The sequence below is a fragment of the Bos indicus x Bos taurus genome, chromosome 5, assembly GCF_003369695.1.
Source record: "Bos indicus x Bos taurus breed Angus x Brahman F1 hybrid chromosome 5, Bos_hybrid_MaternalHap_v2.0, whole genome shotgun sequence".
Classification (NCBI taxonomy): domain Eukaryota; kingdom Metazoa; phylum Chordata; class Mammalia; order Artiodactyla; family Bovidae; genus Bos; species Bos indicus x Bos taurus.
Window position 1 is genome coordinate 86,239,495 of NC_040080.1, and position 144,179 is coordinate 86,383,673.

General features: G+C 41.1%; 1 protein-coding gene across 1 annotated transcript; it reads right to left on the bottom strand.

The window, feature by feature from the left end:
* Positions 1–43,730: 43,730 nt before the first annotated feature.
* On the bottom strand, positions 43,731–117,196 carry SLC38A1 (solute carrier family 38 member 1). Its single transcript, XM_027542651.1, has 17 exons — positions 116,625–117,196; positions 102,194–102,310; positions 97,424–97,641; positions 86,979–87,054; positions 86,576–86,691; positions 59,543–59,616; positions 58,030–58,122; positions 57,618–57,699; positions 56,560–56,642; positions 55,014–55,072; positions 54,778–54,891; positions 53,327–53,406; positions 50,074–50,174; positions 47,575–47,693; positions 46,878–47,019; positions 46,689–46,786; positions 43,731–44,965 (listed from the first exon to the last, which is right to left on the bottom strand). The coding sequence occupies exons 3-17, from the start codon at positions 97,543–97,545 to the stop codon at positions 44,864–44,866; spliced, it is 1,461 nt and encodes a 486-aa protein (XP_027398452.1). The 5' UTR covers positions 97,546–97,641; positions 102,194–102,310; positions 116,625–117,196; the 3' UTR covers positions 43,731–44,863.
* Positions 117,197–144,179: the final 26,983 nt, after the last annotated feature.

The following is a 144,179-nucleotide window of genomic DNA, read 5'->3' on the forward strand; positions in this document are numbered from 1 at the left end:
AATAAATTTAATGCAGTAAAAGAATTTTAATATCAAAAGTAAGCTGGTATGGACCTTAAATTTGATTTTTATCTTTTTTTTTTTCATATTGGCCTGCTTTTGACAACAAGAAATTATGAAAGGTTTCCCCCCTCCCTTTGAGTAATATATCAAAAAAAAAAAAAAGAAAGAAACAGCAAAGATTTTATATCTTGTCAAGTTAATCTCTTATGTTCTATGTTCTTTATCAGGTCTATGACTACTTTAGTAAACTTTGTCCTCTTGATATTGAAAGAGCTAAAATTTCCTCAGAACTGTATTTTGAACTTTCTATATTTGTCTATGAGGTCTTTAATTGTTATTTTGGTTAAACAGATAACTAAGCATTGTTTCACAGTGATCTGTGATCCTATTTGACCAAGTGTTTTTTAAAACTTTAGATATTTTTGACGAATGTCCTCAAATCGAATTCTAAATGAAGTCCTTTTGACTTAGAACTAATTTTGAGATATGAGATGTTTCAGAGGGCTCTGGAAATATCTCAAAGATTGCTCTCTTTTTATGAAAAGAGAGATTTTAAATTGATTAGGCTTATTTGATATGTTAAATTACATGGAAAGCCTTGTCAAATTAGAAATAATACTAAGCCTTCTTTATGTTGTGTATGTAAAGGTATATTACTGTTTCAGGAACTATGTGAAATTCCTAAAAACCTGATAAGTCCTGATACGATATTACCAGCTACAATTCTAGTTGTTATTTTTAAATGTTGTATACCACAGAAATAATTAAAATTTCCTGTCAATTGCACTGTAACCAGATCTTTAACTGTGTCTTTTTAAGTCTTTTAGCATATATAGGCAGTTATTGTTTTATTCTGATGCTTTTGCAAAAATGCTTCATCTTTGAGAAAATTCATAGAAAGGACTTTTTGATAAATATAAGTTTCTGATAATTTTCAGATCATACCACTAAACTGGGTAAAAATAACTATATATGTCTAACGGGAAAACTGGTGGCTTCAAAAAACTGCTAACAAAAGGTCAAGGTCAAGAAGTAATTATAACTACAATGATTTTTTGTTTTAAACATTGCTGGTTCTTTTGTGTTTTGCTTTTCTAGATTTAAGGAATCTTTTTCTTTCAAACTATCTATGATTTGCAGCAATTTGGTACAGTATACCTTTGTAAACAAAGCTGAAGCATTTATCTTTTTCTTACCACCTGACCCCTCCAGAATTCAGAAGCTGTTAACTACTCTTATTTTAATGGCAATATAGTATTTATAGAAGTAAAACAAAAATCCATTCTCCTTATAATGAATAACATTACCCAATCTGACATGGTCAGAAACATTGACTATATTACCAAGGCCTTGCCTTTAAACATAAACTCAGATATGATCATGTGGCTTTAAGGAACTAAGATTGACTTTGTAGAACTAATAAAGCCCCTTGGAAGGGCAGCCTGGCTGCTTGCTTGCAAGATTCCTGGCATTCTAACTAGGTGAGGAAGGAAGGTCACTTCCTGGCAGATGGAGGAATCTCAAATATTTGGGATACCTCAAGAAGAGAGTGGACTTCCCTGGTGACTCATATGGTAAAGAATCCGCCTGCAATGCAGGAGACCTGGATTTGATCCCTGGGTTGGGAAGATCCTCTGGAGGAGGGCATCGCAACCCACTCCAGTATTCTTGCCTGAGGAATCCCCATGGACAGAGGAGCCTGGCGGGCTGCAGTCCACGAGGTCACAAAGAGTTGGACATGACTGAGTGACTAAGCACACGAGAAGAGAGTAATTCACTCAATTCTACAGATATTTCGAATGAAATCTGATGGAAAGTACTTGGATTGGTTTTCCTGGCCTCAAGTGAAAGAAAGAAAGTGAAGTTGCTCAGACATGTCCGACTCTTTGTGATCCCATGGACTGTAGCCCACCAGGCTCCTCTATCCATGGGATTCTCCAGGCAAGAATACTGGAGTGGGTTGCCATTTCCTTCTCCAAGAGATTATTAAAAATTGAATCTAATATTCTTTAAGAAAATCTCCAATAAAGCAGATTTAAGAGTCTATATGATCAATCATTGTTCTTGGTACACTTATATAAATAATCAGGCCAAGTTTATTGAAAACAAACTTATTTTGTAAGCAAAGTAGTCTTAATTTGGCTACATTTGGTAGAAGTTAGCATTATTTTTGAGAGAAAAATTATGTTTCAGTAATATGCATTTGTGGATATTAGATTTTAGTGCTATTAATTGTCTCTGAGGTTTTGGTATTTACCTAAACTGGACTAGATCCTAAATTCTTCTAGTTACTTCCAATATGTGGCTGTGACTCTCCAAACTAATGTTTCTAGTTTTTCTCCTTGAAATCATTGAGAACTAATATTGCCTTTTCCCCAAAGCCATCAATTCAGTTCAGTCGCTCAGTCTTGTCGGACTCTTTTCAACCCCATGAATCACAGCACGCCAGGCCTCCCTGTCCATCACCAACTCCTGGAGTTCACTCAGACTCACGTCCATCGAGTCAGTGATGCCATCCAGCCACCTCATCCTCTGTCGTCCCCTTCTCCTCCTGCCCCCAATCCCTCCCAGCATCAGAGTCTTTTCCAATGAGTCAACTCTTCGCATGAGGTGGCCAAAGTACTGGAGTTTCAGCTTTAGCATCATCCTTCCAAAGAAATCCCAGGGCTGATCTTCAGAATGGACTGGTTGGATCTCCTTGCAGTCCAAGAGACTCTCAAGAGTCTTCTCCAACACCACAGTTCAAAAGAATCAATTCTTCGGTGCTCAGCCTTCTTCACAGTCCAACTCTCACATCCAAGCTAAAATTACACAATTTGATATAAACCCCAGAGAAATCACTGTTGCTGTCTACATGTATAGACAATCCTCATGACTCTTGCTACATGAGACATTCAGAAAGTTTACCTAAACACCCAATGACATCATCAGAGACATTTAAAACTGCAAAAGATGCTTTGAACTTGACATTTAGGGATCTTTTCCCCTGCTGGACTTGGTATCTTTTTTTTTTTTTTTTTTTTGGACTTGGTATCTTATTGAGATCTAGATTGCAACTAATTATACTGATAATAATTCTAATTTGTTTGTTAAAATGTTGTTATTTTATCTCTCATGTTGCTGTACTATGATGCCCTCCACAAGAATAATGATAACTCAGTGTCTGGAGATGATTAACTACTCCTATGAGATTCCTCCTGACCAAGATTTATGAACTACTCCTATTTTGAGTGCTGGCTAAGACTCACTTCCTAGATGGTTCCTTGTTGCTCATCTGTGGCCATAAACTCTCTAACAGCAAAGCTTTCACACAGCCAACTCTTTCTCTCCTCCATGGTATATGATTCTCTGGGAATGAACCTTCTCAGTGTTGCGAATTAGATGCCAAATAACGAAATGGTTGATCATCAATGCTTTCTAAAGAAAGATTTTAATCAAAAGGGAGAAATGTGAAAGGAAAATAACACTGGAGTCAGTATTGCTAAGAGAGCCTTCTAAAATTCATCTAGGAGGCCATCAAGGACATGTGACTTATGCACACATCTCAGTCTGATGGAACCTCATTTTTTGAACACTTTTTTGTCTTAACATAGGCATCCAGTACTCTTGCCTGGAAAATCCCATGGATGGAGGAGCCTGGTGGGCTGCAGTCCATGGGGTTGCTAAGAGTCGGACACGACTGAGCAACTTCACTTTCACTTTTCACTTTCATGCATTGGAGAAGGAAATGGCAACCCACTCCAGTGTTCTTGTCTGGAGAATCCCAGGGCTGGGGGAGCCTGGTGGGCTGCCGTCTATGGGGTCACACAGAGTCGGACATGACTGAAGCGACTTAGCAGCAGCAGCAACAGCAGCAGGCATCCAAAACAATGTTCCAGAAACTCAAGATGCTTATTGGACCCTTACCCTAAATAACTCATGACAGCCTATTCCTCAAGGAGAAATATTTTCTTTCTTGTGTCAGATTACTTCATAGCTGTTGCCTTTATAAGCCCCTGAAGCCCCTGATACTTACTCTTTCCCAGAATACTCTTAAGGTTTTAATCCAAATCTGTGTCTCTTGAATTGCAATTCTTAAGACCCAAAATAAGCTCTTTTCTTATTTGTAGCCTTCTGTGTTTGTTGGTTAACAAAGGAAACTATAGTCAAAGACTGCAGTTCTTCAATGCTGTGCTGTGTTTAGTTGGACACTCAGTTGTGTCCAACTCTTTGCAACCTCATGGACTGTAGCCCACCCGGAACCTCTGTTCATGGGGATTCTCCAGCAAGAATACTGGACTGGATTGCCATGCCCTCCTCCAGGGGATCTTTCCAACCCAGGGTTTGAACCCAGAAACTACAGCAGTACGGGAGGATTCTTTACCATCTGAGCCACCAGAGAAGCCCAACAATACAGGAGGGTGTAGCTTATCCCTTCTCCAGGGGATCTTCCTAACCCAGGAATCAAACCGAGGTCTACTGCATTGCAGGTGGATTCTTTACCAACTGAGTTACTAGGGAAGCGCTGCAGTTCATGAATACATTGTTCTAAATAGTGTTATAGATGATAGTCTGCCTAACATGATTTGGTCTTGAGTTAATTGGTATTTAGTCATATTTTAGCTATAAGTTCTGCTGTGTTCCTGTTTGTAAACTTAGTGTGAAACTATCCATTTTCTCCAGAGGCAATTCTTAAATTTTAAAGGCTTGTTATTCTGAAGTTGGAAGCAGGCAGTTTAAAAGTTCAGCAAAGTCACAGCCAGGAGAAAAGTGCAATTTGTATGCCTGGTTAGGATATGGATGGGTGACTCTTATCCTATACCTAAAAGTAAGTGAAGTAAAATAAAATTGGTCAAAGAAATTGTTGAACCAAGTAAATGTCATCCATGACTCCTTGTCAGTCTTGAATATGGATTATTTTCAGAATAAAATCTTCTTTTTATGTTTTTAAAGAATGACATTAAAAAGATGAGACACAGAATAAAAGATGAAATAGTATAGACAAATTAAACTAGGGCAAAGTAAGTCCCTTCACCTATGATAAATAGGATTTTCAAACTTTAACATGCACCAGAACTCTCTAGGGAGTTTATTGAGCATGCAGATTCCTGGCCCCACCACATGGCTTAATAGATCTTGGGAAGACTCAGAAATCTGCATTTTTAAGAGACATCCAACTATTCTCATTCAGGTAGTCCAGAGATCATGCTTTGAAAGACAATGAAGGGGAAATACAAGAGGGGATTAATGTTGGCAGATGCTAATCCAGCATTTCTTCAGACAGTGAAACTTTTGGAAGTTGGAAAGACAAACCTGAACACAGAAACTTTAGAACCCATTTGTTGACTAAAACTTGTATTTGTGTATTGTTTTGTTCCTTCTGACTTATAAAAATTATATTCAGGAAAAGTAGAGAGCAGCAACAACACTCCACACACATGCACATCTATAATTTCTAAACTAAATATCTTCTACAAATATACTCTGAGATGCTTATTTCCTCATTAGTAGGGGAAATGTCCATAAATAAACCTTTGACCTTTCTTACTTTCTTCACATCCAGAATGTATACTGCTACTGCTACTGCTAAGTCGCTTCAGTCCTGTCCGACTCTGTGTGATCCCATAGACTGCAGCCCACCAGGCTCCCCCGGCCCTGGGATCCTCCAGGCAAGAATACTGGAGTGGGTTGCCATTTCCTTTTCCAATCCATGAAAGTGAAAAGTGAAGGTGAAGTCGCTCAGTCCTGTCCGACTCTTAGCGACCCCATGGACTGCAGCCCTCCAGGCTCCTCAGTCCATGGGATTTTTCCAGGCAAGAGTACTGGAGTGGGGTGCCATTGCCTTCTCCATCCAGAATGTATAGAACAGTCCAAACTCGAGAACTGACGAAGGACTTTCAGTTGAGCCTTACACTGCCCCAACAAGACTGAGAGAAGCTGCTGGCCTTTTCTCCCTTTCCTTTCACCTACCTCTGCTTTGACCAGACTCTCCTATCGAAATCCTTTGAGGTAGACGATATCTATAAGCTCTAATCTGGTCCAGCCTTGACCCCATTTTTTTTTTTTGAAATTAGCAGGATGTGAACAGATTTAGATTCCTACCTCAAACCAGCAGAATTTAATACTTAAATCACCTTCCATTCACTCATTGTAATTTGAGTGCTACTCAGTATTTGAGTGCCTACTAGGTGACAGATACAGTTTTAAGACTGGGATACATCTGTGAACACAATAGAAAGGCTCCTGACCTTGCAAAGCTTATCTTCCAGTAGGGAGACAGTCAACAAGCAATAAACTTTACTTAGATAGCAACTGTTAAGAGGAAACAAAAAACGAGGGCAAGGGACATTTATGTATATGTATGTGTGTGAGTGGTGGGATTACATAAGAGTGGTCAGAGTAAGCCTTACTAAGAAAGTGAGACTTGTGCAAGGATTAAAAGGATGAGAGGGAGTTAGCCAGAGGAAATTTATGGGAAGAACTGCAAGGAGCAAAAACCCTATGACACAGATATGACGTGTGTGTTCAAAGAGCAGTCAGGAAGCCAGTGTAGCTGGAACAAATGGAACAGTTGGATAATAGAAGAGGATAAAACAAGAGGTAATAATGGAGAAAATCAGGAATATATTCAAATTTTTTGTCTGAGTTACCAGGAGATTGGTGTTGACATCAACTGAGGGAAGGAGGAGGCATGGAGCAAGTTTAGGGAATGAGCGGAAATCAAGAGGTTTGTTTTGGAGATGCTGGGTAGGCACTTGAGTATATGAGCTTGGAGTTCAAGAGAGATATAAAATATGGGAGTTGTCAACATATAGATTTTATTTAAATATATGGGGCTGCTTGAGGTTATCAAGATGTAGATGAAGATAAGATTCAAAACCTGATCTCTGCAGTACTCTAAAGTTAATAGGATAAATTAAGAGAACCAACTAGCAGAAGAAACTGAGAAGAAACAACCAGAATAGTATGAAAAGTAAGAGAATGTGACATGCTGGAGAGTATGAGGGAGAGGTAGGCAGGTCAAGCTGCTGACAGGTTGAGGCCTGAGGTCTGACCATTGTAATTAATACCAGTGAGCTCAGCTGGTAAAGAATCCATGTGTAATGCAGGAGACCCTGGTTCAATTCCTGGGTCAGGAAGAGCCACTGGAGAAGGGATAGGCTACCTACTCCAGTATTCTTGGGCTTTCCTAGTGGCTCAGCTGGTAAAGAATCTGCTTGCAAAGCAGGAGACCTGGGTTTGATCCCTGGGTTGGGAAGATCCCCTAGAGATGGGAACAGCTACCCACTCCACTATTCTGGCCTGGAGAATTCCATGGACTGTATAATCCATGGGATCACAAAGAGCTGAACACGACTGAGTGACTTTCACTTTCACTTTGACAAAAGCAATTTTGGTGGAATAATGGGGTTAAAGCCTGAAGCAGGTTTAAGGGGAATCAAAGGAACGTAGTTGGAGACAGTAAATATAGACAATTATTTCTAGGAACCTTGCTACAAAGGGAAAGGAAAAGAAAAGAGGCAGTTGCTAATAAAGAGTTAAAAGAGGTGTTTTTACAGCTGTCATTGTGTCATAGGCTTCCCTGGCAGCTAAGATGGTAAAGAATCTGCCTGCAATAAGGGAGACCTGGGTTCAATCTCAGGATCAGGAAGATCCCCTGGAGAAGGGAATGGCAGCCCACTCCAGTATTCTTGCCTGGAAAATCCCATGGACAGAGGAGCCTGGAGGGCTACAGTCCATGAGGTTGCAAAGAGTTGGACACAACTAAGTTACAGACACTTTCACTTTCACTTTTATGGCTGAGTTTTAAATGGGAGAAGTATAAACATGCTACTACATCTATTAAGAATGATCCAATAGAGAGGAAGATCAATAGTACAGAAGAGACAAAGGAAAATTGCTAGAGCAATATCCTTGATTAGATGAAGGAGGGTGGGTCCCTCAAGTACAGGGACTGGCTTTGTACAGTGTTCAGATAGTTTGTCATGGTAACAAGCAGGAAAGCTGAATATCTGGGAGATGATGCTGGTTGGAGGCTACAAGAGATGGTGTGAGTCTAGGGAAGTTCTCTTCTGATGCTTCAATTATCTCAGTGCAGTAGGAAATAAAATATTCCCTTGAGATTGAAGAAGAGGATGAGGTTTTGGGATTTTAGAAGAGAGAAGGTGTGAAAATTTTGCTTGAGAGAGTGGGAGAATGAGTGAACTTGTAATAAAAGTTATGATTGCCTGTAGCCAGTAGGGACCCAGTTGTGATTCTTGGTCATAAATTTAAAGTGCAACTTGTCAAGAGTTTGTGGTTTTTCTCCAGTCATATTAAGTTACATACACAGGTGCAGGCACAGGTGCAGGCACAGCTGGATTTAACTGAGGGAGAAAAGTGAAGTGACTCTCAAGAGGAGTGATTGAGGACAATTAAATGGTGGGACAGTCTTGAAAGGTAAGCACAACATGAAGGGAACCAACAACAGTGCAGAAGCATCCTAGGGATAGCAACAGCAGAGAGATGTTACCCCCCCAACGCTGAAAGGGCAAGAGGAATAATAGTCATCAGATCTTTCTGAGCAGTAGGGCTGCAGGGAAAAGGCCTGCTGATCTGGAGCTGTGGCCTAAGAGAAACTTAGCCACTGCAGAGCTGCAGACTGTTACAAAGGGAGCAGGGAATTAATACCCCTACTTCTCTTTCTCCTGCCTTCCATTCTCTTGCCAGTGCCTCTCATTGGCTAAACCTAACTGGTAGCTAAAGGGTGAGGAAGCCATGTTGAAGCATCTATAAAGGGCAGCTCCCAGTGCCCAGAGCAGAGTGCAGAAGGATGCAGAGGGGATCTGCAGAAGCAAACCTAGGAGAGTACCCAGTCTGATCAGAGCTGTGCTTCTGCCAGATGAGGGCCCTGAAGTGAGAAAGAGCAAGGGAGGCAAGTCAATATGCACAGGAGTCATTATAATGGTTGAATGTGGGATTCAGGTATAACCTAAAACAAATCCCTTACCATTATACATTGGAAGTGACAAATAGATTCAAGGTTAGCTCTGATAGACAGAGTACCTGAAGAACTATGGACAGAGCTTCATGACATTGTACAGGAGGTGGGGATCAAGACCATCCCCAAGAAAAAGAAATGCAAAAAGGCAAAATGATTGTCTGAGGAGGCATTACAAAAAGTTGTGAATAGAAGAGAAGTGAAAGGCAAAGGAGAAAAGGGAAGATATATACCTTGGAATGCAGAGTTCCAAAGAATAGCAAGGAGAGATAAGAAAGCCTTCTTCAGTGATCAGTACAAAGAAATAGAGGGAAACAATAGAATGGGAAAGACTATAGATCTCTATAAGAAAATTAAAGATACCAAGGGAACATTTCATGCAAAGATGGGCTCAATAAAGGACAGAAATGATATGGACCTAACAGAAGCAGAAGATATTAAGAAGAGTTGGCAAGAATACACAGAAGAACTGTACCAAAAAGATCTTCATAACCCAGATAATCACGATGGTGTGATCACTGACCTAGAGCCAGGCATTCTGGAATTTGAAGTCAAGTGGGCCTTAGGAAGCATCACTACAAACAAGGCTAGTGGGGGTAATGGAATTCCAGTTGAGCTATTTCAAATCCTAAAAGATGATGCTATCAAAGTGCTGCACTCAATATGCCATCAAATTTGGAAACCTCAGCAATGGCCACAGGACTGGAAAAGGTCAGTTTTCATTCCAATCCCAAAGAATGGCAATGCCAAAGAATGCTCAAACTACTGCACAACTGCACAATTGCATTCAACTCCCACATGAGCAAAGTAATGCTCAAAATTCTCCAAACCAGGCTTCAGCAATATGTGACCCATGAACTTCCTGATGTTCAAGCTGGTTTTAGAAAAGGCAGAGGAACCAGAGATCAAATTGCCAACATCCGCTGGATCAGGGAAAAAGCAAGAGAGTTCCAGAAAAACATCTATTTCTGCCTTATTGACTATACCAAAGCCTTTGACTGTGTGGATCACAATAAACTGTGGAAAATTCTGAAAGAGATGGGAATACCAGACCATCTGAACTGCCTCTTGAGAAATCTGTATACAGGTCAGGAAGCAACAGTTTGGACTCTGTGGGAGAGGGAGAGGGTGGGATGATTTGGGAGAATGGCATTGAAATATGTATAATATCATATATGAAACGAGTCGCCAGTCCAGGTTCAATGCACAATACTGGATGCTTGGGGCTGGTGAACTGGGACGACCCAGAGGGATGGTATGGGGAGGGAGGAGGGAGGAGGGTTCAGGATGGGGAACACATGTATACCTGGGGCAGATTCATTTTGATATATGGCAAAACTAATTTTGTAAAATTGTACAATTTTACAATATTGTAAAGTTTAATAAAATTAAATTAAAAAAAATAAAAAAGCAAGGGAGTTCCAGGAAAAAAAAAAAAAAAAAGAACTGGACATGAAACAACGAACTGTTTCCAAATTGGGAAAGGAGCATGTCAAGGCTGTATATTGTCACCCTGCTTATTTAACTTATATGCAGAGTACATCTCGAGAAATGCTGGGCCAGATAAAGTACAAGCTGGAATCAAGATTGCTGGGAAAAATATCAAAACCTCAGATATAAGGATGACACCACCCTTATGGCAGGAAGCGAAGAAGACCTAACAACCTCTTGATGAAAGGTTGAGGAGAGTGAAAAAGTTGGCTTAAAACTCAACATTCAGAAAACTAAGATCATGGCATCTGGTCCCATCAGTTCATGGCAAATAGATGGGGAAAGAGTGTAAACAGTGACAGACTTTATTTTGTGGGCTCCAAAATCACTGCAGATGGTGATTGCAGCCATGAAATTAAAAGACGCTTGCTCCTTGGAAGAAAAGTTATGACCAACCTAGATAGCATATTAAAAAGCACAGACATTACTTTGCCAACAGAGGTCTGTCTAGTCAAGGGTATGGTTTTCCCAGTAATCATGTATGGATGTGGGAGTTGGACTATAAAGAAAGCTGAGTGCTGAGGAATTGATGCTTTTGAACTGTGGTGTTGGAGAAGACTCTTGAGAGTCCCTTGGACTGCAAGGAGAGCCAACCAGTCAATCCTAAAGGAAATCAGTCCTGAATATTTCATTGGAAGGACTGATGCTGAAGATGAAACTTCAATACTTTGGACACCTAATGGGAAAAACTGCCTCATTGGAAAAGACCCTGATGCTGGGAACAATTGAAGGCAGGAGGAGAAGGGAACAACAGAGGATGAGTTGGTTGGATGGCATCACTGACTCAATGGACATGAGTTTGAGTTAACTCTGGGAGTTGGTGACCAACAGGGAGGCCTAACGTGCTGCAGTACATGCGGTCAGAAAGAGTCAGACATGACTCAGTGACTGAACTGAACTGAACTGTTGGATTCAAACAGGTAAAGAAGGACAAGGGGACGTGAATGGCATGAGGGACAGTGAGAATACAAAAAGAATCGCCATCTGGTGACGGAGAAGATAGTTGTCATTCAGGTAGCACGAGGAGTGATGATAGGAGGTTAAAGCAGGAGGTGATAGTCAAAAAGTGAGATGGATGGAATTGAGATTTTTAAAAATTATTTATTTATTTAGTTGTGGCACATGGGATCTTCCTTATGGTGCATGGATCTAACTGTGGTCTACCAGCTCAGTAGTTGGTGGCACCTGGGCTTAGCGGTGGTGTGCAGGCTTAGTTGCTGTATGGTAAGTGGGATCTTAGTTCCTGACCAGGGATAGACCCTGCATCCCCTCCGTTGCACTGTGGATTCTTAGTCAGTGGGCCACCGGGGAAGTTCTTGGAATTGAGATTATGCAGGAGATGCAGTTACTGATGACAACAAATTCTTGATATTATGATGTGAGTGAGTGGCTGGGTTAGGGTGAAAAACGAAAGCATTGCCATTATTTCAGAGGTTGAACAAGATGGCAGAGGAGTCAATGGACGTGGAATACATCTCTCTCCTTGGATACGTCAGGAATACAACTTCAGACTCAGAAGTGAATACAGAACACCAGCTAAGAACAGACGGTAGTACCTGACCAGTGGAAAAGAATACCTATAACCACACAAAACTTGGTAGGATGAAGGAGCTAGTGGGAAAAACAGGAGTGTTAGTTAGACCGGATCTGCCCTTGGTGGGTGGGGGAACTGAAGCAGGGGTCGGATCCTCACATCGGGACAATTGTCTGAGTCAGAGGAGAAACATTTAAGAGTGAAACAGCTGGTCTGTGTCAGCCTAAATGGAATGAGAACCAGACAGTCCTTGCCACAGCCATACATACCCTGGACAGGGACACAGGTCGCCTAGAAGGCGCAGCAGCTGGGAGGTGGAGTTTAGGGATTGTGGAGCAATCTCAGGGTGAGGGCTGCTGTTGACTGCGGAGAGAGGGACCGAGAGAATGTGAGGGAGGAGATTGTGGTGGGAAATGCCTGTGGAGAAAAGCCCCATAGCCATGGAAGCAAGGCGATATTGCTGAGTCACGTGTAGGGGGTGGAGCAATCATCATAGCCTCTCTCTTCCCACACACCAACATCAGCAGCTCAACAATAGAGAGGCTGACCCATCAAATGCTTGATGCACTGAACTACAGAGTAGGACCCCAACCAGGGGGGCCCTCTATGTGCCTGACGTGAGGAACAACAGAGAAGGACCTCAGGCAAGGGAGCCATCTTAGTGCCTGAAATGTGGAGCTATGGAGAAAGACTGGCCAAATAGGCCTTCTGATGGCCAGCTATAAGAGGCTCGACAAAAGACTGATGATGCCTTAAGTCCTGTGGTGAAGGCACTCCGTGTCCCTGCACTCTTGGCGAGGGTCTCTGCAAGCCAAGCAGCTGCACCACCCTCACGCTCAATTCTCACTAGGGCAGAGCTGCCACAGGCAAAAAATGTCAAGCGTCTGTATGCACAGGGTTGCTTGGGTAGTGTCCAACTCTTTGCAGCCCTGTAGACTGTGGCCTGCCAGGCTTCTCTGTTGGGGTCGGGGTGGGGGTGGGGGGTTCTCCAGGCAAGAATACTGGAGCATATTGGCCAATACTGGTTGACATACTCTACTAGAGCACTATAGTTCCTGCTGCCCTAGCCGCCACTCCCCAGAGTACCTGGTGCTGCCAGAAGCCCTGCAACCCAAGCAACTGTACCACCTCCATAGCTGGTCCTCACAGGGGCAAACCCAAGTCCTCCAGGGCAGCCTCAGGAGCAAACCCCAATGGACAACCCACATGCAGAGGTAGAAATAAAACCACAGTTGAAACCGAGGGACAGTGTGGCTAAGGAAGAAGACCCAAAACCTTCCCACCAGCTGTACAAGCTACAGATTAAAATCACACAGTCCACACAATCAACTAGGCATATATGTAATATATAAAAGGTCATTGAGAACTCCCACAAAAGATGCAGTAGTTCTGATAGCTGTGGACATTGGAGGCAAGAACACACAGGAGTAGGACCAAATTAGAATCTGAGCTGCCCACACAGCAGGTCCAGAGATCAGCAAAGCTTTGGAGGGCATCCTAGGGAGGTGAGGTGGACTGTGACTCCCAGCGAGGGAAAGGACTCTGACAGCAGTGATTCAAGAAAAACATTTATTATTCTTATGTTTTGACTTGTTCTGTAGATTCTTTTGGATTTTTTTCCCCTTTTGTTTCCTTTTTTCCCCCCTCTGGTGTAGTTGTTGATTTTATTGGCACTATGAAGTCTAATTAAGCTTTTGAGCTTTGCTTTTATTTTTTCTCAGTCACATTTTTCATGCTGTCATAGTTTTGTTTTCATTGCTTTATTCCCCACTTGGCATCTTGCTTTAGTTTTGTTTTCCAGTTTGTGCTTAAGTTAGTTTTGTTCTTAACTGGTAAATAAAATTTTTTATTTCCTTTGTTCACCAGGTCAATATCCTGTACTTTGTTTTTGTTGGATTGTTTTGACTTTGCTCATGGGTGTATATGTATACGTGTATATTCCATTATTTTAATTGTCATTTACCTGATTTTGTAACTGCCATTTTTCTGGGGTTCATCTTTGGTTTCTTGTTTTTGGACATTTGTTTTAATCTCACTTAATGCCATAACAAACCACTTGTGGAATGTTTGTTCCTGACCAGAGATCAAGCCCTGAGCCTTTGGAATGGGAGCACTGACTCCAAGACCCTAGACTACCAGAGAACTAACCCTAGGGAGTATCAAATAGTGAGAACTCACACAAAGGAAACCACTTGAATGCAGGACTGGCATCACCAAACCACCAGTAGCACCCTGTGCAGGATGCCTCATCTAAACAACAAACAGAACAAAAAGACAAACCCAATCATCATCAGACAGGATGACCACCTCACTCAGCCTTGCCCATCAGAGGGAAAACAAACAAACAAGCAAAAACTCAGGACAAATCTCACCCTATATGAAGTTTACACAAACCACTGGACCAACCTTAGGAGGGCAGAAACCAAAAGGAAGAAAGAATTCAACCTTGAAGCCTGGGAAAATACCTCAAACACAGTAAGTTAAAAAAAAAAAAAATAATGAAAAAGCAGAGAAATACTACACAAATGAAGGAACAAACTAGAAACACAGAAGCCCAAATAAATGAAAAGGAAATAGGCAAACTGTCTGAAAAAGAATTCAGAATAATGATAGTAAAGATGATCAAAAACCTTGAAAACAAAATGGAGAAAATGCAAAAATCAATTAACAAAGACCTAAAAGAATGAAAGAATAAACATACAGAGACAAACAAAACAATTACTGAAATTAAAAATACTCTAGAAGGTATCAATAGCAAAATATCTGAAGCAGAAGAATGAATCAGTGAGCTGTAAGATTAAATGGTGGAAATAACTTCTGAAGAGCAGAATAAAGTAAAAAGAATGAAAAGAACTGAGGATAGTCTCAGAGACCTCTGGGACAATATCAAATGTACCAACATTTGAATTATAAGGGTCCCAGAAGAAGAGAAAAAGAAAAGGTATGAGAAAATTTTTGAAGAGATTATAGTTGAAAATGTCCCCAACATGGAAAAGGAAATAGTCAATCAAATCCAAGAGGCACAAAGAGTCCCATACAAGATACACCCAAGGAGAAACATGCCAAGACACATACTAATCAAACTAACAAAGACTAAACACAAAGAAAGAATATTAAAAGCAGCAAGGGTGAAGCAACAAGTAACATACAAAGGAAACCCCATATGCTTAACAGTTGGTCTTTCAGCAGAAACTCTGCAGGCCAAAAGGGAATGGCAGGATATATTTAAAATACTGAAAGGGAAAAAAATCTACAACCAAGACTACTGTACCAGGCAAGGTTCTCATTCAAAATTGATAGAGAAATAAAAAACTTTTCAGACAAGCAAAAGTTTAGGGAATTCAGTACCACCAAACCAGATTTACAACAAATGTTTAACAGACTTATATAGTCAAGAAACACAAGAGAAGAAAAAACATCTACAAAATCAACCCCAAACAATTAAGAAAATGGCAATAGGAACACATATATCAATAATTACTTTAAATGTAAACAGATTAAATACTCCAACCAAAAGACACAGACTGGCTACCGCTACCGCTAAGTCATTTCAGTCGTGTCCGACTCTGTGTGACCCCATAGACGGCAGCCCACCAGGCTCCGCCGTCCCTGGGATTCTCCAGGCAAGAATGGTGGCTGGCTGAATGGATACAAAACAAGACACACATTTATGCTGTCTACAAGAAACCCACTTCAGACCTAAAGACACATATAGACGGAAAGTGAGAGGATGGAAAAATATATTCCATGCAAATGGGAAGCAAAGTAAAGCTGAAGCAGCAGTGCTCATATCAGACAAAATAGACCTTAAAATAAAGAAAATTACAAGAGATAAGGAAGGACATTACATAATGAGCAAGGGGTCAATCCAAGAGGAAGACATAACAATTGTAAATATCTATGCACCCAACATAGGTGCACCTGAATACATAAGACAAACATTAACAGACATAAAAGGAGACATTGACAGTAACAATAATAGTAGGAGACTTTAACACCCCACTCACACCAATGAACAGATCATCAAAACAGAAAATTAATAAGGAAACACAAGTCTTAAATGATACATTAGATGAGATGGATCTCATTGATATCTTCAGAAAATTCCATCCAAATGCAGAAGAATACACCTTCTTCTCAAGTGCACATGGGACATTCCCCAGGATAGACCACATTTTGGGTCACAAGTCAAACCTCAGTAAATTTAAGAAAATTGAAATCGTATCAAGCATCTTCTCCAGCCACAATGCTATGAGATTAGATATCAGTTACAAGAAAAAAAAACTAAGAAACACAAACACATGGAGATTAAACAAGTTTCTAAATAACCAACAGGTTACTGAAGAAATCAAAAAGGAAATCAAAAAATTTCTGGAAACAAAGGACAATGAAAACACGACAACTCAAAACTTATGGGATGCAGCAAAAGCAGTTCTAAGAGGGAAGTTTATAGCAATACAATCCTACCTCAAGAAACAAGAAAAACATCAAATAAACAACATACCTCTACATCTAAAACAACTGGAAAAAGAAGAACAATAAAACCCCCAAAATTAGTAGAATGAAAGAAATCATAAAGATCTGAGCAGAAATAAATAAAAAAGAAATGAAAGAAACAATAGTAAAGATTAATAAAACTAAAAGCTGGTTCTTTGAGAAGATAAAATTAACAAACCTTTAGCCAGACTCATCAAGAAAAAATGAGAGAAAAATCAAATCAACAAAATTAGAAATGAAAAAGAAGAGGCTACAACAGACAATGCAGAAACACAAAGGATTATAATACACTACTATGAACAATGATACAGCAATAAAATGGATAACCTGTAAGAAATGGACAGATTCTTAGAAAAGCTCAATCTTCCAAAACTGAACCAGGAAGAAATAGAAATTATGAACAACCCAATTACAAGCACCGAAATTGAAGCTGTGATCAAAACCCAAAAAACAAAAGCCCAGGACCAGATGGCTTCACAGGAGAATTCTATCAAATATTTAGAGAAGAGCTAATGCCTATCCTTCTAAAACTCTTTCAAAAAACTCTTTTCCTGTAGAGGAAGGAACACTTTCAAACTCATTCTATGAGGCCACGATCACCCTGATAACAAAACCAGACAAAGACAAAACACAAAAAGAAAGCTACAGGCCAATATCACTGATAAACATAGATGCAAAAATCCTCATCAAAAGTTTAGCAAACGTAATTCAGCAACTCATCTAAAAGCTCATACACCATAATCAAGTTGAGTTTATTCCAGGGATGCAAGGATTCTTGAATATACACAAATCAATCAATGTAATACACCATATTAATAAATTGAAAGATAAAAATCATATGATAATCTCAATAGATGCAGAAAAAGCCTGTGACAAAATTCAGCACCCATTTATGATTAAACCTCTTCAAAAAATGGGCATAGAAGGAACCTATCTCAACATAGTAAGGGCTGTATATGACAAGCCTATAGCAAATATTATTCTCAATGGTGAAAAACTGAAAGCATTCTCCCTAATATCAAGAACAAGACAAGGGTGTCCACTTTCACCACTGTTATTCAACATAATTTTGGAAGTCCTACCTACAGCAATCAGAGAAGAAAATGAAGTAAAAGGAATCCAGATCAGAAAATAAGAAGTACAGCTCTCACTGTTTGCAGATGACATGATACTGTACATAGAAAACCCTAAAGATGGTATCAGAAAATTACTAGAACTAATCAGTGAACTTAGCAAATTTGCAGGATACAAAATCAATACACAGAAATCACTTGCATTTCTATATACGAATAATGAAAAATCAGAAAGAGAAATTAAGGAATCAATCACATTCACCATTGCAACAAAAAGAATTATATATCTAGGAATAAACTTATCTAAAGAGACAAAAGAACTGAAAATTATAAGACACTAATGAAAGAAATCAAAGATGACATAAACAGATGGAGAGATATTCCATGTTCCTGTTTAGGAAGAATCGATATTGTGAAAATGACTATACTATCAAATGCAATCTACAGATTCAATGTGATCCCTATCAAATAACCAATGGCATTTTTTCACAGAACTAGAACAAAAAATTTCACAATTCATATGGACACACAATAGCCAAAGCAGTCTTGAGAAAGAAGAATGGAGCTGGAGAAATCAACCTTCCTGACTTCAGGTTATACTACAAAACTATAGTCATCAACGGTACGGTACTGGCACAAAAACAGAAATAGAGACCACTGGAACAAGATAGAAAGCCCAGAAATAAACCCATGCACCTATGGGTACCTTATTTTTGACAAAGGAGGCAAGAATATACAATGGGGCAAAGAAAGCTTCTTCAATAAATGATGCTGGGAAACCTGGAAACCTAAATGTAAAAGAATGAAATTAGAACACTTCCTAACACTGTACACAAAGATAAACTCAAAATGGAATAAGGACCTAAATGTAAGACCAGAAAGTATAAAATTCTTAGAGGAAAACATAGGTAGAACACTTGATGACATAAATCAAAGCAAGATCCTCTATGACCCACCTCCTAGAGTAATGGAAATAAAAACAAAAGTAAACAAAGGGAACCTGATTAAACTTAAAAGCTTTTGCACAGCAAAAGAAACTATAATCCAGGTGAAAAGGCAACCCTCAGAATGGGAGAAAATAATAGCAAATGAAACAACTGACAAAGGATCAATTTCCAAAATATACAAGCAACACATTGAACTCAATACTGGAAAAACAAACAACCCAATCAAAAAGTGGGAAAAAGACTTAAACAGACATTTCTCCAAAGAAGACATACAGATGGCTAACAAACACATGAAAAATTCTCAACATCGCTCATTATTAGAGAAATGCAAACTACAATGAGATATCACCTCACACCAGTCAGAATGGCCATCATCAAAAAATCTACAAACAATAAATGCTGGAAATGGTGTGGAGAAAAGGGAACACTCTTGCACTGTTGGAGGGAATGTAAATTGATACAGCTGCTATGGAGGATGGTATGGAGATTCCTTAAAAAACTAGGAATAAAACCACCATATGACCCAGCAATCCCACTTCTAGGCATATACCTTGTGGGAACCAAAATTGAAAGAGACACATGTATCCCATTGTTCACTGCAGCACTGTTTACAATAGCTAGAACATGGAAGCAACCTAGATGTCCATCGAGAGGTGAATATTTAATGAAGCTGTGATACGTATACACAATGGAATATTACTCAGCTATAAAAACAAGAGCATTTGAGTCAGTTCTGATGAGGTGGATGAACCTAGTACCTATTATATAGAGTGAAATGAGTCAGAAAGAGAAAGATGTTTATAGTTGTATTCTAACACATATATACGGAATCTAGAAGAATGGTACTGAAGAACTTATTTACAGGGCAGCAATGGAGAAACAGACATAGAGAACAGACTTATGGACATGGGGAGAGGGGAGGAGAGGGTGAGATATATGGAAAGAGTAACATGGAAACTTATATTCAGTTTAGTTCAGTTGCTCAGTCGTGTCCGACTCTTTGCAACCCCATGAATCACAGCACACCAGGCCTCCCTGTCCATCACCAACTCCCGGAGTTCACTCAGACTCACGTCCATCGAGTCAGTGATGCCATCCAGCCATCTCATCCTCTGTCGTCCCCTTCTCCTCCTGCCCCCAATCCCTCCCAGCATCAGAGTCTTTTCCAATGAGTCAACTCTTTGCATGAGGTGGCCAAAGTACTGGAGTTTCAGCATTAGCATCATTCCTTCCAAAGAAATCCCAGGGCTGATCTCCTTCAGAATGGACTGGTTGGATCTCCTTGCAGTCCAAGGGACTCTCAAGAGTCTTCTCCAACACCACAGTTCAAAAGCATCAATTCTTTGGCGCTCAGCCTTCTTCACAGTTCAACTCTCACATCCATACACGACCACTGGAAAAACCATAGCCTTGACTAGACGGACCTTTGTTGGCAAAGTAATGTCTCTGCTTTTGAATATGCTATCTAGGTTGGTCATAACTTTTCTTCCAAGGAGTAAGCGTCTTTTAATTTCATGGCTGCAGTCACCAACTGCAGTGATTTTGGAGCCCAAAAAAATAAAGTCTGACACTGTTTCCACTGTTTCCCCATCTATTTCCCATGAAGTGATGGGACCAGATGTCATGATCTTCATTTTCTGAATGTTGAGTTTTAAGCCAACTTATATTACCATATGTAAAATAGATAGCCAATGGGAATTTGCTCTATGGCTCAGGAAACTCAAACAGGGGTTCTGATTCAACCCAGAGGGATAGGATGGGGAGAAAGATGGGAGGGAGGTTCAAAAGGGAAGGGACATATGTATAGCTATGGCTGATTCATGTTGAGGTTTGATAGAAAACAACAAAATTCTGTAAAGCAATTATCCTTCAATTAAAAACAAAAAACGAAAGCATTGAAGGTGGAGAGGTCAAGTGACTAAGAGGCCTGATCAGGATCTATTCCCAGATCATCACTTAGTGTTGTCACATGACATCTGGGCCCTCCTGTTGCTCTACAAATTTCTTAGGAATAACTTTAAAGGGGAGGTAATGGACGGAGGAGCCTGGTGGGCTGCAGTCCATGGGGTCACTAAGAGTTGGACACGACTGAGTGACTTCACTTTCACTTTTCACTTTCATGCATTGGAGAAGGAAATGGCAACCCACTCCAGTGTTCTTGCCTGGAGAATCCCAGGGACAGGGGAGCCTGGTGGGCTGCCATTTATGGAGTCGCACAGAGTCGGACCGACTGAAGCGACTTAACAGCAGCATCAGAGAACCTATATGAAGCAGACTGCAAAATCTTCCTGAAAGATATACAATAAGATCTACATAAATTGAGAGATATTTTTGTTTTGGATGGGAGGAAGTCTTGGGCTGCAAAATCACTGCAGATGGTGACTGCAGCCATGAAATTAAAAGATGCTCGCTCCTTTTTAGAAAAACTGTGACAAACCTAGACAGCATGTTAAAAAGCAGAGACATTACTTTGCCTACAAATGTCCATCTAGTCAAAGCTATAGTTTTCCAGTAGTCATGTATGGATGTGAGAGTTGGATGTAAAGAAAGCGGAGAGCCCAAGAATTGATGTTTTTGAACTGTGGTGTTGGAGAAGACTCTTGAGAGTTCCTTGGACTGCAAGCAGATCAAACTAGTAAATCCTACTCAGTCCTGAACATTCGTTGGAAGAACTGATGCTGAAGCTGAAGCTTCAATACTTTGGCCACCTGATTCAAAGAGCTAACTCATTGGAAAAGACCATGATGCTGGGAAAGACTGAAGGCAAAAGGTGAAGAGGGAGGCAGAAGATGAGATGGTTAGACAGCATCACTGACACAATGGACATGAATTTGAACAAACTCTGAGAGATAGTGAAAGACAGGGAAGCCTGGTGTGCTGCAGTTCATGGGGTTGCAAAGAGTCAGATGCGACTTAGTGACTGAACAACAATATAGAGTGAGGTATGAGTCTTAGATGAGTTGCTATTTTTTAAATTGAATGGTCAGAGAGGGTCTTAGAGAAAGAAATCTGAAAGCAAAGAGGTTAACTGCCATGCGGATAACTATGAGAAAAGGATAACAAGAGAAAGAATCAGTTCAGTTCGGTTACGTTCAGTCACTCAGTCATGTCTGATTCTTTGTGACCCCATGGACTGCAGCACACCAGGCCTCCCTGTCCATCACCCACCCCCAGAGCTTGCTCAAACTCATGTCCATCCAGTCAGTGATGCCATCCAGCCATCTCATCCTCTGTTGTCCCCTTCTCCTCCTGCCTTCAATCATTTTCAGCATCAGGGTCTTTTCCAGTGAGTTAGTTCTTTGCATCAGGTGGACAACACATTGGAGTTTCAGCTTCAGCATCAGTCCTTCCAATGAACACCCAGGACTGATCTCCTTTAGGATGCACTGCTTTGATCTCCTTGCATCGAAGGGACTCTCAAGAGTCTTCTCCAACACCACAGTTCAAAAGCATTAATTCTTGGGTGCTCAGCTTTCTTTATGGTCCAATTCTCACATCCATACATGACTGCTGGGAAAACCATCTTTGACTAAACGGACCTTTGTTGGGAAAGTAATGTCTCTGCTTTTTAGTAGGTTGTCTAGGTTGGTCATAGCTTTTCTTCCAAGGAGCAAGAGTCTTTTAATTTCATGGCTGTAGTCACCATCTGCAGTGATTTTAGAGCCCAAGAAAATAAAGTCTCTCACTGTTTCCATTGTTTCCCCATCTATTTGTCATGAAGTGATGGGACTGGATGCCATGATCTTAGTTTTTTGTATGTTGTTTTAAGCCAGCTTTTTCACTCTCCTCTTTCACTTTCATCAAGAGAAAGGATAACAAGTGCAAAGGCCCTGAGGTTAGAGCATGCTTGATATGTTCAAGGGACAGGGAGGCCAGATTGGGGTGGATAGATAAAATTTTAAAATACCATGGAAACACCCCATGTAGAGAAGGACTTCAGCTTTTTCTGTGAGTAATACAGGAAGCCACTGGAGGATTTTAAACACTGATGTGACAGCTGCAACTTCAATACTTTGGCCACCTGATGCGAAGAACTGACTCACTGGAAAAGACCCTGATGCTGGGAAAGATTGAAGGCAGGAGGAGAGGATGACAGAGGATGAGATGGTTGGATGGCATCACCAACTCTATGGACATGAGTTTAAGCAAGCTCCAGGAGCTGGTGATGGACAGGGAAGCCTGGCATGCTGCAGTCCATGGGGTTGCAAAAAGTCGGACAAGACTGAGCTACTGAACTGAACTGTGATAGGTCATTCATTAACTTATGATCTGAAGGATATTTAGTTGGCCATTTCAGTTTGAAGGCAGTACAGTATTTGCCAATCACTCCACATAACACATGCAAACACTGCAGTGTCTCCCACAAGGGCCTTATGTGAAAAGAGAATGTGGCCTAGGAGGGTTTCCAGGGGATTCTGAGAGGGGCCTGAGTAGGCTTTCTGGGGGTACTTGGAAATTGTGTTGTCATCTGTGTGGGCCCTTTCTTAGAAAACGTGCTGTTCTCTGTCATTTGTTTTGTGGTTATCTTGTTCAGAGAAAAGAAACTCTGGAAAATTGATAAGGATATTTCATTCCAGAAGGATTGTTGTTTTTTGACTTTGAATAAGGGGAAGAAGGTCCCAAGGACTGCACTACTCCCCCCAACTCAAAACCCCAAAAAACACAAAATCCCCAGGATTTTGATTTGTTAGAAAGCTCAAAAAGCTCAGATCATTTATTTTATAAAGTGTGTGTGTGTGTTAAGTCACTTCAGTCACGTCCGACTCTGCGACCCAGTGGACAGTAGCCTGCAGGCTCCTCTGTCCATAGGATTCTCTAGGCAAGAATATTGGAACGGGTTGCCATGCCCTCCTCCGTGGGATCTTCCCAACCCAGGGATCAAACCCACATCTCTTATGGCTCCTGCATTGGCAGGAGAGTCCTTTACCACTAGTGCCACCTGGGAAGCTGAGGCAAACTTAGTGTCTTAGGTCGGGTTCCCTAGAAGCAAATTCTAAGCAGAATTTGTGTAAGAATGCTTTATTAAGAAGTATTCCTAAGAAGAACCCTCAGGGGGGTCAGGGAGTAGGACTGGGAAGGGAAGGAGCCAGGCAAGGAATTGGGCAGAATTGATCATGGATGTCTGAAGGAAAACTGCCCTGGCCCCCAGAGGAGCTATGCAGACAGCAGGCATCCACATCAGGCATCTGATTCCACAAGGTTACCAAGCTGTGGTAGGTCACACCTGTCAGTCATTGCTCATATGCTGTGGGAAATGGGGAGATTCTGCCTCCTCAGGCATGTGGGCCACACAGAGGGCTCCACTGGCAAGTCTCTAAGAGAAAAGATACAGGAATAAAGACATTGTGTGCCAAAGGGATCTTTGGAAGCTTTGAATGAAAACTAGATTTCACACGTTCCTTTCCACTCTTCCAAACATTACAGGAAAACACACGTATACCTCAGATGTAAACTTTCATGTGTGAAAAGTGAAAAGTAAGCTGCTTCCCTGAGCTGAAAAGACTGCTTCTCAACTACTGAGAAGAGCCATCTTCTCAACAGGCAGGGACAGTACATACTACTTCCTCTGACACCCAGTTTCCAAGTGCTGAGATAGTCATATAGACCCAGTTTGTTTCCAAAGCCTAAGAAGGAAATAGGCACCAGCTAGTGGTCAGAGACCTATCTCGCTCTCAGATGTGTTTTGTTTGATGTGTGTAATATGTTTAAAAATTGGACTTTCAATATTTGTCCATAAAAAAGTACCAAAAATTTTGCCCACAAAAAAAGTATCAAAAATTATTTTGTGTCCAGAGTGTTCATATTATGAACAAGAGGTTGATAATCAAAGATAAAAAAATTATGCTTGAGGGGACAGTGAATATGGTAACATAAAATATCATAACAGTGGTAGGAATTTCACATCTTAGAGTTTTCTTAATAGAAGTAATAAGCTCAAGGTAATACACAGCCAATCTGAAGTAAGATAGTAAAACCAGCTTGAAAGGCATTTTTAGGGACTGGTTGTTTATCAGCATTTTAAAAAGAATGAAAAGGTGGCAAGAATACACAGAAGAACTGTACAAAAAAGATCTTCATGACCCAGATAACCATGAAGGTGTGGTCACTCACCTAGAGCCAGACATCCTGGAGTGTGAAGTCAAGTGGGCCTTAGGTAGCATACTATGAACAAAATTAATGGAGGTGATGGAATTCCAGCTGAGCTATTTCAAATCCTAAAAGATGATACTGTTAAAGTGCTTCACTCATTATGCCAGCAAATTTGAAAAACTCAGCAGTGGCTATAGGACTGGAAAAGGTCAGTTTTCATTCCAATCCCAAAGAAAGGCAATGCCAAAGAATGTTCAAATTACTGTACAATTGCACTCATTTCACATACCAGCAAGATTATGCTCAAAATCCTTCAAGCTAGGCTTCAGCAGTATATGAACTGAGAAATTCCAGATGTACAAGCTGGATTTAAAAAAGACAGAGGAACCAGAGGTCAAATTGCCAACATATGCTGGATCATAGAAAAAGCAAGGGAATTAAAAAAAAAAATCTACTCTGCTTCATTGACCATGCTAAAGCTATTGACTGTGTGGATCACAATAAACTGTGGAAACTTCTTGAAGAGATGGGACTCTCACCTGCCTGCCTCTCACCTGCCTCCTGAGAAACCTGTATGCAGGACAAGAAGCAACAGTTAGAACTGGACATGGAATAACAGACTGGTTCAAAATTGGGAAAGGAGTACATCAAGGCTGTGTGTTGTCACTCTGCTTATTTAACTTATATGCAGAGTACATCATATGAAATGCCAGGCTGGATGAATTACAAGCTGGTATCAAGATTGCCAGAAGAAATACCAACAACCACATATATGCAGATGATATATATGCCACTTAAGTGGCAGAAAGGGAAGAGGAACTAAAGAGTCTCTTGATGAAGGTGAAAGAGGAGAGTGAAAAAGCTGAATTAAAACTCAACATTCAAAAACCTAAGATCATGGCATCTGGTCCTATCACTTTATGGCAAATAGATGGGGAAAATTTAGAAACAAATCAGATGGTGACTGCAGCCACAAAATTAAAAGACACTTGCTCCTTGGAAGAAAATCTATGACAAACCTAGATAGTGTATTAAAAATCAGAGATATCACTTCACTGACAACGTTCGATACAGTCAAAGCAATGGTTTTTCCCGTAGTCATGTATGGATGTGAGAGTTGGACTATAAAGAAGGCAGATCGCTGAAGAATTGATGCTTTCAAGCTGTGATGCAGGAGAAGACTCTTGAGAGTCCCTTGGACAGCAAGGAGCTCCAACCAGTCAATCCTAAAGGAAATCAACCCCAATATTCATTGGAAGGACTGAGGCTGAAGCTGAAGCTCCAATACTTTGACCACTTGATGCAAAGAGCTGACTCATTGAAAGGGACCCTGATCTGAAGAAAGATTGAGGACAAGAGGAGAAGGGGGTGATGTAGGATGAAATGGGTGAATGGCATCACTGACTCAATGGATATGAATCTGAGCAAACTCAGGGAGATAGTGAAAGACAGAGAAGCCTGGCATGCTGCAGTTCATGGGGTCGCAAATAGTTGGACACAATTTGGGACTGAACAATAATAACAGAAAAGAATGATAGAATAAGATAGCTAAACTAAATACAAAGCTTTTGAGGTTTTATTTTGACTGGGTAGAAGTAATTTGCTTCTCAGACAAAAATTTATAAATTAACACTTAACATGTGATATTTAAAATTACAATTTCCAATATTTACACATTATATATAAAAATTATGCATTTCATATATAAATATGCAATTACACATTACAAATTACATATGTAAATATATAATTACACATTACATTTAAATATTACAAATGTAATTATGTATGTTGTAATATTATAAGCTATGGACTACAACAAAATCTGGGCCTATATAGTCAGTAGTGGATTTCCCTAGTGGCTCAGATGGTAAAGAAACTGCCTGTAATGCAGGAGACCCAGGTTTGATCCTTGGGTTGGGAAGATCTCCTGGAGAAGGGAATGGCTACGTACTCCAGCAATCTGGCCTGGACAATTCTATGGACAGAGGAGCTTGACAGGCTACAGTTCATGGGGTCACAAAGACAGCTGGACACGACTGACTGACTAACACACATAGTCAGGAGTACACATTCCTATAGATGATTAAATAATCTGTGGGTGGCACTGATAAATAATGTCCCAGTTCGATATTATGTCTTTCTTTTCTTTGTCTTATTTTTAAGTTTTGGATAATTTTGAAAATATCTCTGGTTATACCACTATAGAAGGCCTGAAGACAGACTCTAGCATAAATCCTCTAGAGAAGGAAATGGCAACCCACTGTTGCCTGGGAAATCCCATGGACAGAGAAGCCTGGCAGGCTACAGTCCATGGTGCTGCAAAAGACTGACAAGACTTAGCAACTAAACAACACCAACAACAAATTCACAAAATATATAAAAGCTACCCATCCTGTTTTGGAACTAGTTATGAAAAATCAAGCTGTGGTTGAACAAGAATCTTCCAATTAAAATTTTCTGATGCATAAGATGAGAAAATGTTTCTAATTTCTATCTGGGATGTGGAGCTAGGCTAACTGGGAGCCTGAATATGAAAAATAGGGAGGTGGGGCTGGGTTTACTTGTGGAGAAGTGGTAACATAAGGACTGTTCAAGAGTATAGTATAAAGAGACAAAGAAACAGCCTAAGGGAAGCAGAACCAGTGAAAAAAGAGAGACAGGAATACGAATTGAGATGAATCGATGAGGATCTGATAGTATATTACACATTTATTTTTGTACCTTCTTGTGAGTTAGAAAAATTCACAGATGTGGAATTGATGGGCAAAAGTTAAGAGTATTAATAGATATTGCCAAATTTATCTCTAAAAAGTTTGCAACAGTTCATACTGTCATCAGTTGCATATCAGAATGGCTGTTTCTTACATCCTTACCAGAATTACATTAGCAACTGCTTTAATCTTTGCCAGGATGAAAGTAAAAATTTTAAAGTTATATAAATGTTCTAAACTACATTTATTGTGGCAGATTCATGATGATGTATGGCAAAACCAATACAATATTGTAAAGTAATTAGCCTCCAATTAAAACATTTTTACCTATGAGTTGGATTATTAGATTGGGTACCATTTCAAACATTTATTTCTTTTTCTGGTAGCTTCTTTTTACATTTTTGTAGCCCATTTTTCACAGGGATTAAAATTTTTTTCTTACTGATTTTTAAAAGCTTTTGATTCATTAAGGAGATTAGCTCTCTGCTATGTAGCCAAGGACTGGGTAGGCAGAACTTTAAACTGTTTCTTTGTGAATACAGTTTAGTAACTTTCAAACAAGAAAAAGTCAATGGAATGGCCTCTCTAAAGTTCTAAATAGGAGCCGAACATACAGGCATCCCCTCAAGGAAGAACTGTAACCAGAAATATTTTTGTGGTTTAGTGTGACCGTTTGAAGCCAAACATCCCTTGAGGTATTGAAACAATGACAGTTGGAAAGTCAGGCAAATTTGCAGAGACATCACAAAGATAGGATTAATTCTGCTACCAGTACCTTCTCTTTTGAATTTTACTACTTTTAGAACCTCTCTCATAGATTCCCTCGGAGAAGGTGATGGCACCCCACTCCAGTACTCTTGCCTGGCAAATCCCATGGACGGAGGAACCTGGTAGGCTGCAGTCCATGGGGTCGCTAAGAGTCAGACATGACTGAGCGACTTCCCTTTCACCTTTCACTTTCATACATTGGAGAAGGAAATGGCAACCCACTCCAGTGTTCTTGCCTGGAGAATCCCAGGGACGGGGGAGCCCGGTGGGCTGCTGTCTATGGGCTCACACTGAGTCGGACACGACTGAAGCAACTTAGCAGTAGCATAGATTCCCTAAAGGGGAACTCACCAAGAGGGACACACAGAATGGAGATCTGGCATCAGTATCAGGTTTAAATACCCAGCGGGGTGGAGGGGGAAGGGAAAGAGTTGATACCATGTGTAGCTTTAACGGGAGTCCTGCCTAAGTCAGACAGCCTGGAGGGCATGAGTTGGGAACAAGCTTTGGCAAACTGCTCTTCTTTGCTTGGGCTCCCAAGGCGGCAGTCACCACAGCACTGCCTGCACTAGTCATCCTTTCTCTGTGGCTTCAACCCTGGATGAGTTGTGGACCAGCCAGTGCACCATGGTTAACAGCAGAGGCAAATTAACAAACTGCAGTGCCAGTGTTCAACAGTAACACTGTATGGCAGCAACAGAAACTGCACGGCAGTGGGATGAAAGCCTGCTGTGAACTGATTCAATTCACTTGGAAGTTCGCTTTTGCCTGGAGTTTGGAAGCAGGCACTTCTGGAGCTAAATGCCTCAAGGGTTCTTGGACAATTTGGAATGGGGACGATCAAGAAGGAAGCATGGAGCATCCTGGTAATATGATTAAGGGAATACTTTGAATAATTTCCACCTCAAATTTGAGAGTCAGGTCATAGTAGTCGCAACTGGGGTGTAGCAAATGTTAGTTTCATCTATTTGAAATTTTTTTTTCTGCACTTTGTTACTTTGTAAGTCATAGAGAGTTTAAAAATATTTATAGCTCAATTACTTTCTTTGTGACCTCTGCATTTTGTATGCAGAAAGGCCTTCCCCTCTCCAAGATAATGTATATATAAGATACGGATATCTGTGTATTGTTTAGTCATGTCCAACTCTTTGTGACCCCATGGACTGTACCCACCAGGCTACTCTGTCCATGGAATTCTCCAGGCAAGAATACTGGAGTGGGTGGCCATTTCCTTCTCCAGGGGATGTTACTGACCCAGGGATTGAACCCGGATCTCCTGCATTGCAGGCAGATTCTTTACTATCTGAACTATAGGGAAGTCCCACAGATATATAGATAGTGATAGGAAAACTCTGAAAGGCTTTGGAATAGGCAAAAAAGATTACTGGGTATCCTTTCAGTGGAATACTACATGGCTCTTTAAGGTTTTCTGGAAGAATAATTAAGATAGAGTGGAAACCATTAGTTACCTAGGAAATTAACCACAGCTTTTCAGTCTTGTTATTCAACAGGTTCTATGATTCTTGAAAGTTGTCTGAGGTCCTGCTATAAGCTGCAGGTCAAAGTCTGGATCTTTAGCAGACATTGAAGAAAATAGTGAAAACCACTAGGCCATTCATGTATGACCTAAATAAAATCCCGTATGATTATACAGTGGAAGTGACAGATAGATTAAAGGGATTAGACTCAGTAGACAGAGTGGCTGAAGAACCATGGATGGAGGCTCATAACACTGTACAGGAGGCAGTGACCAAAACCACACCCAAGAAACAGAAATGCAAGAAGCAAAGTGGTTGTTCAAGGAGGCTTTATAAATATCTGAGGAAAGAAGAGAAGCAAAAGGCAAGGGAGAAAGGGAAAGACATACCAAACTGAATGCAGAGTTCCAGAGAATAGCAAGGAGAGATAGAAGGCCTTCTTAAATGAATAATGCAAAGAAATAGAGGAAAACCATAGACTGGGAAAAACTAGAGATATCTTTAAGAAAATTGGAGATATCAAGGGAACATTTCATGCAAGGATGGGCATGATAAAGGACAGAAACAGTAAGGACCTAACAGAAGCAGAAGAGATTAATAAGAAGTGGCAAGAAAACATGGAAGAACTATACAAAAAGGTCTTAATGACCAGAATAATCACTATAGTATACTCACTCACCTAGAGCCAGGCATCTCGGAGTGTGAGTTCAAGTAAGCCTTAGGAAGCATTTCTACAAAAAAAAAAAAAAAGCTAGTGGAGGTGATGGGATTCCAGCTGAAGTTTTAAAATCCAAGTATGGCAGGCAATATGTCAGCAAAGTTGGAAAACTCAGCAATGGCCATAGGACTGGAAAACGTCAGCTTTCATGCCTATCCCAAAGAAGGGCAATACCAAAGAATGTTCAAGCTACCATACAATTGTGCTCACTTTTCATGCTAGCAAGGTTATGCTCAAAATCCTTCTTAGCTAGGTTTCAGCAGTACATGAACTCAGAGCTTCCAGATACACAAATGGGCTTAGAAAAAGCAGAGGAATCAGAGATCAAATTTCCAGCATTCAGTGGATCATAGAGAAAGCAAGGAAATTCCAGAAAAACATCTACTTCTGCTTCATTGACTAGGCTTGACTATGCTAAAGCCTTTGACTGTGTTGATCACAAAACAAACTGGAAAATCCTTAAAGAGATGGGAATACCAGACCACCTTATCTGTCTCCTGAGAAACCTGTATGCAGGTCAAGAAGCAACAGTTAGAACTGAACATGAAACAACAGACTGTTTCAAAGTTGGGAAAGGAGTTCGTCAAGGCTGTGTATTATCACCCTGTAGAGAACATCATGCAAAATGCAGGGCTGGATGAATCACAAGTGGGAATCAAGATTGCTGGGAGAGAGCAGCCTGTTAAGCAGCAGTCACCTGCAGTCAGAGGGCAGAGAGTTCTGAGGACCAGGCTCAGGCTCTTTAAAAAAAAAAAAAAAAGATTGCTGGGAGAAATATCGACAACCTCAAATATGCAAATGATACCACTCTAATGGCAGAAAGTGAAGAGGAACTAAAGAGAATTTTTAACCTTTAAATTTATTTATTTATGTTTAAAATTTATTTATTTTTTCAATTGAAGGATAATTGCTTTATAATGTTGTGCTGGTTCTGCCAAACATCAACATGAATCAGCTATTGGTAAAGAGCCTCTTGATGAGGGTGAAAGAGGAGAGTGAAAAAGCTGGCTTAAAGCTCAATGTTCAAAAAACAAAGATCATGGCATCTAGTCCAATCACTTCTTGGCAAATAGAAGGAGAAAAAGTGGAAATAGTGATAGGTTATATTTTATTGGGCTACAAAATCAGTGCAGATGGTGACTGCAGCCATGAAATTAAAAGACACTTGCTCCTTGAAAGGAAAGTTTTGACAAACCTAAACAGTATATTAAAAAGCAGAGACATCACTTTGCTGACAAAGGTCTGCATAGTCAAAGTGGTTTTTCCAGTAGTCATGTATGGATGTGAGAGTTGGACCATAAACAAATCTGAGCACTAAAGAATTGATGCTTTTGAACTGTGGTGCTAGACAAGACTCTTGAGAGTCCCTTGGACTGCAAGGAGATCACACCGGTCAATCCTAAAGGAAATCAACCTGAATATTCATTGAAAGGACTGATGCTGAAGCTCCAATACTTTGGCCATCTGATGCAAAGAGCCAACTCATTGGAACAGACTCCAATGCTGGGAAATATTGAGGGCAAAATGAGAAGGAGGCGACAGAGGATAAGATGGTTAGATAGCATCACTGACTCAATGGACATGACTTTGAGCAAACTCCAGGAGATAGTGAAGGACAGGGGAGCCTGGAGTGCTGCAGTTTATGGGGTTGCAGAGTCAGACACGACTTGGAGGCTGAACAGCAACAACAAAGCAAAGACACAGAGGCCCATTGCGTCATTGGAAAAGGCCCATTGGAAAAGGACTTGCCAAGTATATTAAACTACTGATACTTCATAGAATAGACTTTTGGGTCATGTTTCTGGGCCGATGTTACTTAGATAACTTTCAAGCTGTACCTGTGAAGTGAGTCTGACTTTCCATGACTCCTTTTAGTCCAGAAGCAGGTAAGTTTATGTCAGCAGAACCTTAAACCAAGATCCAGCAGAGCAGAATTACACAGGATGGAAGGCGTTAATGAGGGAAAGTTTTCTGTGGTTCTGTTGAGACTGTTTTAATACTCTTTTCTGGATAAACAAGGAAGCCATTTCTATTTCTTTTTAAGCTATCTTTAATCTACATTGATTCACTAGACTCTGCTTTTGTAAAATGAAGTTAAACTCATTGATTTTCTCACCATCAATAAATTAAGAAGCTCCAAGTTCTTTTCTCCTTCATAGCCATGTATAGTTATTTGCATAGCTTCCTTTCTACTAGTATATAATTGAAAAAAATTGTATATCAATTTCTGGGAATGTTGTATTTGTGAAGGATGTTCATTTAATTGAATACCTCTAGTGAACACAGGTTGATTTTACTTATGAAGCCAGTGCCAGCAAAGCCATCCCAGGAAAGCCAGTTCTTGCAGCATCCTTATAGATTGTGAGAAAGGGCACTTTCTAGAAGACCAGGCTCCTTAGCAAATTTGGGAACTCACATAGAGAGGAATTCATTCAGATTTATAGGCAACATGGGCAAAGTATGGTGGAATTTCTTGGGCTTGATTTCCTAGCCTTGAAAGTGAAAGTCACTCAGTTGTGTCCAACTCTTTGTGATCCCATGGATTGCAGCCCTCCAGGCTCCTCTGTCCATGGAGTTCTCCAGGCAAGTATACTGAAGGGGGTAGCCATTCCCTTTTCCAGGGGTCTTCCCAACCCAGGAATCGAAGCCAGGTCTCCCGCATTGCAGGAGAGGCACCAGGGAAGCCCTTCCTAGACTTGAGCTGGCAAATAATAGAGACTTTTAAAAGTGCACTTGAGAGCTCCAGTGGTTGTACAACACAAACCCAAGAAAGGCCTGTTGTTGTTTAGTAGCTGAGTCATGTGCCACTCTTTTGTGACCCCATGGACTGTAGCCCAACAGGCTCCTCTGTCCATAGGATTTCAGAGGCAAGAATACTGGAGTGGGTTGCCATTTTTATCCTCCAGGGGAGTCTTTCAGACCCAGGGATCGAACCTGAGTCTCCTGCATTGGCAGGCATGTTCTTTATCACTGAACCACCAGGGAAGCCCCAAGAAAGCCTACTTGGTTAACTGACACTGCGCCTATGTGAATTATCAGGTCACACCGAACGAGGCCATCTTTTTTTAATGACCAAAAATAATCTTAGAGACTTTTATGGTCAAAAAAGGGAAAGATATTAATAAAATTGGAAAGAATTTGAAGTTTTAAAAAGGAGTAGAAAAAATTAGTAGGTTTTCTGTGTAATACTAGATGTCCCTTCTGAGTTCTGATTCCAAATGAATTTTGCTCATTTTTTTGTCTTTGAGTTGTTTCATAACGCTGTAAATTGTAGAAAGCTGATAGAAACCAAAATGATTATTGCCCAAAGAAGCAAATGAATTCTGTCCGATGGAGATGTAATTGATTTCTCCCTGGGAAAGAGCCAGTTTTGCATCTTTTAGCAAATTCATTTCAGCATCTCTGGTTGCTCATATATGTGTCTTTTCTTTGAATTCTCCCTGGAACCATTTTAAAACATCTTATTTGTTCCTTTATTAATAATGAGCTAGATAAACATTTTGACACTTGACTAGTTTATATGAGAATCATAGCACTACATTTATAAAAAAAAAAAAAAAAAAGACATATTTACCTGTGTGTTTTAAAGTCTTTAGATGAGCATTTTTTTAAGATATAAGGGGCAATATAAGGATATAGCTTTATTATCTTCATAAAACTAAGTCATTTTTTTTCACCATTTATTGAGTATCCCTTATTTTCCCCATTAATTTGGAAAGGCTACTTTTCTGATGTTATTTGTGTTCTCTATTATGATCTATTTATTTCCACATCATAAGTCTGTTTTAAATGCCATTGCTTTATAACGCATTTTGATAATTTGGCAGGTTATTTTAATGTTGCACTAACTACTGAAGAACAGATTGTCCTGCCAATTTGGATTAGTCTAAAATTAGAAATAATGAATGATAAAACACTGGTATACAAAAAATGGCTCAGTTATTTGGGTCTCATCAACTCCTTCTCAGACAATGCTAATGAGACAGAATGTAATTATAAATCTAGAAGGTAAGCAAGCAGGTCTTCTGAGTTGCAAGGTAATCAGTAAGTCCATAGTTTATTCCGTTTTGGAAGTCCATAGTTTATTTCATTATGGGTTATTCTCCCCAAATCCAAACAATTATATGTAAAATAGGGCAGAATACACATTAGCATGGAATGGTAGTGGAAGCAGTCAGAGCCATTAAAAGTACAATAGGACCAGACCTTTTGATTCATAAGAAAACCTGTTCAATTCTAACACACTTCTACAACTGCTTGAGTTTGAAAGTGAAATGACTCACACCCTTTATCCCTGGGGTTTTGATTAAGAAACAGAAACAGGAGGCACATAAGGATAAAAGTATCAGCCTTATTGCTAATGAAGCTAGGTTGGAGTCCACAGCTTGGACTCCTGGCTCCAAATTTCCACCTTGAGATCCACATGGGCAAGAAGGTGGCCCTGCAGAATAAGCTATCTCCAGGGCAGCCCAGTGAGGGTCAAGAGCAGCCTCACACCCAGTCATACCTTGAGGTGCAGGTTGTTCCTGCACTAACCCTGTCCACAGATAAATGCAGACATCAGACTATGGCCATCTTGCCATCTTGGTCGGATAAACTTTCCTAAAATCATGGGGAGGAGCCAATGATGGACAAGGGAAAAATCAGGCTATAGGAGCTTTCCCTTCAATAGTTCCTGGAAAAATGGAAGTATTGATAGGATTTCCTATTTTATGAGTGGTTACAATGTGGGCAGAGAAAGACTAGAGTCCCTCATACAAGATGGCACAGAAACTGATACTCATAAAGATGATCTTGAGTTTAAGAAGAAAATATTATGTTGAACCTACTCTGATTATTAAGGATTGGACAATTGTAATATGCTTCAGATCAGAGAGATTCCTATTGGAAGAATTTTTCTTTTTTTTAGAATTCTCATTTGTCTTTAATCACTGAGTTTTAGCTTTTACAAATAATCTTAGAACAATGCAGTGAACTGAGGTTTGGGGGAGCCAGTTCTTACTGGTACACAAAGAACTGTTCAGTTCAGTTCCATCACTCAGTCATGTGACCCTATGGACTGTAGCACGCCAGGCCTCCCTGTCCATCACCAACTCCTGGAGTTTGCCCAAACTCATGTCCATCCAGTCAGTGATGCTATCTAAAATCTCATCCTCTGTTGTCCCCTTCTCCTCCTGCCTTCAATCTTTCCCAGCATCAGGGTCTTTTCCAATGAGCCACTTCTTCTCATCAGATGACCAAATATTGGAGTTTCAGCTTTAGCATCAAGTCCTTCCAATGAATATTCAGCACTGATTTCCTTGAGGATTGACTGATTTGATCTCCTTGCAATCCAAGGGACTCTCAAGAGTCTTCTTCAACACCACAGTTCAAAAGCATAAATTCTTCGGTATTCAGCTTTCTTAATAGTCCAACTCTCACATCCATACATGACCACTGGAAAAACCATAGCCTTGATTAGACAGACCTTTGTTGGCAAAGTAATGTTTCTGCTTTTTAATATGCTGTCTAGATTGGTCATAGCTTTCTTCCAAGGAGCAAGCATCTTTTAATCTCATGGCTGCAGTCACCATCTGCAGTGATTTTGGAGCCCCCCAAAATAGTCAAACTACCACACAATTGCACTCATCTCACACGCTAGTAAAGTAATGCTCAAAATTCTCCAAGCCAGGCTTCAGCAATACGTGAACTGTGAACTTCTAGATGTTCAAGCTGGTTTTAGAAAAGCCAGAGGAACCAGAGATCAAATTGCCAACATCCTCTGGATCATCAAAAAAGCAAGAGAGTTCCAGAAAAACATCTATTTCTGCTTTATTGACTATGCCAAAGCCTTTGACTGTGTGGATCACAATAAACTGTGGAAAATTCTGAAAGAGATGGGAATACCAGACCACCTGATCTGCCTCTTGAGAAACCTGTGTGCAAAGTCAGGAAGCAACAGTTAGAACTGGACATGGAACAACAGACTGGTTCCAAATAGGAAAAGGAGTATGTCAAGGCTGTGTATTGTCACTCTGCTTATTTAACTTCTACGCAGAGTACATCATGAGAAACACTGGGCTGGAAGAAACACAAGCTGGAATCAAGATTGCTGGGAGAAATATCAATAACCTCAGAAATGCAGATGACACCACCCTTATGGCAGAAAGTGAAGAAGAACTAAAGAGCCTCTTGATGAAAGTGAAAGAGGAGAGTGAAAAAGTTGGCTTAAAACTCAACATTCAGAAAACTAAAATCATGGCATCTGGTCCCATCACTTCATGGAAAATAGATGGGGAAACAGTGGAAACGGTGGCTGACTTTATTTTTCAGGGCTCCAAAATCACTGCAGATGGTGACTGCAGCCATGAAATTAAAAGACGTGTGCGCCTTGGAAGGAAAGCTATGACCAACCTAGACAGCATATTAAAAAGCAGAGACATTACTTTGCCAACAAAGGTCTGTCTAGTCAAGGCTATGGTTTTTCCAGTGGTAATGTATGGATGTGAGAGTTGGACTGTGAAGAAAGCTGAGCACAGAAGAATTGATGCTTTTGAACTGTGGTACTGGAGAAGAATCTTGAGAGTCCCTTGGACAAAGGAGATCAGTCCTGGGTGTTTGTTGGAAGGACTGATGTTGAAGCTGGAACTCCAATACTTTGGCCACCTGATGCAAAGAGCTGACTCATTTGAAAAGACTCTGATGCTGGGAAAAATTGAGGGCAGGAGGAGAAGGGGACATCAGAGGATGAGATGGTTGGATAATATCACTGACTCAATGGACATGGGTTTGGGTGGACTCTGGGAGTTGGTGATGGACAGGGAGGCCTGGCTGCTGTGGTTCATGGGGTCACAAAGAGTCGGACACAACTGAGCGACTCAACTGAACTGAAACTGAAAATAAAGTCTCTCGCTGTTTCCATTGTTTCCCCATCTATTTGCCATGAAGTGATGGGACTGGATGCCAGGATCTTAGTTTTTTGACCAAACGTGGTCTACTGGAGAAGGGAATGGCAAACCACTTTAGTATTCTTGCCTGGAGAACCCCATGAACTGTATGAAAATGCAAAAATTATGACACTGAAAGTTGAACTCCCCAGGTTGGTAGGTGTCCAATATGCTAGTGGAGAACTAAGTCCAGAAAGAATAAAGAGATGGAGCCAAAGCAAAAACAATGCCCAGTTGTGGATGTGACTGGTGATGGAAGCAAAGTGGATGCTGTAAAGAACAACACTGCATAGAAACCTGGAATGTTAGATCCATGAATCAAGATAAATTGGAAGTGGTCAAACAGGAGATAGCAAGAGTGAACATCAACATTTTAGGAATCAGTGAACTAAAATGGACTGGAATGGGTGAATTTAACTCATATGACCATTATATCTACTACTGTGGGCAAGAATCCCTTAGAAGAAATGGAGTAGCCCTCATAGTCAACAAAAGAGTCCGAAATGCAGTTGTTGGGTGCAATCTCAAAAACGATAGAATGATCTCTGTTCATTTCCAAGGCAAACCATTCAATATCACAGTAATCCAAGTCTATGTCCCGATCAGTAATGAAGAACTATTACATGCTCAATTTTCTGTAAATAACTCAGTTGGTTGGAATAACATTGTCACAGGAACAAGATTATTTTTAAAGCCATAAACAAACATGCATTTCTGCTTACTAGTAGAACTGGAAGCATTTTTTAAAGTTCGGACACTTGAATATAAGGTTCCATGAACTCTCAGTGTCCCGAAACACTGACAAGTTGGCCAATCTGTCTCCAACAATCCCAACTAGTGAGTGTAGCAAGAACCCAATTACCCCCAGGCCCTTTTAGTTAGTGTGTGTGTGTGTGCGTGTTCAGTCACTCAGGTCCAACTCTTTGCAACCCCATGGCTCCCCATCAGGCTCCTCTGTCCATGGGATTATCCAGGCAAGAATACTGGAGGGGATTACCATTTCCTCCTCCAGGGGATCTTCCCAATTTAGGGATCGAACCCGTGTCTCCCGCATTGCAGGCAGATTCTTAGCCATTGAGCCACCTCAGTATTGTACCCTAGAAGAATGAACACAAAAATTCATAAATGCTTTATTCCACATTTTAATGTTTAAAAACTATGTTAACAGAGAAGTTATACAATAGAACTTCTTACATGTCCCACATCCTGGGGGGAAAAAACAAAACTATGTGTTTAATCAACCATGAATTACAAAGTTTTGTGACATGTGACTCACTTAAATCATCCATCTGAAACTCATTGACAAGGTTTTACATTAGTACACCAGTGGTGTGCTACAGGTAGATGAAGTCTAGAATACACTGAACTCTAGAGAGTAGATTACATACCAGCGATCAAGACTCAAGTCTTTTGGGAAAAAAAAAATTACTTAAGACATCCTATGTTGGCGTGGACACTGAAAGGCAAACATGCAAGACTTTCAAAAGCTTGATAAATAATAGTTCTTTTCTTCTTTCTTTCAAATTTGTGCTCACAGTTAATATTCAGGTCTAATATTCAGCTCTTTCCCTTTCAAAGGGACCAAAGTTTGGGAAACAGAAATTCAATTTTGGAAAAAAAAAAAAATTCCTCCTCCCCAACATCTGTTTTCATAAATACTGTGTAGTAGTATCAGTGTTAACAGTGAAACAGTATTGCAAAGAAACAACTTGTTATTTTGGGTATTCTATTTCTATACGGCAATAATTTGGGTCTAAAATGTTCCTTTTTATTTGTAGCTCAGAGGACTAGCTTTGAAATAATTAATCTTAATACCAGTATAAGAAATCAACGTTAACTATTTCTCAGACATTTCTCTCTCTAAACAAGTAAGATTTGTAGGTTCCAAGTTTACATTAAGAGAACTATGTTACCTGGGAGAGAATGTAAATTTTTCTAATTCCCAAACAAAACCACTAGTATCAATGAAGACATTTATTCTTGATATGCAGATACTAGCAACTTCTATTTCAATGTGGATCAACAACTTCAAAAATATACAGCCTCCTATTTATTTACAATGTATTTACATAAAAATGAAGTATTTCCTACAATAAGCCTCAACTGCATAGATTCTTCCTTTAAAAAACACGAATTCAAGCCTGTATGCATATAGGCCCAGCTTCACAGTCCTTCCTTACAGAAAACTCTAAAGAAGGAGGTCTGAGCCCTGTGAATTTTACATGCTTTTCAATAACTTTTCCTTTAAGATTTAGTGGTATCTTTCAGTTGTTAGCCACCCCGTCCCCAAATTTGTATCTGAAAACCTTAGATCATTATAAATAATTCACTGTATTTTACAGGAATGGTGTTGCTAAAAGATTCTCAGATTTGCCATTTCTAAGGAAAACATTAACATCCTCAAATGATAAAATCTCAGTCTTTAATTTGAAAGTGGATAGAAGTTTACCATGAACTAGAATGCAGGAATTATATTCTTAAGGTTTACATCCTAAGCCTCAAGCCAACTTCCATTGAAAAACAGAGGGAAACTGATGGCTTTTGCACTAAAGGCATAAAATCAAATACCTGATCATTTCACCGATCTCCTCCCCACCCCCAACCCAACAAGATGTGCCATCCAGCACTCTGATCCGCTGAAAGAGTGGAGCACTAACCTTTTCAAAGGCTTTTCTGTAGCCTCTCTCAGCAGAGAACTCCCTTTAAAGGGAGGATAGGATTGATCATCACATGACGAACCCAAACATTCTAGAGAAACTTCTGACCTAAATTCAGTATTTCCTCTAACAAAAGGCAGATCTTTTAATTGCTTTCAAAAAAAAAAAAAATCCGAAACACCTCATTTTCATTTCTTCACAGCTGCCAAAACTCTAACCTTACTGTGTCTCAGGCCACGTGCAGGCAGCCTTATTTGCAATGATGCACCTGTACCAGCATTTCCAGTAGGAAGGGGGCTGCATTTCTCCCCTCCCTAAGTCCTGGTTCCCACTCTTATCCCTCAAGTCCTAGGAACCACTGTCTGAGAATGACAGATAGGACTACTGGGGAGAAAAAGGTGAGATGAATTGGCTCAGTGTGGGTCTCTAACTTGACCTGTGCCAAGATCACTGGGAGTGATTATAAAATACAGTTTGCTGGAGCTCCACCTCCAAAGTTTCTGATCTTATTTGGTCTGGGCTGAGGCCTGAGTACATGCATCCCATCGAGTTCCCAGGTGATGCTGATGCTGCTGATCTGGGGATCCCCACTTTGAGGAACACTGACTTGGAGGCTTGAATCCAACTCTAGAAAGAAGCTAATTCTGGGGTGACTGTCTGAGGTGTCCTCTGAAATACCATGACACCTTATCACAGCCATTAGTCCACCCCAAACTCCATGGCCATCACCCATGTATGTCTTTCTCAACAGAGTCTGCAAATATAAGAGGAAAAGTGGGTAGAGAGGTTTTTACCCCTCTTTGACTATTGGGCAGTTAAACTATGGTTTCCTAGCACTAAATCCATTAAAAGTGCTGTGTGCTGGCTTCAGCGACTGGCATGCAGGAGAAGCTACACAGTGACATCATTTATGGTAGTGGGAGTGAAGGAGATAAACTCCAGGAGCAAAAGGTCCTACAAACAGAAGCAGGCAGGCCAGGCCTGAGCCTCCAGAGAAAAGAAGGGGTAGCAGCGGAGAATGTCCCTGGTGATGTATGGCCCATCAGAGGACCCCTCATCCTTCTTAACCCTCTTCCTCCTATGAGGTCTCTGGTTGCCCTGGACCTGGTCCCCTTCCTTTGCTGGGGACCCAGCTGTAGGCCACTCTGGGCACTTCTAATTGGTGGCTACTCTGGTGCCACCACCCAGCAGGCAGTGTGAGATTGGAGTGGTTGATCCAGATTCCACTAACATGAGGGATGGATTCTCGGCAACTCTGAGCAAACATCTGCTAGAAACAAAATCATATTCATTGCTTAGATTCTTTAGCAATCTTGTTAATATAGTACCCTATTTCAGCTAAACTATGAGTTTAGATCATCTTTTCTAGTTGGTCTGGGGGCCTAACCATTATGTATAACTTGGTTTCTGAAGGAAAATACATTCCAGGTTGCAAACAACCAACCGACAGTTCTGCACTATGCTCTGCCTATAAGTTGGGGTTCTGCACTAGCTTATAAATTGGGGACTGCCTATGATTAACAAGACTGAATTTCTTTCCTGTACATATGCTGCTGTCCTCACTTCCAATAAGTAACACGAAGGAAATTAGGGATTTGCAGTGTGCTATGTTATTACAACTAGAGAACAGTTCATACCCCAAAGCATGAACCTAGCACTGTTCACTGGTGCTGAGATCCCATCTACCCAAGGAAAGTGTGCTTCTCCCAAAGGCTTAAGGTATAAAATTCGTTAGTCTACTCACATAGCAGAAAAACTTGTACAGCACTTGACTGTGTGATTTAAATTCTACCTAACATCTGTGGTACATGTATTTTTGGCTACGGGTTCACTACTCTGAACAAGAAGAATAAGAACAGTACACTTTACAGCTGCTGCTGCTGCTGCTAAGTCGCTTCAGTCGTGTCCGACTCTGTCCGATCCCAGAGACGGCAGCCCACCAGGCTCCCCCGTCTCTGGGATTCTCCAGGCAAGAACACTGGAGTGGGTTGCCACTTCCTTCTCCAATGCAGGAAAGTGAAAAGTGAAAGTGAAGTCGCTCAGTCATATCCGACTCTTAGCGACCCCATGGACTGCAAATGATGAAATTAATCACTGACAAATTACAGTAGGGTCTATTATATTCAGTCAACAATAAACTTAAATAAACGTACAAAGGTTTTAAAACCCTGTAGTAGTGCAGACATCAACAAGTGCCTCCTCTAAATAAGCATATTTTAAATAATAAAAAAAAAAATCCCATTCTGACACATAAAATCCAGAGATCCAAAAACATCATTACACATCCCAAGCCTCCTCTAAATAAGCATATTTTAAATAATTTAAAAAATCCCCTCTTCTGACACATAAATTCCAAAGATCCAAAAATATCACTATACATCCCAAGAGCTAATGATAATCTTCTAAACTATATGGGCAGAAAGTGAATTTTTATAAGTTAATGAAGAAAATGGGAAGTAGCCTAATATAGCTTGCAAATGAAATTTGTATTTTTTTAATGGAGGGTCATCCACTATCTAGCTATTACATGATTGGGTGTCCCCGGATAAGCTCCAAGGGCCAGGCATCTTGTTTGGTTGAGTTTCTCTTCTGCTTATCTATGGAAGACTGCTGAGAAGGACAGAAATGGCTGTGGGTTTCACTGGGTTAGGAATTTATACATAGGTAGGTACTCATTTCTAAATACCTGAACTCTAATCTCTGTGGATGTAATTCTGGAGCATGACATTAGAACCTATGATGATACTACTAAGACAGGCAGAAAATAATCTTTCCTTTTCCCCCAAGAGGGTCAGGAATGATCCTGATGCTTGCTTTCTGTATGGGATATTAGTCTGTAAAGGGGAGGGGACAGTTCCGTGTTACTCCTGGTAAATATGGAGGCCTCCAGGGATCTCAGTGCGGGAGGAACAGAGCCCAGAGTTAAGTGCCTCAAAACTCTGCCAAGAGCCTATGGTTAGAGGCTACTTATTTCTGGATAAGAAATCTGTTCAGTGAACCGACATGTTTGTTGAATTCAACCAGGATGTAGATATAACACAAGCCCTGTTTTATGAGACTAGCTCACAGGGTCACATGCTTCTCATTGTGTGATACAGACAATCCACGCACAGGCGATGGCCCAACACAGGGGGAATGTGGTACTGGGTTTCTATCCTGTCCCCAGTGCCTTTTCAAGCTACCGTGCCCCATACTTCTCTGCTTTTACAGTCTCTCAGGAATTTCCTTCACTGGCTTTTAGGAGAGGGGCTGGGGTAAGAGTGTCAGCAACTCTGTCCCCTATGTGGGTCACATCAGGTGGGCAATGACAGCCCACCCTTGACCAGGGATGAGGAGAGGGATAGCACTGCCACCAAAGTCCCCATCTTGGGGGAGAAAGGTACACAGTGCTTTCATCCCACGCTGTCCTCAAAATCATCTCTGAAGGCTCTTTTTTCAAGACTGGATGGATGGCTAGTAGAGAAGAAATAGGAATGAGGCTTATTTAAGGTACAAAAATCTTGTATTTGCAATAACCTAAATTTATAGATACAAAGTGTTAGTCACTCAGTTGTGTTCACCTCTTTGCAACCTCATGGACTATAGTCCACCAGACTCCTCTGTCCATGGACTTCTCCAGGCAAGAATACTGGAGTGGGTAGCCATTCCCTTCTCCAGGGGATCGTCCCAACCCAGAGATGGAACCAGGGTCTTCTGCACTGCAGGCAGATTGGGTTCCCTTGGTGGCTCAGACAGTAAGGAATCTGCCTGCAATGCAGGAGACACCAGTTCGATCCCTGGGTCGGGAAGATCCCCTAAAGAAGGGAATGGCTACCCACTCCAGTCTTCTTGCCTGGAGAAATCCATGAACAGAGGAGCCTGGCAGGCTACAGTCCATGAGGTTGCAAAGAGGTGGACACAATTGAGCAACTAACACTTTCACTTTCATAGATATAAAACAAATTTTTTAAAGACCCCCCTAAAGTACCTAATATAAAACAGGACTTACTTTCCCTAGATCATCCTTGGTTAGATACATATGATTTTCTGTGCAAAAAGCTGATGGACATGAGTAGAAGCTGCTGGGTTTATAATTTAAGACAATGTTTTTCCCCCTTCAACAATACAGATGTTGGGCTGAAGGTTATCTGCATCTGAAAAATATTTCCTCATACATTTTGGACAATCTTTTTGTAGGACTTCTGTTTCTCAATTTGTTATAAAGGTGTCGTGGGTCTTCCCCAACAAAGGCTGACTCAGATTATATAGAGTAACTTTGACACAAAGAGGGAAACAAAACTTCATTTGCTAGATAACCCAGATGTGTAGTTCAGTATATTTACCAAGGTAAGAATCATTCCCACCCCTTTCTGAGCTGAGAACACTCACCAGAGAAGGTCTCTGCACAGAGTGGATGGAATGCCAGCGAGGCCATGAGCTGCTGAAGCTCGCCTGCCAGGTGATCAGAACTGCCTCAAATATTGGGCATTCTCTGATCCAACAAGGGTATGTGCCCTGTGACTCTCATCTGATTATCCCTATGTGCTATTTTAACCAAAATAGGCAAATTATTTACGAAACCATTTTTTTCTGTAAAGCAAAATAAATATATACAATTCAAGATTCTTTTCTCTGCTAAAAAGGTACAGATATAAGCTGAACATCAGTAGGAAAATTATTTCAGAATCTGGATGTACAATAAATAAACATGATGGATGATCACGTCTTCAGAGTTCTAAGACGATGAAATCACAAAAAAATAGAGTTAGTAGAGTGAAAAACAATCAACTGTGAAAAGTACTGGAAAATACGATTGCATGAAATTTGGAACCAAAAAAATCGACAATCTTAAAATTGATCCCCAATCCTGGAGAAGGATGAACCATGATAGAAACAGGTCTCTTGTTTTGCTACCAAAGTATTATTTCATTGTCTATCTTGTAAATTTCTGTTTGCTTCTGTAAACTTGCAGAGGAAGTGATGAAGGGTTGCTGATGCGTGATAACTTGACTGCTTTTCTCAGCTGGTCTCAGTGGCCTTCGTCACCACTTGATGAGTAGGCCCAGTCGTAGATGACCAAGGGAATGCTTACCAGGGAAAACAATACTCCCAGACCCAAGAAAAGGGCAGCCTGGAGTAACAGAAAGGCAAGGGTTATTTTCAGGGAAGCAAACATTTCCCATGTATACCCGGGAAAAACAAAAATGATTTCCCTCTCTTTTCATGTCCCCTCATATTTTATTTGGTTGGTTACATCTATTACTGAACTGTGAGATTCTTTCTAAAGTTGTGTGTACCTGATTCTCCAAGGATGGGCAACTAAGAAAAACTAGCTGTGCACAACCATCCTCTGTATTCTGCTCTTTGACTTCATGGAACGAAGGAAAAAGATCATCCTTCAACAACATACAGGTCATGTCATCAGCCAGCCTAGTTTATCACTGGCAGGTAAACATTTCTGTTTGAAAAAGTGTTAAAAGGATATCTAAAAGCAGAGTAGATTTGATCGAGTGAGACAGGAAATGAGTATACAAAATTAAGTGCTTTCAAGGGTTGATGAAGGCCCAGGGGGCAGATTACTAAATCTAAAATCTGGAGAACACAAGCTTTTAAATTGTTTGGTGTTCAGAGTTTCCAATGAGAGCTGAAATTCAAGGAGAAGGATGAAGTGTCAAGACAGCCAGGGCGGGCTAGACTGGAGTCTGGAGGAGGAGACAGAGTTATGGGAAGGGGAGGGGGTGGAGAGTGGGGTTGAGAGGGTTGCATCCAGGCTCACCATCAGCGGTCTGGTGTAACTCCCAGTGAGCCCCTACATAGACTGGATCTCTTGTTTAATGCTATTTGGTAGATCCTCCCAGTGGTTTTATAACAGGAGCAAGGTTGGAGAGGCCCAGAGATTGGTGATCAGTAGGTCTCCACCACTGTCAGATTGAATCTTAAGCTAACTGCCAAAATTTAGTCAAAAACCTCCCCAAAAAACAAAAGTTTGGGACCAGAAGACGGCTCCTTCCTCTCTATCCTCATGAAGCCCCCACTGGTCAGATTTAGAAGGATTTGAGATTTATGGCTTTAGGGATAGTCCTTTTGGGGAAGCAGATGCTCCAGTGGCATCAACGATGCTTCCTCTAAATACACAGGGATGTTCCCCCGTGCCTACGCCCCTCACTGGGGTCTGCTGACTCAGGTAACGTTTGTGATTGGAGTGCTCACACTATCTGGGAGGGCGGCTGAGAAGCCTTCTCCGAGGCCAAACATAATGGTGCTCCAGAAGGTACTCATGTAGCAGCCACTTCACCCCTGCTTCCCTCACTGTCTCCAAGTGCACCACCTTCAAGATGCCCTTGAACTTCACCAGACCTGGAAACAAGAATTCCAATATAGAAAGGTAGTTTCTGAATCCGGGTCTGTTGCTTCAAGGCATTTCTGTCAAATTATAAAAAGACTCAATGCTAACTAAGCTGTTTCAATTAAGGCACTGCAGGTTCCCTGGGCTGAAGGATGGAGTTACAGGACCAGGGACTATACAGAAACAGTGGACCGCAGAAAATTTTTGAGTCCCTTTCCACTTCAGATCTTGCTAATGACAAGGCATCATCCTGGAGAGACACAGGATGATCAATGTCTAATTTCTTGGCTGGCCACTCTGACACAAAAGGAGCAGAACCTGAAGATATTTTGAGGGAATGGAGAAGATCCTGATATGACATTTCAAATCTCCCAAATGGGCAAACACTAGTATGGTTGCCTCCTTCTGAGGTCACTGTAAGTACTAGATGATGGAGATGGACTATTTACCTGGCATAGTTCCATGAAAAACAAACCAGAAAAATGAGAGTGGCTGGCATGAGACATACCCAAATTTGTTGAGTTCCCTTGTCTCCATCTTGGCTTGTGATTTTTAAATAAAGAGATGAAGGAAGAATGAAAATAAGCATATTAGCAGATGTAACGCCTGGAAAATAAGAAAAATCGAGGTTATCATTGTGAAAGTTTAACTTTCTAAACAGCTATCATAGAATAAGCAGCAGGTCAGAAAGCCATACCAACGACTCCAAAAATATCCTTCATGGAGGGTATGAAGATCACCAACAAGTTGATAATAACCAGGAGTAGGATGGTCACCAAGACATGACGACATAAATTAAACTTTGTTTTCTTAGCCAGTTCAAATAAAGAAGATCGAACCTGCAGAAAAAGAAAGCAAAAGGTCCTGTCATGCCTCGAGCTTGATGCCTTTCGTGTTTCTCATCAGTTATGGACGGATTGGGGCGTAGGCATTTGGACATGGTCAGTCCACACCTCGTGAGTTTATAGATGGCTTAAACGTCTGACAAACCAGGGGGCTGGACATAAGATGGAAAGTCCTTTTCTTTATGAGTAGGTAGTTTTCTTTTGCAGGGGGTGGGGGGTGGGGGACAGTTTCTATTTAATCTGTGACTGAGCACTCTCTTCTGGTCCTTCTATATTGCCCTGTCTTGGATGACTGGGAGTCAAATAGTCTACCTACATTTCTCTGTAAGGAAGAGGGATAGACTAATCAGAACTGACTCATCCGTCAGAAAGCTACCCTAACTCACTGATACCACTTTCTTTCCAAAGACCTTTGAGATCCTTCCCTGAGGCAGTTTCAATGATGCAGGAATTCCCCACAGCAGCCTTGATCTGCAAGTGGCTCCTCAAGGCAGCACGGAAGAGGAGCCCTCAGCTTTTAGTCAGGTTGCACTGAGGCCTTTTACTCACCGTGAAAAATAACACAGGCACGGTGAGGATGACGGCCATGATGACTGCCAGCCGTACCGTCAGGATAAGGATGTCGTTCTTGCTCTGGTACTTGTGGAGGAGGTCGGACTGCACGCTTTCTAAAATGAGGCGGAATGTGAAAAGGCATTAAAACAAGACAAAAGAATTATCATGGAGTGATGGGTTTCCTGAACCACAAAGGATCTGTAAACTAAAGAAGGCAAGGAAAGCAATGCTCTGGGAACTGAAGTGTCTATTCAACAATTTATAAAGTTGGAGAGCAAAGTCCCCATGTGAGACATGCCCCACCTGTCCATACCTGCAGCAAAAAGGAGTGTAAGAGTAATCACCAGAAATTACACAGAGTGTAATTTACACTAAACTAAACCTAGGAGTGAGCTGAGGTTAGGCATACCATATGGCTGAAACACAAAGCCCTTCTTCATCTAGATTCTCTTCAACTTGGTGCCACTCATCCAACAATGCCCATCAGCCTCAGTCTCGCTGAGTGGGCTGCAGGCCACCTCCAGCCTCTTTCAAAGACTTCTGTTATCACTCAACGTCCAAGCAGAAGTGCCCATGGAACTTCACTGCTGCAAGGAACGCATTCTCCTCTTCCAGATACGTTTTCCTCATAAAGCTTATATACCACTTTGAACTTTTTCTTAACACTGAACTTTAGAAAGTGTCACTTCAAAGACAAGCAAAGCTAGAAAAGCAGTCACTGAGCAAGAAAAAGCTCACTCCTGCCCTTTTTTAAAGAATAATTGCTGTTTTTTAAATATTTATTTTTATTTATTTATTTGACCATGTCAGGTCTTAGTTGCTGTGTGTAGAATCTTTAGTTGTGGCATGTGGGACTTAGTTCCCAGACCAGGGATCAAACCCAGGCCCCCTTCATTGGGAGCATGGAGTCTTAGCCACTGGACCACCGAGGAAGGCCCACTCCTGTTTTTTTTAATCAATGACTATACAGCAGTTAGTTGTAATTTGGATGTGCTCTGGAGAGGAGCTAAGCTCAAGGTCCTTCTACTCTGCCATTTTGTCTCCAACTCAAAAATCCACTCCTTTGACAAGAGATAGTTCCCTTCCCATCTCAAGGTTCAGGGTGTGGAATTCCAGTTCCATTTAACAGTCTGGGCCAGAGATAGGTCTCAATTTTAGAAAAAGGATCCTAGATTATAATAAAAATCTCCTTAGTTCTAATTTCCTTGATTCAAAATTCATAACCATCTAAAAGTAGCTTAGCTTTTTTTCTTGCTGCCGTCTCTGGGGTCGCACAGAGTCGGACACGACTGAAGCGACTTAGCAGCAGCATCAGCAGCAGCAAGAGTATTGAAAGGTTTTGATATTCTATTCTATGTGGGAAAAAAATGGATTTGCCACAAAAAAATCATAGCTTAAACAAGGCAACAGTGAGACCAGTCAACTAATATTAGGCTCTCTCTCTCTTTCCCTCCCTTTACCCACCCCCAAGCCCTGCAACTCTTCAGGAAACTTGAGAACACTGTCTTTATGCAGAAATTAAATGTGGTATTTATGGATTCATTAGACAATGCTCTTCTCCATTGCTTGTGAAAATGGTAATTAGGGAATTCCCTGAAGGTCCAGTGGTTAGGAGTCAGTGCTTTCACTACCAAAGGCTGGGTTCAATCTCTGGTGGGGGAACTACGGTCTCACAAGCTGTGAGGCTTGTGGTAATGGTAATAATACAACTGTATAATCAGGGAAGCCTTTCCAGGCCGAATTAATCATCTCAAATGTGTTTAAATTTTGAGACATTTGTGTTTATGAAAAAAAGTGCCCCCAAGAAATGTTATTTCATAGAGAATGTAATGTGAAATTTACGTATTCAAATTTAAAACAGCTCCCAAACTGTAATGATAATGAAAGATGTTAAATAAAATTGCAGGATGATTGGAATAGAAGAGGATGAAGGAGCAGTAAGGTAGACTATTCATACAGGGTCAATAAAAGTTACAAATGAAACTTTGTTCTTTTTCAGATTTCATTTAACTCTGTCATTGCTTCATATTAAAGCAAAGCTCCACCTGCTGCTGAACAATCAGGTGTTTTATTATTAATTAACACACAGTGTCATGAGTGTAGCACTCTACTCTTTCTCACTTTCCAAATCTATCTCTGTCTCTCTTTTCTATTAATGGAAAATGACCCAGTTCACAACAGCAATTAGGAAAGCCTTCACTGATACAGTTCTAAACCTTCCTTAGTAAAGGTGACATGCTTATAAAATGCATTTTTTTTAAGGACAGTATTAGGAGAAAAAATTATGGTAATTATTCTACTGCATAGTCAGCATGAATATGTAAAGGAACCATAGCCATTTGCTTTAAGCAGAAGAAAAGATCAGTAAAATCAATGGATAGATTTGTTGCTTTTGGGGGTTATCACATTGAAATATCAGTACATATTTTGATACTGATTTTTACTAATTTACTTACTAATACCTATAGTTAGGTACTGACAGAAGGTACTTACCATAGAATGTCAAGTAGCCAAAAATGGCAGTCAAGAAATACATAACAAACATGGCGAAAAAGGAGATATTTGAAACCATCTGCATCTTTTTCTGTGATCGACTAAAAACAAAGAAAAAGAAATTTGAAAAATTAAAAACCATGTTATTGAATGTAAACACAAATATTAACCCTGAAGAATGGAACTTAACTTTCTTTCTAACAGGCTTGGGCTGACTTGAGCTGCTATAATTACCCCCAGTAATTACAGCAAATATGCCAGTTTCCAATAACTTTCTTTACACTGATTGGGTATTGAGAGAGAAAGAGCCATGGAACAAACAATGCCTTGAATGTTCTTCCTCATTCTTTTGGAAGAATATTGAGTTCTCATCTGAAGGGCAGAGAGTGTTTTTTTAATATTTGTTTGATACTATCTCCACACTCAGGACGCACAGGAAAAAGGCAGAATAAGTTCCAATGCTGTTTCCTTGGCTCCAGAGATCAGGCACTGAGCTAGAATTTGACTGGGAGTTCTGTCACTAAAGCTGCTATTTAAGGTCTGATTTTCCCATCGAATAGCCTCAGGGAGGGTTTCCCAGGTGGCTCAGTGGGTAAAGATTCACCTGCAATGCAGGAGATACTGGTTCCATCCCTGGGTCGGGAAGATCCCCTGGAGGAGGGCATGGCCACCCGCTCCAGTATTCTTGTCTGGAAAATCCCATAGACAGAGAAGCCTGCAGACTGAAGGCCACGGGGATGCAAGGAGTCAGACTTGACTGAAGCGACTAAGCACGCATGCACTCACACAGCCTCAGGGAAGCCTGTATGTCTTCACAGCAATGAGTGCCCAGAAACTCACAGCTGGGATAATGAAACGCTCTCTCTTTCTCTCCTAGGTCAAGTTTATCTTGGGAGTTTGCATGAACCTCTAAGTTTCTTTAGCTGCCCAAACAATTAATCTCCAAGACTTGTACTCAAGAGTAGGCCACCAAGAAGCAGGACATTTGACTGTGTCATAACAGGAAGTATGGAACACAAGACAAATTGAGAAGTACCCACATAAGACAACTACAAACTAAAAGCAGAACTATTAAGTTTAAAAGATGCCAAAGATATCTTTTAATTATCTTATGTTTAAATATCTTAAATGTAAGATCATAGAGTAGGACTAATGTATGCAAAGATAGGTAGATGTAAATACTTCAAAACTTAGTCATGAATCAATTTAAAATGAAAGAGGAACAATCATGAGTGAATTCAATCCTGAGTAACATCATCTTTCTTTCAAAATGGAAATAGATAACTATATTGTATATCTTTTCTGAGCTTAAGACTATGCCATGATGCCTATTTCAAGAAACAAGAAAAATGTCAAACAATCTACCCTGACACCTAAAGAAACTAGAAAAAGAAGAACAAAGTCCAAAGTCAGTATAAGAAAGGAAATAAAAATGAGTGGAATAAATAAAATAGAAACTAAAAAGATAACAGAAAGGATCAATGAAACTAAGAACTGATTCTTTGAAAAGACAAACACAATTGACAAACCTTTAGCTAGGCTTACAGAGAAAAAAAGACAGAAGGCCCTGATAAATAAAATCAGACACAGAAGAGAGTAAGTACCAACAGACACCATCGAAATACAAGAGACTACAAGGGAGTATTATGAAAGTTATATGCCAACACACTGGACAACCTAGAAGAAACGGACAAACGCTTAGAATCATATAACCTTTCAAGACTGAATCATGAAGAAACAGAAAATATGAATAGACCCATCACTAGTACAGAGACTGAAGCGGTCTTCAAAAACCTCTGGAAGAACAGAAGTCTAGGACCAGAGGACTTCACTGGTGAATTCTACCAAACATTCAAAGATTTAATACCTATCCTTTGCAAACTCTTCCAAAAATCTGAAGAGGAGGGAATGGTTCATAACATGTTATGAGGCCAAAATCTTTGTGATACCAAAACCAGACAAAGAAAACACCAAAAAGGAAAATTGCTGGCTAATATCTCTGATGAATATAGATGTAAAAATCCTCAACAAAATATCAGCAATGACAAACCGACAGCAAACATCACTCTAAATGATGAAAAATGGAAGCTATCCCTCTAAAATGAGGAAGAGGACAAGGATGCCCACTCTTACCACTCTTATTCAGCCTAATAGCAGAAGTCCTAGCCAGAGCAATTAGGGAAGAAAAAAAATAAAAAGCATCCAAATTGGAAAGAAGAAAGTAAAACTGTCACTATTTGCAGGTGACATCATTTTATACACCGAAAACCCTGAAGACTCCACCAAAAAACTATTAGAGATAATAAACAAGTACAGTAAAGTTGCAAGGTACAAAAATCACACAAAAATCTGCCATGTTTCTATATGCTAACAATGAGAGAACAGAAAGAGAAATTAAGAAAACAATCCACTTATAAATGCAACAAAAAGAATAAAATATCTAGGAGTAAATTTACAAGGATGTAGCTACAGAGAATAGAGTCGTGGTTACCAGCAGGGAAAGGGAAGAGGGAGGACGAAATGGGTAAAGGAGATCCACTGTATGGTGATGGATGGAAACTATATTTTTGTGAGCAGGACGTAGTGTGTATGGAAGTAGAAATATCAGGTTGTACACATGAAACCTATATAAGTTGTAAACCAGTTATCTCAAAAAAGAGACTATGACATGATAAATATTTTTATGTAGAAAGTCTGATAATAAGAGAGGCTAAGAAGAGAACCCATTAGGGAATTCATAAGCAGTCCTTCCATTTTCTTTAGAAGAGCAATCAAAAACAAATCCATAATCACTGTAATAGTTGAAAATGAACAACAATATTCTTCTGTCCAGTTTGTGGTCTTAAAACATTCATTTCTTCATGCCTGTTTTACCAGCCTCCAACTAAACCAAAAGGCAAATCATATACAATGTATTCAGTGGTTCACAGATGAATCTGAAGATTACCATTATTCATTTGCAAACTAATCACAAGTGATATAAAGCAACACAAACACTTGAACTCTCTTGAGTAACACAGTATTTGAAAAACCAAATTAATAAGAAAAAGCCCACATAATAAATGCTTTTTATACATTTATGGACAAAATATACTGCAGGTTTGTGTCTTGCTCAAGAATGACAAAGTAAATGTTGAAGCTGGGCTATGGAAGTTCATGATATGAGTCCATTTATTTTGATACAGCACTTGCCTATTAATGAGGGGCTGTAAAATGATTCAGTTTGAAAAAAAAAATTAAACAAATCTCTTACTCTTTAAGTTCACTGTAAATTGGCAGGACCGACGGGTGGCAGACAAAAGCAAACGCAATTGTTGGTAAAGCGTACACGGTCTATTTGGGAGGAAAAAATAAACGTTACGGAAAGGCATTTTACCATAAAAACTGTATTGCTCCAGTATTTCTGAGCTGTCTTTTTATCTGACAGCCCTTCAGAATCCTTGGATTATTTGGTTATTAGGGGAGCTTTGGTATCTAAAATAGGAGCAGCTTTTCTAAGACAGCTTATCTAGCTTGAGCCATTATGCACTTGGCAGAGAGGGGTTTTACAGCCAAGCTCACCTACGCTGTATTTTACGTTCCCCAGGCGTTGCATCACCTGTATTAATGTGGCACTAGCTGGTTACAAGCACTTTCCTCTGTTATTTCACTGAGTCCCCACAATCCTGAGACAGACCAGCACTGTTCTCCTGGCTCCCTCCAAGACAGGCAAGGCAACACAGCCAGAACATGCACCTTCGTTTCACTGCTCTCTGTTTTATAAGGGGTGCATCAGTCAGACTTAAATATGGATCTAAAAAGAAAATGACTTTCTTAAAAGAAAACTACTTCACTACTTTAGGGTACCTTTCAGAGTTAAAAGACAGCAGGTGACAGATCAAACTAAATTAGTTTAATAGAAAAAGATAATTCAAGATAGTAACTTCTTATGCAAAAAGAAGCTGGCAGAGAAGAAGGGAAAAGTAACATTTCTCATGCTATAATTTTGCCCAAGCAAGGTATCAGGCACATTCTAAGAAACCCTGTAAGATACACAATAGAGTCATCATTTTACAAATGGGGTTGACAATTTGCCTGAGAATTCAAATCCAAGCCTGACTGTCTCCATAGTCTACCCTTCCCCAATATGTCGTATGAATGTTCCTGAAGTGCCAATTTGTGGTGGGGTCTATATTTCAACTGTGCAAGCTGGGGAAGTTTGAGGTGTTCCTTTCTGTCAGCACGAGACAGAAGCAGTGAGCTGTGGGATGGGGATGGGTGGGAGGGGGGCTCAAAGGGAAGGCGTAGACACATATCAGGACTGATTCAAGTTGTACGGCAGAAATCCACACAACATTGTAAAGGAAGTATCCTCCTATTAAAAAATTAGTTTTAAGAAAAGAAGAAACAGTGGGCTAAGGATGTTATTAATTTGTTTTTAAAGAACTATAAGAAATAGCAGAGCTGAGATAATTGTGCAGAAAGAGCTTTTCACAGAGAATACTTTAGGTTGTCCTACACTAAACTGGGTAAAGGGGAGCATGAAGTACACCATCTGTATATTTCTTCAAGGTCATTAAATGGACTGTGGCATTTGAAACCTGTGGTACCCTGTTCCTTTGAGAATCAACGCATCAAAGACAGTTTAATTAAAACAAGTTTAAGAAACACAATGTCCTTTGTAAAAACACCCCTATTTTTATATCTAAAGGACAAGAAACTTACCTTTGAATTAAAGGTAACATATTTTGGCGTACACATGTCCGGATTTGTTGAATTAGGAATTGTTGAATTTAGCTCTGGAACAGAACAGGTAATTTTAAATTTCTTGTAGATAACCTGGCATTAAAAAAAAAAAGGAGAAACAATCAAACTTTGTCAAATAAAGCCCAGTAATGCGTAATTATTACGTAGCATCGTACTATGGCAAAACCAGGCCAACCATTTCAACCAGCACTTACCACAATTAGGAAAAAAACCATACAGCTCAAGGAAAATCCACTAGTATAGCCAAGATAACCTAAAAAGAGTTTAAAGAATTATTATTTTATCCATCACCTCTTTCAATGCATTATTTCAAGCACAGTTTAGGGTTCCAATAATATCCATACATGCTAATATGAATATAAGATTTTCTATTTGATAGGGCTATCTTATTTGGCAAAAAATGGTGACTTTAAATTAAAACAATACAGTAGTATGTGCTTTGATTCCAGTTCTTCCTGACACACTAGAGAATGCAGATTTTCAGAGTCCAGGGGAAAAGAGCCTCCCAAATTTGGCTATCGGTCTCTGCTGCCGTATTCTAATGAATTCCTATAGCCAAATCCATTTACTCCTTGATCCACTCAATAGTTCTTGATTATGTACCTATTGTGTACATACTGAATATGCACAGAAGAGATGAAGTGATTTCTAGGGATAAACTGAGCACCCAAGGCACTCGACCTTGTTCCCCTTAGAATGCCTGGGAGATCTCTGAGCACCATAAGCTCCAGAAAGGCAGAGTTAAGTGGTCTCTGGGGGCTGCACGGTGCTCACCTCTGGGGGAGAAGAGTCCTTCTCCACTAGCATGAAAAAGAGCTATGTATACACAGAAAAGCTTAAACAGAGACTCAGAAACCAGAAAATTAAGTAGCTTTAAAGAAAAAATCCACTTATAGGTCTAAAAGAACAGCTACAGAGGTGTGGTAAGAACTTGAGATGTCTGCCTCGAATGAGCCCAGAATTATAAGGAAATGCATTTCAGTGCCATTAGACTGGATAGAGGTCTGGCTGCATTATTTCACACATGAAATTTTCATAACATCAGGGATTCTTGTCTCCAAATATAAGCACACATGCAAAAATGTCAAAGCCAAGTGGATATGGCTTAGTGATCATCTACCACTTTTCACTTCTCTCTCTCCCTTCAGTGAGGCAAATCATTGAGACTGGTTAGACTCTGATCGTTTAAGACTGATTCATAATATCAATTTTTGCCTGTTCAGTACTCAGTCCTGACTGACTCTTTGCAACCCCATGGACTGCCAGGCTTCCCTGTCCTTCACCATCTCCTGGAGCTTGCTCAAACTCATGTCCGTTGAGTTGGGGATGCCATCCACCCATCTTGTCCTCTGTGGTCCCCTTCTCCTCTGGGTAAAAATATAAGCCACTTTCTGTCTTGGTATTAGCTATGAAATTCTGTCCATCTAAACAATCAGAATGTGTAAGACCTTCTATGAGGAGAATTCCATTTTTTGGACTTTGGACTTTTAGACAGAGCATTTTCTGCTGCTGGCCCCAGGACCCCCTTTACCCTTCCATGGCTTAGAAGAGGGACTGCTTACAAAGTCACATATGAGCCAGTGTTTTTAATCCCCTATTAAAGTCATGCCTCATTAATACTTACAATTTATTATTCAATCTTTACCCTGCAAGTCAAAGTAGGGAGCAAAGTTGTTTGTTTTTATTAGGTTTCTGATTCATCTGAGTGCTATAGAGACTGTGATAAAAGCAAGATCTTACCTAAGTTCTTCAAGAGACACAGAGGGAGAATTATGCCAAAGGTAACGACCACCACCAGCAGGCGGCCATCCACGTACCAGGCTCTGAAAGGCATTGAAGCAGATAGCCATATTTTCTTAGAAAGCGACTTTTTTTTCTCACAAGGAAAATTTCACAATATTTTTAAAAATTAAAAAAAAAATTTTTTAATGGTAATTATTATTCGATTTTATCCAAACACTTTAAGCCAACCACTAATCATTTACTATCATCTGTCTCTCCATGTGACCGAGGAAGAGATACTTCTTTCCCCCTGCTCTCCCCCACTGGCTATGTGTGCCATTCCTCTGAATTATTTATATGACTTCAAAGCTGAATGCACACATTACGTTTTGTCAAATTACAACTTGTCTTATCAATTATTTAAAGAGAAAGTTCCTTTTTGCTTGGCTTGGTGAATATCGTCAAAAAATAAGCCACCACAGGTAGGCATTGCTTACTCCCTAATCGCTTGTATTTGACCTTGAATCCTGATGCTAGAACACTAGGCACTCTGGTTTCTACAATTCTCCCTTGAAAGAAGACAGAGAAACTAAGACTAATAAGAACTGTTGAACAAGAGGTAGTCAAAACACAGCAGTGTGCCAAATGCAGAGGCAACATTTTCCAAGGTTGGCTACATCTTTAACGAGGTTGGCTCATGTCAATTCTGCTCCCAAAATGTTCTGTCTCTTCTTTAAGGAAGAATTTTGGGTCTTAATTTTGCATGTTCTATTTCTGCATTAGAAATACTCCATATCTGTTCTATTTCAGAGAAACTAGATGTCGATTTCAAGCTCTTGGGAAGTTGCAGGACTTGGCGTCTATAGCACGGCTGATGAATCTATCTTTTAAATGCTCAGATTCAAACGGTTCTCCTTGCTTCCTTCATTTATAAACCCCTAGAAACAACAAACCAAGAAAAAACAGCCTAGGGAAAATTCTGTTCCTGCAGTCTTCATAAAACAAAAACTTAGGTTATTAGCCCTCATTTCAATTAAAAACATTTTAGTTATCTTTTAAACAACAGTCTAACTTACGAAAATTCCTCTTCTTTTCCCATTAGAAATTTTATGGCAGAAGGTAGCTCATTTTTTACTATGAAGAGGTAGCTCAGCATTGCTAGAAGAAAATGAGAACATTTTTAGAAAGGAGATACTGAGGCTCATGTTGCAAGCTATACAAAGATGACCAGACTGTCTCTAGGCTAACCTTCAGTAGGACATAAAGATGGCTGTAGACACTGTCCAAGTACCCTGGTTGTAAGTGTAACTGGTTGTAAGTGACTACTGTCTCTGCTTCACTTTCATTGCACAATTTTAGCAATGAGAATTGCTAAATTGTGTTAAAATTGAATTGTGTTAAAATTCATGTGGCCACCCAACCACTAAGATTAGAAAAAATAGTAATAACATTCACAACTTTAATGTATAGAAAAAACAATCTTTTTACCTCCAGTGTTCTGTAGGGAGGTGGCTCCAAAGATGACAAGTTTCCCTGTGGTACCAAAGACCTGTTCTCCCAGCTTTTCATAAACCATGCAGCCTGTTTAAAAAACCATAGATGAGAACAGAAAAAGTGATGAGTTCCCTACATTAAAAATAGCCAAGATTTCACCATTCTCTTGAATATTCCCCAAGTTACTGTGTCTTTATCAAAAATCATATACATAGTCTTCTTGGCTTTGTAAGGATTAAGGCATTCTCATTACAAAACAAAAACAACTTGTTGACTTTTAAAAATGTCAGACATGAGCACCATTTTTTTTTTTTCAGGTTGGCTACAAAACATTACAAGTAAATGATTAGGTCATAAGCCTTATTTTTATTTTAATTATCTCAAAAATTTCCCTACTTTACTTGGGGGGAAAGTCCCACTCTAATTTTATTCTCAGGTCTGGTGTATATCATTAAAATAAAAATTTGTTTTAAAAATAAAAACCCTGATGGCTGGGAAGAAAGGTTTCTTTTGAATGAATTACCTGAACTGATGAGGCTAACAAGGAATAATAATATTCCAACAATGCCTTGTGGGTTCTAAATATAATAACATAAAAACATGTAATAACCACGACATTAGAATTTTCATCTTTATTTCAGAGATTTGACACTCACAAAAAAAAGCAGCAGATAATTCTTTCGAGAGAATAATTTGGCTATAGCAAAATTCTAAAGTCTTCAACTGGCTCATCTCAACAAATACTAAAATGTTAAACCATTCATTAAAAAAATGGGTTTATGCTTCTTTTGTAACAGTTCAGCTCACATTTTTCAAAAGGTTCACAGAAAGAAATTGGGTTAGACTATAATTAAACTTCTGTTTATTCTTTCATAAGACTGATGTTTAAACTAGACAATGGTTAGATCCACAGTTTATTACAAAATGTTCCAGTTAAATGGAGTCATCTATATACAGTAATGGTTGGCCAATGTGGTTTTAGCTAACGTAAAAGTCAAAGTATTACAAACATAATCCAGTGTCCCAGGAATAGAAAATAAACATGTCAGGTATTACACTGCCCAGAGAACTTAAGGTCCTTTCACAGTACACTGACGCCCACATCGCTTGGGAGTCACATTTTCTCCTTGGAATATGCACAAAAGAGAATGAAAGCTCTGTTTACTTTTAAAACCTTGGAGCCTATAATATAAAAGCATGGGATCCTTGGTCTGAATTTATAAACACTTGAGGAAAAACCAAGGTCTTTAAAATGAAGTCATCTTAAACTAGAAAAGCAAGTATATTTGAGGGTTCTCTTTAAATTGCAATGTTATTTGCTTACTATTCATAACAAGCTCATTTATATGTTCCTGTATCTACTAAGTAAATACCACTATAGGTCTTCCAGCGACAACAGGTCAAAGTACTGCTTTTCTTTAATAAACAAGTTGTTGAACAGGGAGAGTATCATTTGTTCAAAATGTCACTGTGAGAATTTATCACTTTGGCTTTACAAACAGCTTACCTGTTTCCTTTGAACAGATCAACAGCAGGTTGATTGAATATATAGACAGCAGTGTTACTGAAGTCAAAAGTACCCTAAAGCAAAGAAAATAAGTCTTGTGATAACTATAAAGACTCTGACCTTAAAATGTAGAAAGGCCAAGGCTGATTAATAGGTTAACACTATTCACTGATAGAATCCAAATACTGGAACCTATTAGTCACACCCTCCTTAACATCTTCAATAAAAATGTTCTACCAAGTAAAGAATTGCTCATTGGACTGTAACTCCAAGAATTCAAATCTTTTACATAATTCTAAGCTTAAATATAAATGGCACTCTGGAATCATTTCAATTGAGGTGACTTTTAAAACAACATTGTGAAAGAAAGCTTTTGTGGTCTATGGTACACTTTCTGTGACATCTGAGTGAGGAGGTGTGAGAAGGGAGGGGTGGGGGCTGGGAGAGTAAGGCATGAAACGACCTTTAGGTCAGTGACGTGACTTTGGGCACCTTTCTTGAGGTCTCTCATTCCTAGACTCCTTGCCTATAATATAAAGGCAAATGGTGTCTAGGGTTCTTTCCATCTATTTATTCTATGGCTATTTTTGAATAAATAAATTAAACCACTGAGATAATTCACTTTTTTTTTTTTTTTTGCTCCCAGTGTCTCTTAAAAGAACCTCCTTTAATGGAGGGGAAAATTCTGACAATCATCTGTAATGAAAAGACTTTGTTGAATGATGAACTCATGTTTTTGTTTTAGTACATCTGGCTCATTGCCGAACCTTCCTCAAGAAAAAGCACAGTTAAAAATGATGTGGGAGATGACACAGTTCGGAATCATTTGGTTAAAACAGACATAAGAATTGAAAATAAAGCTTATTTAATAATAAGAACAAAATTCCAGTCTCCTAGATGAAACCATTCACTTCCTGATGTTGGGAAAAATGTCCCGGAAACAAGGCATTTGTGCAATTGATTCCATGTCTGAGTAGTTAAGGCAATTATTTTTCTGGCAAGGACTGTTGGGCAGTGCTTGGCACCTTGTGCAGTTCTCTCTGCAAGGGCCTCCTCCCAGACCTCTCCACATCCCATGCGCCTGCTGAACCCCTGCTCAACTGCCACCTCCTCAGGGGCCTTCCCTTGCCCCAGGCAGAAAGACAGCTTCTTAGCTTTCCCCTGTCTTGCAGCATTTTGTTTCGCCTATGTTTCAACCACAGGGAGATAAATGGGGGAGCAAAGACAGTCAAGGGCAGAGAAGATGAACGGCCAGAGACTGGCCAGGAAACATAAGAGAGTGACAGGGCTCAGCAGAGGTAAAACAAATACTGGGAGAAAGATCAGAAAACCTAACCCTTTGGGTGAAGGTACAACTGACCAGCTAATAAAGGGGAATGTATGTATGACTGTAAGGAAGGGCATCTGGATATGTATTGACTCAGATCTCGGAGGAAGAGGGTGAATAAGAGGGTAAGTCCCTTATTACTTATTCTGGTTGAGGGACATGAAAAGCTGAGAGCAAGCTTTTATTAAGCAATGGAGCAGTTCTGAGATAAGCAGTGGAACATGACTTGATATGCCACAGAGTAAGACACAGGACACAACTGTGCAATGATTTCTCTTTCATCTTGTAAGATAATATTTATGTTGAGGAAGCAGGCTTTGAGTTTCACTCAGAGTTCACTCACGGTGACACTGAAGCCTAAACGGCAATTTCCACATGTGCCTGTGCCAGGCCACAGGGGATTTATTTCTGTGTGGCACGGACAGCTTGGGCTTCCCAACTGGGGGCTGAGTGGGCGGAACTTGAGGATTAGCCATGTGCTCTTCTGGAGCACCTTTGTTCTCTGCTCAATTGACTCTCTTGGGACTGAGCTGGGGAGAAGAGTGCATATTACCACTGGCCCCGAGCTATTGAGTAAAGAGTATGACCTTTCAAAATACATACCTTGTAGGAGGGATAATTACTAATGTCTACCTAATTGCCAACATCCACTGGATCATGGAAAAAGCAAGAGAGTTCCAGAAAAAAATCTATTTCTGCTTTATTGTCTATGCCAAAGCCTTTGACTGTGTGGATCACAATAAACTGTGCAAAATTCTGAAAGAGATGGGAATACCAGACCACCTGACCTGCCTCTTGAGAAATCTGTACGCAGGTCAGGAAGCAACAGTTAGAACTGGACATGGAACAACAGACTGGTTCCAAATTGGAAAAGCAGTACGTCAAGGCTGTATATTGTCACCCTGCTTATTTAACTTCTATGCAGAGTACATCATGAGAAATGTTGGACTGGAAGAAGCACAAGCTGGAATCAAGATTGCAGGGAGAAATATCAATAACCTCAGACATGCAGATGACACCACCCTTATGGCAGAAAGTGAAGAGGAACTCAAAAGCCTCTTGATGAAAGTGAAAGTGGAGAGTGAAAAAGTTGGCTTAAAGCTCAACATTCGGAAAACAAAGATCATGCCATCTGGTCCCATCACTTCAAGGGAAATAGATGGGGAAACAGGGGGAACAGTGTCAGACTTTATTTTTTTGGGCTCCAAAATCACTGCAGAGGATGACTGCAGCCATGAAATTAAAAGACGCTTCCTCCTTGGAAGGAAAGTTATGACCAACCTAGATAGCATATTCAAAAGCAGAGACACTACTTTACCAACAAAGGTCCATCTAGTCAAGGCTATGGTTTTTCCTGTGGTCATGTATGGACGTGAGAGTTGGACTGTGAAGAAGGCTGAGTGCCAAAAAATTGATGCTTTTGAACTGTGGTGTTGGAGAAGACTCTTGAGAGTCCCTTGGACTGCAAGGAGATCCAACCAGTCCATTCTGAAGGGGATCAGCCCTGGGATTTCTTTGGAAGGACTGATGCTAAAGCTGAAACTCCAGTACTTTGGCCACCTCATGCGAAGAGGTGACTCATTGGAAAAGACTCTGATTCTGGGAGGGATTAGGGGCAGGAGGAGAAGCGGACGACAGAGGATGAGATGGTTGGATGGCATCACTGACTCGATGGATGTGAGTCTGAGTGAACTCCTGGGGTTGGTGATGGACAGGGAGGCCTGGTGTGCTGCGATTCATGGGGTTACAAAGAGTCGGACACGACTGAGCGACTGAACTGAACTGAACCTAATGGTTAACCAAAGGCCCTCAGCCCGGAAGAACTGGGTCTTCAGTAGCAAAAGAAAGATTCTAAGGAAACATCTTTCCCCCAGCTAGGACCACGTGGTGTTCTCATACCAGAAGCCTCTTTGCCTTTCTTTTGGGTGGACTTTCTTTGGAGATGATGCACTTGTATCAGGGCTTCCCCTGGTGGCACCAGTGGTAAAGAACCCATCTGCCAGTGTAGGACATTCAAGAGTCTTGGGTTCGATCCCTGAGTCGGGAAGATCCCCTGGAGAAGGAAATGGCAACCCACTCTAGTATTCTTGCCTGGGAAATCCCATGGACAGAGGAGCCTGGAGGGCTACAGTCCACAGAGTCGTAAAGAGTAGATACCACTGAAGTGACTCAGCACGCATGCATGCATATCACTTCCTTTTCTTTTCCAAGTGGGAGGAAAGGGTTGATCACAGAAGATTTTAGCAGGAAACTCAGCTATCTTCTTCCCCACACTTAACACTGGCAAACTGAGGTCATCCCACAGTGATGACAAGCCCCTTGCTCCCATGTCTGAGAGCCATCAGGCCACACCCCCAACCAAATGACCCCATAGTAAGTCTGACAGCCAATCCCTGAAGACCCTTTTCTCCATCCCTTCCAATGCATACATCTTCCCTTCCAAGACTGAAAGCTAATATAAAGCAAAAAGCTGTTTCTAAGTTGTCACTAAGAGGTACCTTCTGTGTATATTAAAACTCTAAGACTGCTTTAGCCTGTAACAGAATCTAGCACTAACGGGACTAAGATTTAGAAAAATTCACCTCCCTATTTAGATTCTTAGAAGAAGTGATAAGGTATCTAATTAGTTATCACAGATCCCAGAATAGTTTAAGAGGCTCCAGTGGGAGTTGACGTCTAAAAGACAGACCAGGAAGAATGACTTGAGATACAAAAATGACTTATTTGAACATTTATTTTGAGCATAACTGTGCCCTTATTTGTCCAAGTAAACATCTGGACATATAGTTAGGTTTCCTGGAGGAGAAACATAAGCTGGTATTCCTGAACTAAGAGCAACAGAAATGACTCACGTCTTCAGTTTCATCTGGCTGTCATATAAGCTTTCGTGCTGCTGTGTGTGTGCATGCTCAGTCGCTCAAATAGTGTTCAACTATTTGAGACCCTGTGGACTACAGTCCACAAGGCTCCTCTGCCCATGGAATTTTCCAGGCAAGAATACTGGAGTGGGTTGCCATTTCCTACTCCAGGGAATCTTTCCGACCCAGGGATTGAACCTGCGTTTCTTTGCATCTCCTGCACTGGCAGGTGGATTCTTTACCATTGCTCTTCCTGGGAAACCTTTCACATTGCTAACCACTGACCAAAAGTTTTCATATGGCTGGGGCAAAAGCCAATCACTGAAAAAGGCCTGTTCAATGGGAAGCAAACCTCAGCACCAGGCAGTTGTCAAGGTATGAATAGTCCAAACTGATGTTCAGCCTTGAAGAGGAGAGGATCTAGAACATGACTGGACACAGGCCCTGGGGAAGCAGTGGAGCAAGGTCAGTCTTGTGAAGAATGTGGTCAGGAATTCTGAGAACCCTCATGCATCAGCCATACTTTGTAAACACGGTGCAGGGACATTCCACTAGATTTTGTGTCCCCTGAGAACCAAGAGGCTGGTTCAGATCAGGTAAGTCGCTCAGTCGTGTCCGACTCTTTGCGACCCCATGAACCCTGGCATGCCAGGTCTCCCTGTCCATCACCAACTCCCAGAGTTCACTCAGACTCACATCCATCGAGTCAGTGATGCCATCCAACCATCTCATCCTCTGTCGTCCGCTTCTCCTCCTGCCCCCAATCCCTCCCAGCATCAGAGTCTTTTCCAATGAGTCACCTCTTCGCATGAGGTGGCCAAAGTACTGGAGTTTCAGCTTTAACATCAGTCCTTCCAAAGAAATCCCAGGGCTGATCCCCTTCAGAATGGACTGGTTGGATCTCCTTGCAGTCCAAGGGACTCTCAAGAGTCTTCTCCAACACCACACTTCAAAAGCATCAATTTTTTGGCACTCAGCCTTCTTCACAGTCCAACTCTCACATCCATACATGACCACAGGAAAAACCATAGCCTTGACTAGATGGACCTTTGTTGGCAAAGTAATGTCTCTGCTTTTCAATATGCTATCTAGGTTGGTCATAACTTTTCTTTCAAGGAGTAAGCATCTTTTAATTTCATGGCTGCAATCACCATCTGCAGTGATTTTGGAGCCCAGAAAAATAAAGTCTGAGACTATTTCCACTGTTTCCCCATCTATTTCCCACGAAGTGATGGGACCAGATGCTATAATCTTCATTTTCTGAATGTTGAGCTTTAAGCCAACATTTTCACTCTCTCTTTCATTAAGAGGCTTTTGAGTTCCTCTTCACTTTCTGCCATAAGGGTGGTGTCATCTGCATATCTGAGGTTATTGATATTTCTCCTGGCAATCTTGATTCCAGCTTGTGCTTCTTCCAGCCCAGCGTTTCTCATGATGTACTCTGCATAGCAGTTAAATAAGCAGGGTGACAATATACAGCCTTGACGTACTCCTTTTCCTATTTGGAACCAGTCTGTTGTTCCATGTTCAGTTCTAACTGTTGCTTCCTGACCTGCGTACAGATTTCTCAAGAGGCAGGTCAGGTGGTCTGGTATTCCCATCTCTTTCAGAATTTTCCACAGTTTATTGTGATCCACACAGTCAAAGGCTTTGGCATAGTCAATAAAGCAGAAATAGATATTTTCCTGGAACTCTGGTTAGGAAACAGAATTCTAGACTCCTGGACTCGGGAGAGACCTTGAGAGACTACCCTGCCCAGCTTTTCAGGCAGGATGGGAAACCTCTCTGCTCTGTGCCAACACAAAGGCTTGTAGGTCTGCCAGGTCTCCTGTCAGGAGACACAAGTACAACCCATCCTGATTCTGGAAAGTGCTGTGCAGTGGAACTGAGGCTGAGCTGAAAGCAGTGCTGCTATTTTCATCCTGGGTCCTTATTTTACCCTCCGGACTGACTTGAATCTACTTGAAATCTATCCCCTCTTCCACCTCAAAGTCCATCTGACGGTGCTCATTTTACAATGCTCATTTTAAGACGGTGCTCGTTGACATGAACATCTCTAGTACTTTCAGCTATTCATCCATCCCTTTTAATGGCTGTGTGCATGATGGTCTCACATTAGTTTTGGTTCAAAAAGTGCAAAGCACAATAAGATGATTAATTTGTGTTGTACACCCTGCTTCTTTTAAGGCGACCTATTTTGGTTTTCATTTTCATGGAAGCGGGTCACACTTTTCATTCTTATTGAGTTTCTGGTAGGAACTGCTGTTAGGCCAATCTTCCTGGTTCCATCCTGTGCACTTTTTGAAAAGTCAAGTATAAGGGTCTGCACTTATTTTCATTACCTTTTATCTTTCCAGTCTCCCGATATTTTTTAAATTGCTGATCCTTTTTACTTATGTATCAATTACCTCATCCAGCTTCCTATCTTGAGTCTGCCTTCATCCAAGTCTTCACCCAAGAAGACTCAAGCTTCATCCTGAGTGTGGGTCTAATGCTGAATGGAACAAGACCGTCTGGAAAGTGGCCCCTTGTCCAGACAACTGCTCCAAATAGACATCACCTCTGACTTCTCGTCTACTCTCTCGTCCCTCATGTCTAATTTATTGGCAAGTGTCTGATCATTTATGCCTCCAAAATATAACCCCAATCCATACACTTCTTTTTTTTTTTTCCTATCTCCACATCCACTACTCAAATCCAAGCCACTATCTTCTTTAATTTCTGGGCAGCTGGGATAATCTCTATGTCTCTCTTTTCTTGATTTTCTTGGACCCAGCAGCCAGAGGAATCTGTTTTATTGCTTTACTATATGTCTCCACCACTGGACTGCAGGACAGGCCTTGATGGTTTAATTCACAGCCATGGCCTGTCCTAGGGCTTCCCTGGTGGCTCAGATGGTAAAGAATTCACCTGCAATACTGGAGACATGGGTTCAATCCCTGGGTTGGGAAGATCCTCTGGCAAAGGGAATGGCTATCCACTCCAGTATTCTTGCCTGGATAATTCCATGGACAGAGAAGCACGACAGACCACAATCCATGGGGTCACTAAGAGTCAGACACGAGTGAGTGACTAAGCATGCACTCATGGCCTGTCCTATTTCCTATACTTATAATATCAAACACAGGACATAGCAGACTCTTACCTAAGAAAAAGTGACTTTACAAAGGTTAGAATCTCATTTTTAAGTCACATGAGATTCTGCCAAATATCTTACAAAAATCAAAGTACACTCTGTTTAAGCCAGTCCTGTGACCTGCCAGTTCACTCTTCTGAAAAATTTTATTGGCGTATAGTTGATTTACAATGCTGTGTTAATTTCCACTGTACAGCAAAGTGAATCAGTTATACATATACATATATCCACTCTTTAAGATTCTTTTCCTTGTAAGTCATTACAGAGTACTGAGAAGTATTCCCTGTGTTACCAGTTCATTCTTCAAAAGATAAGTTAGTTAAGCATGACTATTTAGGACATACTTATTTGGCCCAAGGAGCAATATTTTCTGCAGTAATTGCACATAAATAAGCTATTTAGTAATCTGCTCTGGAATGATGTTTGCTGCTGCTGCTAAGTCGCTTCAGTCGTGTCCGACTCTGTGTGATCCCACAGACGGCAGCCCACCAGGCTCCCCCGTCCCTGGGATTCTCCAGGCAAGAAAACTGGAGTGGGCCGCCACCTCCTTCTCCAATGCAGGAAAGTGAAAAGTGAAAGTGAAGTCGCTCAGTCGTGTCCGACCCTCAGCGACCCTATGGACTGCAGCCCACCAGGCTCCTCCGTCCATGGGATTTTCCAGGCAAGAGTACTGGAATGATGTTTGGGCTCTACTTTTTACCACTTTTGAAACCTGGGATGACATTTGTCCATTTTCAGTCCTCTGGCAATATATTCAGAGACGTTTTTCCTCTATTTGCTGCAAGAAAATTTTGTCTCATACATTAAACAATGAACACCTAAACGTCTATTTTAAAAACATTTATCTGTCATTGTTTGAAACATTTATAGGACTGTGATTCTTTATTCTTCTATAATATATACAAAGATTATATGGCTAATGTTTAAAAATTTTTCATTTTTAAAAGTATGTTATGCTAATGAAATAGAAAGCTGTGACAATAAATGGAACCAACACTTAAGATGATTGAAATGTTCTATACCATGGCTGTAGTGGTGATTTCACAACTGTATTTGAGTAAATTCATCCAATCCTACATCCTTTAACTTGAATTAGGAATCTTATAAGTTATACCTTCAACAAAAAGAAAAAAGAATAAAACCCAACCTAACAACACTTTAAGGCAGATGAAACTATCTTTTTAACAGCCCAGCTATATAACAAGAAATCATATGACATCCTCCAACCGAGCATCAGAGCCCTTGAAAGAGGTGAAGATGAAGCAGCCGTCACCACTGTGGATCTAGAAATAGCTCAGATGGGGGTGTTCAAGGCTGCCACACAGGTGAGGGCTTTCAACTCATCCAGGCCCCACTTCTCTCAAAAAAGACAGAACCCTTACCGACCCTCCCAGCATGACTCTCCCTGTCCTCTCCCTTGCCTGAGTTTAAAGCAATTATTCTCAAGCTTTGAGTCTATCTGAATCTCCTTGCTGCTGCTGCTGCTGCTGCTGCTAAGTCGCTTCAGTCATGTCCGACTCTGTGCGACCCCGTAGACGGCAGCCCACCAGACTCCCCCGTCCCTGGGATTCTCAAGGCAAGAATACTGGAGTGGGTTGCCATTTCCTTCTCCAATGCAGGAAAGCGAAAAGTGAAAGTGAAGTCGCTCAGTTGTGTCCAACTCTTTGCCACCCCATGGACTGCAGCCTACCAGGCTCCTCCATCCATGGGATTTTCCAGGCAAGAGTACTGGAGTGGGGTGCCATTGCCTTCTCCGCTGAATTTCCTTAGGTTCTTGTTAAAATGAAGATTCTCAGTCAGCAGGTCTGGAATGGGACGTCAGATTCTGTATGTTTCCCAAGCTCCCAGGTAAGCTGATGCCGCTGGTCCATGAACTGCACCTAGAGTAGCCAGGATGTAAAGCTACGAGCTCTGGTCCCCTGGCATGTCCGTCTCAGTGTTTATGTCTCACAACCTCTGGACCAGCGCCACCACATCACCTTCCACACTGTCTGCAGGTGTTCAGGGTGATTACCTGGGACACGGACCCCACCACTGTCCAGGTGAGACTGGGCTGAAGGGAAGCATTTACAGCTGAACCAATGCCATTCCTGTGGGACCCTGACCGACTCTCAGTGTGAAAGTGAGTCCTGTCTGTTTCCTTTGGTTGACTTCCTAAGGGTATTAGGGCATGACTTACTTCACTAGGATACATATATTTTAAATTATTTTTAACTTCACACCCCTCCCCAACTGCCATGTCCTTTCCTCCAAAGGGGCCCTGAGGTTGACCATACTATACAATCCCCCCTCTTCTATCTAAACCTGGATGAGAGTATAAAACCTTTTAAAAAAATAATGTCTAGAGATGCCTGTTTTATTTCTTACCAAGTGATGGCATTTCAGGCTGGTGACTTATTATATCAACTACTTTTGTACCTCTGAAGTACAAATCCACAAGCCAGCTCAGCAAGGAGCAGTGGTGTCCACACCTAACTGTGGGGGGTGGGTGTGGGTGTGGGGATCGGGGATGGGGGTGCGAAGCTGGATTTTCCAAGTAAAGGTCTTGGCTGTCAGGGTGCTGTGACTGGAGACAAGGGCTAGGCCTGAGATTGTTTGAGAGACCCTGACACCTGGCTGAGACAGGCTGAAACCCTGTGATCAGCCTGTCAATTCCTAGGCCCAGTCCTCCAACCCAAACCTTAAGAGCACAGTTACTATCTTCCTTTTTGTAGTCACTTCAGCCCAAACAAGGAGCTGAGCTGGTCCTAGGAAAGTGGATCTGGGGCCTATTTTCAGCTGACCTGTCCTCCGCCTGCACTCCCAACCTTAGGGCATTGCCCTTTCTGCAGATTCTTAGGAAAAAGCTAGGTTTCTGGTAATCTCCTGTCTCTTTTCAGTTCTGCTTTGAGAAGAAAAGGGAACATAGGGGTAACCAAGGGTGGACACAGGCATCTCGGCAGAGCTCCGGCGGCCCGAGGCCCAGAGCCACGCAGAGTCAGGTCTGCACTGGCCCGAAGTGCTCCTCTGGGAACACAGGGCCAGGGCACCTTCCTGGAAGGGTGTCCAAGAGGAAGAATTCACTAACCACATTCTACACTAGTAGGGGCTGTTCATCTGAGAAGGCAGAGGCTGGGAGAACATCAAGGTCAAGGAAGAAGAGCTAGAAGGGAGGAATGAACAGCTCTTTCTTACCACAAGGGAGGCCGTGAAAGTAAGCAGTTACTAGGTGAATCATTACTGTAGCTCCTCTTCTTTCCTCACCAGAAAAGAACACCAGCTTCCTGTGAGATCTGGAGAGCCCCTGCCTAAGAACCAAATGACAAGCTGGTGTTTTTCTCTCAGACCAAGTCATTCAGGAAAGAATGATCTTACTAGCATCCCTATGCTAAGGCCTCAGGCGGCTGCGGACGCCTCTCTGCTCTGCCTGCATGTGTCTCTGAGCTGTGGGGCTCTGTGCAAGCGTGCTGGCATCTGAGGTGCAGCGACAGCACCAGTGCTCTGTGGCTTGGTGCTCACAAAAGCTTTCTTGAATTGAAAAATACTCTTGACATGCTAACGTTATTTTATCATGCAGTTATCTCTGTTTCTATATCCTTTGATATCCCCAGTGCCTGGGAGAGTGTCTGGCACATAAAATGTACCAATAAATATTTGATGAATAAATGAATTATTTCCTTAAAAAATATAAAACTTTTGCCATCCTCATCATTAGAATAGTCCACATGAAAACTCCTTCGCTGGAGAGAAAGTGGTCTTTATTACTCATCCTGCTTTTATCTAACATCGTGTCCCCCCAAACTGCAGCCCCTCACTATCATAGACAGTCCACTGTCTATGTGGACTCATAGACAGAGATGTTGATTGAGGCAGAATATTTGCAAGAAAATGTAAAACCCGAGGACAAGGGAATTGAACAAAGTGTAGGAAAAGCTCTGTCTCCTGGCCAATCATCTTTCTCCAGTCCTTCCCTGTGATGCTGGCCTCTCCCAAGCTCTCTTCTACCTCCCACCTTTCTTCCACATTTCCAGGCTGTCTCCACCTTCCCCATTTTCTCATTCACCTCTCATCTCCACTGACTCTCCCCACTCTTTCACTCCACCCTCAACTCTTCATATAAGAAATATCTCTATGACGTGAATTCAGTTCAGTCACTCAGTCCTGTCCGACTCTTTGCGACCCCATGAACAGCACGATGCCAGGCCTCCCTGTCCACCACCAACTCCCGGAGTCCACCCAAACTCATGTCCATTGTGTCGGTGATGCCATCCAACCATCTCATTCTCTGTCGTCCCCTTCTCCTCCTGCCCTCAATCTTTCCCAACAATCAGGGTCTTTTCAAATGAGTCAGCTCTCCAGATCAGGTGGCCAAAGTATTGGACTTTCAGCTTCAACATCAGTCCCTCCAATGAACACCCAGGACTGATCTCCTTTAGGATGGACTGGCTGGATCTCCTTGCAGTCCAAGGGACTCTCAAGAGTCTTCTCTAACACCACAGTTCAAAAGCATCAATTCTTCTGTGTTCAGCTTTCTTTATAGTCCAACTCTCACATCCATATTTTAAAATACTGCTGAAGAGAGCAGAGTGCCTGCTGGGGATGAAGGAAGGGCTGGAGAGCCCAATGAAGTGAATTTGAAATGTCATTCATCTGTGTGGTCAGGGAGCTCAGGTTCAGGGCTTTTCCAGGATACTGTGATACAGCACCAGTGGAGGAAGGGAATTTCAGGTGTGGGGAAGTGAGGAGTTTAAGTGAAGGGCTGTGACATCTAAGCTGGACAGGGAAGGAAGCACAGAGGTTTTAAAAGACATACAAGGCACAGTTGGGAGTATCCAAAGGGAAGCCCTTGGAGGGAAGTAGAGGAGGCTGTGGTCTGGAGTAGGGTGTCTAGCGGGTACGTGCAAAGTGGGTGGTGCAGTATAGTTTCTGGTCTGGGTAGTGATGCCAGTGGGAGAGGCTTAAGTGGAGAGGAAAGGGCACACAGGAGAAGTATTTTTTGATGACAGCTTAAATGGAAGAACACACGCCTGAAAATTAGGAGAGAGGGACAAGCTGTTCTAATTCATGAGGAAATTTTAAATATTTTGAAAAATTCAAAATTATTTTTTACATAACAAATGCACCTCCTAGAGCTTTCATTTACTTCAATGAGAATTCGGTATAATTAAGCACTTTGTTGATCACTGCTAACAATAAATTTATATTAACAATAAGACCCTGATGCTGCGAAAGATTAAAGGCAGGAGGAGAAGGGGATGACAGAGGATGAGATGGTTGGATGGCATCACCAATTCAATGGACATGAGTTTGAGCAAGCTCTGGCAGTTGGTGATGGACAGGGAGGCCTGGTGTGCTGCAGTCCATGGGGTCACAGAGTCGGATACGACTGAGCAACTGAACTGAACAGAACAATAAATTTAAATATTCACTCTGTCAGGCCCACCCTAAACACTTTTAACAGTATTTTACTTATGAATAGTACTATTACTACCTATTTTACAGATAAGGAAACTAAAGTTCAGGGAGGTTGAATATTTTATCCAAGGTCACAAAGCCAGCATCGTAGCCCTCAAACTCTGGCAGTCGAACTCCAGAGTCTTTATCCACCGTGCTTTACTGTCTGCCAAAGTCAAATGTCCACAGAAGAATACCAGTGTGAAAAGCAAGAGCCTAGCAGAAGACAAAAACCTCAGATTAAAATATATCCAAGTATTAATAATTGAGCTTGTTTTAACAGACTTTGAGTGATTTTTTAATATTTTATACATTTTCAAAATGGCCTTAATGATTATCTTACTTTTACAATAGTAGTATTAAAATAAAAAATATAAAGAATCTTTCAAATGCCAGCATCATTATTCCAAACCCTTTTTTGGGAGGTATTTATCTGTTTAAGCCCAAAGCTTATTAATATAATTCCCATTTAATTTAAGGAACTCATGAAATACTTATGGAAAAGAGCAGAAACATCTAGTTATTCAGTCCCAAAATGGACTTCTTAGTCACTACACCCTGATTAAATTTCAACATTCTGAGGGTCAGAAGACCAGCACACTAGGATCTAGTAGCATGTGATTATTTGTAATATTTACAAAGTGAACAAGAGAATTAAAGGGATGGTTTTTAAAGGCTGGACAGGGAACAGGTGAGGATCAATTATTTGTACAATTCCATTACTTTTCTTGTAGGCAAATCTAAATTCTGTGGTGCAAAGATTCTCTTAAACTAGCCTCACTGTTGATTCAGTTCAGTTCAGTCGCTCAGTCGTGTCCGACTCTTTGCGACCCCATGAACCACAGCACGCCAGGCCTCCCTGTCCATCACCAACTCCTGGAGTTCACTCAGACTCACGTCCATCAAGTCAGTGATGCCATCCAGCCATCTCATCCTTTGTCGTCCCCTTCTCCTCCTGCCCCTAATCCCTCCCAGCATCAGAGTTTTTTCCAATGAGTCAACTCTTCACATGAGGTGGCCAAAGTACTGGAGTTTCAGCTTCAGCATCATTCCTTCCAAAGAAATCCTGGGCTGACCTCCTTCAGAATGGACTGGTTACAACTATAGGCAAAAAAAAACACGAAGTGGTGACACAGGCTTTCTTTCTTGTGGACACAACTTCCTCATTTAAACTCAGACCTCCTCCTAACTTTCTTAGCTTCTCAAAAGCATCAACTAAACTGATAAACTCTATTTCTATCTGTGTATCTCTTTTAAAAACTTCTCTCTCTTTAGGATTATATTAGATATTGTTTGATTTGATCACCAGTGATATACATTCTTTGCCTTAGAAAAAACAAAGTACTGGTCACTGTTGATTAGGTCATTTGTTTTGTCTAAGGCAAGGAATGTATTTCACTGGTGATCAAATCAAACAATATCTAATATAATCCTAAAGCGAGAGAAGTTTTTACGTAGATAGAAATAGAGTTTATCAGTTTAGTTGATGCTTTTGAGAAGCTAAGAAAGTTAGGAGGAGGTCTGAGTTTAAATGAGGAAGTTGTATCAGCAAGAAAGCCATGTGCCACCACTTCCTGTTTTTTGACTATAGTTATTGATAGAAGGTTGTGGGTTTTGTGAGCGCTCCATTTTTAACTTGAGAAATGGCTTCCTTCCATTCCACAAGGATCACTTCCTTGTGGCTTCCCTTCTCCTCAAAACTATATCCTTACCTTTCAAAATGATGCCTCCTTTATTACACTCTAAAGATGTGACCCCTGAGTGACAAAAGAATTCCATATAACCACTAGGTAAAGGAATCTGCTATACTTGATGGGCTATGTGGACTTCCATTCCAGTAGGAACAGTGGAATACAGGCTGAATTCACACTTTTTCTGTTTCCAAGGTAACAACCCATACACTTAAGGTGAGTTAAGAGGAATACATCATCGTTGCCCTCCCGTCCCCTCTCCCACTCCCAAATGGTGTCATCCTGGGCAAGTTACTTAGCCTCTGTAACTCTTAGCTTCTTTATTTGTAAAATGGGATGCTAAATAGAATTGTTATAAAGACTCCATGAAACAATGCATACTTTATAGGTATCTTCATTTTTTAACCCTTAAAAAAAAAATTTAAGCCATTCTCGTCTAGCAAGCCATACAAATAGAGGCTGCAGGTGGCTTTTGTCTGTGGACTATAGTTTGCTGACCCTGATACAGATGTAGATCACTGATACAGTGTGCCTGACCAAAGGTGAAGCCTGGGGCTATAGAACAAAGCCAGACTAACTGGCCCACGCCAGGGCAGTTTTCCAATCTACTAAACTGCCTGCTACTCTGTGAGTTCAAGCTACTCTGGAAAATCCAAATTTCTGGACTGCGTGGACCTACTGTGTGACACATCTGTCTTACTGTAACCCAGAAGAGTAAACGTTAAAGGCATTCTATGCATCATGGCCACGAATAGTACTGTTAAACAGTTTAGTTTAGTTTAGTTTCAGACAGTTTAGTTAAGCTGCTTCATGCAGACTAAGAAAAACACAGGGCTCCAAAATGGGGCCACACTGCTGCCCTTGGGTAGCACCAGGGCCCTGGATGCAACTCAGCATAGGAAGACCTGAGTGAAGACTCAGTGTATGTACTGCGTGTTTATGCACACGTGCACACTCACACGCACACCACTCCTATACCTCTGGGGCCAAGAGCATCGACTTCTTGGAAGCCCTTATCAGACACATCTCAGATGATTCATCAACGAAGCATAACTGCTCAATTTTTAAAAACAGTGGGTGGGACCGATCTCTTACACTTGCCAACTCCTTCTGTTTACAAAATAGGCACTCATTTTTAGCACAACACTAACCCCTTTCCTATTTCCCCATTTCTGAAAAGCTTCCTCATCCAGTGAATTTCAATAGAGTTCAAGGGCACTGCTGCTGTCCTTTCTACATGTATTCCAAATGCTGGCAAGCCTGAATGTACCACTGCTCCCCTTCCAGTATCATTATTCCCAAACAAGAGACTCTGAGGCCAATGATATTTGCTGCCAGCTGAAGGATAACAATTTTCTCTTCAAATCATTTCTAAGGAACGGAGACCATAACTCAAAGAATTTTGAAAACAAGTAAGTGACTGACAAGATGGAAGATGAGTGAGCCTCTACCCAGGGACCTCCTAGGATCATCAGAAGAGCAGCATTTCCTATTGACTTCCTCTTTATTGTGCCTGTTTTGATATCACAACATCCAATTTGGTCTTTCCTTAGGAGGCCAAGAACTGCCTGCTTCAGAGCCCCTAGAGAAGACAACTCAACATTTACCAGGAATGACTTGATAAATATCACACAGACCATCTTTGTTATGGCTAAGAGGAAAATTATCATCTTTGGTGGGTATGATTCAAACTTTTAGGAATGTATCTAAAGTAATAAAGCAATGAAAGTTCGAGACCATGCAGAATATTTGCAAAGGTACACTGCAACCTCACTCCAATTTGGTAAAATTTGCAGAAAAAGATTGAGAGACTCCAGAGAGCTATGCTGAGGCAGTTGTTTAAGACAGCAAATCTCCTGATAGAACAAGAAGCCCATATTTGTGACACGACAATAATGATCAAATAACTGTAATATATGAACAGGATTTAGGGCAATGTGTTGATGAGTCTGTTGTTCTAAATCAGTTTCTGCCTAACCCTTATGCGGGCTGAATTGTAAAACATAGAGAAGGCATCTGGTAGTCTGATCTTGGCTTATAGCATTCCTCATTTTTTAGATTTATCTTTACTGAATGGCTATTTACTGATTTGTTTGCAAACACTGTGATTATAGGCAATACTGTATTGCATTTTTTTGGTGGTAGGATAGTGATAACCATCTACAAAGGTAAATATTAAGAGAGGGACTTTACCTACAACTGGAACAAACAATCCACCACAAAGTGAAGGTAATTGCTGTAAACTAACAATGAAAAGTACTGTCCTTTCTGCAAACAGCAATTTAGCAATAAATGCCCTTTTAGCAATGCAGTGCTAACCTCATACAGTAATTCTTAACAGTCTCTATTTTGATTTTTCAAATGAATGAGGCATTCCCAGGAAAGTAACCAAAGGGTGGTGAGTCCCTTGCTAACCTTCTCTAATTTTCATTACATCTCCACAGCCTACTTAAAATTGGAGGGTGAACTAAATCTCATAGTTGACTTTTTCCCTTCTGATAAGTTTGCAAAATTATAAGGGACATTGTTTGCCCTAAAGCCTTTGTAAGACTAAGCTAATTCTCACATAGTCATTCATTCATTTCAGGAAAACTTTATTGAGATCAGCTATAGGCAAGCACTGTTTTGGATTTTGTGGTGAGGGGGAGAATAAGGAAGAATTAGACATTAATCCTGCCCTTGTAGGGATCAGTGTTCAACAGGAAACAGAATATATATGCCTAAATAATGGAAGTATGTGTGCTGTGCTGAGTTGCTAAGTCATGTCCAACTCTTGGGAGAGCCCATGGATGGTAGCCCACCAGGCTCCTCTGTCCATTTTCTAGGCAATACTGGAGTGAGCTTCCATTTTCTACTCCAGGGGATCTTCTCAATCCAGGGATTGAACCCATATTTCTTGTGTCTCTGACACTGGCAGGCAGACTCTTTACCACTGCGTTACCTGAGAAGCCCTAAATAATGGAAGTGCTATTTGCTATAAAGGCTACACCAAAAAAAGAAGAAAGGGAGATCCTTCCCTCTATCTTGGAGGATCAGAGAAACCTTTTTGGAGATGGCATCTGGCCTGGGTCTTAGAGGAATGTCAGGATTCAGAAGCACAGGGATGGTACGGGAGTGGGGTGGCCCCCACTGGGTAGTGGAAAGGCCGAGATGATACGCACAGTCCCGGTGGCCTCTGTGGCTGATGCAGAGGCAGTCTGCAGGGAGATGAAGGGAAAATGCAGATTGGAGCAGGTGGCACTGTACTGATGGCTCATTCTAGCTCTTGTGGTCTAAATAATCACACTGAATTTTTTTTTCTCAAGTTTTCTGAAGGTAAGAGAAAAAGTCTCATTGCAGTAGTTTTAAGTTCTTTAAAAAACAATTTCTTAACTAATTTCTTCCCCTAAAGTATATGGTGAAAAAGATACGTTAAGGAGTGTAAACTTTCCACTCCCATTCCACCCCTAGGCCCTGCGTCACACTCCCAAAGTAGCCACTGTCAACAGTTTTCTTGTGAACCTTCCCCACAAAGTCTATGTAATATACGTACATATACTCAATCTATCCCCATGCTCACTTCCACCCAATATTCAGTTTGCTTCTACATAATAACATCCCTGGAAAATTTCTCCATAGCAGGACATATAAGTCTATTTCACTCTTATAAATAGTAGTCTAATGGGAAATAGATGGGCAAACAGTGGAAACAGTGTCAGACTTTATTTTTGGGGGCTCCAAAATCACTGCAGATAGTGACTGCAGCCATGAAATTAAAAGACACTTACTCCTTGGAAGGAAAGTTATGTCCAACCTAGAGAGCATATTCAAAAGCAGAGACATTACTTTGCCAACAAAGGTTCGTCTAGTCAAGGCTATGGTTTTTCCTGTGGTCATGTATAGATGTGAGAGTTGGACTGTGAAGAAGGCTGAGTGCCGAAGAATTGATGCTTTTGAACTGTGGTGTTGGAGAAGACTCTTGAGAGTCCCTTGGACTGCAAGGAGATCCAACCAGTCCATTCTGAAGGAGATCAGCCCTGGGATTTCTTTGGAAGGAATGATGCTAAAGCTGAAACTCCAGTACTTTGGCCACCTCATGCGAAGAGTTGATTCATTGGAAAAGACTCTGATGCTGGGAGGGATTGGGGGCAGGAGGAGAAGGGGACGACAGAGGATGAGATGGCTGGATGGCATCACTGACTCAATGGACGTGAGTCTGGATGAACTCCAGGAGTTGGTGATGGACAGGGAGGCCTGGCGTGCTGCGATTCATGGGGTCGCAAAGAGTCGGACACGACTGAGTGACTGAACTGAACTGAACTGAACTGAATATTCCATTTCATGGAACTATTATGGTTATTTAACCAATTCCCTAATAATGAACTTGATGTTATTTGACTTTGCTATTTCTTGGTTTTCAATTCTTAATTACAAAAAATTTAGTTAAAGTCCTGGAAGGAATTAGGTTCAAGGGCAGTGAGCAATCTTAAATAGTACATGAGGCAAAGGCAAGTACACATAAAGACAAATATGAAGCAGTTCACAAAGCCTACTGGTTTTACAATATACTTGAGGCTTGTATAGGGTGTCCCAGGTGGCTCATGTGGTAAAGAATCCACCTGCCAGTACAGAGCCACAGGAGACCCAGCTTAGGACTGGGAAAATCCCCGGGAGGAGGAAATGGTAACCCATTTCAGAATTCTTGCCTGGGAAATCCCATGGACAGAGGAGCCTAGCAGCCTACAGTCCACAGGGTCACAAAGAGTCAGATATGACTAGGTGACTGAACACATGAGGCATGTATTATACTTGCTGAGACCAGGAACTTGACCACCTCTGATACACAATTTGGTATCCTTGGTATTCCTGAACTATTTCCATTACAAAAAAGGTGGGTGATGGTTCTTGGTGGAACAGCAGTAAAGTAGTTCAAGAATACTGACTGATTTTACAAGGTATTTTGTATTACTGATTTTTTGTATTACTGATTTTTCAAGAGATAAGGGATTAACTTGCAAGTACCCATTGATAAGAATAAGATTTGTCTCAAGAAGTACATTAATAATGTAAATTTGGCTTCTGAAGGCATCACTAAAAGGCAGTACAGTGTTTTAGGTCACTCAGGTTCTAGAGTCAAGAGACTCTGAATGCAACTCTGGCTCCCCTACTTTCTAAGGTGTTATTAAACATCAGTTACTTCATCATTAAAATGGGGGTAATATTTACTTCATAGTGTTGCTGTGGGGATTAGATGAGATAATATGGTATATATAGTTACCGTTCAACAAATGTTACCTACTATTTAGTAGCTACCTAGTTAATACTTTAGCAAATGCTTAGTACATAGTGTTACTATGTACCAGCCACTCCTGGTTATCTCTCCATCTCCCTCTCTCTCTCTTTCCTGCTCGTCTATACCCACACTCATTAGTTTCTTAAAGGAGCCTGATGGGGTCATTACTAATTAATACATGTTTTATTGCATGTCACTTTTCAAAGTGTGCTTTTAGACATTATCCTTTTTATTCTCATCACCACTACCTAAGTGAGACAGAAAATGGAAAACACCAAAAATAGGCAGGAGTAATAATCAACCAAAATAAAATTTAAATTATTACTCCACACAGATTATAATGTTATTTCACAACGATCATTTTGAACAGATAGTTTACAAACTCAGTATTTACAATAAACTGTGATATCTCTTTGAGCTCCTAGGAATATCATGAATTACATTCTTCTTTTTCATGGTTTTAAACTTAAAGGTTACATGATTAAAATAATAATACATGCTAAGAAGTTAAGGAAAAATATAAAGCATTTATTACTTTATCAGCTTCTATATAGTGTAATTAACTTCTCATTAACCTGGCACAGTGAAATGACATGTTCTTCAGAGATTAATTTTCTATAAAATGTAGGCCTTTAATAGAAATCTTCAGAAAATGCAACTTTCCTGTTTTGGGAAATGGTAATGAGAAACGCTGGGCTGGAAGAAGCACAAGCTGGAATCAAGATTGCTGGGAGAAATCTCAGTAACCTCAGATATGCAGATGACACCAGCCTTATGGCAGAAAGTGAAGAGGAACTAAAAAGCCTCTTGATGAAAGTGAAGGAGGAGAGTGAAAAAGTTGGCTTAAAGATCAACATTCAGAAACAAAGATCATGGCACCTGGTCCCATCATTTCATGGGAAATAGATGGGCAAACAGTGGAACAGTGTCAGACTTCATTTTTGGGGGCTCCAAAATCACTGCAGAGGGTGATTGCAGTCATGAAATTAAAAGGTGCTTACTCCTTGGAAGGAAAGTTATGACCAACCTAGACAGCACATTGAAAAGCAGAGACACTACTTTGCCAACAAAGATCCGTCTAGTCAAGGCTATGGTTTTTCCTGTGGTCATGTATGGATGTGAGAGTTGGACTGTGAAGAAAGCTGAGCACTGAAGAATTGATGCTTTTGAACTGTGGTGTTGGAGCAGACTCTTGAGAGTCCCTTGGACTGCAAGGAGATCCAACCAGTCCATTCTGAAGGAGATCAGCCCTGGGATTTCTTTGGAAGGAATGATGCTAAAGCTGAAACTCCAGTACTTTGGCCACCTCATTGGAAGAGTTGACTCATTGGAAAAGACTCTGATGGTGGGAGAGGTTGGGGGCAGGAGGAAATGACAGAGGATGAGATGGCTGGATGGCATCACCGACTGGATGGATGTGAGTTTGAGTAAACTCGAGGAGTTGGGGATGGGCAGGGAGGCCTGGTGTGTTGCAATTCATGGGGTCACAAAGAGTTCAACACAACTGAGTGACTGAACTGAACTGAATGTGAAATAACAAACAAAACAAAAGCCATCATTCTTCCATGCTAATATTTACTTTTAATTCCTAGTTTTGCTATAATGAATTTATGGGGAAGCTGTGCAAAGAGATTAGCAAGAGAGGAGGAGGATACAGTGCAGAGAGATTTCTTCAGCATCCATTGCCTTTCCCTTGGACCCCACTCTTAGGAAAACTCGATTAGATAGGAGCATCTCACCCTTACTTTGATGGGCTTCCCTGGTGGCTCAGATGGTAAAGATTCTGCTGCAATGTGGGAGTTCTGGGTTCAGTCCCTGAGTAGGGAAGATTCCCTGGAGAAGGGAATGGCCATGACTCCAGTATTCTTGCCAGGAGAATTCCACAGACAGAGGCTACAGTCCACGGAGTTGCAAAAAGTTGGATACGACTGAGCAACTAACACTGTGACGCTGTGCCTCAGCACATCCCCAAATTGCTGCTTCAGGGAACAGCCCCATTATTTATTTATTTTTTTAACAAAGAACATATACATTCAGAACAACTGTAAGCTGAGAGTCCCCATGACCGTATTTCCTGTTTCTTAAGATGCCAATATAAGGCCTCAGAAAGGCTCTGGATAACACAAATCCTCACAGTATTCTTATAATAGGGCAGAATTCACTGAATCAGATGTGCTTTAAACATGAATGATAGCCATTATAGTCAGGTCCCCCAAATAAGCCCCAGTCTCATCCAAGAAAAAGCAATCACCCCAGCAAGTTTCCAGATGACCCCAGTGAAGAGTCCGGCACCCAGCCTCAGTGAGACACAGAGGAGCCTTCCCAGCTGCTTTTCTAAAGAAGCCTGGGCAGGCTTGGATCCCTTCTCGGTGTTGGCCAATAAGAGTCTGGAACAGGGCCCTGTACCACATGAATTATCTTCATCCTGCCAACTGCTTCTTGGCTTTGAGCAGCTGTGGGAGCAGCTGGTTTTACAACACAGAGTGAACCCTTGTTCTGAGGTAGGAGAGTTCTGCCTTCTGTGAAAAACTTGTAAGTTTGGGTCTCTATACAACTACCTTCAAGGGCTTTACCCTGAAGATTTGGTGTGTGGTGCTGGCTATTCATGGATCTTGCAAAGAACCAACCAACCTATGATGGTTTTATCCAGAGGAGAAAACTATATATATTATATATATATAGAAAACTATATATTCCTACAACTATAAAAGTCACCGTTATCTAAGTCTTCGCCTCAATAAGAAACTGAAGACTCATAAGACATGACTTCTCCCTGAACCAGTGTAACTAAAAATCAACCACGTTTCAGGAATGGTTGATGGAATGCTGGAATTTACTAAGGCTTCCCCTGCTTCAATAAACCTGTAAAGGGATTTTTTTTAAAGGCACAAAACTGCTAGGATAGTAAGAATAGGAGAGAAGAGACAATTACAAAGTTTCAGAAGCTGGAAAGCAGACAGATCTGAAAGTTAAATTTGCAGTGGAGAAAGCCAAGCCAGTTTACACCAGAGAATTCCCAAAAGGCCCTGGGGGCATTACTGGAAGTGGGCAACAATGAACACGATGAGCTTCAATAAAGAGGATCTGTCAAACTTCAAGAAATAGCCAAATTCCTCAGACCAGGTATCTACTCTGTAAATTGAGCTGACTGCTCCTCTCCCATATAGGCAAAAGATACATAAATATATTCTCTGAAGAGTATAAACTGTAAGTCTCCAAGTGAGAGACCCAGCACAACTTGTCGGGGAGGGGTACTGCAATGAAAACCAGGATTGGGTGCACATGCACAGAGATATTCCCCCAAGCCATTTCCGTCTACTTGGTCCCAAGAAAGACGGCAGCAATGTCCAGGCCTTACAGGAAGATCTCTGGGTGATGTGAACAGCCAAGGAGAAACTGACATGGCTGGTTCCCCAAGAAAAGGGCTACTGACAGCATCTTTAGTTAAGCTATTTCCAACAAGCCCCACTCATGTATACCAGATTTCAATTAGCCTCGTTCTCCCCCAACCCCCTGGCAATTCTTGAATACAGCAGACAGAGAGGGACAACCTGACATCTAAGGAAAGGTTCTAAAATGAAAGCGTCCAAAACAGAAAAGTCAACTTGCATCATAAGAGTACAATCATCAGCAGAACTCAGATTATAGAAACTCTATAGGACAAATGGCCTAGTTTCTTGAACAAATAAATTGCACAGAAGAGAATACAAGAGAATGGGGGGCCTACAGACTCAGAGACTTAAACCACATACCAAACACTCATACTGTATGGACCTTATTTGAGTATTGATGTGAACAATCCAATTGTTTTTTTAAAATGAGATAATCAGAGCAATTTAAATATAGTTTCGATATTTGATGATATTAAGGAACTATGGTTAATTTTGGGGGTATGACATATTATGGTTATGTTTTACAGCCCTTATATATTAGTGAAATACACTGAAATATTTTTGAATGAAATGATGTCTTGGATTTGCTTCAAGACAACCTGGGAAAGGGGCTGACTAAACAAGCAAGGTCATGAGATAAAGGGAAGAAGGGAAGCTTTTAGATTCTCTAAACGAAGATCATGGCATCCGGTCCCATCACTTCATGGGAAATAGATGGGGAAACAGTGGAAACAGTGTCAGACTTTATTTTGGGGGGCTCCAAAATCACTGCAGATGGTGACTGCAGCCATGAAATTAAAAGACGCTTCCTCCTTGGAAGGAAAGTTATGACCAACCTAGATAGCATATTAAAAAGCAGAGACATTACTTTGCCAACAAAGGTCCATCTAGTCAAGGCTATGGTTTTTCCTATGGTCATGTATGGATGTGAGAGTTGGACTGTGAAGAAGGCTGAGCACCAAAGAATTGATGCTTTTGAACTGTGGTGTTGGAGCAGACTCTTGAGAGTCCCTTGGACTGCAAGGAGATCCAACCAGTCCATTCTGAAGGAGATCAGCCCTGGGTGTTCTTTGGAAGGAATGATACTAAAGCTGAAACTCCAGTAGTTTGGCCACCTCATTGGAAGAGTTGACTCATTGGAAAAGACTCTGATGCTGGGAGGGATTGGGGGCAGGAGGAGAAGGGGACGACAGAGGATGAGATGGCTGGATGGCATCACTGACTCGATGGACGTGAGTCTGAGTGAACTCCGGGAGTTGGTGATGGACAGGGAGGCCTGGCGTGCTGCGATTCATGGGGTTACAAAGAGTCGGACATGACTGAGCGACTAAACTGAACTGAATTTGGTGTTTGAAATTTTCCATAACTGAGAAAAATGATCACTAGAATCCTCAGGGAAAACAATGAAATCATAAAACAGAAATAAAATAATATAAAAAAAGGAACATTCAAAGAATGTTTAAAACCTCCTGTAAATAAAAAATAAGAAAAAATAAAACATTCAGTAAAGAGTTGGAGAAAAACTTGATGGCATATCCCAGAAAGTACAGTGAAAAAGTATACAAATTAAATAAAGAAAAGAATAAAAAGTTAGAGGGCTAGTCCAGAAGGTCTAAAATCTTGGTAACAGTTTTAGAAAGAGAGAAAAAGAGAAAGAGCAGGAAGAAATTCATCAAGACAACAATGTAAGAAGATGTTCCAGAACTGAAGAGCATAAATTTCTAAAAGAAAAGCTGTACCAGTTGCCTGAGACAATGGATGAAAAGAGATTCATAGCAAGATACATCATTGTGAAACTTCAGAACATTGGGAACAAAGAGATTTGGCAAGTTTCCAGGAAAGACAAAGTAAAAACAAAAACCCTGGCTATATATAAAAGATCCGGAATCAGAAGCATTTTGACTTCATAACAGAAAAAAACTAGGAAGGAATGAAGCAATGCCTTCCAAGTTATGAAGGAAAATGACTGCCAATAGAGAGTTTATATCTAGCCAAACTACCAATCAACGACGAAGGCAGAATAAAAATATTTTTCAGATATGAAGGGCTCAGAAATTTTATTTTTATTTACCCTTTCTCAGCAGCAAAAAGGAAGTAAATCCAGAAACAGCAAGAAATGAAAATGCAGGGAACAAAGGATCTAGCAGAGAAGAAAGGAGGAGGGAATTACCAGGATGGTGGCAAAGAGAGATTCCAGAGTAAAGGTCTACTCTCCAAGCACCAATTGCATTATCTCTGAAACTGGGAACGGACAGTAGTACCTGCCTCATAAACTCGTCAGGACTCAGCTTAAAACACTCTGAGTAGTTCCTGGCATAGAGTATAAGCCACAAGAGTTTTCTCATTATCCTCCTTAAAGAATTGACACTTTGTATATTACAATAGCTAAAAAGAAAGAAATCAATGTGAAACACTTACATCTGAACCAAACTTACTTCCAGCTTTGGAATAACTGAAAATTGTCACAGAACTATAGGGTTCTGGAGGTAAATAGGGTTGTGAGATTTTTTTTCTAGTGCAATTTTCTTGCTTCAAAGCACAGGGAATTCCAGCTCACAGTAGCTAAGTTACTTGTTGGACTACATAACCATTTAGAAGGAGAGACTAGCAGTCAGGTGTTTCATGTCAACGCACTGAAAATCACAAGTAACAGCTACTCAAACTCCATCTATGGCATCCTCACAGGGTCAGAGTTTCACATATACAAAAAAAATATCACCATAGAAATATTTTGTTCAACTTCTGTCATTTTAAAACCTAGCACTTGGCTCAGGATATACATACACAGAAAGACCACCCAGAAAGATTCGATCTGGGCAATAAAGAGAAGAGGGTTTCCTGAATTAGGCTGACAAAAGGAAGGCAACATATTAGATTCACTGTCCTACACAGAGTTTCTCTGATTCTAGGAAGGACACCTCTAATGGGTTTACACACAAAAGTAAGAATATTAATCCCTACAGCACAGCCTGGATGGAAATTTCTGATGCCTGAGTAGTGTGGGATGGGTAGCAATGTACTTCTGTCAGTTTTCTAAGTCTTTCTAAAGAAATAAACACAATTTGCAGGGTTAGTAGTCTTTTCAGAACTGCTTCCAAAGAAATGATGGATACAACAATGAGGACTACTGGGCAAACCCAGTGAAGAGTGGGAGTGTCGTCAGGGGCAAAAAGGCAAGATCCCAGGAGAAGGGCATTTTGTACCAGCCTCATCAGGCAAAGCACCACTGATACTCCTTTGAGGTGCGAGAGGGGAATCAGACTGGGTAGGAATTTTCCTCATATGAACGATGACTGCAATGATCTGCCATCTCATTCCAACTGAAATTAAGCCCTCTGTACATTTGCAGAAAGTCTTCTTCAACAGTTTGAGATGAACTTATTGTGAAAGAAAACTGCCCATTTTCTTTTCACTGAATCTCAGGGAGAAAGTACACCCTATTTTCTCATCTTTAAAACACTGAAAACTTCTTTGCTTCTTGAACGTTTCTTACAAACAAATTTGCAGTTACCTTTGGATATAGTTTATATCCCACAGCAATTCAAATACCAAAGTGGTGACTGGATGGATTAAACACCTCTTAATATTTTCACCATTTAGCTGAGATTTAAAGTGACAAGTCAAGAGTCCAAAAATACAAGTGCTATTTTCAAATCTTTTATCCTTTTCACAAATACTTATTTTGGTATTTTTGATTAATAAAATGATTTTCTATTTTTTTAGCTGTACAAACATTAGGTGCTCCTTGGAAAAAAACCATTCAAACAAACAATACAAAAGTATGCACTATAAAATAGTCACACTAGTAAAACATAAAAAGAAGTAAGAACCATTTAAAAGTATTTCCAGTGTCTTCTGGGTATGAACAGAAACATACAGAAAATACAGTTTTTAAATGGAAAGTATGGCTGTGTCAACACTCACAGAAAAAGTAGGATTCCAGTGTTTGCCAGGGCGAAGGCGAGTCCTAAAATCCCACTGCCCATAATGGCGTTGCTTAGGTTAAAAACAGACATCCCCAAGGAGGTTGTTCCTGGAATCTGAACAGAGACACAGTCACACTAAACAAAACAGTCCTCCATAAAGATCATCACTCCAAAGCCTTTAAAGCACTATCAGGAACCAACAGGGAAATGAAACTCAATGAATTCTTTCTTCATGGTCTACTTATTTTTTCAAAGCGGTTTCAGGAGACAATACACAGGCTCCAAGGAAAGTCTTGGTGAGTAAACAGCTATGCTTTTGGTACCATGCTGGATGAATTAAAAACATCTGTTGCAATTATTGTAATTTAAAAAGAAGCAAACTTTATTAAAATGACACTTACATAGTCATCACATTTCTTTTTTTCCAAGTGGCTGTTGGTGAGACTTCTTCTACTTTCACGATCAGAAATAAACTTGCTGTAAAGAGAGGCATAATGATTTAATTTCATTATAATGACTTGGAGCTTAACATCATGACTGAATGATTTATTATTTACCAAAACATCATGCATGAAAAGTTATCAATCAGTTAGCTAAGAGTTTATAGTCCTACCCAGCTGCTCTCACTGACTTATTTTTGTTTTTTTTCAGTCACGACTGTTCTTGTTGTTCAGTCACTAAGTTGTGTCCATTCTTTGTGACCCCATGGACTGCAGCACACTAGGCTTCCCTGTTCTTCACTATCTCCTGGAGTTTGCTCAAACTCATACCCATTGAGTTGTTGATGCCATCTAACCACTTCATCCTCTGTTGTTCCCTTCTCCTCCTGCCCTCAATCTTTCCCAGCATCAGAGTCTTTTCCAATAAGTCAGTTCTTCACATAAGGTGGCCAAAGTATTGGAGCTTCAGCTTCAGCATCAGTCCTTCCAATGAATATTCAGGCTTGATTTCCTTTAGGATTGACTGGCTTGATCTCTTTGCTGCCCGAGGGACACTCAAGAGTCTTTTCCAGCACCACAATTCAAAAGCATCAATTCTTCAGTGCTCAGCCTTCTTTATGGTCCAACTTTCACATCCGTATATGACTACTGGAAAAACCATAGCTTTGACATTATGGTCTTTGTCAGTAAAGTGATGTCTCTGCTTTTTAATACGCTGTCTAGATTTGTCATAGCTTTTCTTCCAAGGAGCAAGCATCTTTTAATTTCATGGCTGCTTTTAATTTTTGTCAGGATTAGTTGCTCATATTCTTGTTTTACCTAATAAACTAAAAGTGCTCCAAGGGCAGACACTTTGCCTCATTCCTTTTTACATCCCTCACTCTCAGTTCAGTTCAGTTGTTCAGTCATGTCCGACTCTTTGCGACCCCATGAATCGCAGCACACCAGGCCTCCTGTCCATCACCAACTCCCGGAGTTCACTCAAACGCATATCCATCAAGTTGGTGATGACATCCACCCATCTCATCCTCTGTCGTCCCCTTCTCCTCCTGTCCCCAATCCCTCCCAGCATCAGGGTCTTTTCCAATGAGTCAACTCTTCGCATGAGGTGGCCAAAGTACTGGAGTTTCAGCTTCAGCATCAGTCCTTCCAATGAACACCCAGGACTGATCTCCTTCAGAATGGACTGGTTGGATCTCCTTGCAGTCCAAGGGACTCTCAAGAGTCTTCTCCAACACCACAGTTTAAAAGCATCAATTCTTCAGCGCTCAGCCTTCTTCACAGTCCAACTCTCACATCCATACATGACCACTGGAAAAACCACAGCCTTGACTAGACGGACCTTTGTTGGCAAAGTAATAGCTCTGCTTTTGAATATGCTATCTAGGTTGGTCATAATTTTCCTTCCAAGGAGGAAGCGTCTTTTAATTTCATGGCTGCAGTCACCATCTGCAGTGATTTTGGAGCCCCAAAAAATAAAGTCTGACACTGTTTCCACTGTTTCCCCATCTATTTCCCATGAAGTGATGGGACCAGATGCCATGATCTTAGTTTTCTGAATGTTGAACTTTAAGTCAACTTTTTCACTCTCCTCTTTCACTTTCATCAAGAGGCTCTTTTGTTCTTCTTCACTTTCTGCCATAAGGGTGGTGTCATTTGCATATCTGAGGTTATTGATATTTCTTCCAGCAATCTTGATTCCAGCTTGTGCTTCTTCCAGTCCAGCGTTTCTCATGATGTACTCTGCATAGAAGTTAAATAAGCAAGGTGACAATATACAGCCTTGACGTACTCCTTTTCCTATATGGAACCAGTCTGTTGTTCCATGTCCAGTTTTAACTGTTGCTTCCTCACCTGCATATAGGTTTCTCAAAAGGCAGGTCAGGTGGTCTGGTATTCCCATCTCTTTCAGAATTTTCCACAGTTTATTGTGATCCACACAGTCAAAGGCTTTGGCATAGTCAATAAAGCAGAAATAGATGTTTTTCTGGAACTCTCTTGCTTTTTCGATGACCCATTGGACGTTGGCATTTTGATCTCTGGTTCCTCTGCCTTTTCTAAAACCAGCTTGAACATCTGGAAGTTCAAGGGTCATGTATTGCTACTTAGTACCAAACAATGCTCATCTTGAGAGGAAACAAAAGACAACTCTATGTCAAAAAGAGCTATAGATTTTGAGTAATTTTAATACCAATGAATTAAAACACTATATGCAATGCAAGTTAACTTTTATATAGATTTTTCTCTAATGGAACATTAGATAAGGTCAAAAATACTATAAGGCTGGCATTTAAAAAGAATACTGGAGACAGGACTCTTTACAAGCTCACATTCTTGGAGTACAAAGTTATTACACAGGTTTACCCTCCTCTCACCCCTGCAAAAATGGAAAATAACTCTCTCCCCATGAAATATTACTTTAGCACCCGCTTATATATGGGCAACGTGGGAGGCATGGAAGTGTGTCATAAGTGATGTAGACACTAGCCCATAGGAGTTCAGATGAGGAAATTATGGTAGAGGAGGAGGGGCATATGGTCCATGGTCAGGGGCAGAGCTAGGGCTTAAAGGGATTCAGAACTTGGGCTCAATTCTTACTTATTCTGAGGGCATGAGTATGCGACCCCAGTTTCCTCATCTGTGAAATGGGAATGATGCTACTGCATTATCTCACAGTGTTACTGGGACAGTTAAATAAGAGCACATGTAAAATACCAATACAGCTCCAGGCACAAAATGAAAGGAACACTTTCTGAATCTGGGGAAGATTCAGACAGGCTGAGTAGAGTCAAGTATATACAAAACATACCGAAGGAGGCAATCAGAATGCTCTAAGAACCAGTAAATATATTATTGGGATTAACATTAGAACTTTATGGGATAAATTTCTAATTTAAAAAATTTCCCATTAAAAAAAGAAGTTCTATTGACAAGGAAAAGTCCATCCATAAGTAAACTGCTACATGTAATAGTAAAATAGGAATTCTTTTTGGCTTTTCTGGAAATTTAATTATCTGGTTTTAGTAAGAACTAATTCATAAATTTTTCCCTAATAAATACAAAGACACTTGAACTAGACTATTTTAAAGAAGCACGTATTTTTGAACTATACATTTTCAGATGCTTTTCTGAACGAAGCTGTATTTCACAATAAACCATTTTTTAATGAAAGATACACATCATCAATGTTGGTTTTATTTATCTACCTCTTTCATCTTGAATCCATATTCTTCAGGTTTGCTTTTTTTCACCTGGATAAACCAAAGGCAGGCAACATATGAACTACGAACCTCCCCTGAGGCCACCACCTGGTGTGAGCAACACAATCTGTGGTTTATTTCCTTCAGCATCTGCATTTGCCTAGAACCTTTCCAGTGACTGTCAGAAATGAAAAGGAAGTGAAGAAAACCTTGGTCTCCTGAAACACAGGAGGTGACTTTCCAGTTGAGGAGCATTTCTTGTAGTCCTGTACGGATGTGAGACCATAAAGAAGGCTGAGTGATGAAGAATTGATGATTTCAAGTTGCGGTGCTGCAGAAGACCCTTGAGAGTCCCTTGGACAGCAAGGAGATCAAACCAGTTCATTGGAGGGACTGATGCTGAAGCTGAAGCTCCAACACTTTGGTTACCTGATGCAAAGAGCCAACCCATTGGAAAAGACCCTGATACTGGGAAAGATTGAGGCAGGAGAAGGGAGAGGCAGAGGATGAGAATGCTGGATGGCATCACTGACTCAGTGGACGTTGAGTTTGAGTCAACTCTGACAGTGAAGGACAGGGAAGCCTAGCGTGCTGCAGTCCATGGGTCACAAAGAGTTGGAAACAACTTAACGACAACATAGCGACTGAACGACAACAAACCAAAACACCAGAATAGGAACATCAGACCATGCAAAACGGAGATGAGATAAGGAAGCCAGAAAAGGAAAAACCATTATTGGGTGGGATTAGCCAGAGGAATCTTAAAGGCTGAGGTCTGGGAAATAGCATGGCAGGGTTTTAGCAAGAGAATGACATAATGAAAGCCACTTCTCTGGAGACCCATCTGACAGTACTCTAACCCTGGCCCTTCTTTTACCCTTAACATTTTAAATCTTTCCACAGAACTGAGGTTTACAGATCTGGCTGGAGAGGGACAAGGGAGCGCAACCTTCCTTTTCATCCTGGCAGCCCAAGGAAACGGGGGTGCTGGACTTGCCAAAATGAAATGGACTCATACTGAGTGCTGCTGTTAAATAAAAGACTGCATGGAATTAGATTAATTTTAGCAACCAACTTAAGTGAGCCAAATCATTATCCAGAAAGTCCCATTTGCCTTTCTTGTGGAGGGACTTGCTTTCCAAAGAGAATTTTCATTATTTTTAAATAAAGGGGAAAATCCCCAACATTTTCAAATCAACTAAACCAAACACCATAAGCCTCCTGTTATGACAGTTCTAAGCTCCTGGCCTGCCAGTGCACCCCAGACTTGGGGAAGAAAGCTGACAGAGAAAAATGGATCAAGGCACCAGGATGCAGGGGCATTTCGCAGGATCAGAGACTGCAATGGGAGGGGAGGAAGACGAGGCCCCTGCATGCCTGCTGGCTCCCTGCTGCAACGCTTCCACAGGAGGAAAATAATGCAAGGGACTTGCAGAGCTGCTGTGATGAGTAACCATAAAAAGCTTATTAAAACACATTGTGCCTCAAGTGCCTCCCGATTCTGCCTCTTTCCGTCTACTTTATGCAGCCAAGCTTGATAGGTTTTCCCAAAAATCTTTACTAGCGCTCCTAATGAAAAAGTTTTCAGTACAAATTGCTTGGCCTGCAAATTCCAGGTACCGCTGAATTTGATTTGGCCTCATTCAACCTTAGCTCCCCCTGCTCTTCCGAATGGTCTTCCCAAGAGGCGGTGAGGACGGAGATAAGACCAGCGCATTCGGAGAACAGGGACTGAAAAACAGTGCTACTAGGAATGCACTCTCCCCTCAAGAGACCCTCCATCCTCCTCTAAGCCAGTGCTTTCCTGCCTGGTGCACGACCCTCATCCTCCGTGTGTGTGCTGGATACTCTAGATTGAACAGACTCTTCTGACTCTGACCTATTTACGATTTTTCTGTGGCTCCAACTGTGGCACTAAGCACTAATCTTGCATTCAGAGTGGTGGCGTCATGTTCTCACTCCTTCTATGTACCTGCCCTTCTCATCAGCAACTCAGAGGAACCCTTCATAAACCTAAGGCTCCTCTTCCATTGAGGAACTAGACTAGCTTAGGCTACAGGGAAATCTTGCTCGGTAAGAATGAAGTACTCAAAGAAAGCCTCTGTGTTTTCTTTATGGTGTTTCCACATTTTCTTCTCTTTTATTTTTCAATCTTTGCTTTATATTGCTGCAAACTTAAACACACACACGCATACAACAAAAACAATCTTTTTTGTGTGATGGAAAAGTCCGTTTACAGTAACTAGGTCAGCAGCTTATCACAAGTTTCTGTAATCTCACCATTTTAAAAATGCAATTGCCTGTTAAAAAAGCACTGACCTCTGGCAAAGACCTCTTTATTGACTTAAAAATGGGCTATTGGAGAAGATGTCTTTGACATGTGGTCTCAGGATGATAAGAGTATTATTAAGAAAGAGTTTTCGCTGGGTCGGTCTGTACCCATAAAGCAGAATTCGATCAACTCTTAGGTAGACAACTGTTCTGTGAACAAAACAAAACAAAAATCTACAGTGGCTGTCATGCTGACCTTCAATAGACAAAGCCTTAAAAAAGGAGGCATTATACTGAGGTATGTGAAGGAGGCAAGCAATATAGAGCAGTTATTTAAAACCAAAAATAAACCAACAACAACAATCCAATTAAGGATGGGTTGTACAATGGGAAAATAATCTTCCTATTTTAATCTCCACCAATCAGGTTACTTACTAGATTATAGTGTTTCACTGGAGGATTTATAACACAAAAGAGATGAATAGCTGAACTTAAATAACCTTTCCTAGCTCCTCCCCTGAAACACTACATTCTATATGAAGGAAAGAGAAAAGGACCAAAAAGCATGTATGAAAGAGACTGGAAAACATAAATGAATTAAAGAAACAGTAGGTATTTAAAGAGAATACTGAGAGGTGAACAAAGCCTTATTTGGTGGATAAACTCTACTGAAAATAGGAGAAAACAGACTTCTGTTGGAGCAGGAGCGATTAAAGCGAGGGAAGAATTTTCCAACATGAAAACTGAATGTAAGAAAAAGTTATGGCCTCTTCTTCCCAAAGGTACAGAAAAGACATTAGAAGAAAAGAAGTGATGACTTTTCAAGAGTCCTCCCAATGATACAAACATAGTTCATCAACTCGGAAAGATAGGGGACCGAGAGGAAAAAGGCTGACTCGAGTGTGTAGTGACGAGTCTCTCATTAAGGAAAATCTTCAGGAGACTCTCAGATTTTGTTACAAGCTTCCTGGGTCATAACAACAATAACTATACATGGAGATGAGAACAGTATGTAAATATGAAAATATGTGAATATTTGCCTGGACACAGTTAGTATCATCTATGAATATTTCAACAACTTTAGGATAACAATAACCAACAATCACCCCAAACCTAAAACAGTTTTGTTAGTCCTTGGGTGGAGAAGAAAGATGTGCTTGCCAAAGAAAGAGCTCTGTACTTTTGTTAGAGACTTTCCCATATCTTGCCAGACCCTGTGCCAAGTACTTTATATGAGTTTTCTCATCTCTTTTCACAATAATTAGCTCCATTTTAGGGAAATTAAGTAATTTGACTAAAGTTAGATTACTAATAACTAACCCATTGAGCCAGGATTTGAACTGAAGCTGGCTGATAGTACAGCTTGAGTCCTTAACCTACAAACAGCGTTGTGTTTAATACTCCCCAGCAATCCCAGGAGGTCAGGTATTATTTTCATGCTTGTGTTATAGAGATGGGACTAAGGCTCAAAGCACAAGATCACACAAGACCTGTGGATAGAGCCAGCATTCAATACAAGTTGAAATTCAAACCATGTACGTAAGAGCTCTCTCTGTCTCTGTCACTTTCATTTAACAAATGCTTTGAGATGTTTGCCCTGTACCGGGCACCATTATAGTATGATAACAAGGTATAAGAGATATAAAGATGGTTAGGACGGTTCCTCCTCTCCAGAAGATCACATCTAGAGGAGTGTCTAGAGCTCCTTACCCAAAATGAGGTCCAGCATCACCTGGGAGCTTGCAGGAAGTCAGAATTTCAAGCCCAGTTCCAGAGCTACTGAGTCAGAATCTGCATGTTAACAAGTTCTCCAGGTGTTTCAAATGCACATTAAAATGTCAGCAATACTGGCCCAGTGGACATTTCAAAAGGTTTTGCTGTTCCAGGGGTAGACTTCTATGACTGCAGGGCTTCTGCTGTCTGGCTCACACAGTAAAGAATTCTCTTGTAAGGCAGAGAACCCAGGTTCCATTCCTGAGTAGGGGAGATCCCCTGGAGAAAGGAATGGCTACCCACTCCAGTACTCTTGCCTGAAGAATTCCGTGGACAGTGGAGCCTGGAAGGCTACAGTCCATGGGATCATAAGAGAGTTGGGCACGATTTCTATGACTACCACCCCAAAAATTAGGGCATGAAATAAAACAACTGAACTGGAAGATGGGCAGGAGTCCTAATACCCAAAGGGCTCTACTCTGTTTTTTAACTAAACTTTAAAAAATGCTTCTTAAAGTATCCTAGGGGGAGAAGTTTCCAGGCAAGGCTATCAGCTGGACGCCAGGTAATCAGGGTTCAACATTTGCTTTCAACATTTTCTCTAGCTTCCTTACAAAGATGCACTGTTACCTAGAAGTTCACTGTTCTGGGAGAGGATTCTCTTAGATTCATATAATCAGGCCTACCTTCTTCCCACGAATGTGAAAAAGCTACCAGAAGAGTCAGAGGTACTCAGGTGTAGCTTTGCAGAAATCATGGGGGTGGGGGCTCTTTTCTGATTATTATTTACCTTTTGGGCTTCATGCTGTAATATGTTATTTTTAATTTTTATTGGTCTAGAGCCAGAAGTGAAGCAAGATTCATAAACCATGTCAACCAAAGAGGGGACAAATAAATGCATCACACTGCATCTGCAACAGTGGAATAAAATTCCAAAAAATATGAGGCTGTACAGCCCATGCCTAGTAGGCAAGTGGGCTCTCTTGGCAGGCACCCAAAGGGGTGAGAAGCGGTGCCTTCTCTTATTGCAAGGGGTTATCGCCTCCAAAACAATACTTTTTCATAGTAAAACCCTTAAAGATCAAGTTCAGAGCCTGAACTGAATATTATAAAGGACTCTAGTTTTAAGGTCCTCAAGGCTTACACTGATTTGGGAATGAAGTTGTTACAAACCCAAAATTTGCACTTGTGAAACAGCTGACGGATGTCCCATCCATTGTTCAGTGGAAATCAGTAGTGACTACAGAACACCCCAGGAACCCAGAGCAGAAAACAGCACTAGTAGAGTTTAGCAGGGTTCAAACTGAGAGTAGGAACTATCCTTTTCATTCATGCTGGAGCATTTTAAACAGAGGTAGCAGAAGAGGGTAGAAAGACACAGATTTCTTACAGACCTGTATGTGCCCTTGAGCAAGTTATTTATTTCTCTGAGCTTCCACGTTCTTATTGGTATACTAAATTTTTAAATTTCCTTATTTGCAAAAGAATACATTGCATGATATTTTAAGGATTGTTATAAGGATATATGTAATATAAAATCACAACTGGCACTCAAGAAATGGCAGTTATTCTTAATAATTACACAGGAAAGGTCAAAGAAGCAAACTTGGGTCCAACAATAAGAAATATCACCACACGGTAAATGATACTTGGATGGTAGTGAGGAAGTATTTGGGTTGGAGACTTAATCTCTGAGAACATTTAAGGAAGAGAATAAGGAGGAGAGGGGGCTGAAACTTCTGAGTGTATGTAAATGAGGGCAGCCCAATCCTACCCCTGACTTTCAATTACACATTGTATCAGAATGCAGAGATTATCAGAAAGGATTGCTGCAGAGATGCCTGGTTAGCTGACAAAATGTTTTCATCCTCCTTCCTCCCAATTTCCTTTTGACCCTGCCCTCCCAAGTGCAGCATGTCTATGTTCTAATAAGTAGTCCCCACATATTTCACTTTTCTCCCAGCCTTTTAGGAGGCCTCAACTCCAAACAAACCACACACAAACTCCCAAGCTGAAAAACTTTCCAATAGGGATCTACATAAGTTGGCAGCCATGTGGATGAACCTAGAGATAATCATACTAAGTGAAGTAAGTCAGGCAGAGAAAGATAAATTCCATACGATATCGCTTATGTGAGGAATCTAAAAATATGACACAAGCGAACTTATCTATGAGATGGAAACAGACTGACAGACACAGAGAACAGACTTGTGGCTGTCAGTGGGAAGGGGGTGGGGGAGAGGAGGACTGGGAGTTTTAAGTTAGCAAGTGCAAGCTACTATACATAGCATGGATAAACAACAAGGTCCTACTGGATAGCACAGGGAATTATCAATATACTCAATATCAATATATTCAGTTTATCCTATGATAAACCATACTAGAAGACAATATGAAAAAGAGTGTATATACATGCAAAACTGAATCACTCTGTCATACACCAGAAACTAACACAATATATAAATCAACTACACTTCAATAAATTAAAAAAAATAAAATCAGGTCAGATAACGCCCCGAATCATTAAAATATACATACATATATATATTTAAGTTTAGTCCTATTCTTGTACCTTAAGAAACACAGGACCCAAGGGTTGGAAGGACTTATGGTCACAGCTGAGGCTGAGAGCTGCCAGGCCAGCATTCTTCCTATCTGCCCCCTACCTTCCCTCACTCACAGTATCTCTTCATTTCTCTCTGTTTCATGTACTATTTCTCTAGTTTCTCACAGAGGCATTTAGCCCTATGTTATTATTACTCAAAATCCATGTTACAAATGATGCTTGTAATGACGTATTTGTCGTTTTAACATGTGAACGTCGGCAAGCGCAACTTTGACCATTTCTTGATTAAAATGTGGGCGAAGCCAGATGACTGTAGTACACATTCAGATATGGCGTGCAGCTAAATTCCAACAGTTGGTCTAATTCATAAGCATAAAGCTTTTGAAAAGTTAGGGCTGGTTGGGGTCCAGTGTATTTATACATTTTTATTAGACTCAATTGAAAGATGCGAAAGGATGAATAAATTCCTTTCCTATTTGCTTCATCTGCTATTGCAGACTATGCCCAACAGATGTCACATATGAAATTCAAATTACATCTTCAAATGGAGCATAACTTTAGTAATGAATAATTCAAGAGAATAACTGAAAAACCAGAATAATATTTTAGAGACCTTTCTTTCATTGGAGAGAAAGTGTTAGTGGAAAAATACTCACCTATTTATCTGACCATTTTCCACTTCAGTGAAATCATTGGAATCATTGCTGATGTTATCATCTTCGGGCACTGTCATGTTCTGCAACTCAGTTAGCTCAAGTCCACTTTTGAAATGCATCATGTTTAGAAACTACCTGTCGTCAAAAAATGGGTCCAAATTCTCTTTTTCTGAGAGTATTTACAAAAGGATAGCAGCAAAAATATAAGGTTGACACCCCTAAAATACAACACAAGGAAAAATAATTAAACATACAAATACCACTGATTAAAAATAAACTATTACACACAAACAATTTATTGATAACTTTTACATTTTGTTATTCAATGTATTAAAGCAATCTTGGTACATCAAATTATAGAGACTGTACATTTTATGTCTTTCATAAATCTCCCTACACTTTTAACTATAAAAGGAGTCATGTCCCATAATCTTTATGTTCACGTTTATAGAAATACCATGTCATCTTTAGTCAATAGAGATGCCCTTTTATGAAGCAGTAAGTTTAAAAGGAAAGCGATTCAGTTGTTTTAATGCGTCAGACCACAGGGCACACACATAGCTGGGTACAGATCGAACGGACACAAAAGCACCTCTGATTTAGCAATCCCCATTTAATAAAAATGCAAATCCTAAATAAATGGCATCATGCAGGATCAACCACCCAACCTGGAGGTCAAGCAGCAAAGGACAAATCTGTGTTTTGAAATTTAGCAAACAGTTTATCCATCAACTGCAAGAGATTAAATCAATCTCTTCAATGAAATCACTCCATGTCAGGGAATTAGGGAATTAAAAACTCATACTCTGGGGATTTAGGTTAATCCACCTGAAACTATATTTCCTCACAGAAATGAAAGACTTGCCGAGTTCACATTTTCCCCTACATGGATGATTGTGATTTAAATTTCAAAGGGGTCATCATTAATATATAAGAGTTTCAGGCTTCCCAGGTGGCTCAGTGGTAAAGACCTGCCAATGAAGAAGACACAGAGGATGAGAGTTCCATGCCTCAGTTGGGAAGATCCCCTGGAGGAGGAAATGGCAGCTCACTCTAGTATACTTGCCTGGGCAATTCCATGGACAGGGGAGCCTGATAGGCTATAGTCCATAGGGTTGCAAAGAGTCAGACACAAGTTAGGCTTAGCAACTGAGCACTATCACTACAGAGTTTTAGACACACAGCATCACAAATCAAAAAGCAGGTGGCCACAGAGGTGTGGTACTGTGATTTATCATAAAGTGAAAGTCACTCAATCATGTCTGACTCGATCGTCCATGGGTCACAGTCACACATGACTGAGTGACTTTCACTTTATGACTGTCACTTTCCCTTCTCCAGGGGATCTTCCCAACCCAGGGATTGAACTCAGGTCTCCCACATTGCAGGCAGATTCTTTACCAGCTGAGCCATAAGGGAAGCCCAAGAATACTAGAGTGGGTAGCCTATCCCTTCTTCAGTGGATCTTCCCAACCCAGGAATCAAACCAGGGTCTCCTTCATTGCAAATGGATTCTTTACCAACTAAGCTATCAGGGAAGCCCCGATTTGTTATAAAGAATACATACTTGGTCTTCGTTCCTACTTCTGGCTCACAGCTCACCAAACCCTTAGAGCTTATATAGTTAAGAATCTGCCTGTAATGAGGGAGACCCAGGTTCGATCCCTGGGTCGGCAAGATCTCCTGGAGAAGTGAATGGCAACTCACTCCAGTATTCTTGCCTGGAGAATTCCATGGACAGAGGAGCCTGGTGGGCTACAAACCCCATGCGGTTGCAAAGAGTTGGCCATGACTGAGCGACTTACACACACTGTAAGAGTGATAAATGTCTTTTGTTATGTTAATGACCCAACTCTGGGAAAGCACCTAAGGATGGGGGCTGGTTGCCAGTGGAGTCAAACACTTGATTAGAGGACTGGAATTTTCCGTCCTATCCATGATTTCCGGGAAGAGGAGAGAACTTCAGTCAATCACTCATGGCCAATGAGTTCATCAGTGATGCCTATATAATGAAGCCGCGAAAAAAAATTAATAAAGGAGATTCGGAGAGTATTCGTACTAGGGACCCAGAACTCCCCACATCCTGAACCCCACACTTCACAAGGACAGAAGCTCTTTTGTTGAGGACCTCGCCACTGTACTGCTACATTTGGCTGTTGGTCTGTATCTTTTTGGGCTTCCCTGGTGGCTCAGCTAGTAAAGAATCTGCCTGCATTGTGGGAGACCTGGGTTCGATCCCTGGGTTGGGAAGATCCCCTGGAGAAGGGAAACGCTACTCACTCCAGTATTCTGGCCTGGAGAATTCCATGGACTGTATAGTCCATGGGTCCCAAAGAGTCAGACACCACTGAGTGACCTTCACTTTCACTTCACTTGTATCCTTTGATATCCTTTGTAATAAATGGGTAACCAAGTGAGTAAACAGGTTTTCATGAGTTCTGTGAGCTCTTCTGGAAGATTATTGGAACCCAATGAGGAGGTCATGAAAACCTCTGATTTATGGCCAGTCAGTCAGCAGCACAGGTAACAACTCGGACTTGTGATGGCATCTGAAGTGGAGGGCAGTTTCATGGGATGAAGACCTCGACCTGTAGAATCTCATTCTAGCTACTGGTAGATAATGTCAGAATTGGGTCGACAATTGTTGGTATGGGGAAGCCTACACACATGCACACCCACGCACATGCACATGTTGGTACAGGGTCCAGGAATCCTTTCAAGAGGGAAATGCAACTTTCAAAGTCAGGCCTATAAAGGTATGGGAGCCTCACTTGGATAATCTCAGTGAGGTGATGTCTCAGGACCAAGGGAGTCCTCAGTGAGTCTCAGGACCAAGGGATGAAGCAGAATGTCACTAAGATTTTTTTTTTCACCTCCAATGGTAAACCCCCTTGGATGATGTTTTGATGTTTTGTCTGACCCTGAATTCCACAACTGTAACCTAGTTAAGAGTGAAAACTCCAATGTGCCAATGTAAACATCCTACAATACCCAGAAGTAATATTTAAAATATGTAATATTTAAAATAGTAAAAATATGATAATATTTTCTGGACCCTCAGAAAGTACTCTGGAATGATAATTCTTCAATAATTTCTTTCTTCTTTTCCCAACAGCTAGGCCACACGTTACTTCTTTTCATTCACACATTTAGAACGAGACTTCCCTGGTTCCATGATCCTTTAAAGCTTCCACAAGATAAATACTGTCTACTATCTCAGGTTCCAGAAGGCTCACCCTTTCTGCAGAGCAAGGCCTCTTCTAGAAACCAGGAAGCAGGGACAAGAGACCGAAGCTCCTTGAACTCCTGATCTAAAGCCAACCTGGCAGCTCCAAGCTGATTCTTCCAGCCAGGGTGGCAGTGCTGGAGCTCGGGCCATGACTAATTGCTTTTAGTGCCTTCACACAGCAGCAATGTCTACAGCCTGTGTTTTCTTTGCAAAAGTTGAAGTGCATTAAAAAGGCTGAAGCCCCCATCACCTTTTGGCCCCCTCTAAAGAAAGCCACACAAGTGGACCAGACTGGGTCATTCCTAGGAGTCTTGCCACCCTGGCTTTCACCTAAATGACTCCCTCAGAGGCTACTGAAGCGATCCTGCAGAGCTTCTAGAAAGTTCACTCAGTGGATGGCATTTCCAATCTGAGCTAAGGAGTCCTTTTCTCTCCATAAACTTGTAGGAAATAGGGTACTAGACAAAAAATTTCTAAGGAGAGGAAAAGGTGACTAACAACAGATTTGAGTCTACTGTTTGTATTCAAACTTTTATATTAATATACAAGTGTGTATACAAATATATACTATGTACACACACACACACACACACACACATGCAATGGACAAAAGAGGAAAAGAACAGAAAGAATAGATGAAGTTCTGGCCATTAAAATTATGTCAGTATTAGGCAAATGCCACTACTAAGTTAATCACATAGGATACATTTATTTTTGCCTTTGGCTTAAAGAGAAATTCATTTTTTCACAGTTCCAGAAGTGCAAAATCAGATGCTGGCAAGTTTTGTTTCTTCTGAGGCCTCTCTCCTTGCCTTACAGATCGCATCTTCTTGCTCTCGCCTCACATGGCTTTTTGTCAGTCTCTGTTTTGTCTAGGTTGTAATCTCCTATTTTTTTTTTTAAAGAATACATTTTTATTGTTGTGAAATAGCCTATCTGAAATCTAACTTTTTCTTGAAAACAAAAACTGGAAAAATGCGGAAAAGTAACAAAATTAGTGACATTCATCACTATGAAAGTTAAGGCCATACTTAGAAAATACTACCCATTCAATCTGTCGTATATTTATTGAGTGCTAGGTGATAAAAGGACTTTAAAAGCTTGAAAAGGTCAAATTCAGGGATCTGAGGCAGTTTCACAGAAAAGTCACATTTGAACTGGCTATTTAAAAAGGGGGAAAAAAAAGTTCTGGTTCTAAAGCTAATACATACCCACTGCAGAATCTTTAGAACAAACATTGTACAAGAAACCCAACACCCAAAATGGGCCAGTGTTAAAGTTTAACGTGCTTCTTCTTCCCTTCTTTTCTCCTTTTTCTTTTCCTTTCTGTCTTCCTTTTTAGCTCTCTTTTATTAACTTTGGAATTTTAGTGTTTTTAGTCTATTGTTTTTCATGTAATACTACACAGTACACATTTGAAGAACAGACATGTTTTTTAAAAAATGTGTTAGTTCCATATTAACAAATAATATAAGTGTAGAAAAATTAGAAAACACAAGCTTGCAAATGAAGGAAAAAACAAATAAAAAGAAAAAAGTCACCTGTTATCTCAGCAAGCAGAGATGATCACTGTATATGTATATTGGAGTATCAGCTTCAGGGGTTTTTCTATGCACACAGATACAGTGCCTGGCACACAGTAGACACTTGATAAGTATCTGTTAAATGAAAGGAATAAGTATAGATTTTTTAAAAATATGTATACATTTACAAAAATGGAAATCATACCACAGAGTTTTTAAGACGTATTTTTTCACTTAACAAGATATAGTCTCCCATCCTGAGTTATGTCCATAACACAGTTCTACATCATTACTGAAAATGCTCCTTAACTTCTTGACTTGCCATAAACTGACATCCAGCCTGCTACTGCAGGCCAGTCGCAGTGCCCGGGGGATGGGAGACAATAGGTGGAGACGGGCCCTAAGCTGAGACTTCTCAATGAAGGGGAACATGGCCCATGACAAAGAGACAGGAAGTGCAGGTCAAGTTTAAGAAACAAAAGAATTATAGTTTCACTGAAGGACAGAAGCAATTATCAGACTGTACAGTTAATTACAAGATTGAATGAGATCATCATGTGAAGATCTTGATGTTAACCCAACAACAATGACTATCCCCCAGCGTCTGTAACAGGTTACAAATGACAGTTTACTAAGCACAGAACATTTCTGATCCTTCACTACAAAATTCAGAGATATTCTTAAGAAGCAGTATTATCTTGGTATGCTTATTGGTACATTTTACTAACAGTACCCATGTAAAAAACACAAACTTCTCTAACTCTTCATGGTGATACAGATCAAAAAAGAGGTTATACAGAGAATTTAACATTGCTTACAGGCTTCCTTGGTAGCTCAGCTGGTAAAGAGTCTGCCTGTGATGCAGGAAATCTTGGTTTGATTCCTGGGTCAGGAAGATCCCCTAGAAAAGGGATAGGCTACCCACTCCAGTATTCTTGGGCTTCCCTGGTGGCTTAGATGGTAAAGAATACACCTGCAATGTGGGAGACCTGGGTTTGATCCCTGGATTAGGGCATGGCAACCCACTCCAGTATTCTTGCCTGGAGAATGCCCATGGACAGAGGAGCCTAGAAGGCTGCAGTCCATGGGGTCACAAAAAGTTGGACATGAATGAGGACTAAGCACATACAGCCTACTGAAACAAGAAAGACCTTTTCATATAAAGTAACAACAATAAAACACTTGCATGATAGAGACCAAACTGTACAGTAAAACAAAGATAAGTCCAGAAAGATTTCAGAGACATACATATGTACACATGGGAAGGAAAGAGGGAAGGAAGGAAGTTGGAGCCTGGAGAAATCAGGTAAGATTTTACAAATAGTTAGGATATGAACTATGCTTAAAAATAGGATTTAGACTGGAGTAGGGAAGGCATTCGGAGAAGGCAATGGCACCCTACTCCAGTACTCTTGTCTGGAAAGTCCCATGGACGGAGGAGCCTGGTAGGCTGCAGTCCATGGGGTCACTAGGAGTCAGACACGACTGAGAGACTTCACTTTCACTTTTCACTTTCATGCATTGGAGAAGGAAATGGCAACCCACTCCACTGTTCTTGCCTGGAGAATCCCAGGGACGGAGGAGCCTGGTGGGCTGCCATTTATGGGGTCGCACAGAGTCGGACACTACTGAAGCGACTTAGCAGCAGCAGTAGCGGCAGCAGGGAAGGCATTCCTTGCACTAGAAACAGCACAGGCAAAGACATGGTGGCCAAGTGTGCACAGAACACCCATTCAGATGAATCTAGCCGAAGCAGAGAGATCAAAGAACACATTCTTGAGTAGGAAGAGTTTATACTGGTTTGGTAAAAGCTGGTTAAAAACTGTAGAGAGGAAACCAAACCAAAGAATATACTATAATTTAAACATTGTCCAAAATTACTTTGGGGGATAAATAAGCAAAAATACACTTAGATTCCACTAACAGAAAGAAAAATTGGTAGAATCTAAATCCTCTCTAGAAGCGTAGCTGCAAATGAATGTAGGAAATGTAGTTTTCAATTTTTCATCCTTGCAGAACTGGACTAGAAAGAAGTGGGAACAAACACTGACTGGGCCAATCTGTCACAAAGTTTCTTAGCAACTGAAATTGTAGTTTGTTAATTAATCCCCCAAATTGGAAGGAAAGTTATGACCAATAGACAACATATTAAAAAGCAGAGACGTTACTTTGCCAACAAAGGATCGTCTAGTCAAGGCTACAGTTTTTCCAGTGGTCATGTATAGACGTGAGAGTTGGACCATAAAGAAAGCTGAGCACCAAAGAACTGATGCTTTTGAACTGTGGTGTTGGAGAAGACTCTTGAGAGTCCCTTGGACTGCAGGGAGATCCAGCCAGTCCATCCTAAAGGAGATCAGTCCTGAGTGTTCATTGGAAGGACAGATGTTGAAGCTGAAACTCCAATACTTTGGCCACCTGATGCAAAGAACTGACTCATTTGAAAAGACTCTGATGCTGGGAAAGATTGAAGGCAGGAGGAGACGGGGATGACAGAGGATGAGATGACTGGATGGCATCACTGACTCGATGAACATAAGTTTGAGTGAACTCTGGGAGCTGGTGATGGACAAGAAATCTTGGCGTGCTACAGTCCATGGGGTTGCAAAAAGTCGGACACGACTGAGTGACAGAACTGAACTGAACTAATCCCCCAATCTACTGATTAGCAGGGTGGGATTTCCAGGTGGCTTAAACAATAAAGAATTTGCCTGTAAATGTGGGAGATCCAGGTTCAATCCCTAGGTCAGGAAGATTCCCTGGAGTAGGAATTGGCAACCCACTCCAGTATTCTTGCTTGGGAAATCCCATGGACAGAGGAGCCTGGTGGACTACAGCCTATAGGGTCACAAAAATTGGACACAACTGAAGCGACTTAGCACTCATGCAATAGAGAGCAAAGTGGTGGGGACCAAGCACCCATTTCACTGGTACAATTTTAGCAGGTGCTACAGTGCAGCCAACAACTGTGGTGGTGAATTCCTGACCATCAGATTTGGCCTCAGTGATGTGTTCCCAGAGGATGCAGTTCAAACAATGAGAAGCTGGCTTCCTGATGAAGGCATAAGAGAAGACCCTTAGGCGAGCTGAGTGGTGGTACTCTGTGTTTATTCCTAGAGACTGAGCCCAAAGCCTGGTCTGCCATCTTTTCTAGCAATTTTACAGGCTTTAATTCCCTGTATTCAATCCCTTTTGCTTAACATACAAGAGATCTCTGTTTATATGCAGTTAAACCCTGACTGATATTCTTAATTTTATTTTTTTCAACCTCTGAAATTTTTTATTATGAGAACTTTTAAACATATACAAAAGTGAACATAACATAATAATGAACCCCCATGTACCAACTTCAATAATGATCATTTCAGGCCAGTCTTGTTGAAGTTTTACTCCCAGTATTACCTAGAATTATTTTACAAGACATTCCAGATATCACCTGTAAATACTTCAATACATATTTCTAAAAAGTCAGATCCATTTTTAAAACAATACCACCATATCACAATCACATCTAAAACATAACAAGAATCCCTGCTGCTGCTGCTAAGTCACTTCAGTCGTGTCTGACTGTGTGTGACCCCATAGACAGCAGCCCACCAGGCTCCATCGTCCTTGGGATTCTCCAGGCAAGAACACTGGAGTGGATTGCCATTTCCTTCTCCAATGCATGAAAGTGAAAAGTGAAAGCAAAGTCACTCAGTCGTGTCCGACTCTTTTCGACCCCATGGACTGCAACCTACCAGGCTCCTCTGTCCATGGGATTTTTCAGGCAAGAGTACTGGAGTGGGTTGCCATTGCCTTCTCCTAACAAGAATCCCTAAATGACATTAAATAGCCAGTCATGCACGTGTGCTAAGTCACTTCAGTCATGTCCGATTCTGGAACACTATGTACTGTAGCCTGCCAGGCTCCTTTGTTCATGGGATTCTCCAAGCAAGAATACTGAAGTGGGTTGCCATGCCTTCCTCCAGGAGATCTTCCCTGACTCGGGGATCAAACCTGAGTCTTACATCTCCTGCATTGGCAGGCAGGTTCTTTACCACTAGTACCACCTGGGAAGCCAAATATCCAGTCAGGTACACATAACTTCAAAACTGCTATGAATGATTATTGGTGATTAAGAATAAGATCTACCTCTCCTAGTTCAGCTCCTGGGAATGAATTATGACAGCTAGGTCAGTGGTTTTGAGAATGTGTTAGGTATAAGGCCAGTTATGGTTCTGTCTTCCTGATAACTCTTCCCACGACATCTCTTCCCACAACCGAGTCTATTTACATACTGGAGGTCCCTGGCTCACCGGACTCTCAGATGGTAATAATATGATCTGTGAGCTGCTTCACTATATTTCGAAAGGCCTCAAACAGGCTAAACAGGTTAATTAAAATGTCATGAGTCCTTAGTTTTGGCAAGATTGCCTTAACTTGGTGTGATAATCCTAGATTCTGACTGGCAGTGTAATATATCTTAGAGTACCAAAAGTGGGAAGTGAATTAATATAATTCAAGTTATAGTCAAAACTCTCTAAACAGTATGCTTAAGATCCAGCTGTTGCACTGCATATAAATTATACTTCAACTAAAATAAAAACTTAGAGTGGATACAATCTTTGAAAACCCAGGGTCCTTGGGAAGTGGGGAATGACCTTGGGTAATGAAAGACTGGGATCCAGTAAGCAGTCTCAGAAGAGACGGTGTTTTCTCTCTTCTTACTCAAAACTCATGACTTAGCCAGTGCTCCTGGTCTCAGCTCTGCTAGGACCTGGCCTCCCACTCTCCCTCTGGTGGCTCCCCCAACTTCTGTCAATCCCGCTCAGCTCCATATTTGCAAAGTGACTTTGAACAATCAGCCTGCTCCTGTCTCTATGGCCAACAATCTAAACAGCTTACCCCTGTTCTCATCACTCCCTTGAACCCTAGTTCCACTGGCAAATCCTGGCTCCACCCCTCAGGAGCTGTGCTGACTCTGGGCAAGTAGGTTAATATCTCTTTGTCTCAGTTTTGTCATCTGTAAAATGGAGATGAAGCAGTATCTACCTCACAGAGTCGCTATAAAGCTTCTACAACTGGGTCCGTACCTGCCCTGGTTCTGGTAAGCGAGGGCGACTGTCACAGCTACTATTGCTGCCTCCTCCTAATCAAGGCAAGTGGCCTTTTCTAAGTTCTCAACCTTTCACCACCCCGCGAAGGAGGGACACTGTTTCCTGAACCCCACCACCTTGCTTCTCACTGCATCTACAAGCATCCGCATTCTCAGAGGAACTGTTCTCAGCCTCCACTGCCAGCTCCTGTTCTCCTCCCATCCTCTGTGCTCTGTGTGGGGGCAGCCCTACCCCCACCCCGCTTTCCTTCATACACTCCAAACTCTTTCCTTTGTAAGTTTCAAGCCTGAAGTGTCAGTCTTCATCCCACAAGGGTGCCTTTCAGATCTCTTTTCCCCAGGGCTTTTCGTTTTACAAAACTAGAATTCCTCTAGAAATTAGGAGATAGGATCTCTGTCATACTTCCTACTTGCTAATGATCACGTCACTTAACATGCCACGTATTTCTTTATCTGTAAAGTGCGAAAGCTGGAGGGGAGAGACAATCTCTCAGGTTCCCTCCTCCTGCTCAGAAAAATTTTCACAAATTCTTTTCAGATCCCAGCTGCCTGGGAGACCTCTTCACGTGAATGTTTGTCGTGACCTCCAACTCAACGTGCCCCACTGAACATACCATCTGACCTCACACATCAGCTTTTCTATTTCTGTTCACGATAATGTTGGTTCCCCTCATCACTCAGACTTGGAACTCGGGTATCTAATCAGTCTCTGAGTCCTATCAACATTTCATACCATCCCTTCCTTCCTCTTGTTCCTTCTGGCTCCACAATCGTAGCCTGGCTGGTCGCTTCCCCCCGTGCTGCCTACTGAGCCCAGCCCACTCCATTTACAGAGGCAGATTCTTCCTGAAAATCCATGTCTTGGCGTATTCCTCTTTTCCCCTTGCCAGTCCTAAGTGTTTCTACTAGTCGAACCCCTGGAACAGCAAATTCAAAGCCAAGATTGCCCTTAACTCCTCTTTTCCCCTGAATATTTACTTAGTTATTTGGCTGTGCTGGGCCTTAGTTGCGGCATGTGGGACCCCTGACCAGGTATGGAATTCAGGCCTCCTTGGGAGCGTGGAGTCTTAGCCACTGGATCATCAGGGAAGTCCCCTCTTAACGCTTTAAATTTCTCTCCCAGGATGTTCCTTCTGAACCTTTCACTTCTGTAATGGATCTGCTTTGCAGTTTTCGGCTTTCCTCCCACCGCCCCCCACCTTGGCCCTGAACATACTTCTCAGCCACTTCCTTTCTCATTGAGCCAGTGCCCACTAAGTACATTTCTTTCAAAAAGCCCAGCTTGCTGGCTTGTGTGGTTTTTAAAAAAAAAGATTATTTCAAGCCAATCTTCTCTATAAGGTCTTCCTCCAGTGACCAATTGTGATTATTTACCTGTGATGACTTCTCATAGCACTTTTGTATACTCATTGGATTATAGGAAGGGGTCTTATATGTTTTCATGATCTCTTTATGGAGTTATCCTCCTTCCTAAGTACATTCTCAACTTCTCGAGGACAGGGAGCACAGACCTCTTAGCTCAATACACAGTGATAGTAAAAACGTTAACAATAATGATGACTCAACTGATCATCTGCCTACAGACAATACAGCATAATCCTCACAAACACAATTTCTTAGGAAAACAAAACAAAGATTAGAAGTTAAAAGAAGCAACGTGTACAGCTGCTCCACATAGTTTTCATTAACTCTGCCACTGTATTTTACTTTTGATCTGAGCATGCACAAAGTATGTGATAATATGTTTAAAATTGTAAAGTACTCTATTAATGAAAGGTATCTATCATTAACAACACAGTCACTATGGCTGGAATGTTTAAGAATTCTTGGTATGACTTCTACAAGCCCACAGAAAGGGTTATATTAAAGTAGTGGTTCTCAACTAGGGACCGTTTTGGCCCCCGCCCTCAGTGGACATTGGCCATGCCTGGAGGCATTTTTGGCTATCACAAGTGAGAGGGTATTGTAGGCTTCTAGCAGAGAGAGGTCAGAGGTGCTGCTAAACATCATACAGTACACAGGACAGCTATTCACATCAAAGCTTTATCTGGTCCAAAGGCCAGGAGCACTGGGGATGAGAAGCCCTGTGCTACAGGAAGCTCACAGGGGAGTAAGGACTGACCACTCCTGAGGGGGGCAGAGAGGAACAGCTCACTGCCTTGAAATGATGGACCCCTGGTCCTGTCTTGTTTACAGTATCCTGACACCTGCTCCACAAGAACTTTGTTCAGGTTCCTAGATGATGTTTTATTTTTATTTTTGTATTGAACTATTTCATTTTATTATAAAATATTTGACTAGGTAATACATGTACACAGTACACCATTCATACAGTACGAAAGCGTCTACAGTGAGAAAAGCCTCCTTCATTGCTGTACTGTGTGCTCAATTGCGTCAAACTCTGCGACTCCATGGACGGTAGCCCGCCAGGCTCCTCTGTCCATGGAATTTTCCAGGCAAGAATACTGGAGTGGCTCCCATTTCCTACTCCAGAGCCTTCACTGCCTATCCCCCCAAAAGCTCCCTCCCATGTTTTATTCTATAACTTTCACAATTTTATTTTTTACATTAAAATCTTTGACTCATCTAGCTGAATTTTTCAAATGTTCTTATTAACATGCCCAGCCTAAGATGTCTAGGAGTTAACCTTCCCATTGAGATGTTTTGCAATTATTCTGATTTCTCAAAGAGAGAAAATACTAATAAACTTTAGAAGTTAATGAAGTTAACCTGCAACTCTGGATACAGGAGGACAGATTGTATTGTATATTACATTTAAAAATTTAACTTTAAACAGTGAGTGTCTTTGAGCAGTGTGAATACACAAAAGTAAAAATCTTTCTCATCAACTGAAAATTAATAGATTTAAATAATTATGTACAGAGTTCAAAAACAACCCAAAATATATTCCTATAGCCTTTGAAAAAGTCTCTTTCTCTGCACATGTACTTTTTGCTCTAGCAATACCTCTGATCAAGAATTACTGCTGGACTAAAAACAGTGAATGGCAACTTTTTTTTTTTTTTAAGTTCTAGCTAACTCCAAACAAAATACTCTAGGAAAAATAGAAATCATGACAAATTGAAAGCACAACAGAGTGGTGTATGTAAGTTCAGTTCAGTTCAGTTCAGTCACTCAGTCGTGTCCAACTCTTTGCGACCCTACAAATCACAGCACGCCAGGCCTCCCTGTCCATCACCAACTCCCGGAGTTCACTCAGACTCACGTCCATTGATTCAGTGATGCCATCCAGCCATCTCATCCTCTGTCGTCCCCTTCTCCTCCTGCCCCCAATCCCTCCCAGCATTAGGGTCTTTTCCAATGAGTCAACTCTTCGCATGAGGTGGCCAAAGTACTGGAGTTTCAGCTTTAGCATTATTCTTTCCAAAGAAATCCCAGGACTGATCTCCTTCAGAATGGACTGGTTGGATCTCCTTGCAGTCCAAGGGACTCTCAAGAGTCTTCTCCAACACCACAGTTCAAAAGCATCGATTCTTCAGCGCTCAGCTTTCTTCACAGTCCAACTCTCACATCCATACATGACCACTGGAAAAACCATAGCCTTGACTAGACGAATCTTTGTTGGCAGAGTAATGTCTCTGCTTTTGAATATGCTATCTAGGTTGGACATAACTTTCCTTCCAAGGAGTAAGTGTCTTTTAATTTCATGGCTACAATCACCACCTGCAGTGATTTTGGAGCCCCAAAAAATAAAGTCTGACACTGTTTCCACTGTTTCCCCATCTATTTCCCATGAAGTGATGGGACCAGATGCCATGATCTTCATTTTCTGAATGTTGAGCTTTAAGCCAACATTTTCACTCTCCACTTTCACTTTCATCAAGAGGCTTTTTAGTGCATGTAAAGAGGATCACTTATAAACATTTAAAAATATACCTTTATTTGAAAAGAGAAAATATAATAAAACACCATAATTCATACTAAATGATGTTTACAGTCTTTGAACAAGCTTTTTTTCTTTTTGGACTTTTTCTCAGGCAGAATCTGAAGTTCAGATTAACAGATGCGCTCTCAAAGGTCTCTCCTGGTTCTAAAATCCTCTGAATTTATGATTCTATATACCGTTTCTTAATGAATCATTTTCAGAGATAAGATGGGCTTGTAGACAAGTCTTTTGAATAGGTGACTCAGACTGCTGCTACTGCTAAGACACTTCAGTCGTGTCCAACTCTGTGCGACCCCATAGACGGCAGCCCACTAGGCTCCTCTGTCCCTGGGATTCTCCAGGCAAGAATACTGGAGTGGGTTGCCATTTCCTTCTCCAATGCATGAAAGTGAAAAGTGAAAGTGAAGTCGCTCAGTGCTCGACTCTTAGCGACCCCATGGACTGCAGCCTACCAGGCTCCTCCATCCATGGGATTTTCCAGGCAAGAGTACTGGAGTGGGTTGCAATAGGTGACTCAGACTGCTGCTACTGCTAAGTCACTTTAGTCATGTCCGACTCAGACTAGTAGTCCTCAGTTCTAACTACACATAGAAATCACCTTGGGAGGTTTGGAAAAATAATAGTGATAACATGCCCCCTAACACACACCAGTTTCTGATTCAGTTCATCTAGAATGGAATCTAAGCATGGATGTTTTAAATGCTTTGAGAAGATTCTAATGTGTTGCCAATACTAAGATCTGCAGATTATATTAAAAGCTAAAAACAAATGTAGCTGGAGCCCAAGTAGGTAAGACAAATAAGCAAAGCAGATTGGATACAAGAAACTGGAGAACATGTGTCTCATCTATTTCAGTAAAAATAAGACAAATCTTTTTATTTCTTTTCAAGAAATGCCAGAAATCAAGTTTTAAGTGAAATTCAGATACTTAAATGTTGACAGCTAATTCCAAACAATTTTAAGAGAACAAGTCCTACAAAATACACCCACAGGTTTCATTTGGTTCTATAGTCACCAACATAACAAAACCAGTTCAATAAATCAAGCCCAACTTTTCCTCTGTGTTCTGTCCTGACATTCTCCCAACTCAAAGCCCCCTCCTCCGAGACCTCGGGCCATAAACTCTCCCTTTCCTTTTCCTTTCCATTGCTCCCTTCTTTTCCCATCTTCTTTGTCTTCCATCACTCCTAAGAGATGGAAACTGAGATCCACACATTAAATCTTTATGTGGCCCTGGCTGCATCACTCTGACGGGCTTCTCTACCTGGGAAAATTCAAGTTATAAACTGTAACCTGAGGCTGTGACTCCATGATGTCAACAACCAGTTGGTTTCGTGAAGTCGGGGGAAAAGCCAATCAAGCTCATAACTTCATATTACCAAAAGGTTTATCAAACAAACAATATATGGAAATCGTCATTTAATTTCTGTTTTTGTTTTGTTTTTAAATCTAAATCACTTATAAAAATTACCCCAGTATTGTTTTTAAAAAATTCCCCTGTCTGAGCTCTATGCCAGGCCAACTAAATCTGAATCTCTGGAAACAGAGTCTGGGCATTGGTAGCTTTTAAGAGACTTTTGGTGAATCTGGTGTGAAGCCTGCTTTGAGAATCATTAATCTTGATCTATCTCCTAAACCTGCAGATTACCAGAGTCTGAACTTGTTCAAGCATATTCTCAGCTCTGTTCTCATTGTACCTTCACAGCTCAGACACTGTCATTAGCATCATACGGATGAGAAAAGGAGGCATTAAAAATGCTAGCTGAGTTACCCAAGGGGACCCAGTTAGTTACAGGCAAAGATACACTATAGCATTACCTGAGGCAGAGTTCCGTGACAGCAACCTGGGTGCTTGCAAAGTTTACCCAAACCATGGTGCTTTCCTATGACTGGATTCCTTTATGCTTAGTAAGTAACCCTAACACACAGGTGGTGAGCTGAAAACCAATGACTAAAATGTGATCAACTTCCAGATATAAGTTTTTTTAAAAAGATTCAATTTAGGGCCAGTGTTCTAAGATGTCCTTCTCTAAAGTCTATGATGCTATTTGGATTTCACTTCCTTCTATGCACTTGCTTCCCCCACCTCCATACTACCTTTCACAGATGCACATTCGCCCAGGGACTGAAAAGTTTCTGGTAGTTTCCATTAAGACATTTTCAGAAAAATATTTTTAAATGATTAAATATTCATTGAACATTAGAGGTAAGGGGAACTTTCCTGATCAACTTCCCCCACCTCCTCTGATAGATGAGAAACCTGAAGTCTCTCTTAATTCAGTACCTATGGAGTACTAACAGTGTGCCAAGCTCTTCACATCTATTATCCTCACTAACCCTTCAGGATAACTCAGTAAGTACCACTATCATCACCACCATCACTATCATTTAACAAAGGTGGGGGGTGGGGAACTGAGGCTCAGAGATGCTAAACAACTTACCCAAGATGTCTAGGCTGATAAGTTGAGACTGGGCATTTACATTTGACTCAAAGTATCTGTCCTTACTTCACCTTCCATCACCTGGACTGATGGTGCAAAATGTGAAAGATCAATATGAAAAGGCTAGGAGGTAATCAGTGAACACTTACTTGAAGAGGCAGAAAGTAGTATTTGGGCTAAGTCTTTTACAAATATATAGGATTTCAGCAGGCATTCCAGTTTGGAATCAGCATCAATATTGAGGCAGAAAGTGACAGGGAGGACATAGGGTGAACTGGGAGAAAGTGATGGAAAGAGGTGAGGAACAGGTTGTGGAAGGTCCCAGGTGCCTGACTAAGGAATTTAGACTTTAATTGTAGGCAACTGATTTTGAAAAACAGTGGTTTTTGAAAACCACTGAAGGTTTTCAAAAGAAAGATTAGTTAAAAATTAGTTAAAAAAATGCAGATCCCATGGAAGTGTTGAGACTGAATTAGGGGAGCAGAACTTGATACCCAGGAGACCAACTAGAAGCCCATTACGCCTCCTTTGCTGGCTACTTTACTCTTTACCCTTCACCGTGCTTGCAGATGCTCCCGTGAGTGCTGGTTTCTTCAGGGCACCTCCATGTCTGTTTCACCATTTTTGAATCCCAATAAACTCCTTAAATTGCCCTGTCTAAATCAAGTGAGAGAGACCTGAACCTGGGCAGTGGGAATGGAGATGAAAAAACAGGTTTATGCATCATTTGCAGGTTCCTGGTAACTGCTCAAAAATGGAGAGAAGGCGAGAGAAGAAGCAGAGTAGAAAGAGACTCCGATGCTTCAACTTAGCAGAGGAACAAATAATGAGATCTAGAGAAAGGGATGGTCAACAGTAGCACTAAGTGGTGAACAAGATGTTTTGACTAAGATCTCAATCCAACAGGCATTTATTAAGCAGTTATTCTGTGCTGGGCATTAGGGAAACAATGGTAAGTAAGACTAATTTTGCGCTCATGCATCACCCAGGGAAAGAAAAAGACAGTCTAGCAATAATCAGGTGTCTGGTCTCTTAGTCTCAGGACAAATGTACCCTCTTACAAGACCCACCTAGAAGGTCATCTATCTCAGGCATCAGCCTTCCTCACAAGATTGACCTGGTTTTATTCGTTCACTGCAAGAACAAATCTCCAACATTCATTTATAGGTGTATTTATTGTCTGTTTCCCCCCAGGAGGAGGGACAGCTCACAGAAATAGGACTTTTATCTTGTAGTTGCTAACTGCCACATAAACTCTCAGTAGGAAACACTCATTGAATATGTTTAGGGGGAAAAAAGTGAATTCATCTCATCAAGGTTAAGACCTTAAGCCAAACCAGGTGAGTTTAGTGATGTCTAAGGAACTACTGAGAACTGAGTAACTCTGAGGAGTAAAGCCAATTTGAGGTTGGGGCCCAAACTGAAATCCTACCATCATCAGAGCCCTGACTTGTCTGAAAAATTTCAGCAATACCCAGCCGGTGAGAGATTCATTTAACAATGAGGCCAGCCAGCCACCTAGCTCAGGTTTTATTTTCCGTCGTCGTTCTGACGTCAGAAAAAGCACGAGTTGCCGCAGTTTCTTCTATCAAGGTGACAAATTACAGTCTTGTTGGGCCCTGGAGTCTGCAAAGGATGATTTATTCTTTCCTTCCCCTTATATTAAAAAGTCTTAAACCCACGGCAGAGATGTCAGATCCTTTTCCAAACGCAAATAAATACGGTTTCCTAGCTCTCGGGTCTTTTTCAACTCATGAAATACATCACCAGGGATTCGTCCGCAAAAGTATGTGATACTGGTGGCAATTAGGTTTTCACCAGAGAACCAGAGCAAGAAAAACCAGGTCAGACACAAAGGATTCACAATTGCAGCACCACCTTCCCAAGCGGAAGACAGCCTGTGAAAGGCACCGCCGAAACGCCGGGACGCGGTTACCGCGAAATTCCTTTTGCCGCCATATGTACTTGTACCTTCTAACTACAGTTCAGTCCAAACCCAGGGCTGGGCACTTCAACAGGGAAGTGGCGCCCAGTCAGCCCTGTAGCCTGGGGGTACCAGTGGGTGCTGAGGACCCCGAAGCTCCGGGAGGGGAATGACGGTGGTGGGGGCGTGCACCGGGGCGAAGGAGCACTTTCCTCCGGGCACCCGCCCGGCGAGGTTAAAGGCCTATTGTGGTAACATTTAGGGACGCGAGGGTGATTCGGGGGTGGGGGGAAGATGTGGGAGTGCTGGGGAGGACACTCGGCGCTCTGGCCCCGCGCAATCGGTGCCCTTTTGTTCGCCAGCTCCACCGGTTCCTAGCTTTCAGAACGGCACTTCTCTCTTTCTCTCCTTCCTTTGGGAAAGAACCTCTTCGGGGAGGGAAAGGGCAGCGAGTCACTGCCAGCATCGCTTAATAATCCCCCTCACCCCTCGTCCCCCAACCTCATAGCCCGCATCCTCTCCGTTACTGAGAGCCGGGCAGAGCTCGAGAAGGGCCGGCGAGCGTGTTCCTGTTTACTCGGGCTCCGTGGCCAGTCCTCGAGACCCAGCCGGCCGCATACTCAACCCCGGGCACATCACATGCCTTTCTTGGGGCTCCTAAGACACAGGAAATTCCCCGCAAATGCCCAGCACTCAACCACTCCTCGGGAATGCAGTGGAGCCCTCACCTCGGCGCGCTCTCTAGACCCGCGTGGTCCCTAACCCGCGAATGATTTAACCAGATCTGGCACCACAATCTGCCACTAAGAAAACAGACCCCAAAAGTAAGCCGCAGCCCACGCAACGCTAAAACCAGGGGCTCCGCGCCTCTTTACACTGCCGCAGGCGGTCAGCAGAACCGTGGATCTGACTTTTCTCTTGGTAAAAGCAAAATGCGAACGCATCCGGCTCAGCCGCGCACTCCTTCCTTTTACGCTCGCATGGATGAGTTCTGCGTTACCGCCTCCTCTCACATCTAAAACGTCCCTTTCCTCCCCACCGCTGCTCCCTCAGCTCTCCCTGGGAAAGGGAAATCCTCTTACCTTGGGCCAAAAAAAAAGGGGGGGAAAGTGGTATCCGCCCTTCCCGGATTTTCCCCCAGCCTTGCGATGTCCTTTGTGTCAAGGTCTGGCTGCCTTGGCGGATGAAAGGTGCCCTCAGTCAGCGAGGACTGGGCGGGAAGGCTCGGCGTGGCGTGGCGGATTTCCGAGGAAGGTGAAGGGCGGCGACCTTCAGGCGGAGCGGCGTGCCGCCCCAGCCCGCGCACTCCTGGCTCTCCTCCTCCTTTCGGGGCCGATTGCATCAGAAGCTCCCCCCACCAGCAACCCTTACCCACACGGTGCTCGCCAGCCTCGCACTCACATCCGCTCGCTCGGCCGCAGAGGGTCTCGAATCAAATCACAGTCATTCTCCTACTAGGGGACGCGTCGCCCTTGCGCATCCATGGCTCGCGATGGTTTAGCTGTTCAGGCTATTTATCCGCGTCTCGCGTGCCGTCGCCTCCCCTCCTGCGCGTCCGCTCTTTAACCGAAGCTGCGTGTCACTGAGCGGTGCCCGTCACATGGTGTCTCTTGCCTAGGCGGCCGCCCCTGGCTGCCTCCGTGTCGCCGTCCGCCGAGTATGCGGCGACCGCGGCCGGCGAAGGTTGAGCATCGGAAAGAGAGAGGGAGCGAGGGAGGGGTTGCGGGGCGCTTGTGTGTCGGGAGCGCCGGCGGTGGCACCGGGAGCGGAATGTGCGCGCAGCCTGGACACCTGCCCCACGCCCTCCTGGTGCCCTGCGATGAGCCCAGAGCCCAGCTGCAGCGGTGGCCGGAGACTGGGAGCCCTCGGAGATGGAGAGGGGAGGTGGCTTGGAGGGCACGGAAGGAGGCGAGGAGGACTGTGCGATGGGGAGCTGGGGGTGCATTGAGGGTACGCCGGAGCCGGGCCGGGGCGCGTGAGCGAGGGGAGTTGCATTGTGGGAAGGGCGCCGAGTGAGGATGGCCGCCGGAGTGGCTGGTCGGCTCACAACCCTGCAAACAGCGTGGGAGCCGCTGGCAGCAAGGGAGCGGCGTGGAGGCTCCCTAGGGACGGCGCGGAGGAGGCCGGGATCGGCCGGAGCGCGAGCACCTCTGGAAAGCCTTTGTCCGTCACCCGCAGTGGGAGGTGCCTCCCCTCTTCCGGATCCACAGCACCCGCAGTCCCGGCCAACCCGCACCCCGAGATCTATGCTGAGGGGCTCCGTTGGGGGAACTGGGTGGTTTTGCTGAGCTGGGGCGCGCTCTGGGCTGGGAGGAGACCCCACGTGATCGAGCCCCGGGCGTGGCGCGTCGGGGATCAAGAAGCCGGGCGCTCGAAATCTGGGGTCAGCGGGGAGCGAGGGCACAGGATGGAGGGGTCTGGGGCCGCTGGGCCCGTTTCCCTTTCTTTTGCTCTCTCTTTGTTCCGGGCACAGACCCTCTGAACTGACTGGGCACTTCTTGCAGGGCAGTGTGTTTCCTTAAAATGGCGACAGGAAATCCCACCTGCGCGTCAGCCAATGAGACAGTCAGCGGCGCGCGAATTTGCGCGGTGGAAACTCGAGCCTTCTATTGACAGGAATGGTTGCGTCTCCGTGTTCCATCAAAACAGGAAAAGGAAGGTGAATCATCTTTCAAAAATTAATCTACCAGGCGCATTTCAAAAGGGCAGACGGAATAGCCTCTGATGGAGTGGCTATGGCTTTTTAGTCACCGCTGGAAAAGCGAGAGGAAAACCAAACGCCTCATAACTAGAATATTTGTTCCGTCGAGTGGCAGAAATCGGTCTTGGTTAGTAATGGCTGTCTGAGAATCCTGTTCAGAAGGCCAGCTCTTGAATAAACTGGAGAAACTGAAAGGCAGTGCAAACAGAAAGGGGAAGATGATGGATGGGGAGCCTCGCTCAAACAGACCTGCGATCAAATTCTGCCTCTGACACTGCTTCCCTCGCCTGCTTAACGTTTGTCCTTAGTTTTGTTCCCAAGTTTGTAAAAACAACAACAACAACAAGACAGTTAGTAGTACCCATATCATAATAATATTATACACGTCGCCAAAAAGTTGGTTTTTCTCCCCCCTCCCTTTCTAGAGGAAGCTAATTTAGAATGAAATTGCTAATTATAAGTAGTGTGCCCTTTGCCTGGCAGGGATAATGCTTATGAATAAGGTAGGAAATCTGAACATGCAAAATGATAGACGGAGCATGGCTCCATCAGCTGGTTACCTTATCATCACTGGTATATTCCCCAGTGTTTAGAGAGCATGTCTGATTGTCTGATGGAAAGCTTATCTTTTGATTAGGGTTTTAACTTATTTCTGTGCACCTAAGGCTGCAGTTAGGTAGCATTTAAAATTTTTTTTAAATTGTGGTAAAAATCATATAATATAAACATACTATTTTAACTATTTAACTGTATAGTTCAGTGACACTAAGTACATTCATATTGTTTTTCGACTCTCACCATCATCCATCTTCTGAATTTTTCAGCTTCCTATACTGAAACTCTGTTCCCCTTAAACACTTAACTTCCCATTCCCTTTCCACCCCACCCCCAAAGTACTTTCTGACAGCTGTTGTAGCTACCTTGTATAAGTGGAATCAAGCAGTATTTGTCTGCTCTTAATATATATTGTAACGCATTTTTTAAGGTTAATTTATGTCCTATAAACAGATTGTACCTTTTTTTCCCCCTCCCTGTTCTCCCAGTGACTCTCATTAGTTACCTATTTTATACATAGTGGAGAAGGCAACGGCACCCCACTCCAGTACTTTTGCCTGGAAAATCCCATGAACGGAGGAGCCTGGTAGGCTGCAGTCCATGGGGTCGCTAAGAGTCAGACATGACTGAGCTACTTCGCTTTCACTCTTCACTTTCATGCATTGGAGAAGGAAATGGCAACCCACTCCAGTGTTCTTGCCTGGAGAATCCCAGGGATGGGGGAGCCTGGTGGGCTGCTGTCTATGGGGTCGCACAGAGTCAGACACGACTGAAGCAACTTAGCAGCAGCAGCAGCAGTGTATATATGTCAGTCTCAATCTCGCAATTGATCCCACTTCCCCTTTTCCCCCTTTCTGTCCATACTTCTGTCTCCTCTGCATCTGTGTCTATATTTCTGCTTTGTAAACAGGTTCATCTGTACCATTTTTCTAGATATGTGTGTTAATATTCAATGTTTGTTTTTCTCTTTTTGACTTCACTCTGAATGATAGTCTCTACGTCCATCCACATCTCTGCAAATGGCACAATTTCATTACTTTTTATGGCTGAGTAATAACTACTGGTGCCAATCAATGAATTTGGTAAAGTTGCAGGATACAACATTAATGGACAGAAATCTCTTGTATTCTTATACACTAGCAACAAAAGACTGGAAAGAGAAATTAAGAAAACAATCCCATTCACCATTTTAACAAAAAGAATCAAATACTTAGGAACAAACCTACCTAAGGAGGCAAAAGACCTCGACTCAGAAAACTGTTCAGATACTGAAATAAAGAGGACACAAACAGATGGAGAGATATACCATGTTCTTGGTTTGGAAGGATCAATACTGTGAAAATGACTATCCTATCCAAGGCAATTTACAGATTCAGTGCAATCCTATTAAATTACCAATGGCATTTTTCACAGAAGTAAAGCAAAAAAATTTTCAATTTGTTTAGAAACACAAGACCCTGAACAGCCAAGGCAATCTTGAGAACGAAAAGCAGAGCTGGAGGAAACAGGTTCCTTGACTTCAGGCTATACTACAAGGCCGCAGTAATCAAGGTAGCATTTTACAAACTCAATTCAGTAGTCGAACTGGGCTTCACTCCTTGGCAACTACCGTGCTAAGCACTTTACATGTAAATATTATTACATGTTATCCTTTTAATTACTCAATATCATATTAGCCTGTGTGTAAACAAGAAAACAGGTTTGAAGAGGCTAAGTTCACATTAAGACAGTAAGTGGTGAAAGGGGGCTTGAATTCTTGTTCAGGCCCAAATTCAAAGTCCATGCTCAGACTTAACCATGATTCTACAACTGTTTACAATTAGACACCCTTGGGCTTTGAGTGTGGAAAGACTTCACCCCTCATCTGGATTTTAGTTGGCAATCTGAAAATGGAGTGTAGATGTCCCCTTGGAGGCTGAAGTGAAGAAGCTGCTGTGGAGACGATTGCCGGGAAGGAGGATGGGGATGGTATTCAGGAAGAGTGCCCAGTGGCTTCAGTGTGGCTTTTCCTCCAACACCACTTGTAGGTGAAACTTCCTGTCAGAGGTCCTTTCAGTAGCTCAGCATTTAAACCCAATTGCTGTGGTCTCAAATGGAAGCAGGGGGTATCGTGATGATGACTCTGCTCTTTGCTGTGTGCCTCTCGAGAGACAAGCAACAACATAAGCACCTAATAGATGGTCTCTCGTTTAATCCTCACATCATTCCTAGAAGGTACAGTCCATTATAACCCCTGATTCAGAGTCTAATGAATTTATTCCAAGTTCACTCAGCTCTAACTGGCATATCTAGGTCTTATATCCAGCACTGATTCCAAAGTCAGTTTACTGTGCCTGGCTCTAAGATGTTCCCTGATGCTGAAACAACCCCTTTGGAGGACCAAGAGGATGAAGGACCCCCTGCCTTCACATGGGGATCGCTGCCCTATTTCCAGGCAGCCCAGGAATCAGTTTGCTTTGTAACAGAGTTATGAGCCCCAAGGGCATTGTTGATTGTATCTAAAATTACTGTGGACCTTTGCAACTGAGTAGATTCCCCAAATGATACTCTTGTAGTCAGGACATATTAATGGGTTATGCAGTGGGCTGCCCTATGGTACTGAGAAAATAAACATTTCTGTATCTGAAAGTGAGGCTGGAGAAGGAATCTGTAGTGTGAAAAGAGAATTGAATCACCTCAGGTCACCTGGGAGTTTTCTAGTAGCTCCCATGGGCCCTTTCTGGAAGGGTCCAGGAAGGAGGGGCAGCTTTTTGAAGAAAGATTAATCACATCCCAAACAAGATTCAGCCTAAACTTGAGCAACACCTGCCCTCACCGCAGCTTCACCCTGTATTCACCTGGGTTGCACATGCTTCCTGTCTGGGTGCCTAGTAGGAGAGCTGTGCACTTACAAAGAAAAGGTGCTTTCCCCCATGGGTTTTCAAAGCTGTCCAAATACATTGGTATGTAGATCTATCTATCTATATATATTTCTTGTGGGTGAATTTCTATATATATATATTTCTTGTGGGTGAATTTTGAAATGGGATCAAAACTATCTCCTGAATGTGTATAGTTTTCTCTTTTTAATCAGTTATAGGACAGTCTGAATTTTGACAATGATGAAAAATAGAAAGATCAGTAGGTACAGTTTTTGCAGAATAAGTGTCCTGATTATCTTCAATTTATAACAGAAGTAATATGGCCATCTATGGAAAAAAAAAAAAACTCACCTCATTAGAAAGTAAGTTATTTATTCTGAAATCAGTCTTTTACTCCAACTAATATGGTCTAAAACATCAGATGGTCTTTAAAATTACCTAGTTTTTCTTTTGATGGATGTAATCACATTTCTTTGCCTAATTAACCCATTTTACCAACTTCAATGTTCTTTGGATCTCATTCATAGATGACAGTATTTTGACAATAGGAGTTAGTTAAAGGAGCCACAGCAAAGAATAACTTTGCAACCTAAAAGAGTCCCAGTCGTCTGGGCCTGACAGGGTCTGCTGTCATCTCTTCCAGCATCTCAATAGACAATCTACCTCTCCAGATCTGTAACTGGCTCTGGCAGGAGGTCAACAAATTCTACTGAATCTAAACCGAATTTAAAATAAAATCACAGTGCAGTCCTCTTTAAAAATGTCTATTGTTCCTGATTTTGGCCCAGGTTAGCTTTGTAGGGTCACTTAATTTTCATCTGTTAGGGGAGCAGAGAGTAGGGTTTGTTCCGTATTGTGACTGGATGGCAAAATGGTCTCATTCACTGAAGCTAAACTAAAGAACCAGAGCCAGTGATCAGTCCCAGGGGTTTATTTACCTGACCTTTATGCATTGTTATGCAGATCAACATGCCTGGATCTCCCTAGCTTCTTACTGAATGAGGTAATGATACCCGTCTGATGTTTAAATGACTCTGTGTCTCCAGAATCTTCACCATAATGCTTGGCACACAGTAAGTGCACAATAAGTGGTATCTGTTACTTTCTTGCATGCTTTGCAGAAATAAGCACAGGGCAATGAATTTTCAAAGCCCCAGCTTACAGGCATGAGTATTTCATTATGCTCATTCTATACTGAAATAGCTGTCGGACCAACACCTCTGATCCTGTTCTCCCACTATGGGAGTAAGGAGACAACGTATTTATTAGAAAATAGTCCTCCATGTCCACTCCAAACCTTAATTTTAAAGTGACAAAGGGAAGTTAAGCTCTACATATGAATGTGCTAATCAAAAAGTAGAAGTGTTCCAAAGTTGAGTATATTATCTACACTTGTTAATGGTGCCAGTATAAGTTACTATAACTTTTTTGTGATAAAATTAAATTTAATCACATTTAGTTTAGTGATAAAAATGTGGGCTCTGAAGTGAAATTTTCTGAATTCTAATTCTGATTCCACCCTAATAACTCTGTGACCGTGGGTGAGTTGCTTAACATCTCTGTTCCTCAATTTCCTCATCTTTAAAGTGGAAATAATAACACCTACCTCACATGGTAATATGAAATATGTTTGTTAATATGTGTAAACATTTCGAGTAAGTCATAATGTATCTTAGGTATTTAATAACAATATTAGTTACTGGAAAATAATTTGGCAATAAATAGGAAGAACTTAGATCCCATTGGTGTCACTTCTGGGAATCTGCATCCTAAAAATAATACACAGAGATGTTCACAAATAGCACAGATGATAAGAGCACAGGGTTTGGAATCAGGCAAGTAAAGGTAAAAGGCATGTTGAAAAGCATTCATTCAAAGTAAGGATAACAAATTTAAATGATAGGTCCAAATTAAATATTCAGGTGGCTAGACTCAGGGAGATCTTTAAACCCTCAAACCCTTAGAGATAGTTTTAGAAATGGAATACAGGGCTGACTGTTCCTTAGTTCTGAACCAGTATGATCATTCTTACTTTCTTATCAGTTTGGGTGTCCAAAAGCAATACAATGGAGAAAGAATCTTCATCCAAGAGCCAGAGAAATGAAAGCAATAGTAGGGAAGTGATGAGAGGTATCAAGGGAAGTGAGGATAGAGATAAGAAAATGGGGAAATGAATGACAAAATCAGAAGGCATGAAAACGTGAAACAAGCCCCAGATGCATAGCATGAGCTAGTTCAGGTGAGAACAAGGGCAAGGTCATCTCAGGAAGTTAGAGGGAGGATATATGATGCTAAAATCTTATTGGGCAGAAATATGCTATGCTAAGTCACTTCAGTCGTGTCTGACTCTGTGTGACCCCATAGACGGCAGCCGTCAGGCTCCCCCGTCCCTGGGATTCTCAAGGCAAGAACACCGGAGTGGGTTGCCATTTCCTTCTCCAATGCATGAAAGTGAAAAGTGAAAGCAAAGTCGTTCAGTCGTGTCCGACTCTTAGCGACCCCATGGACTGCAGCCTACCAGGCTCCTCCATCCATGGGATTTTCCAGGCAAAAGTACTGGAGTGGGGTGCCATATAGGTTTTGCCTTTTCTGCTGAGAAGTTAGCTTTGGGGAGGAAGGGGGTTTTTTTTTTGTCTCTTTTTTTCTATTCCTTCTGGCAAGCAATAAAAGGGGAAGAGCCCTATTCATTACTTGAGTAGAGTAACACACTTTACTAAAATAAATTTCTATTTTAAGTAATTGTTCTTAAAATAGGAAATACCCAGTAATTTTCAGTGTGCTTGATTTTGAAGGACTATGTATTCAGTTTTATTTTAGACATCCAATGCTATTTCATAATGACAAATGGGATAATTTTACTGAGAGGTTTATTGATATGTTTCTAGTTAACTATACACACACATATGTATGTGCTTCTAAAGTAAAATACTCCACAAGTTTTTAATTCAGATGTAACATGTCCAAAATTGAACTCATCCTTTTTCCCCCAAGCCCAAACTCTCCTCTTCCCCCATAGACCCCATCTCGTGAAACTGTACCATCATGGTCACAACTGTTCAGGCTAGAGGTAGGGGGGTATCTTAGTGTCTCCTTCACCTTTCAGATCCAACTGATGCATTCTTTGCACTAACATTTACTAAATGCCAGGCATTCTGCTAGTCTTTCATGGAGCTTGGAAGGACCAACATTCTGCAAATGATCTCACCAATGAATGAAGTTTGTAAATAGAGAGAAGTGCTGTGAGGGAGAGGCCTCAGCATGACTCTCTGGGGTAACAGAGGGACATGCACTGGGCTGGGAATCTGGGGAGGCTCCCCTGAAGACATGAGCCTTGCTTGGATGCTATCCTCTTTATGTGGAGGATTTTAGTAAGGAGCAGTGATGGACATGATCCAGTGAACATTTTCAAAGGAATAATCACCAGTCCTGTCACTCTGCCTCCTAAATACTTATGGCATTTGTTCCTTTTCCTTCTTCCTTATGACCGTAGATGGCATGAGCCTCCAATAACACACTTCTGGAAAAGTTCTCATCAAAGGGCATTGATAACATATGTCATCCTGAAAACATATATTAAAAATTTTTTTTTAATTAATGTAACCTAAAGACTTGATGCGTTTGAACTGTGGTGTTGGAGAAGACTCTTGAGAGTCCCTGGGACTGCACGGAGATCCAACCAGTCCATTCTGAAGGAGGTCAGCCCTGGGTGTTCTTTGGAAGGAATGATGCTAAAGCTGAAACTCCAGTACTTTGGCCACCTCATGCGAAGAGTTGACTCATTGGAAAAGACTCTACTGCTGGGAGGGATTGGGGGCAAGAGGAGAAGGGGACGACAGAGAATGAGATGGCTGGATGGCATCACTGACTCAATGGACTTGAGTCTGAGTGAACTCCGGGAGTTGGTGATGGACAGGGAGGCCTGGCATGCTGCGATTCATGGGGTCACAAAGAGTTGGACACGACTGAGCGACCGAACTGAACTGAAGCTAAAGACACCTTGATTTTACTTCTGCAACATAATATGTACCTCAATATATTTGTCACTAATATATCTGTGTTATTGTCCTATTTTTTTAATATAAATTTATTTATTTTAATTGGAGGTTAATTACTTTACAATATTGTATTGGTTTTGCCATACATCAACATGAATCTGCCACAGGTATACACGTGTTCCCCATCCCGAACCCCGCTCCCTCCTCCCTCCCCGTACCATCCCTCTGGGTCATCCCAGTGCACCAGCCCCAAGCAACCAGTATCATGCATTGAACTTGGACTGGTGATTCGTTTCATATATGATATTATACAGGTTTCAATGCCATTCTCCCAAATCATCCCACCCTCTCCCTCTCCCACAGAGTCCATAAGACTGTTCTATACACCTGTGTCTCTTTTGCTGTCTCGCATACAGGGTTATCGTTACCATCTTTCTAAATTCCATATATATGCATTAGTATACTGTATTGGTGTTTTTCTTTCTGGCTTACTTCACTCTGTGTAATCGGTCCAGTTTCATCCACCTCATTAGAACTGATTCAAATGTATTCTTTTTAATGGCTGAGTAATACTCCATTGTGTATATGTACCACAGCTTTCTTATCCATTCATCTGCTGATGGGCATCTAGGTTGCTTCCATGTCCTGGCTATTATAAACAGTGCTGTGATGAACATTGGGGTACACGTGTCTCTTTCAATTCTGGTTTCCTCGGTGTGTGTGCCCAGCAGTGGGATTGCTGGGTCATAAAGCAGTTCTATTTCCAGTTTTTTAAGGAATCTCCACACTTTTCTCCATAATGGCTGTACAAGTTTGCATTCCCACCAACAGTGTAAGAGGGTTCCATTTTCCTCACACCCTCTCCAGCATTTATTGCTTGTAGACTTTTGGATCGCAGCCATTCTGACTGGCGTGAAATGGTACCTCATTGTGGTTTTGATTTGCATTTTTCTGATCATGAGTGATGTTGAGCATCTTTTCATGTGTTTGTTAGCCATCTGTATGTTTTCTTTGGAGAAATGTCTGTTTAGTTCTTTGACCCATTTTTTGATTGGGTCGTTTATTTTTCTGGAATTGAGCTGCAGGAGTTGCTTGTGTATTTTTGATATTAGTTGTTTGTCAGTTGCTTCATTTACTATTATTTTCTCCCATTCTGAAGGCTGTCTTTTCACCTTGCTTATAATTTCCTTTGTTGTGCAGAAGCTTTTAAGTTTAATTAGGTCCCATTTGTTTATTTTTGCTTTTATTTCCAATATTCTGGGAGGTGGGTCATAGAGGATCCTGCTATGATTTATGTCGGAGAGTGTTTTGCCTATGTTCTCCTTTAGGAATTTTATAGTTTCTGATCTTACATTTAGATCTTTAATCCATTTTGAGTTTATTTTTGTGTATGGTGTTAGAAAGTGTTCTAGTTTCATTCTTTTACAGGTGGTTGACCAGTTTTCCCAGTACCACTTGTTAAAGAGATTGTCTTAAATCCATTGTATATTCTTGCCTCCTTTGTCAAAGATAAGGCGTCCATAGGTGTGTGGATTTATCTCTGGGCTTTCTATTTTGTTCCATTGATCTATATTTCTGTCTTTGTGCCAGTACCATACTGTCTTGATGACTGTGGCTTTGTAGTAGAGCCTGAAGTCAGGCAGGTTGATTCCTCCAGTTCCATTCTTCTTTCTCAAGATTGCTTTGGCTATTCGAGGTTTTTTGTATTTCCATACAAATTGTGAAATTATTTGTTCTAGTTCTGTGAAAAATACTGTTGGTAGCTTGATAGGGATTGCATTGAATCTATAAATTGCTTTGGGTAGTATACTCATTTTCACTATATTGATTCTTCCGATCCATGAACACGGTATATTTCTCCATCTATTAGTGTCCTCTTTGATTTCTTTCACCAGTGTTTTTTAGTTTTCTATATATAGGTCTTTAGTTTCTTTAGGTAGATATATTCCTAAGTATTTTAGTCTTTTCATTGCAATGGTAAATGAAATTGTTTCCTTAATTTCTCTTTCTATTTTCTCATTATTAGTGTATAGGAATGCAAGGGATTTCTGAGTGTTGATTTTATATCCTGCAACTTTACTATATTCATTGATTAGCTCTAGTAATTTTCTAGTGGAGTCTTTAGGGTTTTCTAGGTAGAGGATCATGTCATCTGCAAACAGTGAAATTTTTTACTTCTTCGTTTCCAATTTGGATTCCTTTTATTTCTTCTTCTGCTCTGATTGCTGTGGCCAAAACTTCCAAAACTATGTTGAATAGTAGTGGTGAAAGTGGGCACCCTTGTCTTGTTCCTGACTTCAGGGGAAATGGTTTCAATTTTTCACCACTGAGGATAATGTTTGCTGTGGGTTTGTCATATATAGCTTTTATTATGTTGAGGTATTTTCCTTCTATTCCTGCTTTCTGGAGAGTTTTTATCATAAATGGATGTTGAATTTTGTCAAAGGCTTTCTCTGCATCAATTGAGATAATCATATGGCTTTTATTTTTCAATTTGTTAATGTGGTGTATTACATTGATTGATTTGCAGATATTGAAGAATCCTTGCATCCCTGGGATAAAGCCCACTTGGTCATGATGTATGATCTTTTTAATGTGTTATTGGATTCTGATTGCTAGAATTTTGTGAAGGATTTTTGCATCTATGTTCATCAGTGATATTGGCCTGTAGTTTTCTTTTTTTGTGGCATCTTTGTCAGGTTTTGATATTAGGGTGATGGTGGCCTCATAGAATGAGTTTGGAAGTTTGCCTTCCTCTGCAATTTTATGGAAGAGTTTGAGTAGGATAGGTGTTAGCTCTTCTCTAAATTTTTGGTAGAATTCAGCTGTGAAGCCGTCTGGGCCTGGGCTTTTGTTTGCTGGAAGATTTCTGGTTACAGTTTCAATTTCTGTGCTTGTGATGGGTCTGTTAAGATTTTCTTCCTGGTTCAGTTTTGGAAAGTTGTACTTTTCTAAGAATTTGTCCATTTCTTCCTTGTTGTCCATTTTATTGGCATATAGTTGCTGATAGTAGTCTCTTATGATCCTTTGTATTTCTGTGTTGTCTGTTGTGATCTCTCCACTGTCATTTCTAATTTTATTGATTTGATTTTTCTCCCTTTGTTTCTTGATGAGTCTGGCTAATGGTTTGTCAATTTTATTTACCCTTTCAAAAAACCAGTTTTTGGCTTTGTTGATTTTTGCTATGGTCTCTTTTGTTTCTTTTGCATTTATTTCTGCCCTAATTTTAAAGATTTCTTTCCTTCTACTAACCCTGGGATTCTTCATTTCTTCCTTTTCTAGTTGTTTTAGGTGTAGAGTTAGGTTATTTATTTGACTTTTTTCTTGTTTCTTGAGGTATGCTTGTATTGCTGTGAACTTTCCCCTTAGCACTGCTTTTACAGTGTCCCACAGGTTTTGGGTTGTTGTGTTTTCATTTTCATTCGTTTCTATGCATATTTTGATTTCTTTTTTTATTTCTTCTGTGATTTGTGGGTTATTCAGCAGCATGTTGTTCAGCCTCCATATGTTGGAATTTTTAATAGTTTTTCTCCTGTAATTGAGATCCAATCTTACTGCATTGTGGTCAGAAAGGATGCTTGGAGTGATTTCAATTTTTTTTAATTTATCAAGGCTAGATTTATGGCCCAGGATGTGATCTATCCTGGAGAAGGTTCTGTGTGCGCTTGAGAAAAAGGTGAAATTCATTGTTTTGGGGTGAAATGTCTTATAGATATCAATTAGGTCTAACTGGTCAATTGTATCATTTAAAGTTTGTGTTTCCTTGTTAATTTTCTGTTTAGTTGATCTATCCATAGGTGTGAGTGGGATATTAAAGTCTCCCACTATTATTGTGTTATTGTTAATTTCCCCTTTCATACTTGTTAGCATTTGTCTTAGCTATTGTGGTGCTCCTATGTTGGGTGCATATATATTTATAATTGTTATATCTTCTTCTTGGATTGATCCTTTGATCATTATGTAGTGTCCTTCTTTGTCTCTTTTCACAGCCTTTGTTTTAAAGTCTATTTTATCTGATAGGAGTATTGCTACTCCTGCTTTCTTTTGGTCTCTCTTTGCATGGAATACCTTTTTCCAGCCCTTCACTTTCAGTCTGTATGTGTCCCCTGTTTAGAGGTGGGTCTCTTGAAGACAACATATATAGGGGTCTTGTTTTTGTATCCATTCAGCCAGTCTTTGTCCTTTGGTTGGGGCATTCGACCCATTTATATTTAAGGTAATTATTGATAAGTATGATCCCATTGCCATTTACTTTATTGTTTTGGGTTCAAGTTTATACACCCTTTTTGTGTTTCCTGTCTAGAGAATCTCCTTTAGCATTTGTTGGAGAGCTGGTTTGGTGGTGCTGAATTCTCTCAGTTTTTGCTTGTCTGTAAAGCTTTTGATTTCTCCTTCATATTTGAATGAGATTCTTGCTGGATACAGTAATCTGGGCTGTAGGTTATTTTCTTTCATTACTTTAAGTATGTCTTGCCCTTCCCTCTTGGCCTGAAGAGTTTCTATTGAAAGATCAGCTATTCCTTATGGGAATCCCCTTGTGTGTTATTTGTTGTTTTTCCCTTGCTGCTTTTAATATTTGTTCTTTGTGTTTGATCTTTGTTAATTTGATTAATATGTGTCTTGGGGTGTTTCGCCTTGGGTTTCACCTTGAGTGTTTGGGACTCTCTGGGTTTCTTGGACTTGGGTGATTATTTCCTTCCCCATTTTAGGGAAGTTTTCAACTATTATCTCCTCAAGTATTTTCTCATGGTCTTTCTTTTTGTCTTCTTCTTCTGGGACTCCTATGATTTGATTGTTGGGGCATTTAACACTGTCCTGGAGGCCTCTGAGATTATCCTCATCTCTTATAATTCGTTTTTCTTTTTTCCTCTCTGATTCATTTATTTCTACCATTCTATCTTCTAATTCACTAATCCTATCTTCTGCCTCTGTTATTCTACTATTTGTTGCCTCCAGAGTGTTTTTTATCTCATTTATTGCATTATTCATTATATATTGACTCTTTTTTATTTCTTCTAGGTCCTTGTTAAACCTTTCTTGCATCTTCTCAATCCTTGTCTCCAGCCTATTTATCTGTGATTCCATTTTGCTTTAAAGATTTTGGACCATTTTCACTATCATTATTTGGAATTCGTTATCAGGTAGATTCCCTATCTCTTCCTCTTTGGTTTGGTGGGCATTTATCCTGTTCCTTTACCTGCTGGGTATTCCTCTGTCTCTTCATCTTGTTTATATTGCTGAGTTTGGGGTGGCCTTTCTGTATTCTGGAAGTTTGTGGAGTTCTCTTTATTGTGGAGTTTCCTCACTGTGGGTGGGGTTGTACAGGTGGCTTATCAAGGTTTCTTGGTTAGGGAAGCTTGTGTCGGTGTTCTGGTGGGTGGAGCTGGATTTCTTCTCTCAGGAGTGCAATGAAGTGTCCAGTAATGAGTTATGAGATGTCAATGGTTTTGGAGTAACTTTGGGCAGCCTGTATATTGGAACTCAGGGCTGTGTTCCTGTGTTGTTGGAGAATTTGAGTAGTATGTCTTGCTCTGGAACTTGTTGGCCTCTGGGTGGTGCTTGGTTTCAGTGTAGGTATGGAGGCATTTGATAAGCTCCTGTCAATTAACGTTCCCTGGAGTCAGGAGTTCTCTGGTGTTCTCAGGGTTTTGACTTAAGCCTCCTGCTTTTGGTTTTCAGTCTTATTTTTACAGTAGTCTCAAGACTTCTCCTTCTATACAGCACCGTTGATAAAATATCTAGGTTAAAGATGAAAAGTTTCTCCACAGTGAGAGACACCCAGAGAGGTTCACAGAGTTACATGGAGAAGAGAAGAGGGAGGAGGGAGTTAGAGGTGACCCGAATGAGATGAGGTAGAATCAATAGAGGAGAGAGCAAGCTAGCCAGTAATCACTTCCTTATGTGCACTGCACAACTGGACCGCTCAAAGATATTCATGGTGTTATACAGAGAAGAGAAGAGGGAGGAAGGAGACAGAGGTGGCCAGGAGGATAAAAGGGGGGAATGAAAAGGAGAGAGACAGACCCAGCCAGTAATCAGTTCCCTAAGTGTTCTCCACCGTCTGGAACACACAGAGATTCACAGAGTTGGGTAGAGAAGAGAGGGGATAGGGAGGAGACAGAGGCGACCTGGTGGAGAAAAAGGAGATTCCAAAGCGGGAGAGAGCAGTCAAGCCAGTAATCTCACTCCCAAGTAAAATTGGGTACTGAAGATTGGGTTCTTAAAGGTACAAAATTGATAACAAATACCAAAAAGCACAGATTAAAAATCTAGAGTAGAGTTTGGAATTTCAAAAATACAATATTAAAGAAAAGAAGAAAAAAAACCCAAAGTCACAAAAATTATGAATATATATATATATATATGTAGTTTGCTTTTAAAAAATAGGGTCTTTTTTTTTTTTGCAAAGTAATAGTAGGTTATAAAAGTGAAATTTAAAGGAGTAATAGAGGACTTAAAAAAATTTTTTTTAATTAAAAAAAAAAGAATCATCGTAAAAATAGTAAAAATATATCTAGGGCTTTCTCTGGTGGTGTTGTGGGTATTGTGGGGTCAGTTCATTTTCAGATAGTTCCTTGGTCCGGCTTATATTTCTCAAGATCTATAGGCCCCTTCCCATGTAGTTGATACTAATGACAGGGTTTTAATCTATTGCACCTGTCACTTCCAAGGCAGTTCCTTCTGTTTTAGCTTCTTCTGTTTGCTGGTCTCTTCAGTGTCTGATTTCTGCCCTGAAACAAAGGGGGCGGTGGTGGACACTTTTAGGCTTACTTGGTCAGTCGTGCTGTGGGGAGGGAGGGACGCTGCAAACAAATAACACTGGCATGTGCTCGCAGTGCCTCAGCCACACTGGGCCTGCCCCTGCTCACGGTGCGTGTACCCTCCCTGCCCACACTGCTCAGGCTCTAGGTTGCTCCACCGGGAACCATCTGAGGCCAGCCCTGGGCTGCATGCACCTCCTAAGTCTAAGCCTCTCAGGTCAGGCGCTCGGGTAGTCCTCAGAGGCGCAGACTTGGTTGGGCCTGCATTTTGTGGCCTTCCCAGGTCCGAGCAGCTCAGGTGATGTGTTTGGCGAGCGCGGTCGCTGCGACTTACTGCCTCCCCCATCTCTGCTGCTAGGTTTTCTGGGTGTACAACCAGCGCACCTTCTCAGGCAGATGTTGACTGTCCAGAATCCCAAGAAGTCTTAGTTAGCAAAGAAGCCTGCTTGCAGTTTGGTAGATAACGTCTCTCTGGGGCTGCGATTGCCCCCTTCCGGCTCTGGCTGCCTGTCACCGGAGGGGGATGGTCTGCAGCTGGCTATCTGTGTTCAGTCCTTTGTTCTGTGCGTGGGCCTGTTGGAGTCTTAGGTTAGGGCTGGCTTTGCGTGAGGTAGCCATCCCGCAATCTGGTTTGCTAGCCCAAGTTAGTTCCCTCAGATTGCCCTCGGGGCATTCAGGCCTGGTCCTTACTCTAAGCAATGCAGCCCGCGCCTCCCTGCCCAGCCCCCACTTGCTGGTGGCGGGTGCAGGCATCTGCACTGCTTCTCTGCTGGAGGAGTTACCGTTGGGCTTGTAATCTGTGGGTTTTAATTATTTATTTATTTTTCCTCCCTGTTATGTTGCCCTCTGTGCTTCCAAGGCTCACCACAGACTTGGCAGTGAGAGTGTTTCCTGGTGTTTGGAAACTTCCCTCTTTTTAAGACTCCCTTCCCGGGACGGAGCTCCGTCCCTACCTCTTTTGTCTCTATTTTTTGTCTTTTATATTTTTTCCCTACCTTGTTTCAAAGACAATGGGCTGCTTTTCTGGGTGCCTGATGTCCTCTGTCAGCATTCAGAAGTTGTTTTGTGGAATTTACTCAGCATTTAAGTGTTCTTTTGATGAATTTGTGGGAGAGAAAGTGGTCTCACTGTCCTATTCCTTTGCCATCTTAGGACCACCCCTCCCTATTATTGTCCTATTTATCATATACATAAAAACATTCACAAAAAAGTTAAATAGCAGGAGCTTATACTTATTTGTTATTGTTTGTATTACTAAAATGTATTTCTAATTATTATTACAATATTAACATTTTAGTAAGATAAATTCTATTGAGTATACTTTATTTTTAAAATCTTAGTTTAATACTCTGTGATACAACAATTCACAAGTCTGGTTCCAAATTTGATTAATTTTGATTCTTTTATTTAATGGCTGTCACAGCTGGAAAAGAAACCTCACAGAGACATATTTGTGCCATGCCAAAAATAGATGGCATGTTTTTTTAACTGTTTCCAAGCACCTTGGACATAATAGAAGCTCAATAAATATTTGCCCAGTTAATGAATGTATGAATGAATAAGTAGAATATCTTTATAGTTCAGTAGCTCTAATTATTTTCTATTGAATTTAAATTTCAGGTCCTTAAAATGACAAGGAATATAAAAATATTTATAAAATGTACATTTAGCTAAGTTTTTAAAGCCTGAGAGCCTATATACACAAAGCAAATGAATAGCCATTTTTGGAAACTTGTGGCTAATGAATTACCATTTTAAAACATCAAGGGTAAGAGCTTATCAAATGACACTTTTAAAAGGGAAAAAGGAACTTCAACCTGTGTTTAAAAAGTAATGTGCTGGGCTTCTCTGGTGGCTTAGTGGTAAGGAATCAGCCTTCCAATGCAGGAGACACAAGTTCGATCCCTGATCTGGGAAGATCCCAAATGATGCAGGGAAACAGGCCCATGCACCACAACTATTGAGCCTGTGCTCTAGAGCCTGGGAGCCTCAACTACTGAGCCCATGTGCCAGCAAATACTGGAGCCCACGAACCCTAGAACCTGTGCTCTGCAGCAAGAAAATCTACAGCAATGAGAAGCTTGTGCACTGCAACTAGAAATAGCCCCCTCTCACCACAACTAGAGAAAAGCCCATGCAGCAACAAAGACCCAGCACAGCCAAAAATACATAAATAAACATTTTTTGAAAATAACTGAAAACAATACATATATAAGGGTTTCCCAGGTGGCACCTTGGTAAAGAATTCACCTGCCAATGCAGGAGACACAAGGGATGTGGGTTCAATCCCTGGGTTGGAAAGATCCCCTGGAGAAGGAAATGGCAACCTTCTCCAATATTCTTGCCTAGAAAATCCCACAGACAGAGGAGCCTGGTGGGCTACAGTCCATCAGATCGCAAAGAGTCAGCCATGACTGAGTGTGCACACACACACACACGTATGTATAAATGAAACTGAATAACTTGGCTGTACACCTGAAACATTGTAAATCAACTATACTTCAATAAGAAATAAAAAAACTTAAGTAATGTATTTAGTTTAACAAGGTTCTAGCTCATTGGAATTATCTAGAAAATTCAGAGTCCCAACCCCTTAAAAATGACCATTCCTTAATAGCAAGTGTGGTTTTTCTTCCAGACTTGTCTGGATATGTGCCAGCATGTCTAATTCACATTTGCTATATGAAATTCACATTTGTAAATGGAGTCAAATTAAATTTTGTGATTTAAAAGAACAGTTATATATTAATTTGTCCTATTGTTCCTCCTTGCTCTTCTTATAACAATTAATATTTAGACATCATCCTATAGTTAAGATACAAAGCACTTAGCAATATCAATTTTATAATGAATTCAACAGCTCTTTATATTTATTATTGTAACTTAGGTCAAAAAAGAAATGCACTGTTTTTTTCCTTTTCAATTTTGAAAAGGAACAGAATGAAAGAAAATTGTCTTATTGCTTGGCATTTGTTCATTCAATACTTGTTCAACGAATGTGTTCAAAGTTAATTCCTTTGGCAGTGCTCTTTATCTGACTCTCCTTGGGAAACTTACTCCTGCAATTATTTTTTTACTACTGTATTTTCATCCTCTTCTCTACTGACTGTAAAGTATTCAAACTTCTCCTATCATTAAAATAAAGAAAAAAAGAGGATGGGGGAGTTAGGGAAGGGGGGAAATTGGGAGGAAATTCCCCATGATTTTACATTTCTCTCTGGCTATAGCCCTTGTCTTCTATTTAAGTGTCAAGTTCCGCCAAAGAATAGTTAACAATATGTTCAAATTCTTTTCCTCCCATTCACTTTTTAAATACACACATACACATATAACTGTAAAATTTATTCTCACCATGGAAAAGTTGGAACATGCAGTCAAATGGAAAAAAGACAATCCAAACCATTTATAAGTTGATAGACTCTAGATAACCACTATTGACATTTAGTTCATTTTGCATATATGCATACCATTAGTACAATCGGAATCATGTGCAGTTTTGTATTTTTGTGACATTAAATTTTGATCATTTTACTCTCATTAAAAATTCTTCAAAACCATAAAATTTTAAGATAACAAATTATTCTAGCATATGGTTTTGCAGTCATTCTCATTGATTTCAGATTTTTGCTTTTTTGTAGAAGTGTATGGTACTTTTCCCCATCTCTGATTATTCCCATAGATAAATTTCTAGAAGAGGAATTCTAGAGTTAAAATGTAGCAATGCTTTAAAATACTTGCTACAAGTTTAAAATCACTTTCTTGAAAGAAAGTATGCAAGGAAACATTGATAGTATGTGAAGGTAGTCATGGTATTGCTTCTTCAGCATTCTTGGGAATTACAACTTTACTCATTTTTATTAATTTAGTAAGTGAAAAGTTTCTGGGTTTAATTTGCTTTTCTTTTGTTACCAGTTCTATTGAACTTTTTAAATGCACTTATTAGACCTTTTATTTCTTCTCTGAATTGTATATTATGTGTATTTTCTCCCAATATTTTAGTGTTTGGAAATCCATTTAGCTTTTTATATTTTAAAAGTCATAAATTGTAGCTACATTTTTTTTCTGTTTTTGTCTGCCTTTTTTTTTGTGTTCAGAAGTGGAAATTTTTATGTCAATAAATTGTTGAGTTTTTTTCCTTAAACTTACAAATTAATTGCTTATACAGAGAGAATATTCACCAGCGTACGGCTTTAGTTCTTATGACTTAGATATTTTTCCACCTGTTTACTTCTTTAACCCATCTAGGGAGACTTAAGAATCTAAACTGATTTGTTCCAAATCACTAACCTATTATTCCAGTGCCAGCTGTGAAAATTCTTTCTCTACTCAGTTGTGGTGCCTCTTTTATTCAATGTTATTATTTATTACAGTTTATTACACCAGATGAATTTAAGATTATTAAGTCAATAAAACAAAACAATTCAACTTTTGCCACACCTGTAATTCAACTTAAACACACACATAAAGGATAAACACACATATGACACACATAAACACACATAAACACACAATGAAAACCTAGACTACCCAAGGATTCTCTTAACATGAAATATGTATGTTGTCTTTCTATATTTTTTAAAGTGTAAAATATATAAATAAAGATCTGAGTATATTGAGTATACCACACTCCTGAACAACCTGAATATAGCAACTTTTCCTAAATTAGTTTATAGAAACGGAACTTTGCCAATCAAATCTTACTTTTTAAAAATATGAACTGTCCTAACTAAGACATCATGCACAACTAAGACACCATTTTTAGGTAAATTACATTTCTCTATCAGGTAAGCATATATAGGAACTTTTCATGTAGTCAGTTTTTAGCTATCCACAATATATTGATTGACATTCTCATTTTGCAGGTCTAAGTCACCAAGAATGTTCGAAAATCAACCAATCAGACTTCTGTCACAGGTTGGGTTCCCTGGGAAACAGTGTGAGACTGAGATGAATGAGTGTGTGGTTTATCAGAGGTGCTCCTGGGATCCACACTTGAGGAAGGGAAGGAAAACAAGCAAGATTAGGGAGGAGGAAGTAGTTGGGCTACAACACAGTTAGAGTGAAATCCCCAGCCAACCCCGCAGGGAGCTCAAGGCTGGGGTGGTCCTTTAGAGTTGTCTTTTTTTCACCACCATATGGACCAGTCATGGGATGCAGACTGCCCTGGGAAAGGAGTGTCGACTTCGGACAAATCAGCTCTCTTTCGCCAGATTCTTCCACAAGGGGGCAGATAAATGAGGGTTTCTGCCAGCTGCAATCTTGAAAGGGGAAGGGACAGTGTCCTGTGGTGTGCTCTGTGGCATAAACTTAAAGTAGTACTCATCATTTCCATGTTGCGAGTCAATTATCAGTGTGTACTCAGTAAGATTTGTGAAAGTATAAAACAAATCTTGAGAGAAGTATTTTTAAAAACACACAGCCTAGTATACTCCATGTCATAAGTGGATAAGAACTAGATAAGAAAGTGTCCTAAAGTTCTCATTGTTGTGACTTGTCTGACTCGTAGGCACGCAAAACCAGGACAGGAGAATTTCCATTCCCTTTGCTTCTCATTCCCTTCTTTAGTGAAGTAGCAAAATATAAAGAAGCCAGGGAGAAATAGGAGCAGATCAACTTACACGTACATTCTTGATCAGGGAATGTTAATAATTATCTGTCCATATTAACAGAGCACTCAGTTTTATGGCCTTTCTGAAGTGGGGTTGGGGGATGGGGGGACAGGTAGAGACGAACGGGAGAATGGGGGCATTGCAGAGGTGGCAGCTGAGGACGATTGCAGAGGAGGAAACAGAAGGAAAATAACCAAACTCCTGCCAGTGCCCACTTCTAGGTCACCTCCCTGAGTGTTGCCTGTGTTGCCTTCACAACAATCTTTAAGGTAGACACTGGTACTGCTCAGTCACTCAGTTCTGTTACAGTCTTTGAGACCCCATGGACTGTAGCCTGCCAGGCTGCTCTGTCCATGAAATTTTCCAGGCAAGAAATACTGGAGTGGGTTGCCATTTCCTACTCCAAAGGTAGACACTATTGTGCCCAATTTTCAGAGGGATATGTGAAAGGCAAAGAGGTACTGTAACTTAGTCAAGATTTCATAGACAGCCGCTGAGCTGGAATTAGAACTCCCATCTGTTGGCCTTCTGCACCTGTGTTTCTTTCTGTTATATGCTGTAAATATAAGGGATAGAATAGAAGAAAACAATTAGAAGTCATCCTGCCATTCTAGTATCATTCAGCTTTATCATCCATGTGGTTTAATGAATATTTATTGAGTGATTATCAGGCCCTTTAATATTTGTTGGGGTTAAAAATATATGAGTAATATACAATTTTAGTCATAAGATGTACTGAGTTTATCAGTCTTATTAATTACTAGCATGTTGGTTTTACTATTTTGTTCCCTATCAGTGGCAAAGTAACAGAAATGATTATCCAATTAATTTTTTGAATAGCTTGCCTGAGTTACCAAGCTGCCTGACAAGCTAGCATTCGAAAGACATTAAAAACGTAAGGTATGCCCTGACAGGTTTCCCAGGTGGTGGAGTGGTAAAGAACTGGTCTGCCAATGCAGGAGACACAGGAGATGCAGGTTGAAATCCCTGGATCAGGAAGATCCCCCGGAATAGGAAATGACAACCAACTCTAGTATTCTTGCCTGGAAAATTCCATGGACAGAGAAGCCTTTCAGGCTACAGTCCATGGGGTCTCAGAGTCGGACGCAACTGAGACTGAGTATGCACATACTTTGACACAGATTTTTGGAGATGAAAGAAGCTGCTGGCATGGACAGGGGACTCATCTTTCTAATGGAGGCAACGTAAAAGATGTGATGTAGGGAGTTCCCTGGTGGTCCAGCGGCTAATATTCTGCACTCCCAAGACAGGGGGTCTGGGATTAATTCCTAGTCAGGGAACTAGATCCTGTGTGCCACAACTAACACCAGGGGCAGCCAAATAAATAAATATTTTTTAACAAGAATGTGATGTAAAGGAGTGGAAAATGAGAGATGAGGAGGACATTCCTAATTGTTTGTTGGCTTCATCGAGGAACCTAAAAGAGTAAGTTAGATGCTGTTCATGGTTCCAAGCAAAGGCTTTGCTACTAAATATACCCAAGTTTCCATCTGGTCCACATGCAAGATGCATATGTGGGCATGTGACTTAACTTCTGTTACCTTGAGTGTCTCTGTACTTCTAAAACAAATATTCATAGTACCCATCTCATAGACTTGTCGTGTGGGTTACCTGAGATACAGGCTTAGAGTCTGACACTTAGTGCTTTCTACTTATTAGCTCTGATTAAGAATTTCTATGCTTTACTTGAACACTTATCTAAGTCTGTTTTATATTTAACGTGGGAGACAGCTGGTTTAAAAAATGGTCTCTGAAACTGGACAGCCTGAGTTCAAGCCCAGGCTCTGCCTTGTGCTGACTGCATGTGTGACCTTGAGCGAGTTACTCACTAGCACTGTGCCTCAGTTCTCTTGCCTGCAAAGTGTGTATCATAACAGATCGTACTTCAATATTGTCAAGATAGTGAGTTCATGTATGTAAAGCCTCTAGAACAAGACCATCTTGAAGACCTATGTTTTTATAGTTAGCTACCTACGTGCGTGTATACATACTTCTAAAATAAAATACTCTAAGTTCTTGATTCAGGCGTAACATGTCCAAAATTGAACTCATCCTGTTTTTCCCAACCCAAACCCTCCTCTCCTCCCATAGACCCCATCTTGGGAAACCTCACCACTGTGGGCACAGTAGTTGAGGACACACGAGCCTTGAGACACACACACACACACTGGAATGTACGCACACACGCACTGGAATGTATGCACACACACACACACACACCAGCTCCAAATAGTCCATGTCACTACAGTCCCTTCTCTGGGGAAGCGAGCAGCACATTTAATTCCTGTGCTGAATTTCCCTGGGAAAAGGACCTGACTTTTGTCCTAGAATCTAAGGGCAAGATAAGGTGGCAGGAATGTGCGGCCTGTGGTTCAGTGAGCCCAGGTTGGAGGCTTACCCTAGTGCCCTCCGAGCCTCCCTTATCAGCCCGCTTTCCTTCCTTCCGTCATTCCCACCCACCAGTGCTCCCCTGGGGCCTCTTCCTGTGCCCAGTCCCTGGTTTCAGCCAATTTCAGCAATGAGCCATCACAAAATATGAACTCTTATTAAAGTGTTTGCTGATAACTTCAGGTAGGAAACCTCCCCGGGGGCCTTTTCATTTTTTACAAGGAGGAAAAGGCAATGCCTCCTTCACGGCTTCTGCCCCTCCAGCCCTTCCCCTTCGTCCTTAATATCTGTCTGGCTCGGGAAACGCCCACAGCGGGTGGAGCAGAGGTCTATGTGGTTTTGTTCTGGGGCTGCTCCTCTGGGGGTGCTGGGTTACAGGGCAGGGTTTGCCAGGACACAACCAACATCAGCTCTATTACTCCCTTCCCAGATGAGGGGGCAAAGCAAGGGTCCTAGTTTTGGTTTAGAAAAGGTTACTACCAGTTACCTAGTCAGGTTCTTTGACTATTCCCCCCTGAGACACTTTCACATTCTTAGCTGGGAAAAAGAAGGGAGACGGGGGCACATTAAAAAGAGGAAGGAGACATAGGTTTAGGTGAGGGCCTTGACAAGTTTTCTGAACAGACTAGATGTGCCTGGGGTATACCAGTGGCTAAATGAGTATCCCACTGGATCTTGAAAGCATAATAGAAACGTAGCATTTCAAGCTGGGATGCTGGAATTTCCTCCATAACATCCCTGATAAGGGGCTTCTAGCCCCCTGGGACTGTTTATTTCATTTTCAGGTTATCCTCTCTCTGTCCTTCACTGCCCCTTCCTCTCTTCTCCTCTGTCACATGACAAGCACTCCAGATATTCGAGAAGAGCTATAGGTAGCCACTACCCTCCCCCGGGGCCAGTGACGCCCCAATCTGCCTTACCTTCTCTTTCTCAGCATAAGCACTCAATCATTCCCTATACGGATGTTGACTATATGATCTGCATTTCGAAATTTCAAGTATGTGATCTGTGCCTACTTTTGCTATCTGCTGTCAAACCATGTGTCCCAGATTTTGTTTGGAGAAGTTGTTACTCTAGACTCCTAGGCTACTCCAATTTCTCTCATTCTGACCCCCCAATCTTGCTATCTTTCTTTCTCTTCGACCCATTACAACTTCTTAAATGCTTCACACAGGTACTTGTAAAACGGGCTGACTTCTAAAGAACTCTAACCATGATTCTAAAGTACTGATGGACGTGGAATACAGGGGTGACCAGAACATATTAGGAGAGGGTACGAATAATAAATCTTACATGATATACGGGTACAAAAGGGGAAGACAGAGAACGAGAGTCTAAAATTAATACAAAAGAGGAAAAGTGCATCCAATTCAGTTTATACCTGAAATCCCTTAAAACTTTGGATCTTTATTTTCCTAGATCAGTATTTGTCTTTTGTAGATTATACTTGCTTCCCTATCTCTTTATAAGTTAATATTTTTCTATGGTCCTCAATTAATTGTTCAACTTTTTCCTTAAGAATATCTACTCAACTTTTACTACTCAAGATACCAGTGCCACCCGGAGAACCAATCACATGGGAGCCTGTGAGAAATGCAGAATCTCAGAACATATATTTTAACCAGATACTCAAGTGATTCCTGTGCCCACTGAAGTCTCAGAGGCACCCTATTAACCTTCACAGTCACCTGCAAATACTCCATGCTTCCTTGTCAGGGGCTGGAAAAATCTTAAAATTGTGTTCCAAAATTGCAGCAACACATACTAGTCATTTATCCTTGACTGCATGCATTGATTTTCCTCTCAAAGGTGGATATAGTTAAATTTGCTTCCCTGCTGGCTTAGATGGTCAAGAATCTGCCTGCCGTGCAGAAGATCCAGGTTCGATCCCTGGATCAAGAAGATCCCCTGGAGAAGGAAGTGGCAACCCACTCCAGTATTCTTGCCTGGAGAAGTCTAAGGACAGAGGAGCCTGGTAGGCTACAGTCCACGGGGCTGCAAAGAGTCAGACACGACTGAGTGACTAACCTAACACAATAGTTAAATTCAGGGAAATTCAAGATATGGGTGACATAAATACTCCAAGAACTAGAGATAGGGTACTTCACTGTACTTCCAGGAGAAGAAGGAGATTTAAATCTTTGTCTTAGGATAAATATGGTGATGGGGAAAGAAAGAGACATGAGCAGAATCTAAAGTAACCTCAGGACTGAAGGTGAAAGAGCAGGGGATGGACTTGTAATGGCCACATTGGGTGGTAGTGAGAATGCATTTCCAGCCACTAACCCAATGCCCCCTGTTGGGAAGCAGAAGCAATGTAGGGGCAGTTAAGAGACTATCTTGTAGATATTTAGCAAAGAAATACTGTGTATAAAAAGGATGCTATAATGTCTTAAGTTGTAAAAGGTGGACTGGGGAACTTTCCTGAGCCTCAGTTTTTGCGTTTGTCAAGTGGAAGGTCATTTCCAGTGTGAAGATTGTAATAAAGAATAAAAGCAAGCCATGATAAGTGAGTAGGCCAGGGTTGGCACATAAAAACGCACTGAATGGGCACAGAGGTAGCTGGAGTTATTCTGTTACCACTCTTCAGAGACTGAAAGCAGAGAACACATCTAGGAAGCTCTTCTAGTAGTAATAATAAAAGCAAGAGTGAATAAATGCTCACTGTGAGCTGGGCGCTTTTCTAAAAGTGCCTTAGAGAAAGTAGCAGATTACTCCTGACTGCAGTCCTCTGAGACAGGTACTGTTAGCCCCATTTGTCAGTTGAAAACTGAAGGACAGGGGAGGCTAGTGATTTTCATAAATTGCCACAGACAGAATTCAGATGTATGGTGTGACTTCAAATCCAGCATTCTTCAGCACCAGCTATTCCACTACATGTGTTCCAGTAAAGACAAAGAAGAGAGGTTTGGAGGGGCATATTGAAAAGAAAGGGATGAGCAAAAACCTACCAGGGAGGAAGAGATGGCAGTGAGTGAGCAAACAGCCCTGGATGAATAGCCAGAATCCAAAATAACCCTGAGCTGATGAGCAAAGCTAGGAGAAAAATGGAACTCTTGCCAGGGATGGAGGCTTGTTTGGGTTTTGGCTTGTCATGCTTGGAATGTTTAAGGTTTGAGCGAAATCTCTGGGATCATTCTAAAGCCATAAAGAATTATTTTTAAAAAATAAGATTGCTTTTGCTTTTTTGAACAAAGGACACTCAGAACCAGCCATTCACCTGAAGCCTGTGTGTTTAGTGATTAGTTCTGTACACAGGTGAGCATTTCTCAAGTAGCACATATTTAAAGAGCATAAGTGGCTTTTTTTCACACCCCATTTAATTTACACTGGTTTTACCTTCCTGCACAGATGGCCTGCTTTTCCTCTTCCTGTGCTTAATTCTCACTGAGCCAGAGAATTTTAAATGCCCATGAGGATTCTAGTGGAGTGAAAGGATACAGGAAGAGGAGTCAGATGGTGCTGATATTACAACAAACCTGCAAGGAATGGTTTCTAAAGTTATGATACTATGTACAAAGCATTAAAAAGATATTTTGCCACATCATTAATAAGAAGATGCAAGTAATATTAACTGAAAATAATGAAGGAAACTATATAGTATGTTCAGTATGATTCTTTCAAATGGTGAAAGCAAAATGTGTATAAATATATGTTTTTATTTGTCACATATTCTTAAAAGGCCAGGAATTTATTAAAAACATAACAGTCGTTATTTCTAGGTGATAGGATTTAAAGTGATTTTA

Excerpts from the sequence above, each read along its gene's own strand:
- SLC38A1 (XM_027542651.1), bottom strand. The coding sequence starts at position 97,545 with ATGATGCATTTCAAAAGTGGACTTGAGCTAACTGAGTTGCAGAACATG. Across the intron at positions 55,073-56,559 it reads GTGTCTCTTGAAGAACTTAG|GTTATCTTGGCTATACTAGT; the intron begins GTAAGATCTTGC and ends AACTCTTTTTAG. Across the intron at positions 47,020-47,574 it reads TGCCTGTGTTATTTTTCACG|GTTCGATCTTCTTTATTTGA; the intron begins GTGAGTAAAAGG and ends CTTTTTCTGCAG.